Source organism: Falco peregrinus, chromosome 7 (assembly GCF_023634155.1).
Source record: "Falco peregrinus isolate bFalPer1 chromosome 7, bFalPer1.pri, whole genome shotgun sequence".
Taxonomy (NCBI): Eukaryota; Metazoa; Chordata; class Aves; order Falconiformes; family Falconidae; genus Falco; species Falco peregrinus.
Genome location: NC_073727.1, coordinates 19,395,153 through 19,528,834, shown reverse-complemented (window position 1 = coordinate 19,528,834; position 133,682 = coordinate 19,395,153). Strand labels below are relative to the sequence as shown.

Sequence of the window (133,682 nt, the reverse complement as noted above, 5' to 3'; positions counted from 1 at the left end):
AGAATCATTGGGTTAGGGTTAATTACTGGGTTGGGTTAGGATAATTAGTCTAAAGAGAAGTCATTAACATAAGTTTCCTCCCATTTGTGCTTGTGCACTGTCTCCTGGTGGTGGTCATGGGGGTCGTTGAGGATGAAGGCTTAGTAGTCTCCCTCACTCTGAACTTTTCACCTTCACTCTTCGCACAGACTCAGTTGTGTCTTGAGTTTCTTCCAAGCCATAAAACAGGACAGATCCAGTTTTCCTATCTCAAGGCACAGATGTTCGCATACGAGTGTCTTCTTATTGGCACACAGAGCATCCCAGGTCCACCTTATCAGCACAAAGGGCCCCAGGACCGGGCCTAATTTGCAAAGTCATACTGTGAAGCTCCTCACCTTATTTGCAAAATCACACTGTGAAGCTCCTCTTTGTATATACAATGAGAGTTTTAATTATTCTAAGTTTTTCATATCCTATTAATCTAGTTATTTCTACTCTTTTCTGTCAATCTAAAGACTTAAAGAAAGTGACTACAGAGTCTGCTTACAGGTATTAAAATACCACTACAGGTTCGAATTTGTTACAAAATTACATCAAGATCCAACCTGGAGGGTTTGCATTAGCAGCACAAATTATTACTCATTCTGGACAAAGTACTCTTTAAATACTAAGAGTGGTGTTAAATGCCATTAGCAGTTAAATGTTAAGTCATAGCAGCTATGTAAAATTTAGGGTGACAAGTACCAAACATACCATGCAGGAGATGGTGATTGAAGCAAAAGGGGGGAAAAAGCAATGAGGAAATAAGGGGTGGGGGTGGTGGGGAATGGTGTCAGCATCTTCTCACATCAAAACCAAGTACAAACAGGTTCAGTACTCTGCATCATTGCTTTACGCACTTTAACCATAATTTTATATTTTAGGTGCTCGATGAAAGGCTTTCATATCTATAGGAATCAAATCCCACCCCAAAGTACACAAACTGACAACTTTTGGAGGATTAGAGAATTTTCACAAGAAGAAATAGAATTTTATCTCTGTAGGAGTGGAGAGGATGGCAACTGTAATGTGCCGCTGGCCACAAAGCTCCAGGAATCACAGCTTTAATAAAACATGAGCACTTCAAAACAGTCAGAAACCACTTTTCCAGCGTTCTTCACTTTTTAACAGTCGTTTACACATGTGTAAAGAATGCAAGGAGAAACTTAACTTTTTATACTGAGATGAAAAAACAATGGGGGGGTAAGGTGGGGGCCACAGGTCTACCCTTTGAGAAGCAATACAAAATCCAATCTCACAAGCAGGGAACGTGCTGTACTGAAGAGCAGCAATAGGTACTGCAGGTTCAAAGGCCCTAAGAAACTATATTTTTCAAGAAAAAAGATGACAGCCGATGACTGCATTGCACAGTAAATTAACACCCAAATCATTGAACACACCCAATGTTATCCTAGCACACACATCTGGTCCCACTCTGCCATGGTTTGAGGTTTTGCTATTCCACCCTGCTCCACCTGGAGCTGTGCATGAAGATATGGGGAGACAATAAATTCCTTTCAGGACCTCACTGAGGAAGAAATACAGAGAATGTGCCCTTCAGGACACAACTCAAGAGAACAATTCTTCTCCCAGCTCCCAAAAGAAAACAATCTTTCAGGACCAGCAGCCCATCTGCCAAATCTTTCTTTCGGATAGCACTGTCAAAGCTATTACATGTTACATTGACAAAGACACGTTCAGATTTAATCCCGTACTCTGGGTACCTACCCTTCTTCCTCTAATGTATAGGAGATCTGTGTTACAGGGGAGTTTTCAGTTTCCCTTCCACCAAGCCAAAAATCCACTGCTCAACTGCCTTCTGTATATCCCAACAGAAGAATTACTGTGTTCAAATAGCCTCATTTTCCACCTTTTCTGCTATCTGAGCTTTTGTTTTCTCATATACAGTATCCAAGAACACACAGAAAATTGTCACATCAGAAGTGGATCCTAATGGGCAGAGTCTATAGCCTATGATGAGTATCAGTTTAAACAAGAAACCTGGTTGCATAGAAAGTTGCCCAACTCTCTTCCTAGTGAGAAGCAGCCTTTTACTCCTACCAGTTCTCAGCCTGGCTTCCCAAACGAACAAGCCTTAATGCACAGTGCCGGCTGACTGCACAGCGCCAGTCCTGTTAAAGACTTTGAAACTCCTTGGCGACTTTTAGTTGAATCTGACAGAGGGGCGGAGGTCTAAAAATACTAGATCCTGCTATATGAAAGCATGCAAGTGAAATGCAAGGACACCTGAAGAGCAGTTGCAGTTCAGAACTTGCCCCTTCTGTTCAACCTGCTCACCAACCGAGCAGCCAGCATGTGCGTGGCTCCCAGCCAGATATCGAAGTGGTGCACTTCCAGCTAGCAGCATAAAAAGCAATAGGAGGTTTGGGATTTGAGGGGTGCCTTGGGCTACCAGGCAGGTAGTGATAAAGAAGGGTCTGGGCGGTTACAGTAAGAACAAGAAGGAGGGAGGTTTGGGGGTGGTAAGAAAGGGAAATGGGGTGAGGGGCTGTGATGGCACACACCTCAGGAGACAGAATCATGGAATCACAGAATCACAAATGGTTGGGGTTGGAGGGACCCCTGGAGCCCACCCTGCTCAAGCAGGCTCTCCTACAGCAGCTGCACAGGATCGCATCCACGTGGGCTCTGGACGCCCCCAGAGAAGGAGACTGCACAGCCTCTCTGGGCAGCCTGTCCCCGTGCTCCGGCACCCTCAAGGGAAAGAAGTTTTTCCTGCTCTCCCCACGGAGCTCCCTGTGCTGCAGTTTGTGCCCGTTGCCCCTTGTCCTGTCGCTGGGCACCGCTGACAAGAGCCCGGCCCCGGCCCCCTGACACTGGCCCTTAAGGTACCTGTGCGCATCGCTCAGGTCCCCTCTCAGCCTTCTCCTGCCCAGGCTGAACAGCCCCAGCTCCCGCAGCCTTTCCTCACCAGGGAGATGCTCCAGCCCCTCATCAGCTTGGTCACCTCCGCTGGCCCTTCTCCAGCAGCTCCCAGTCTCTCTGGAACTGGAGAGCCCAGCACTGGACACAGCACTGCAGATGCGGCCCCACCAGGGCAGAGCAGAGGGGGAGGACATCCTCCCTCGACCTGCTGGCCACGCTCCTCCTCATGCACCCCAGGATCCCACCGGCCCCTTGGCCACGAGGGCACACGCTGCCGGCACATGGGCAACCTGCTGCCCCCCAGCACTGCCAGGCCCTTCCCCGCAGAGCTGCCCCCCAGCAGCTCAGCCCCAGCCTGTGCTGGTGCGGGGGCTGTTCCTCCCTCGGTGCAGGACCCTGCACTTGCCTTGGCTGGACTGCATTAGGTTCCTCGGCCCAGCTCCCGACCCTGCCCAGGTCTCGCTGCACGGCAGCACAGCCTTCTGGGGTAAAAGAAATGGTGGCATTCAGAGGCTATAGGGAAAAGACAAAATCTAAGAAAAACTGGCTTCATGAGTCCCACTGCTCACAGAACAACTTACTTAGACACCTCCGTACGATTTCATGCTGGGAACCTCCCTTCTATTACCATTTAAGTAGCTTTACAGTTGGCAGCTGCAACTGAATACAGTGAATGCCATCATACCTTTGTGTCCTTTTCTCTACTTGAAACGGTCCCCACTTCACCTCTTCCTTACCCACATCAAATTCCCTCTTCCTCATCCCATTTCTGCTGCAATTTAAGCATTGATGTGAGTAAGCATTTCTCACATTCAATATACTCAGGTCTCCAATCTGCTGCAAATTATATTGAGTCATTTCAAGCAGGTATTAAGGAGTTTCAGAGCCAGCTAATTCACACTTCCATGGCACGCTTCCATGGCCTGAAATAAACCTCAGAAAACCATCCATCACTCCTCAAGAGAATAACAGTCTAACGGGAGGACCCTGAATTTGCATCTTTTCCCTGCTGCAGTCCTTTTTGGAAATCTTTTTAACCTCTTTCTCCTCCCTTCCACAGGAGACAGTACCAAGGCCAGACCATCTGGATTTTACAAGTTTCACAGAATGTTTTTAGGCAACACTCTTAACCTCAGACATTTTTATCAGATTTCATAGGATTCAGTCACTTTTTAGCCCCAGGGTGCTGTAGGTGCTAAATAGATAATATACATCTCTCAGCTACTATGGAATGACTGCACAGCAAAGTTCAATTCTTAATCCTGCTGAGACTCTTGACTGCTTTTGGCCATCAGGTATCCCACTGCATGCTTCAGAAGAGAAGAAATGTTAATCTGGAATGCTGGCCAGATTCCAGTTTAGGTAATTACATTCTGACCATTTACAATCTCCCTGCAGTTTTTAATGGATATGGGGTGGGGTTTTTTTTCCCTCTCTTTACTTTATGTCATAAAAGCAGTGGCCTGGTCCTGCTCCTGCTGTTAGAGCAGCTGCCAGGCTTTGCAGCATAAATAGCTGCATTTCAGTCGTAGGTGAAGGCATCTCAGTATGTTTAAATAAAGCACTTTGAAGACCCCATGGGCCCAAGGAGTATTGTAACAATACACCCTACTGCTGGCCATAAAGCATAGCAAGGGCTAGAGCATGAAATCAAACACTCAGTAACAGTATCTGCGTTGGGAAAGGAAAAGTTAACATAAGAATGGACACACAGACATGAAGACTTTTCCCTCCCACATGCTGATTCTAGTTCGGACCCAGCTGGGAATCCACTGAACAAATACAATGAACTATCAGCGTCCTGCACAGGGGAACCGCATCCTCATGGCAGAAGAAAGTAAGTTTATAAAAGCAGTGAAAGCTTTTGGCAAGATGCTGGAGGACACTGCCTGGTAGTCAAACAAGGTGAGGAAAAAAGAAATGCCAGTTCCCCTGCTAATGAAGGCACAGTTAGTGTTTCTTATTTTACCTAGCTATTTGAAAGAAAAGTCATGAGGCAAGAAAAGGGGTAGAAGGTTTTGTTTAAGGTGGAATATCATGGATCACACTCAGGGTATGTCAAGTTGCGCTGTACACACACACAGATCTGATTAAGAATAAACATTCTAGATAAATAAATTGACTGTATTATGCTTTGTTTATAAAACCATATATAAGCACACTATGTTATTTTCTTCACAAGAACCACAATGCCTAAAAGGGTAATTTTTGTATTTCAGCAACAATGAAGTCAAGTTAAGAAAGATCAGGACAGTGTTTACGAATAAACCATGAGAAACCAGATGGCTCAGAGGACGGGTAGAGAGACATGTAGCTTTTCCTCCTCCCTCAGTATGTCCCAGATCATTAGTGATCAAAGGCTATTAGCACTGGGTGAGTATCTTTCACAAGTAGTTTATTGACCAAAATGTTGTTTTCCCTATCCCCAAAACTACCAGCAAACCAATTCCAGTATGACAAGTCACTCCCGGCTGTGGTGGAGCTAGAACAGTGTGAGCAGGTGAAGGAAGAGTGGGTTTCCTTCCCCTTGCATCTATAACCACTCACAGCAATTCTACAGCAATTCTGTGAACCTAGCCCTCACCTCCTTTGCATTTTTATAGTTACCTAAAAAATGAAATGCTTTGAGTCACGCAGAGTCATTTTGTGCACGTATATCAAGCCTAACCAGTTACATTAACAGCAAGCTGTTAACCACTGGCAGCCTTCACAACGCTGGTACTCTGAGAACCCTGAGGTGTTGCATACAAGCCACTACCTGGGTGACTTCATGGCAAAGGAGCTAAATAACCAACAAAGCTGCTTTCTCAATCCTACAGAGTGTCATTGCTCTCCCGTCCTCACCTGAGCCCTTGCAGAATGTACAGTAGAGAGAGCGAATGTGTCTGTATGTATGTGCTATTTTCATTTCTCTTTTTAGCTCCTAAATATAAAAAAATGAGTCATCCAGCATAAAAAATATCTAAAATATATCTAAATAAAATTTATCTACAGAAATAATAAAAAAACTCTGTTAAAAGACTTCCACATTGCAATACTCCTGGAAATTTCAGGATCCAGAGCAGGAAACAACAACCCAGTCTGGCAACAGCCAAGCAAAACTGAGTGGATCTTGGTGACGACCGAGTAATGGCACAAAATAGCAGTGCTGCCTCTTTGCTTAAGGCTCCTTCCCCTTCCAAGCCCTGCTAAATTAAGGAATCAGCTGCATTTCTGTAAAATTCCCTTGAATTCCTTGAGTATTACAGCTAACCATTCTTCCTCTTCATCTCAAAACAGATCCTTTGAAGTTTTCCAGAGATACCCAAGAAAGAAGGCACATTCAAATACCTAGACTACCCCCAAACTCCACCCTGGAACAGATGGTGAGGTTATAAATACAGAAGCATCTGGTAACCACTGGTATGAAAAAGCTGGCAGGCAACAGCTTATTCTGTTCTACTAAATATTCCATAATTTGAACTCTATTCAAACAGAAGTTAAAAAGAAACAATTGTTTCATTTGGATATAACATAATCCCAAAACACCTACATATTGTAATTGCAGCACAGCTTGGGCATTATACTCTTGTCTACCAAAAGTACTTTTTATAATTAAGCATTCAGCACTGTCTAAACGTAAATTAAAAGTGACTGCAAAACAAGCAGTTCAGTAAAGTACAAAAGCATCACTTTAAGCACGTGCTTTGTTGCACCAGACTACCAGACTCAAGGCTGCGAGTTTCCAGCACTTCAGCTCACCCTTGAGTCCACATAATTTGAGGGGCCTTGACAACCTGCCAGATTGCCAGGAGTGCTTGAAAAGACAGAAGACTCGGGGAACACAGACTTCACTCCCAGAGACCTATGTGCTTAAGCCAGCTGCTTCATTTGTCTCCGGGCTCAGTTACCACCATGTAAATGGGGGATAATTCTTCCTACATGATTTTCAGAAAAACAATCTGTTAGAAATTATAGTCATGATACAGTAAAGAAGGCTAGTAAGCACGTACACAGGTGGTTAAGAAAAAACCCCACCCTCAATGCCCCAAACCAAAGTCAGACCTGAGCATGCACACTACCCACGGTGACCCCAAATCCCCTTCCAAAACTCTGTTTAAATAATCTGTTGGGACGCTGCTGGGTGGTTCTTTCTGTGAACTGAGTGAATCATCTGTATTTGCTAGAAATCCGAAGCGAAAGCATGCATAAAACAATCGTTCTGGATTAAAGTCACTTTGAGAAGAGACTGTAAAAGGCTGTCTGCTGGGATTGTCTTAGAGGTCTGCTGGAGACCCCATGGTTGGATTTGGATGTGTGCAGAGAGTTTTTAAAAAAGACCAGAGAGAGAAAGAAATACTCCTAGGAACTGACTGATAAGGGAGTCTTCAATTCCAGATACAGAAGGAAGAACAAATACTAACAGCAGGGCTGGGATGTAATAGCCAACAGCCTTCTTTACAAAATAGGCACTGAGCAAACCAGAGCTGATTCTGCTGTAGACTTTTGGCAAATAGTGGGGATGTTGTAATAAAAGCTGCTTGTGATCACTCAATTTGAGCCTCTTTTCCACAAATCGGAAATCGCTTTAAAAAAAAATAAAAAGAGGTCTGCAAGGTTTTCAATTTCAAAAAGAAAAGCTGAGGTAATTAAGGGGACCAGTTTGTGAAGCTGATAGGGTTGAATGGCTGAAAGGCTCCAATAAGAAGATCTTGAAACCAAAGAAGAAAAACCCTCTGCATTTGCATCCTGAGTAAAGGAGGCAAATAAAAAGCACGCATAGGGAAGCAATGAGAACATGCTGGAGATTGGAGATAGTCACGGCCAAGCCCCCAGACTGAATACGGGTGCTGCCTGGTCATTGAGCAACGAGGAAAGCATAGAATGTAGGGGCAATGACAGGGTGGGCTGTAAGAAAGTCTGCTGCAGCCTCCCCAGCCAGGGGAAAGTCAGCTGCGATGCTTAGTGCACTCTGTTTCAGGCTGCCGAAATGTCAAGCCTGCTAGCAAGGACTTTGAACAGGTCTGCACAATCCCTCGACTAAAATTCAGAAATCTTCGTAATAAAAGCTTAGGAGTACTGGAATGAACCTACTCACCCCCCAGCCCGTGTTTGAAAGTGCCAATGCGCGTTATCTAACGTTCTACTGTAACCACACAGCATCTCATCAAGACCAGTTTACTTCAGCCAGCACCTCTCCCAAACCAGGGAGCCCTGACACCTCTACGCAGGATCTGTCCGCTTAAAGAAGGAGGGCTAGAGACAGCCACACGCAGGGGAGCCACAGCTATCAACTGCAGACAAGGCTTGAGAACACAGGCTGAATGAAAGCATAAAAGGCACGGAAATACAGCGTAAAGGGCATCATGAGATTCAAGTTTCATTGTGCTAAAATAGCTTGGCACCCATCTTTGATAAAGTAACTGGTTGCTTTTGACAAAAAGGTAGCCGGTCTTTTTTATTGGGATTTTAGCAAAGAACAAGAAATCTGGGGACTATTAGTAAAGGGGGAAAATGGGGATCGATAAAAGAGAATGGTGAGATCGATAATAAACACTAGTGTGCATTAAGTACTGCAGGTTTTTTAAAAAGCATCATTACAAAGTTAAATAAATAATTATCATTTTGAGCACCATCTATTTCAAGGCCTAACTTTACTATAATGTACCAAAATGCTTTAAATTTATAAAAATATATATGTAAGGAGTACAGGCTTGCTGCCAAAATCAACCACTAAAATAGGGAAACAGTTGCCAGCTGCTGCTTTTTCCCAGTGCAGAAAGGATACTTCCTTCTTTCTGCAGCTCACTCAATTTAGTTATTAGTGCATTAGAAACAAAGAAGCCAACTCCAAGCTGAATCATTATGAAAATATTTCTTAAAATGAAAGCCTTCTATATTTTTTCTCATACCTGCAGGATTCTTAAGTGTATTTGCAAAAGCAGGGGCCCAGAAATCCGGAGTCTGATCCCTTAATACCGAAGTCAACCACATTGCGTAATCCCATTAATATATTTATCTGGCTCCGTCTTCACAGCAATCAGGTTTTTAGCCCCTGTTACACAATTCCCATTAGAAGGCTATTCAAGAACCTCCCCTTGGTTTGAAGCTGTTCTGCTCATTTCCAGTTTAAACTTATCAGAGCCATTTGTTCTTGTGCCAGAATTGTCATTTAACTTAAATAACTCTTCTCCCTCTCTGGTATTTACGCCAGTGTATTTATAGAGAAGGAATATTAATTTTTCTCAGCCTTTTTTTGTCACTGGCTTACCATCCAGACTCCTTTAATTGTCTTGTGAACCAGCTTCTCTATTCTCCGGATCATTTCTAGCAGACACCCTTTCCTGCACCTTTTACAGCTGAAATCAATCTTTCTCCAACATGGACAAGGAACGCATACTACATTTTAAACAATGCCTCACTAAAACCTGTTGCAGTGGTGTTCCCACTTTTTCCTTGTCACTAGTGGAAATAACTTGGTAGACAAATGTGATCCCGGTATGTATCTTTATCACCAGGACATCAGAATTATCCTATGATTGATTAATATATTCCAATTGCAATATGGAAACCCCAGCTTTCTATCAGAGCTTGCATGATGAGAGCTTGCATTTGCTTACAGGCACACAGTCCTAAAGTCATTCATTCTTCTGATGGGATGTCCTGGTTTTCCCCGTTTGATGACATCTCCAAATCCCATTAATTTCTACTATATCATTAATCAATACATTGATTAATACTGCTCTTGAGACCAGTTCTTGTGCAAGACCATAGCTAACTTCCCACCACCCCTTTTTCAACCATCCCACCTTTTCTCCTGTTACTATAGGATTTACTGATGCAAAAAAGAGAGCAAAATACTTCAGTTCTGATTGATTTAAACTGTCTCGCTCTGCATATTTTGTCTTTTATTTCTTAATGAAAGGCTGACTTTTGCTGGTGGAGAACAACAAAGACATATTTCTCTGTAAATCAAGCCTTTGGCTAAACTGGAAAGCTGTCCTATTTTTACAGTTGGGCGTTTGTAAAAATTAATAAACTATGCAAGTCAACACATTTTATGTTAAAAATGGTAAATGAAGTTTCTTAATGAGTAGTCTGACTTTTTAATTGTATTTAGGATTTATGTCACAAATTTAAAAATCAATTAGAATGCAGGAAAAAAGCATGTAAAGCTTGTAGTTAAATAAAATTATGCTAAATGTGCTGAATACATAGTTTAAATTAAAACAAACTGGTTTATTGTACAAAGGAATTCTGCAGCCTATAAACAGAACCAATTTCTATCTATTCAGCATGTCTTCAGGTTTTCAGAACTTGAAACAAAATTAATTTCTGTTCTCATGCAAAGGAAGAGCTGATGCTCAAGTGAAATGAATGTGGCAAAAACTACTTCATTAAACATTTTCTTTTAACCCAAATTATTCCTACAGTTCAGTCACCCCTGCAGCCATGCCTGTGTTGTTAGCAACGCTTTTGTTAGCAGGAAGAGCAACATCAGCGAGCAGAGGTGGGCAGAGGGCAGCAGAACTGCTTCTGCTAATTGTAGCCCTCCCTAAAATGTTTGTGAAAGTATGTTCAAAGGTGTAGTTTTGGGGCAGACTGAGCTGATGTAGACTGTACTCACTGCACTCCTGCGAACTTCAGTGGGCAGTTGCATTTGCAGTGGTTTACGCTGGCACTGGTGATGGCAAGATTGCAGAGCAAAAGAGTTCAAGGAGCTAATCAAAACCTAAGTCTGGCAAACAAAGTGATTTCTCTTCATTTTTTTTCCTAAATGCAAACCCATGCATTCAGCGATGTCTTCTTTGATTTGGTTATTACAGATCTCCTTAATAGCAGATCGACTTTGACAACAACCAAGTCCGTAAGACTCAGGTTCTCAGCAGACAGAGATGCAAGCTGCTCGGACCTACTAGAAGAGCGGACCGTGCACTCACACAACCCCAAACACACACACTGTCCTTCTCCCATCCCTTCTCTCCCTCCCTATAAATTCACGCCTATGCGTACGAACTCTGCAGAAATGCACAGGCTGACAGGCACCACATCAGTTTGAAGCCTCATCAGCTCCAGAACCAGGCAATGAAGCTTTCTGTGGTGCGGTGCAAGTGCAGAAAAGCAGAGGTCAATGAGAGGGGCAAACTGGGGAATAAACACTGAAACCACTTCAGGTGGTGTGGGGAGGGATTTGACCTAGTGCAATGCATGCGCTGCTATGGATCAGGAATTGTCCCCAGTAATCGTTACCTCAGTCTGAGCCTTAGAAAGTTCCTTCAGCTTCTTTATCAGTAGAGGAACTAATGATATTCTCCAAGTCTTCATTTACCAGTTCTGAAGTGCTTTGAGATCATCCACAGATGGCAACACTTGTGTTTAATCAATACTAGTACTGGCTCCCAAGAGAGCAAGAACAAGCAATAATTTGCCCTTCCAATTACAGCAATGTTCCACTAAAACCACTGTGTATGTCAAGTTTTAAATTCACTCAAATTTAAAGATTAAGAAAAATCCTCCCTTTCTCCCACCAGTGACAGAACAATACTACCCACTGCTCTTTTTTTTTTTTTTTTTTCTGGAGGGGTAATTAAAAAATAGGTTGAACTTTAGGAGTGTTATTGCACTTGAAGCAGTAGAAGCAGCTGAATAAAGTGCATCATAAAAAAATGCCACTGGGATCAGTTAAAGCCAACAAAATTGAAAACATTTTGAAGGAACGAAGCCAAAAACACAGAACCAGATTTAAACTTGGCGTATGCTATGGCAGAAGGCCAGTGGAAGGAAAATTTGCTAGAGGAGTAATGAGGGGAGGGCTCCCTGCTGCAGCCCACAGATCAGGTATGATGGGCCAGATAATCAGGTGTCATCAGCTGGCACAGCGGGGATAAGATCAATGAAGCAATGCCTATTTTGACTTGCTGAGGCTCCTTCCTGGCATATGTGAACTCAGCTGTCAAAAATTCTCATCATATTAAGCCATGCCATTAATAAACATCGAGCTGTTATATACCACTTGCCATCTTCAAAGGGCTTTAAAACCAATGACTAATCCTCACAACCACCTCCTTAGGTGCAGGAACTGTTCGTAAAGATGGGAACAAAGGCAAAATGGTGAAGTTGTTGGCCACAGCTCCTAAAAAGCAATTTTTAAAACCAGCTGAGCACAAGGCAGAAATTCAGGGCTCCCAGTCACACAACCCCGTCACTAGGCGGAATTCCCCTTGCATTTCTTGGACAGCAGGAGACATCTACAACCGAAAATATTTGCCCCCAAAACTTTATACACAAACTTGCTTCTCGAGTGGGTGTAGGACTGATCTTGTATTTTCTCTGCACAGACAGGGATCAGCAGAGCAGCAGAGGAAGTAAAATGGGCAAAGTGATGGTGATGGAGATCAACAGGAAGTTTTGGCCACTAACTTGCTTTTCAGCTGATGTGGTTTAAGCAAAGAAAAAAAAAAAGCAGCTAAGCCTCCTCATTACGAAGTCATTAAATCATGATTCCTACATTCTCTTCTCCACCTCAGTTTTCCCTCCAGCAAATAGAATTACCTTAAAATTTACAAGAAAGCTATGAAACAAATGCAGGTTTATAACAAACTCTTGGAGAGAAGACGGCATGGACATACAGAGCATCTCTGTTAGGAATGCTCCACTCAGCAGAGATCTCCAGAGGAGACTAGAACTAAAAAAATATTTTAACAAAATGCTAGAAACAAGAATAAGTTACTAAAGGAAGAATAAACCCAACACACTTGTGTTTCTAAGCACCTCAATAACATTATCAATAAACCCAGATGCATCCTTTCACAAATGCAGCAGTGACAATTGATTCAAATGGATGACACTTCTGTAATGCGCCTATTCGACTCTTAAGCTGAAGCAGATAAAAATTCAAAGATTGGACTTCCTTGGTATTTGTATGTTAATATACACAGCTTTAGGGAAATTGTTGCGACTCAACCTACAATTCATTCTGTGCAGTCAGTGGCATTCAAGTACCTACCAGCAATTTTCATACTGCTCGCAGTGTATCTTATAAGCTGTCATCAATCTGATGCATTATCTTTTTTGCAAAAAATCTGTCATGAGCACCAGACAGACTTCCTTTTGGTTCAGATAAGGAGGAATAGAGCTGACTCATCCTCTTTTCTTCCCTTTCATCCTGATTTGTATTGTCTCCTTTTCAATTTAGTTTTCCCATGTCACAGAAGGAGAAGGGGTCTGGGTATATGTATAAGTGTAATGTGTGTGCGTGTGCAAGGGACAGCAAGAGAAAGAACACGGTTTTAATCTCCACCCATTCCTCTTCTCACAGTTCCTTTTTCTTCATCTCCTTGGAGGTATTTTGTTATTTAATGCAAGTGAACTCTCCTTTTCTCTTGCTTTCGTTGAATGAGAACAATGGGACATGTAAGAAACCCAGCTAAGAGAAAATGTTCATGATCTGGAGTCCTTGGACTTGCTGAAGACTTTTGCTGTGTTTCCACAGAAAGAGGCAAGCAGCTACACTGCGCACCAAGCCATAGGTTTCTCTGGCACCAGCTACTTTTTACCAGGACTAGTTTTGCCTGAACCACCACCACATTTAAACTGAAAACAAGTTTTACTGCAAATAGAGACTGTCATCCATGGGCCTGGGCTCTACCAGGGCAATAAAGGGGCCACGCTCTGACTCCAGTTGATAGATCTCATGACCAAAACAATTGGAAGATCTCTCCCTCCTGGGGACTGTCTGGTATCCACTCACGCAAGCTGGAGCTGCACCTCTCCCCGAGGCTCAGTAAGTATCTGGGCTGTCCCTCGTGTCTGACTGCCTGTTTGTCATGAACTTATGCAACTTTAATTACCTCTGGAGGCCTGTATCTCTTTGTCAGGCTTGGCTGAAACAGCCCGACAGGTTCAGAAGTTATTGGCATGCTGAAAACAGACATACATATGGGTTGATAAGAAACCTGGCCTAGACCCGAGTCCCATTTTGTAAGAAAACAACATGGATGTTGATAGTGAGGGCAAAACAAGGGAGTTGTCATCACGCATCGGAACAGAGATCCCAAGCAGTGAGCTACTCACAGTGAAGCGACCTGAAGAGTCAGGTGTAGCCACCTGGAAAAATCAGTATTTGGATGTACTCAGGAACAGGCAAATGTCTAAACCACCACATTCATAAAGAAACCTCTAGCCCAGCGTCTTTCTTCAAGACTGATGAAGGGCTGCAACAGCCAGCACTAGAATGACACTGCCCAGGTCTCAGAGCAGCTGATGGCAGAGAGGACCACTCAAGCAGAACCAGGCGACACCAAGTTCCCAAACCGTTTCGCCAATGACTCCTGGGTTGGATCACAGAAACATGGGAAGAACAGAGCTGAGACAGACCTGAAAAAGCCTATCCCTTTACTCCAGGCTGCACAAAGTTTTACTTATGTCATTTTTTGCAGATGTCCACCCAAGATTCTCCAAGATCTCTTCAAAATATGGTTAAGTGAGGCTCAGGTCAGTGACAAATCACGTAGAGGAAAAGCTCCAGCTCAGTAATCCCTTTAATTCTTTAAGCTCTCTCTTTTCACCACCATTGTGATTATGTTTTCCTTTTAACAAAGCTTGGAACGGTGATGGGAGATGTACTACCTGAAGGCTGGCTTTGGCATCAAGATGCGGGAAGCCCTGCAGTCATGAGCTTGCCATGCACTTTTCATAGTCACAAGGCTGACCTGGATGGCCAGGAGAGAGCACAGAAACCAGCACTCCTACTTCAAGCTAGTGCCAAGACACAAGGAGTTGAGAGATTTATGTAAATTCAACAGCAAACACAGCCTATGGTCAGGTTAACCACTTACTTTGCACTCCAAAATTATGATTATAACTATGCATATTTCCTCATAACAGTCACAGGGTGAGAACTTGTATTTGCACATGCGATGGTTGCTTGTACACAGATACTGCACAGCATCCCCACCCCTGTCTCCCGCAATCGGTGCGGCTCAAGGCACAGGGCAAGTCCTCCCATGCACGAAGCATGCAACTATCACACCAAACACCAGGGCCACGAACGGCAGCGCATCTCCTCCTGACGGGCCTTCAAAGCAACGTGAAACACACCAGAGCAACAAGAAAAAAAAGTCCTCAAGTGGCCAAAAATTCATTACAACAGGCAGAATCACTCCCTTCATCCTCTCTCCAGCCCCCATTTAATTGAGTGGCCTGGTAAACTGATTACAGTTAAATGATCTTGCTGTGATGCCTCTTGCTTACGAATGAAGAATACCCTGCCAGAGTCTCCGGATTTCAGGTGATGGATTTGAGCCCAGGCTGCAACACAATTCCTTGTGAGTGACAAGCTCAGCTATTTTCACTCTTAATCTTGATATTATTTGATTGAATAAATGCAAGGTCATAATTTCCTAGGTGGATACGGTTCTTCAAAATACCACCAGCCCTCCAATTACTTTTACCTGCATCAAAAAAAGGTGAAAAATAGTCATGTAAGAGCTGGTAAGATCTCAGCTTTGTTGCTGGGAAATACCTACACCCAAAACATACCTTTGCTGGAGCGTGAACAAGCAACTGTGAAGTTACATTTGTCATCTCATGGCCCAAAGCTCTTATCATCGAGTCCTCAGGCTGCAGGGACATAGATCCCTGGGGACGAACGCTTCTCATGTTCGGTCACAGGCCAGAAGATTTTTTCTTTTTTGCATTAGAAGTCTGATAGGAGGCAGCTTGGCTGAAGAGGACTGATCTGAAGATGTGGGAAGCAGGGCAAGGATAACTCTTAATTTGCATCGCTTTCTTTCAGCACATACAAACTCTCTATAATGGGGGGGGGGGGGGGGGGGGGGGGGAAGGGGGGAGGTACCTTAAAACTCCCATGCTTGAGCCTTTAGCAAACACTTTTAAGATGCAACCTGATTTTTCTTTCCCATTTCCTTCTCCTTCCAAAGGCACAAAGGGGAGCAAAAACTTCTCCAACTTGGCTGCACGGAACTTTCACACAGATCTCTGCACAGCATCAGCTGGATTGAAAGATGTTGTGTCATGCGTGAAATATTCCAGTGCTTTATTGTGCAAGCTCCTAATTATTTACGTCTAGGCTCTGTATTTCTGCAGCAAGATTTATGATGTAGCTTCGGGTGGTGGATTTGAACTAGTTCTCCCCCAAGTCTACTAGATGGGGAGCCACCAACTTTTTTTTTATCCCCTCAACGTCTGTAGTCTCCAGTGCAGAAACGCCCCAAGGAACAAACAGGTCCCTCAAAAGAGGAATTGGGGTGAAAACTGTCCTTCTCTGCCTCCACTACTACCACAGCAGCATAACTGTCTTTTAAACAACTCCACGCTGTCCCCTGGGAACAATATCGGCCCCGTCTTTGCAAAATTTCACTTTTTATCTGTTTTAAGGGAACACAAACTGCACCATTGCAAGTCTCCCTCCCTCCCACCGAGGCTTTCCAGACTGGGTCCAGAAACAGGACAGCAGCAGGAACAGGACACAGCTGGTCCCCTGGGATCAGAAGAAAGGAGGCCAAGTGATGCAAAAGCCAGCGGTTGCGCATAACTCTTGCACAGGGAGCCAGAAACTGCCCCCACCGAACAATAGAAGGAAACGCTGTCACTGAGCTGGCTGCGGTCTCTGCCTTCAAAACCAGTAGTTGGGGATGGAAAAAGTCTCGCAAGGGAGAAGCAGAGAACTTCTGGGGATAAAGGGTTTCACTTCTGCACACAATTTTCACAGCAAACCATAAGGGAAAAATTATAAGTCTGGAAATTAAGCTGATTTTGGAGGTAAACGCATGGTTGGAAAGTCAAATGAAGCTAATCCCCCTGCCTCCCCAAGAATAGGATGCATTGGAAAAACCTGTAGAGTAAGCGACCAGCTCCCAGACTAGTGGCACATACTGCTCTCACTGGTCTAACAGGGGTTAACACAAATGGATTGTGCTCCAGAAAACAGTCATATTTATATATTCATATGTGTGTGTGTGTGCGTATAGACATGCTAGATCACTTTTTCTGCAAATAGATATTAAAAAAAAAAATCTTTTGGCTCCAGGATGCAGGATTTAAAAAATACAATAATCTACACATGCTCTTGCAAGTGCTGCAGTAAAATAAGCAGTGCTGGTGCCAGTGAGTTATAGGTGCTCGCAACAGCAGGATAATGGGATTTCGCCGTGTTTTGTCTCCTCGGAGGTAACTGCACTCTTATCAGGAGATGCAGGATATGAGGCTCTGACACTTCTCGGCTCTGATTCATACACTGGAATAAAGCAGACATTTGATGGCATCTGCATTGCTGACTCAATCACGTATCTTCAGTGCTGATCTTGTTGGTGCCAGGAAAAAGGCTTTGAGGGGGAGAGTGCTCTCCTCGCCTGCCTCCAGCAGGCAACCCAGCCGTGGCTTTGCTGTTTTGCCTCAGGGCCTCACCGGTAAAAATAGGTAAGTAAATAAATAAAATAAATGCATTCCTGCCTCCATCCCGTATCCACCAAGGCAAGGTTTTCAGCTGGTTTTCTCCACCCAAACTTGGCAAAGCAACTTAAAAAAAGTAATAATAATAAAAAAAATTTCCAACTATCCCGCTTTTGGAATATATTTGAAATTAAAAGAAAGGAAGCCTTGCCCCATCTTCTCCCTGCGCTTTACTGCCAGTCAGCCTCCGTAAAAGGTGGAAGACAAACATTTTCTTGTCAAGGCTCATTCTACCTCCAAGAGATTGTTTCCAAAGTCTGGATTATTACTTTTTTTTTAACATTAAGATCTGGTACATCTCATCTTCTTTCTTTTGGGGAATAAACAAGAAGAGCAGCAGCCCAGCAGGTAATGAAACGGATTCTTCTCCAACTCCAGAAGTACAAAGCTGTGACCAAGGAGGTGACAAGTTAAATTAACATGCTAATCACATGTGGAAGCGGGGCTTGCCAGCAGGGAGGCAGGTTTTGCCTCGCCTCATGCTCCGGCAGCCCTCGCCGAACATTCACAGCCCCACACACGAGTGCTGCTCGCTGTCCCTTCTTGCCATGCCTTCACCACTCACAGCTGCGATGGATGTAACTCCTCAGCCTCTCCCCTACTGCAGTTACAGAGCAAGAGGGGCTGTGACACTTTCGGTGCTTAAAAGTGGGTGATTTAGCAAGAAAAAAAATCTGCAGCTCCATGTGTGGGTCTTTAGCCCCATGGCATGGCTCAGGTTGGGTTATCTCGTGATGGACAGAGACAGTAACTGGAGGGGGTTGGCTATGCCTTGTGTCCCGCTTGGCATTTTATTCATCAAGGACGCAAACTGGACCACCGGGCGGGTCAGATTAAAGGTCCTCTCCTCTGCTGTCCTGTCTCCGGTGGAGACACCGTGCAAGCTTTTCCCTTGGGCACCCTCCCAACCTGGCTCGCTTGTGCTCACACAGCTGACATACCTGATGTCCACACTGCCTCTGGAGACCTTTGGGATGAGCCGGGAGGTGGGCATCCCTACAGGCTGCTGAGGCAGCTCCTGCCCTCCCACCTGGCCTGTAGCAATGGCCCCACCAAAACCAAGACCTGAAGGAGCCCGAGGATTTACAGCAAACAAGAACAGGCCTGGGGTTGACAGCCTCAACGCCCCGTGCCAGGGCTGAGCCTCCTTTCCAGGGAAGTCACGTCTCACCAAGCGCAAGCCCTGACGGATCGCTCTCCCAGGCTGAGGCATGCCGAAAGGCTCTTCCCGGGGAGCTTGGCTGGTGACTAACGCATGAGCTCACCTCTTCCCTCCACCGCGGCACTTCTGCCAGCCCCTGTGCATCTTACACAAAGGCCACTGAGCTCCCTTCCCTCCGAGACCACGGTGCTCTGCCAAACGTGCTCAAAACTGATTCAAAGAGTCATCAGGGGTGGACAACAAACAGCATCCCGTTAACTCTTCTGGGTTTTGGGAGCTACCTCCCACTACAGCTGCCACCAATATCATCAGGAGCGCGCAGACCAAGCAGCAACCCTGCCTGCGCCTGCTAACGACGCCCATTGCGTTCACCTTTGGAGCTCAATACTCACTGAATTTCCCCCGTTCCAGTTCATCTCTACTGTTTTATTAATCATGTACAGAAATTCAGGGGAGGGCAGCTTTTCTAGGAGGGTGGCAGTATACAGTCATTAAATAAAATATAAACACCTCATCTATACTTAACATCAGGTTTGATCTTCACTGTTTTCACTCCCTCTTTTCAAGACGATTTGCAATTTCTTTGGTTGCTTTTTGGGAAGGGAGAATGTAGGGGAGGGCTGACTTACTGCTTAATCTCGTTTTTGATCTATTATTAAACACCTGCTTCCTTTTTTTTTCCCCTTTCTCTAGGAAGCCAGAGGCCCCAGCAGAAATTACAGCCAAAAAGAAAGGTGAACTGTGAAATGAAAGCTAGGAGAGAAAGAATTGCTTGGGCTTTTTTTTTTAGAGTTTTCTCATTTCTGGCTGTAAGAAACCTCTATGGTGCCAGCCAAGTAAAAGAAAATACGCTGAAAGTGATGGATATGCAAAGTATTGGCCCTGATCCCACCACTGACATACGTGGCCAAACCTTCCAATTGAGGCTGGCACGTGTGTCCCCACGGGATTCTTCTATGGACCCGCTTTTCAAATACAAACACGTTGACATTTCCTCACCTTTTTACCAGTGTTAGTAATTCTCTAGCAAATCCCCAGGCTCGGGGAACGGTGTTTGTGTGCCACGCACTCAGATTTGCAAACCGATGCCAGAGCCAGAACTTCTTAGTGAAAGCCCAGGACAGCACCACAGAGCATGAGGCCAGCGGCACTCAAGGCATCCAGGAACATCATTTTTTCTACCATTTTTATACAGCATCTTCAAAAGGTTGGACGAGACTGTAGCAAAACATGCTCCCTGCAAGAAGCTTATGCAAACCCGTAGCACAGAGCCAGGCAGAGACCACTGCAAAGGCGCAGCAGCATTTAGTGCCTGCCACCTTCGCTTTATGATGTCTTTTAATAGCTTTCTGATTATTTAATTACTTGATCCTCACACACTGCTAAATAACAGTGTTTATATCTGCCCTACAACCCAGCGTGTGACCTCCCCGGCCCCAGCTCACGGGGACAGACTTGGTTTCAAGCTAGCAAAGCCAGTCCAAGAAGCAAAGCAATTCCCAGGTGGTTTCTTTGCTCTCTGCCGCCACTTCACTAGGGTCAGTGCTGGCAGATGGCTTAAAGTTGATCCCGGGAAGCCTCACTGAAGGAATCCCACGAGGAGGTGGGAGGACAAGTCCAATGTCATCCGTAGCACTCTCTGCAGGTGAATCAGTTTGTTCCTAAGGCCACACTGGAGGTGGGTCAGGGTTGATAGGGGTCCTGAACAACGTGCACCCCTCTTGTGCTTTTTCATCACCCCTTTGGCCTCCTCTCAGCCCCTTTACATCACTGGAAGAGATTCCTCCTTCTTCTGCATTTGCAGAAATAAGGAGTTTCTCCTCATTTGGCACCAGGACATGCTTCCACCTCCCAGCCAGATCAGACCGAATGCGAGCACTGCTTTGCTGCCAGCTCCCGCCGAGAGCTGGATGCGCACCTCGCCGCACCAGCCGTTTGGCTGGTGAGCAAATGATCCCCATGTGAGGCTGGGATGCCCAGGTCAGGGCTCCCAGCTCCTCGGCAAGCCCCTCCACTCCCACGTCTGGGCTGCTGCAGGCTCTGACAGCTCCAACCTCCAGCCAAGGCTCCCACGGAGTTCACCCCTCAACAGCCCCAGGGCAGGGCAAATACTCATTAGTGTTATTTACTGAATACATTAATTTAGGCATTTCTATTTATTTCTTACCATAAACACTGCCTTATTAAGAAGAAGAAAGCCATCCGCTAACCATCATGAATGCAACCCAGTGAGAGTCCCCAGACACTTACACTACTTTTTATGCGGGAAGAACAGTTTAAGTGCCTTTATTTCTAAAGGAAGGTCCACGCAAGCAGCTGAAGATTTTGCAGCAGGACTGGGCAGGTTCAGACCCATTTTGGCGGAAAAACACATCCCCAGGCCACGTTCTGTGGCAAACCCTCTCGTTTTTCCAGGGGAATATGGAAAGGGCAGGGAGGTGGCATGCAGCCGAGAGAGCAGCTGGGCAAGATGCCACCATCTCCTTCTGCCCCAGCCATACCGCCCCATACTGGACATCCCAAAACCTCCTCTCTGGGAAAAGCCAGCGGATGTTTGGGAAAGAAATCAAAGAAATCAAAGAAATGGCAAATCCAGAAAGAGCCATCCCTGGGTGGGAGCAGTCAGCAGCTGTGTCCACCCCATGGGACAGCCACCATGTTCTGTGTATGTCTTTACCTGCTACGAAATGTCAAACTTTTCAACAGAGATGATTACATTTCCATCCTCCCTCCCCCCAAAGCATGAAGACTGGTATAAAAAAGTCAAAAATGTATCAGAGAAAAGAAAGCATCACTTACACTGGCCACAAATGCTGGGAAATCAGGACTGAAGGCAGAGGTCCCTCTTGGAGAACAAGGGTCCTGCTGGGGCCTCCTCCCCGTTTTCTCCATTCCTTCGTGTCACCTCCAATTTTACTTCCCATGCATTCGTTTATATGGAAATGTGAGTGCACTGCACAGTGAAAAACCACCTCTGCGTGCTGGAAATATTATGACTAATGGATGGGATCCTGCGCAGTGTGTAAAAATCGTCCCTCTCTCCTGATGTAACAACATTTTGCATGCGCTATAGATGTTGGCACCTACGTTTTATCTGCTTTCTGATAAGACGATGGAATACGTTTAATGAACTACACTGATTTTAAGTCTCAGCTGTAGGTTCCGCACTGGCATCATTGCAGCAAAGAAGCCACAGGCTCCCCCCGGCCCATCACTATGGGACTCATGTCCTCCCTCATTTATTTATTTATTTTGGAAGAGCATGTCAAGGCATGACACATCATTTAATTTTGATCTTCTATTTTCTTTTTTTCTTTTTTTTTTTTTTTTTAACACTAATACCCTGCTTTCCCCAGCATCCCTGGTCTTTGCCATCCCTCTGGGTTTCCTCACGCGTCCCGTGCCTTGACCCTGCTGCTCCCGCACATACACGGTGCGCATCCTGCATCACTGAGACTGCACAGGCTGTTCCAGCAAGGAGAAGGCTCTTGTTCAAGGTTTCCACACAGCAACTGGGAACATTACAGCCCCCTATAAATAACAGGTACCGGCGCCTCCAGCCCTGAAGCCCCCTTGCCTCTTGGTTCCCGCATTGGGGAGGCACATTCCCGGGCTCACTGGGATGTGTCTGGGCTCCAGCTCCCAGACCCGGCCAGGTCAGCAGCGGTGGGGACAGGCAGAGAAACACCTCAGCACTTTTTTTTTTTTTTTTTTAAACACCCCTTCCAGGGACCAAACTACCACTGGCTTCCCTCATTTACAGCATCCTTTGCCCGCTGAGCCGGAGCCAGCAGGCACCCCTGGGCAGAGCGTGCAGCTCCAGCTGATGCAGAGCCGCTGGCGGGTCAGCCATGCTCGGCTTTCCCCAGCTGCAGCATCGCTCTGCCTGGTCCTGAGCTGCTCTGTGGTGATGGGGCTGGAGGGGAAACCCTGCCAAAAACCCCTCCCCGCAGCAACCGAGAGGAGAAACCCCCGAAGGATGAGCAGACGGGAGCCAGAAGACAGAGCAGCCTCCACAGTGCGCAAGGTTTGCAGAAAGGAGCAGAAGTTTTTTTGCTCGGCCACCGAGATGCTCTTTGAAGGTGAAGGCTGGACCTGGAAACATCTGTGGCCATAGGGAGGCCAGACTGCCCCGAGCAGAGTGGAAATCAAAGAAACCCCATCTCAGCACAATGAAATACAAGTTTACTTGCTTCAGCCCGTGCCCAGCTTCCATCCCTGGCACAGAAAAATTTCTTTAATGCTGCTCTGGCTGGGGGTTTTTGTGCAAAACTCAGAATTTTAACCAATCCACTGCCCCAAAGCACAATTTGAGGGTGCTGGGGAGTCCCAAGCACCTCCAGACCCATCACTCAAAGGCAGAACTGGACAAGGAAGCCAGACCAGGGTGTCCTGACTTCTCTGAGCCCTTCTGCTCTCCCGGTTTGCATCCCAGAACCAGGAGTCAACGCAGCCGTAGACAAACGGTGCTGAGGTACCACTAAAACAGCAGCAACGGGCGCACCGGGACCCCTGAGCTCCCCCTCTATGGGGAACCCAAAGTCACCCCTCTGCTTTCGGGGGCCACTCATCTCCCCTCCGGCCACCCCAGGCTCTCCTTCCCGGCCGGGATTTCTCCTTGCGGTTCAAATCCCCTTTCAAAGGATCCAGTTTTCCTTGTGCCCCCCATGGCCCAAACTGCCAAACTGGAAGCAGCTCCCCCCAGGGCCGAGGGGCTCCCGCCCGCTCTCCCAACAGCCGCGTTCACACTAAAACCCGATTTATGGTGCACCATTCCGGAGCAGCCGGGACGAGCCAATGCCACCCCAGAGCCACGGGCACAAGTTTCCCCAAACTTCGGGGGTCTGGGTGACACACCCCCGCCCCAAGAAGGCGGCCCCAGCCCTCAGGGCTCACCCCACTGCCGCTTGGCAAGCCCCGAAAATCCACCCCCCCCCCGCCCCGGGGTCACCCCCAGCCCGGGGATGGAGAAGGAAAGGGGGTGGGGGTGGGGTGGGGGTGTGATGGGTCCCGGGGATCCACCCCGGGGATGGTGCTGCCCCCCGGCTGCGCCCGTGGCCCCCTCCTGCGCCAAAGGGGGGGGGTCGAAAGTAAAATTAAATAATTAAAGAAAGAAAGAAAAAAACATCCATGAAGATAATTAGGAACATTCAAATTACGCAAGCGATCAAAATAATTAAAAGAGCCCAAAAGAAAATAAATACATTCAAATATGAGAAAATGACAGAAAATAAAACAAAACACCCCCGACCCCCCAGCAGCCCAGCCCAGCCGGGGCGGGGGGCAGCGCTTACCTGGCGGCGGGGGCTGCGCGGAGCGGAGCGGAGCGGAGCGGAGCGGAGCGGTGCGGAGCCCCCGGCCCGGCTCGCTGCATTGTGGGAAGCGGCCCCCAACAGTGGGGGCGCGGTGCCATCTGGTGGCGGGTCCTGCGCTGGGTCCCCGCGGGTGGGAAGGGGCGGGGGGGGCGCAGGGACCTTGGGGGGAGCTTAGGACCGGGGGATGCTGGGACCGGGGGTGTGCTGGGACCGGGGGGGGGGGCGGGGCTCGGACCTTGGGGGGCCTTGGGACCTGGGGGGGTGGGTGGCTGGGACCTGGGGGGGGGCTTGAGACGGGGCGGGGGAGAATCTGCGACCTGGGGGGGGGCTTGGGACCGGGGGGTGGCTAGGACCTGGGTGGGGCTTGGGGGATGGGGGGGTGGGGGACTGGGTCCTGGGGGGGGGGAGCTTGGGACCGGAGGGGTGTCTTGGGACCTGGGAGGGGCTTGGGACCGGGGAGGGGCTTGGGGGTGCTAAAGGGAGGCGGGGGGTGGGGCGCGGATCTATAGGTGTAGATGTACATTAATCTATATGCACCCCCAATAACCCCCAGCCGGGTCTGGCCCGCCGCGGGCTCTAACCCCCTGCGGGGAGTTTGGGGGTTTGGGGGGGCTCCCCTGGCAGCCGGACCGCGTGCGGGGGATCGGCGGGGGCGCACGAGGAGCTGCTGCTTCTCTCCTGCCATGGCAAAGCAGCACCCCGAATCTCTGCCCGTTCCCGTGTAACACCCCGAATCTCTGCCCGTTCCCTTACAGCACCCCGAATCTCTGCCCGTTCCCGTGTGTAACACCCCGAATCTCTGCCCGTTCCCATGTAACACCCCGAATCTCTGCCCGTTCCCGTGTAACACCCCGAATCTCTGCCCGTTCCCTTACAGCACCCCGAATCTCTGCCCGTTCCCGTGTGTAACACCCCGAATCTCTGCCCGTTCCCGTGTAACACCCCGAATCTCTGCCCGTTCCCTTACAGCACCCCGAATCTCTGCCCGTTCCCGTGTGTAACACCCCGAATCTCTGCCCGTTCCCGTGTAACACCCCGAATCTCTGCCCGTTCCCTTACAGCACCCCGAATCTCTGCCCGTTCCCGTGTGTAACACCCCGAATCTCTGCCCGTTCCCATGTAACACCCCGAATCTCTGCCCGTTCCCGTGTAACACCCCGAATCTCTGCCCGTTCCCTTACAGCACCCCGAATCTCTGCCCGTTCCCGTGTGTAACACCCCGAATCTCTGCCCGTTCCCGTGTAACACCCCGAATCTCTGCCCGTTCCCGTGTGTAACACCCCGAATCTCTGCCCGTTCCCGTGTGTAACACCCCGAATCTCTGCCCGTTCCCATGTAACACCCCGAATCTCTGCCCGTTCCCGTGTAACACCCCGAATCTCTGCCCGTTCCCTTACAGCACCCCGAATCTCTGCCCGTTCCCGTGTGTAACACCCCGAATCTCTGCCCGTTCCCGTGTAACACCCCGAATCTCTGCCCGTTCCCGTGTGTAACACCCCGAATCTCTGCCCGTTCCCGTGTGTAACACCCCGAATCTCTGCCCGTTCCCGTGTAACACCCGGAATCTCTGCCCGTTCCTGGGAGAAACCCCACAGGCACTCCCAAAAGGAGTCTTAAACCCCCTCTGAGAACATAAGAGACGTGGGACACACCAGTCTGGAGAGGAAGGGACCAAAGTGGGGGCACACCGGCTTTTGGGGTGCAGCTCATGGCCGGAGATGCCAGACGGGCTGCGCTCCCTCCGGCCACAGCTGCTGTACTGGGCGCCCGCGGAACAGCTCGCAGCGGCAGGGATGTGTGCGCACGCGTGCTCTGTACAGCCCACGGGTGTGCCAGGGCGCGCTGGGCCAGGGTGGATCTGGGGTCCTCCCCTCCCCCTCCCCCTCCCCCTCCCTCTCCCCCTCCCTCTCTCTCTGCCTCACCTTCTCTCTCCCTCTCCCTCTCCCCCTCCCCCTCCCTCTCCCCCTCCCCCTTCCTCTCCCTCTCCCTCTCCCCCTCCCCCTCCCCCTCCCTCTCTCCCTCCCTCTCTCTCTGCCTCACCTTCCCTCTCCCTCTCCCCCTCCCCCTCCCTCTCCCCCTCCCTCTCCCTCTCCCTCCCCTCCCCTTCCCCACTGCTCCCTCAGGTATTTAGTGCAGCTCAGGTGGGTGATTAATGCAGTTCTGTAGAAGATTCAACTAAACATTAAGAGTTTGTGGCTTGCAGGAGGTGTCACCTCCCTGGGGCACTGCCGGAGGAGCTTTGCTCTGCTGAGCCCAGCAGCAGGATCCTGCTCAAAGGCCAACCAAGAATTCAGTAAAACCTGAAGAAAAATGATCCCAAAGGTGCAATGACAGCAGCCGGGTGGGGCTCTACACCCAGCCACGGTGGGGTCGCCCCAAAAATGGGGTTAAATCCCAACTTCCACCCTGAAGGAGGATCACCAGGAGACCCCACATGCTTTGATCCGCATTTCCCGTTTGCAGCTGGCTCCACTAATAGAATTTTTGTTTCTTCTGACAGAAAGTTGCAGAAGGAAATGCAGGTCATGGATGAGACCTGGAAAAGAGCCACAAGCGACAAAAGAGGAAAATTACGGATGGAATCAGTGGGAAACCAGAGGCACAAGCAAGCAGGCGTGCAGAGCCTGAGCATCAGCTTTGGCTCTGTTTTTCACCAGAGCAGGAGCAGCCGAGCGACCATGGGCAGCCTGGCAGGTAGGACCGAGCTTTCCAATGCCACCCTGTGTGTGCTGCAGATGTGAAGTGACATTTCAGATCCTGCTGGTAGCTTGCTCGGACTCAAAAAACCTCTTTTTTGACCAAATTCCCCATCCTGTTGGCTTTGGTTGCGCCATGTCTTTTCATGCACTCCCTTTGCTTCCCAGGAACAGGGATGTGGCTCTGGGATGATCAGGGTCCCTTTCCCTACCAACCCTTGTCCAAATTCAGTGGGGAGCTGCAGAAATTTCTCAAATATGAGGGATTCCCGTGTTTTCCCGCTATGACATGGTATGTTTGCCAGGTCTCGGGTCCAGAGTGGCAATGGCTGCTTTGTACAAGCGCACACTGAAGTGACACACTGGGGATGTCCCCTGGGGCTGCCCAAGGACCAGGGCAGGGACGCCTTTATAGGAAATTCTGCCTGTAACTGGTTTTTCTGGCATCATTTCCTCCAGCTCCAGGTGGTGGCTTGGACCCAGATAATCCACCGTCTTCAAAGGGACCAGTTGCTGCTGGGATCTCCCAGCGTGGTACAGGGAGCGGATCTGCAGAGATTATGAAGGCTTGAAATGTTCCTCCTGGCTATGGAGCACCCAGGTCCAGACAGACCTGCTCCAGACAGACAGACTGGGTGGAGCGAAGCCACCGAGCCCACCAAGGAGCAACTCCTCTCCATCGCCTGCCACCGAGGTGGCTCCCGGGTACCCAGAAGGGGTGAGTTTAATCTTTTTCACTCAATTTTAATCAGCTCATCAGTGACGGGCATTGACAGCGCAGACGGCTAAGAGGCTTATGTCTATTATTCCCAGAGGATTAGCCTTTTTGATCCGAGCAGAGGGAGGCTGTGTCCCAAGTCTTGCCGAGGGCATGCGTCATGCCAGAGATCGGCTGCAAAACCATCTCCCCCCTAGTTATTTGGCAGCACGAAAGCACTGCTCTCCATTTATTTGCACAGCCCGGGGGGCCGTCTCCTTCCTTCCAACTATACATCCAAAGAAATCCCACCACCACTCTGAGGGGCACAGTGATCCCATATGGGCCCTCTAGGATGGTGGGGCACCCTCCCAACAGCCTTGATGGGACCGTACGGGTATGTGGCCATGCTCATGTATCTGCACACGTGCCTTCAGGTGTGCATGCACCTGGAGGGTACTAAAATAGCAAAGCCTGGCCCTAAAAATGCTCAGGGGCAGTGGGATCCTGTCCCAAAAGCTTCTTGTCCACCTTTGATGCCCTGAAACGGTTTCTGGGATGCATGGGCACAGAGGGAGTTGGGTCGTGGTGGTGGGCTGAAATCCCCTGCGACAAGAAGTTTTGGGGAGCTGAAAATGGGGACGTGACTCTGCTCCCTCCTCCTTCGTGCTCATCTGGCACGAGCTGGGCTGCACCTGGGGGTGCCCTCGGGTGCCTGGGGTGTCGGGGAGATGCCCATCGCGGTGTCTTTGGTACCTGAAGTGTTGGGGACGCTCCCGTCACGCAGCCGTCCTCGCTGGGCCGTAGCTCCTCTGCCAGTGGGATTGCAGGTGTGTTGCTGCTGCCTTGAACAGTGCAAATAGTGTGACAAGGGACTTATCCCCAGCATCCCGTCTGAGGTTCCTTGGGGAGATGCTGGTCCTTCCCAGGGGGTAGGGCAGGGCTGGGGACATGGGACACCTCCCACAAGGTCAGAGATGGGACATTCCCCTGTGCTGCCCCCACCCCCCCTCCAGGGGAGGACACGGGGCAGAGGAGGGGACCGTGTGGTCCAGGAGCGTCAACCAGCACAAACCTCCCCTTTGCAGCCCCGGCAGGCACCGAGTCTGATGTGATTCCCGCACGTTTCGTGTTTCCCTGGCTCCCGCCGTGTCCCTACAAGCCACAGACGTTTTTGGCATCTGCAGGATCCCAGCTGCAGCGGGATCGGGTGATTCCCCCGGGGCCGCAGCCGTCACCCCTTCCCCGCCACCCTGCCCATGGCCGTGCCTCCCAGCCCTGCCCGTTTTGCTCCCAGTGCCACCAAGCCGCTGTGGCGGTGGGCCCCATCCTGCCTGTCACCCATCCATGTCCCAGCCAAGGCCACTTGGGCTACCGGTGTCAGCCCGGGGCTCGCACGCGCACGGGGTGGCACTGTTGCATCAGAAATCCCAGCTGGGCTCGGGGCGGCCCCGCAGCCCTGAGCTGGTGGCTCAGCCTCACCGGGATGAGGCCTCACATTTCCCCGGGACTTTTCCTTTTCCGGGGTGGTGGAGGGGTTTCTGCCCTGCGGCTGGGTGGGGAAGCCGCGGGGCGTCCTGCCGCACTGCCGCCAGCAGCAGCCGCCCGGGGGGCTGGGGGGGGCATCACCCGCTCAGGACCTCACACCGGATTAACGTCGCACCTTCTCCGGTAACACCCTGTAACCTGCCCGGTTTGGTCCCGCAACGCTCTTCACACCGCTCGGCAGCTCTGCAGGCCCGGGCTCGCGTCCTCACTCCCAGCAGGCGGGGGCTCAAGCTCTATTAGGGTCCCACGCTCCTTGCCATGAGCAGGAGCATCCCTCTGCCCTTGGGAGCATCCCTCCCAACCCACGAGCACCCGTTCATTCCCAAAAGCATCCCTCTCTCCTTGGCAGCATCCCTCCATCCCTGGGAGAATCTCTCTATTGCCATGAGCATCATTTCCTTCCCACAAGCATCCCTTCATCCTCAGGAGCATCCCTTCTTCTCTGTGAGCATCCCTCCATCCTCAGGAGCAGCCCTTCCTCCCTGTGAGCATCCCTCCATCCCCACAAGCATCCCACCTCAGGAGCAGCCGCCCCTCCCCGCACAGCAGAGCATCCTTCCTGCACCCAGGTTGCTCCAAGAGCTCTTTTACAAGGCTCCCAGTTCCCCACCATCCCAGGAGGGAGGAAAGGCCTTTCAGGATGGTTTATCCTTGGGGAAACAGGGCACGGGGAGCGGGCAAATGTTTTACAACGAGCTCTGCTTACAGCGGGAGCGGTGGAGGGAGAGGGCAGGGGCTCACCTGATGCCAGGGGTCGAGTCGAGCCCAGCCTCGGTCCTGGCTTTGGGCACACGGGGCAGCCCTTTGCCTGCTCCCGCACCTCCCTGACCCCGCTAATTTGATTAATGCAAAGCCCCTGGAGTTTGATGTTCTGCTGCTCAAGGGGGGGAACGGCGGTGGCCCCGTGAGGGTCACCAGGGCTGCCAGGGCAGCAGGGCTCCGCTCCCCTGGGCTTCAAGTGAAAATACAGACGTTTCGGTCTTGCCAGTCACAGCTTTTCCAGCAGCAGCTGCTCCAGACGGATCAAAATCTCTCCTGGCAGCTGGGGGGAGAAATGCCCCCGTGGACGGGTCAAGAGGGTCACTCACACGGCGCGACAGGGCGGTGGGGGCTGCTGGGGGGGCCCAGCACCTGTTAACGGCAGCAAAGCTCAGCACCTCCTCATTGCGCCGCTGCTAATTTATCACAGCTCCGGAGGCCGCCACGGCGAGGCCGTCACTCCAATTAGTGTTGTTGCCCTTCACCCTGCTCATGGGCTAACGAGGTTTGGCAGGATTTGGGCGTTTTGCTCACAGTTAAAGGCACCCGAAGACCAGAGTTAACCCTTCATCTGCCGAGCAGTGCCCAGGCAGCGCGGGGGGCTCACGTTTCGTTGGGCTGCTGCCAAGTTGGGGTCCCCCAGAGGAGCTCCAGGAGCTTTTCTGGACAACCAGGTGCTTCAAATTGCATTTAGGGAGCAACTTTTCAAGTGGCAAAAAAGATCGGCAATATAAAAACTGTTTCTTGTTTTCAGTGGGATCCAAATACTCGGTTAGTCCCAGATTTTATTGTTCTTCCACCAACTGGCACATCTCCAGTCCTGCTCCTTCCATGCATCGGTGCCACTATCCCCAAGGGCTTGGCAGCACCTCGTCCTTGGGGTTTGGGGACCGCCGTGAAAGCCCCACCCCACCACCATGCAAGGGAGAACAGGCATGAGGAGCCAGTTCCCCCCCCCAAAAAAAATAAAAAGTGAGGAGCAAGGTTACCTCCATCTAATCCCACTCTCTGCAGCCAAGCAGATGTTTCGTGCTTTTTGGCAGGGGCTGAGCCTTATCTGATGGCCGTGTTTCCACGGAAGAGGATCAGAGGACTTTGAAGGCACGGCAGGAGCTCAGCAGAGGTATGTTGGGGCTCGTCGCTTCTGACAGATTCCAGGTGGGATTTGTAGCTGGATTACGTCACAATTCAGGGCCTTAAGGGATTTTTTCAGCACGTTCTCCCAAAGGTAGGAACCCTCCGCACCAGTGCCGGGCCAACAAACACGAGCAGCAGTGGAGGATATGTCTATGCAAAACAAGATGGATTTAAAAGAAAGAAAACAAAGGATGTTTTGCAGATCCTAAGACAAGACAGTGAGAAATAAAGTCAATATCTGAGCCTCTGAGAACCAAAAATGCATCCAAACGCCCTTGTTTTCAGCAGGGCTGCAAAGCCGCGAGCAGACTGATGAACACTGGCCAGGACCCGCGTCCTCATGCTGCTTGTGCAGATCGATGTGAAATAAAACAATGCATCAGCTGCTCCTCTCACCTTTTAAATATTTTTGTATTTTTCATATTCTTACCTATTATTTTAGATTATAGTAACAATATTAAAATATCAAAAATATTACAAATATTTAACATCTTAAAATATTAGAAATAAAAAGATCTAAAATTATAAAAATATTCTATTACAGCAGCTTGGGAAGAGGCTGGCAACCATTTGGCACTGCCGAGCCTTCCTTCTTCAGCTTTCCCACCATTTCAGGTATCACGATACCGCCAGCTCGCCGAGCATCCACGCCACCCTCACCTGGGAGCCACTCTGGCCGCCCAGGAAACTCCCCCGAGGCAGCCGCGATGCAGGGCCAGTCGCCTCGAAATGCCTCGAAGCGCCGCAGGGGATGTTGCGGAGGCGATGTGATAAATGGGGGCGTGAGGCAAAGGGTCTCGGTGGAAGGTGGGATTTCATGAAACGTCACTGCAAAGAGATGGGCGAGGAGAAAGCGGCTTCCCCTGTGCCAAGCTGAAGCCCTCGGAGATGCCCCCATGGGGTAGAGGGGGAGCAGGAGATGCCAGCGGGACGCCGGGAGCGGGACGTGGGGGTTGGGAACAGGCGGTTGAACGCGCGCAGGCACCGAAACTGGAGACTGAATATCAATCAAACGTGCTTGGAGTATTATCACAAAAACCAGTCGGACCGGTAGTGAAGCATGTTTGAAACGTGGATCCCAGCACACAGTCATGCCAAAGGGTCGGTGGCCTCGTCCTGCTGCATGGGAGCAGCATTAAGCTAGCGACAGTGCCCAGAGAAAATGACTTTTTTTAAAAAGAACCCTCTTTTCCCACCTATTTTGTTTCAGTCTTTTGTTAACAAGGATTTCTCGGAGATTTTAATTCCTTGAAGATTTGTGCATAGCCAGATACTCTTCTCCCTTCAAACTGGTGAAGAAATCGCAATGAGGGCACGAGCTGGCCGGGCAGGGAGACAAAGCTGGACCCGAAACAGCAAACAGGGTGTTAAGGCGCATCAGGAATGCGACAGCGACTGAACTCGGCTGCCCGGGGCGGAGCAGGGGTCTGGGCTGCCCCTGCCTCCAGCTCCAACCGCATCTCCTCTCCCAGCTGCTCTTACTTCACGCTCCTACTGTCTTCATTGCCCGCAGGTCGTTAAAACTATCTTGAAAGAGTTTGAATTCAGGAAGGCTGGAGGAGAAGTGATATTGCCCCTTCTGTGCCCCCCGCCGTGGTGCAGGTCCTTACGGCAGGGTGGGCAGCTGCCTTCTACCTGTCCCGACCAGCTCCGTGAGTCCCCAGCGCATGGTAGCCACAGCCCTACCTCGGCTTTTCCCTACAAGTTTTCCGCAGCTGGCTGGCACCGCTGCGAGGGCTCTGCGGGTGCTGCAGTTGCAGCATCCTCAGGGAGGCCGATGTTTCCAGAGGGAGCCGCTCTGCTGAGGAGGCTGTGCAGGATGCGTGCGCGCACGGGCTGACTGCACATCTCCACGTGGCCTTGCAGGGCCTGCATCTTCACCAGCAGCTCCTCAAGTTTCATCCCCAAACCCAGTTATTTATCTTAATGAGACCCAAAACAGCACCGCCTGCTAAAACAGCACCATCTGTGATTATTAAAACTAGTTGTTTTATCACCAGTCATGCGAGACTCGCAGCATACGGCTTCCCAAACCAAAATAACCACGTATCCGCTCAAATGCCAGACAGCTACTTAAAATAAAATAAGTCATCCTGTTCTCTGGTTTGGTTCGGCAATAAAAAACCCAGCACAAAACCCCAACCACCCCCGTGCTGCCGCTCCCCAACCCGGCCGCCCTTCATTAGCGCGCTCGCCTCTTTGCTCGCGAAGTGCCGATGGCTGGAGGGGTCTGCTGCTCGTAAAAGGGTGGAACAAACCGGAGCCCCAGGTCAGCGGAGAGCTTTGTGTTTGCTGGAAGGGTGCCCGGCGGCCACGAGTACAGATGCTGGGGAAAGATCAAGCCTAGGAAATATTTCTTCAAATTCAGAGAGACACTACCCAGAGTAAAATTTAATATTGTACTCTTAGCTGCCTCTGAACTAGGTTTTTAAGGGGGGGTAGGGTGGGGTGTAGGAGGGGTTGCAAGCCTGTTGACGAAGAGACTAGGAATTTTTCCATCATTTTATTAAAAACTTTTAAAGGTCTAAAATGAAAATGTACACCTACTACAATATAATGTTTGTACAACTCACAGTTAAAGTGCTAAAAATTAAATGTTACAAAACCAACACTGGACTACTGTAAACAAGTCTACCAAGAGCCGAGTGCAAGTCAAGTCAGCTACAGTCGGGCACTACCCCATGCTAACGGCCACGTGCACCCTCTGTGTACAGGTCTCACGAACACGAAAGCTTCTTCCTCTCCTGGTCAGGAACGGAGGAAACCACAACAGGAACGCCAGCGTGTCAAGGGGAAGCACTGTAAGAGGCGGCAATGCCGTTACATGCCCCGAGTTCCCCAGCACGTGCACCCGACAGCCGCTCGTGACAGGCAAGAACCGCGTACAACATCCTGCCTCAGGTGAAAATAAATCCCGATCCCATTAGAAAAGAAGCACGTTGGGACAGGAGTGGGATTTCACATTCAAGGCAACGTTTTGCTGTTCAAGGTGAACCTTGGGATGTCTCCCGGGGGGCCGCTCCGCTCTGCTCCCTGGTTTCACCCTAGAGCTGGGGCTGCCCGCTCCCCACTGCCGTCGGTTTTTAGGGGTCCTCAGCCCCTGGAGCTGGGGATGGCTCCCCTGGAAGGGTGGGAACTGCTCTAAGGGCTGGTCCCAGCTCGTCTGGCTCCTGTGGTCTCCCTGTGCCCCTTCCGAGGGGTCTTCTCTCCCCTCCTTGCTGGAATGACTCGGCCGCCACGTTCGGTTTGGCTGTGGCTGGATTTCAGCCCTGCGCTTACCCCCAACCCCGGGTACAGCTCCTATCTACAGCTTCCGCAGCAAAACTGAGGTCTAAGCACTACGGAAAGGGCGAGCACTTTAGAGCAGGCAAAGAAATTTACAACTAAAAGAGGCTTTTTGCTGCTGTTGGATTGTTTTAAGCTTTAAAAAGACGAGCGCTACCAATCCAATGGGAGAGCGGCTGCACGTGGTCCCGAGCCAGCCTTTTCCATGCAACACGGCCGCATCGCTGACATGCGGTGTTTCACTGAACGACGACGGCTACGAAGGGATGAAGAAGGAACGTCACAAACTCGGGGGCATCTGTTGCCAGCGGCAATCGGGCCAATGTCTGTATTGCCCAGATGCCCCCAGCCACCTCCTGCTTCACCCGGGCAGGACGGAAAGGCGTTGGAGCAAAGCACACTGTGCCACGTTGCTTCCTGCCAAGGGACCAATGCGTTGGCAACGGGATAAAGCAGGAGATTCAGTTCCCTGGGAATCCTGGGAATAAGAAGCCGTGGATTTTACGGCAAGCTTTGATATTGCCATCTTACAAAGCAGTATTTTGGGGCTTCAGTCACAATATGTGTAGGGTGGAGATACATTAACCTGCCCCGGGGACAAGCTGGAGAAAACGGGCTATGTACAACTTCTCCGCCTGCTCCAAAGAGAGGGCCAGGCTGGCAGCAGCACGCGGCTGCTGGGGAGGGACAAAGCGCTGCTGTTAAGTCACGAGGAACGCGTGTTCAGCTACAGGTACGTGAGGTCAGCTGAAGCCCAAAGCAACCGGAGTGTTTCAGTAACTGCAGAACTGCCATCCTGGGCGGGGGATTCAGCTCCGGGGGAATTTAAAGATTGGCACCAGTCCCAGAAACCCAAGCTCTCGGCAGTTAGCTGGGGGTGCCAGATAGGAAAGCACCCCAAAAACATGCCTAGGTACCCTCGCTAGAAACGGCAGCTGAGCTGCATCCAAACTCAGACACACTTCAGAGCCCTCAAGGTTTGATGATCTGGGAGCTGAACCCCCACGAGTGCCCCAGCTGGGGAACTGCATCAGGGCCGCAGCAATCTTAAACATGAAACCTGAAAGGATCATTGGCAAACGGCTCTGAAATCCTGGGAAGGAATGCTTTGCAGAAATAGAGAGCAGCATGCTAATTCAGGTGTTGAAGATAAAAGGGTGTGGGATTACAGGGGTAGGGAGGGCAAAAATCCCAGCCAGAATTTGAGAATTACATTTTAATCATGTCTGGGGTGACTGGAGTTTGTCCCTCACATGCAGTATACATGAGCAAGGAACAGCTCAGGTATTCTCATGTGGAAACAACATGGAGACTAAATCTCACCAATTAACAAAATTTCAAGCAGGATATATTTCAAACCTCCATCATCATTCCCCTCCCTGACTCTACACAATTCAATGCATACAACTTCAAAAAAAAAAAAAAAAAAAAAGGTACTGGAAATGGAGCTGAGAAGATCAACACAAACATTTGAGATTATTTAGTTCAGTTATAGCGTTTAGGAAAACTCAGCTGTCCGGCTCCCTTTGCAGATTCAGATTCCCAAAACTACCAACCCTTTGAAGCAGCAAGTTATTTAGAAGATGAATTTGAAACTAAAACAGGGATCCACCTTTGTGGCTTACAGGGAACTGTGGTTCCTCCAGTTTAAGTCACTCAAAGACTTTTCATACCCATCTGCTTTGAAAGAGGTGATCTAGCATGAAACAGCTAGATCTAGGTGATCTAGGTGAAACAGCTCCCGGGGCTGTTTGCTGAGCAAAGGGCAAAGCAGAGTGTGCTCTGCCCCAGGGCGGTTGGTGCAGCAACCTCCTTCTCTGGATTTACAATAAAGAGAGGTGTGGAGTTGTTGCTATGCTTTGTTATTCCACGTTGGGTTTGGTTTGTGCTTCTCCTTTGGAGCAAAAGTCTGGTGGAAGCAAGAAAGACAATTTACGGTAAACGTATTTCTAAGACATGGTGACTCGCAGGGCAGCGTTTGATTTCGGAGAGCACACGGTTTTTGCTGTTGTGTCATCAGCTACAATTAAAATGAGTAATTGTAGTGCAGCTCCGTTTCTGCTGTTTGCACCGCGGGTTGTTGCCCTATTCCTGCCCTTGAGGTTGTGCCATCTACGCGTGTACGAAGGCTTTTCAACATGCCTCCAACAGGTCAAAAAGGGAATTATGTAAGGACAATGAAAAAAAAGTATTAATTTCCCAGCAATGATCTCTAGTAATTACTGAGGTAGGTTTAAATGCAATCAGTGTTTCCTCATGCTGAATGAATCTTACAGCAGATGCTTTGGAAGATCTACTGCACCGCCTGAGACATGCCTTGACTTTTTGCCTGCAGTGTCAACAAAGACCTTCTGTACCCCAACAGATGATTTACACACAAAAAAAGCCCAAACTGAGAACTCTCTACTGTGAATCTGTAGTAGGGAATAAAAAGAACCTACAAAAGAGGTCGATCAGTAATGCAAGCTCCTTGGCCGGGGAGGAGCTGACCATTTACAGTGGACACCTGTCTCCTCCCCTCAGGACAGCAATGGTGGGTTTCTGGCTGCTGCGCCCTGCTCCTTCCCCACTTGCGGGCACCTCCTGCTTCCGTTTCTCCCACTCATTTCTCAATTCTTGCTCCCCGCTTGCTCAGCACAAAGAGAATCCTCCCCCCAAAATCACCATGAGGAAGGCAGGCCATCCCTGATTGAACTCCTCCTGTCCGCTTTGGCCTCAGCCCTCCTCGCCCAGGTTATGGGCTTTGTAAACAGGCTTTGTTCTGTCTGTAAGGAAAAGGCTGTACAGTCCGGTCTGGGCAACAAATTCAGCTTTTCTATTTTTTTTTTTTTTTTTTAAATAGATCAGGAACAAGTGATCTCAGCTTTTGTACATTAATCTAAAAAATAAGTGGCTGAATATTATCTAGGTAACTGGTTTTAAAATTGATCTCTTCCTACATAAATTGTAAACAAGTAGAAAATTTAAATAGTCTTTTGTAAAAAAGCAAGGACAATACATGTTATAAAAAAATCACTCTTCCCTGCCTCTCTTCCCCCACCCTCCCTCCCCATCCCAACAACTGAGCCTGAACAGCTCTGGTAAGAGCTGGTGATCCTCAGTGGAGTTTCCTTTCTTTTCCTTCTCCAAAACGCTCATTCCTGTGTTGCATTTCCAGTGTATTCATTAAAAAATGCCTGCCGGTCCACACAGCTGTCCTTTGTACAGCATTTAGCATGCGTCCCCTCCCCCTGTGCTCGATGAGAACAAGTATCAGTTTGTTATCTAATCAGAGAGGTGCACGGAGGAATTCCTTCAATATTCAAGAGTTCCCTCATGCCTGAAAAGAAAAAAATCTCAGCGTGACCCTGCCAGCGAGTTCTCGAGGGTAACACCTACTGGCATGCAGAGCCATCGGAGGGAAGGGGAGATTTTTTGTTCAACAAAGAATAAGAAATTCAGCAATGGTGTCTGATGAGTAACAGTTATCGAATAAATAATTACCTACAGATAAGTTCAAATGAGGCAACCAGCTTTTTACTCAATAATTCATGATTGCTGAACACTCTAGCTCTGATGCAAGGACAAGAGCAGTGGCTTCAACACGAAGAAGCCAGTTTCGGCTTCCCAATGCACAAAATCAGCACCTGATGAGAGGCATGATAATACTGAGCATTATCACATCACTGAGGAAGGGACAGCAAGACGTGCAACCACTTCAGCTCCTCCTTTCCAACAAAAGCAGCTCATGCGCTGGTGCCATCCTCTTCAATAACACGGTTCATGCTGGTCCCGTGCGTGATGTGTGTCATTGGGTTGCTGCTGAGATCCCTGATGCTGCTGTGACGTGACTGTTCATTAAGCCGATGAGAACTGCTATGCCTGGAATGATCAGTCAGTCGTGACATGCTGCCATGAGGTAGTCTTTCTTCTACGCCTCTGTAGCTGCAGGGAGTGTACCTAATTTATAAAAATACAGGACAATTATTACAATCGTTACTGCCACAGTCATGAAAGAATGTAAATAAATCTTGGTGCATGTGTGTCCGCATGCACAAACCCTCTACTTTTGTGAAAAAAAATCCTTCTCTGTTTAGCCCAGTCATTTAGCTTATACAGCCCCAGGCAAATTGTTTCAACTCCTTATGCAGCTCGATTCTTACTACAGCGCTATGTATAGTATTGATAATTAGGTGAGTAAAATACTCAATGATAAATTATGTTATAAACCTTAACTGCACCTCAAGTGAGAGCGGGTAACTTTTATTATTGTATACTTCAGCAGGGCTAGGACTATTTACAGAAGCAAAATCAATTTACACACAGACAAAAGCAGGCACAAAGACACAAAGCTGACTTTAGGACAGATCTGTTTTCCCGTGCGCTGCAATGATGTAACGCAGATCACTGCCTTTGTAGGAAAACCGGCACTGAACACATGCACGCCCTGTAATTCATGAAGACTAGTGTGGACTCTGAAAACATCAGGATAATTTTTTTTCTTTTCAATCCAGCCATAACAGGGAAAGGAGCTGCAATCAGAGAAAGTAAATATCAGCCCAACTTCCAGTTTTAGCAACATGATGGCCAAATACATGGCTGGCAGAGGCTTGTCCCATTTTCTACAAGATTTTAAAAAGCAGAAATGTACCGGCCATCACGTGATCGGTGCAGGCTGCCGTGGTAGCTGCTCACTTTGCTGTGGACACTGCCTGCCTTGCTCCTTTGGTCGTCCATCATCGCCAGCTGGGTAGAGGAGGCGTGAGTCGAGGTGCCCTGGGTAGAAGTGCCTCTCGACTTTCGGATGATGGGGGTGTTGGGGTCTCTCAGAAGAGACTGAGCAAAGTCTGGCTCTTGCAGCACTTGACGACTTTCATTTACAACTCTGAACAAGACATGCAATTTGAATAGTTAACATTAATGACTGCAGTATAAAAGCAATTGCAGTAATAGCACTAACTATTTTACAAACAGAACAGACAAATATTACAGCTTGGCAAATAAGACCATCTATTTACACTATAATGTCTCTATTTGCTTAATTCTGAAGCACCTCTACATTTGGATATTTTAGCAAAGTGCACATTCTTGAATCCTTCCCTCTCACAGACTCACAGAGTGGTTTGGGTGGGAAGGGACCTTAAAGACCATCCAGTTCCCACCCCCCACCACGGGCAGGGACCCCTCCCCCCAGCCCAGGCTGCCCCCAGCCCCGTCCAGCCTGGCCTTGAGCACTGCCAGGGATGGGGCACCCACAGCTGCTCTGGGCAGCCTGGGCCAGCGCCTCGCTGCCCTCACAGGGAAGAATTTCTTCCTAATAGCCCCTGTATCTGATCCTCTAGCCTAGACATGTGGAATAATTGCAGTGTGTTTGCTTATGGCCTTAGTTTGTGAATATTGTTACAAGCAAAGTCCTTGGGACAGCGCTGTGACTTGGCAAGCTCAGATTACCTGGGAAACTGCCTCTTGGGGAACACGGGAAGCTGTTTCCTCACTCAAAAGAGCATTTAACATCTGGATTAAAACTGGCAGCAGGAGAATACCAGATGAAATACAACACATGCGATAATGCCTAAGCAACTGGCCTGTAGCCCTTAGATCACTGGTTACAGCAGTCTCACAGCTCCTGTTTGCTGAAATCCCTTGCTGGGAAGGGGGCACGCACTTGGCCGCTCTAGCATAGCATGATGAAAGGAGGTGCTATCACATCCTCTACATTCCTTTTTTTTTTTTTTGTTTTTTGTTTAAATCTCTTCTTTGTGGGGAGGTCTTCTCCTCCCTTCCCTTCCCTATATTAATATATTCTTTCACGTTCTGTTTCCTGTGCCTGGCTAGCTTCTCTTGATTTTCTTGGTCACAGAGGATCAACAGGCTACCTGAGGAAGGAGGTTTGTATTGCCTCTGCCTCTTACTGCTCAGTGAAAAAACAAAAAGGAATCTGGCTCCAGGCAGATGTGTTGTGCACGGGGGCTCCTCTGCTGCCTGGCTGCACCAGGAGAGAGGATGGCACTTTCAGGAGCCATCCAGCTAACCTGGAGATCGCCAGTCCTGTAAAATAACTTCCTCTGCCTTCGTGAACTCTTCCTGTCCTCTACCCACCAAACTAGTACGTCATCTCTATGTAAGTATGTACATGTATTAAAATCATATTAAGTTGTTATTAACCCCACGCATATCTTAGTAGGTTATCTTTTGAATAAAGAAAAATATGCTGCAACTTTACAGAAGGTAATTTTACCGTAGCCTCAGCAGAAGGCCAGTTCTGCTAAGGATGGACAAGTCAAAGTCATGGAGTAATCACTTAAAGGCTTGCTGTATTTGTGGATCTATTTTGAACCATCTACTTAAAAGACAATATTTATGATTATGAAAGCAGCTATTCATAGCTATTACAAAGTCATATAGATTGTCTCTTAGTCTAAATTGATTTCAACCCTACAGAAGCTATAAGATGTTGTCATTTTATCAAATTGTAATGTGGCACTAATACATAAAGGAAGATTAAAAGCAGAGACAATTACTGTTAACCACAATCACAGTGAAAAGAACTTACGTTTAATTTCAATTTAAAGGTCTGATTCAATTGACTAGCTAAGCATGTTTATTAAAAAAAACCCTTTCCATTCTACCTCTCAGTAAGTGGCAGAGAAGTTGTAGCATTCAACTGAAATCTAATTTTTACTGAAAAAAAAATTTTGGAGGAAACAGATGGGGCAATGTCAATTTGATTCTGGGACCAAAGAGTAATTACGGAAAAATAAGCGACAATTCTTCAAGGGTTTTTCGAACTCTTGCTTGCCTTGTCCTTCCTTGCTATAGTGAGAGATCTCTAAGAAAACTGCCCCTAGCTGTTCCTATCTTTGCCTCCATGAAAAACCAACCAAAATACTCTTACAGGACTACAAGGGGAGAGGAGATTATTTGCCACTATTCAACCAGTTCACCTATTCAGTATCAATACGCACTCTTTTTTCCTGCGTCCATGGAAAAAGCTAGCCCACTCAAAACAGGTCTTTTTGCTTCCAACCCAGAAGACAGAGGGTATCCCAACAACCAAAGCCATGAGATACTTCATAAGAAAGAGAATCAAATCTGGACGACTCATCTGAGTGACCTAGAGAGAAAAAAAAGAGAAAAGAAGATTATACAGCCCATCATAGTTCACTACTCCATTTATTAACTCATTTAAAACAACTGTCTCTGCCTTGAGCCAAAGTAAACATCAACAGGGCTCCTTTGTTTCATGGCTCCAGGGAGCATGACTGAGTGTGTTGTGTAGGCCACTGTCAAGTAAAACAAAAGATTCAACTGCTGTGAGGTCTTGGCCTTGATTTGTATTTCTGGTCTTTTGTCTGTGCCCTGAATAATTGTGAAATATTTTCTCATCTATAAATTGTGAAGACATGTTGCTTTGATGGAATTAACCTGTATAAAACCAGGGGCTACATTCGCTGTTGGGAGAAATCCCAGTGAAATGCTTCATGGGATGGTCAATGCTGATCCTTTATTCCTTAGCCTTTGGTGGAGGGTTATACCCATAGCTTCCCTCCCTTAGGAATTTGAGGTATCAGCAAGGTGCAGCTGCCTGATTCTTGCTGACCCAGCAAAACCTTTACCTCTCCCCATTTCTTCAGGGAGATCAACTGAATCTGAGAAAGCTCATGAGGTCTCTTTTTGCCAAGATTTTGATATACAAAGGGTTTGTTTGGAAAAGATGCAGAGGAGATACAAAGACAGTATTTCCAGGAAAGTCTGTAAGGTCGTTTTAAAAGAGATAGGCATCCAGGCACTCTCTTGAATCAGTGACCCAGCTCAAAACCTGAACCATCAAGGACAGAGGACTTCAAGTGCAAACCTGAAAGATACTACCATCTTCTTACAAGAAGGCTGTAGAGGAAAGGAATTAACTTGTTCTGGTGTAATTTAAGTAGTCTGTAAGCATTTGCGTGACTCTCACTCATACTGTGACCACGGAAGGCACTCCAGATCTCAAACATCCACTGGCCATTAAATGACTTGGGGTGTAGGAAGAGGTTCCCTGCTTTTCATCCCAGCTGAGGGACAGCTGGTCGGAAAACCTAAATGAGGGATCAGTCAAAAGGCTCATCACAGTCAGTAGCCAGGGAAGACAATAAAACTGATCACAACAAGGCTGAGTTTCAAGCCAGGGGAACACTGTTCCGTAAGGTAACAGTGAGACTGAAATACTTAGTATAGTTCCAGGAATTCAGTTTGAATCCATCTTCCTGGCAAGCAGAGGGGTATAGGGAGGGGCTAGCAGGATTTCAGGGAACAGACAGCCTATCTTGCAAGAAGCTTGTCTGGCCTAGAAACACTCCAAGGTGTGGAAAAAAAAATATTGCTCTATAACACAAATTATCTAAACACTGAAATGTTGGAAAAATGCACCTATGAGTATTTAAGCTAAGCAATACGAAAGAAATATGATGGCATCAGCCATGAAGAAATGCCATCCTTACAGCAGCATGATTTTGGAATAGCTTTTAAACAAGAATTGTGAGGACGGGCACCTCTTAAGGTTGAGTGTTACCAGTTTATGAAAGATGTTGACAGTGTCAGTCAGAGCTTCACTCTGATCCTACAAGCCTGTATTAACATAGAAACACGTATACAATCCCCTAAAACAACATCAAGAACCATTCCCCCTGCCTTCCCAAACTGAAAATCTGAATTCACTGTAGTCACTGTGTCAAGATGATTTTCATGTCCCATGATTTTCCAACCATATAATGCTAAGGGGAAGCACAGCTTCTATACGGACCAGTGAAAATATAGCAACCACTATTTTAGTAGTTTGTATTATTACACTTTTAAAAAATCCTATCACCATTGTAGATGGAAAATAAGAATTTAAGTATCTTGCCCAAAATCACACAGTGCAACTGTGGCAGGCTAGAACATGACAAGAATTCAGGACTATTGATATTGGTCTTCAGTAAGTACGTGCCCATCTTTCAAATAAATATAGAAACATAATGAGCATTATTCTGAGATGTTTCATCTTCGTACAAAGTGGAATCAAGGCTCTCCCCATGTCCGTTCTTTCCTTAGCACTGCTTAGTGTGCTTTCCACCCATCTCTGCCCCAGGGAGAAATAATGTTGAAGGGTCTTTGACAATACAACGGACCATCCTAGGCTTGCAACCATTTAACCATGCAAAACAAGTCTGAAGGCTTTCTAGGTGCTCTTGTAGTCAACCTGTGAGATTCCACTCAAGAAAAAAAATAATTAACAATTACCCAATAAAAAAATATCCCGCAAAATTAAGCTCTCAAAAATTAACCTTATTATCTCATTTCATAAAGTGCAAATGTGGCATGAAGTGGAATAATGGTGAAATTCATCACTTCTTAATGAAGGTAATATTCAGGTAAATTTTTATATTTACATACAGTGCTTGTCCACTGGGCCAAGTCTCCCCTGGCGTAACTACCAGCCTGAAGGGAATTTAAATTTGATTCTTGCATTAAGAATAAAACAACAGTTCTAGTGCTAAAGCCTTCAGTTGCTCACTGTACTGCAGGACACCTTTATTTTATTGACCGAGTCATACTGCTTTATGCTAGAGCCAACAGAAATCAGGTGCTGTGATGTGTAATATTGCTGTTACCGAATATATTACAAATCCCTATTGCACTAAGTAAATTATATTACTTCCATGAAGATATTACAATAAATCACTTGGTATCAAAAATTCTGGCTCAACATATTCATGCTGGGTCCTATAAATAACTCCAAGCAAAAATAAAAATAAATATATACAACAAATACTTTCAGGTGAAAGGAAGAACATGACACTCTTTGGCAAAGCAAGTTATTAAACATCATTACATACATTTCTTGAAAAGAAGCCTCTGTGCACAAAGCAAGCAATTCAAGTAGTAACACATACTAGACTTACTGATCATTCATACTAAAGTGACTGCACCTGTTTTAAACAGCATATACCTGTGGATTATGAGACATTCATAATAATTAATACAGGGAAAATAACGCTTGAAATTACTATTCCAGGCTTATAAAACTGAAAATACCAGCTGTTTAAACCCAAAGCCTCCAAGCCCCTTTCCCAGAAGCATGGCAGTCATGCAGCTCCAAGCCCAAAACACTGCCATTTTCTTTCATTACGACAGAGAAGAGGCAGCACAGTTTTTAAAAACAGTAAAACTATGCAAAAGGTTACTTGTGTTCACCCTCAAAACTTACATCCAGATGTTCACTTCTCCTATACCGCCTGGCTATTTAGGAGGGGCGAAAAACACACCAGCCAAGTATTGCAGACTTGAACATGGTTAGATTATATTCACAGTATATTAAATTATAATTTGACCTGGAATACCCGAACTTCACACACCACTTTAGTCAAATGCAAAATATTTTTCAAAAGCATCTGTTAACGTTATCTGCTTTGCTACACAACCACAGCATTGATAGTTCTAGAAATAAGGGTCCTTATTTATAGTAAATTGCCAGCAGTGTGTTTAATATTGAAACTGTTTGAGTAGCACTTCTGCTATTTTAAAACCATTTTTTATATACTCTCAGCTTCTAAAGCCCAGCTTGCCTGTTACCATTTATGCCTCCTGCTGAGAAAATGCAGGTAATTAGGACTACTGAGGCAAGTATGGGTCAGCTGAAGCAACAATGGCAGCAATTCCAGCACTACAGAATCACTTGCTCTTCCTTTTCTCGATGAATTCATTGTGTAGGACCCAAACTCTTCCAGAAGTTTCCAACTTCAACAAATAAAACCTCAATAACTCTCTGGGGAAGTACTTAGAAAAAAAGCTGCTGCTGTAATATTGTCCACACTTCTAAAATAATCAGCATCTTAATTTTTACAACTTGTCTCAGTTGAACGACTAGAAGGGGAGACAAAACGCTTCGCTAAATACAAGACTTCTTTAAAACCACATGACAACTACATGTGTAACCACTTTTGAAGACAAAGTGAAAACTGCCCAAGATGCCCAGTTTTCTTGGACAGAGACGACGATGCAGGGAATATATAATGCGGTCCTAGGTGCTGCTAGAAGACCGCCCTCCCATGACTGCAGAGATTAAATTTTTCTCCTCTTCTCCAGACTGTTAGATGAGCTTTCTTTGATTCTTTGCAGAAAGCCTTTTGCAAACTTAAGGTAAGAGAGAAGCCATCCAAATTCTGGGTATAACAAAAATGAAGAAAAATGGGCAGACTGATTAATCGACAAATGAGACACTCGGGTCTCTGATGCCATCCATGCTTATGTAATAAGGTCACTTGATGCACTTTCCATCTCTGTTTTCAAAAATTCAGAATATAAGCAAGTATGTTCGAACTTAAACAAATGTAAACTTCTTTAAGCTGTATTTGGGCCCTCACTCCTTCAAATGAGGATACTGGGAAACATCTAAAGAAACTATGTATTTATTGTTCTTTCTAACAGATTATTTCAACTCTGAGTGAAAAACAGCTGCAATTTTAAAACTGAAGTGTGGTGGAATATACAGTGGAAATTGGTAGATGGCAAGAAAACAAAGATAAGTTTTTCTTTTAAAATTGTATTATCAGAGAAAATGTCTCTCCAGTAAGAAGTTTCCAAAGAAAATGTGGCAGTTCTTTTATAACAACAACAACAAAATGTGTAAACTTACACCATTGATGCTGTTTGCCACACATATCAAAGTTTATTTAAGGACTGTTGTGGTTTAACCCCAGTCCACAACTAAGAAGAAAACTAACTCTATCCGAAACCAGAACAAAGAAATATCCCTGAAAGCTGTACTGACATAACTGAAAGGAGGAGAAGAAACTGAAATGCAGTTACTAAGAATTTAAAATATATTTTCATCTCGTTATTTTTCTACAAAACCCTTCACAGCTGCTGACTTAAGCTGAGCTCCATATAACTACTCATAACGAATACTGTAATAACAAGGAGTAAAAATCACTAATGTAAACTCTCTATGCAGAATTTCCTCTTCTTTTATAGAATTACAATGCAAGCAAAGCACTGCTAATAGCTATTATGTCATGATTTACCCAGGAGATAGGCTGTTCAATATCATAAATAGCACACTCTTGGTGGCATAAGAAAAAAATGAACCTAAGAAATACAGTCCCTTATTGTTGTGCTTTGATAAGTGCTTGGTATGTAGCTTCTGAAGCTACAATTAAAGATTTAAGACTATTTTAGCAAGGTATGTTAAAGATGTTCTTTGTTACATTTTTGGGTTACAATACATTATTGATATACTGCGATAATTTTCAAATAGTAACACACTACATCCCTCTACCCTTCCAGCAGAGATGTTGGACATCCTCATGCCCTCACCCCAATGGTTTAAGCACTGAAGGGGTTTTAGATATTCAGCTTGCAAAGTAGGGATCTAAAGTGGTAGCTGATCACAAAATACCCTCTGCCACTGCAGCACCATCAAGTTCACCTTAGCTGTCTATTTTAGGATCTCAATGTTAACTGCAGATTACACGTTACAGTAATTTCCCTTGAAATCAGTTCTGCATGAGCACTAACTTCAACTTTCCGTGCTGTTCTGCAAGTAATCCAACTTGTGAAACACTAATAAAAAGTCCCAACGTGCATCTAAAAATAGAGGGTGAACACTGTTTCAGCTATAAAATAACAGCTCTCAAATGCTATTACTTTCTTGGCACAGATGGAGAAGCACAAATCCCATTAGAAAAGCGTTCCCTTTAATATTAGAGCTTGAGTTCCACTGCAGATGCCGCCAGTGAGGAAAAACTCTCTTAAAATGAACACAGTTTAGGCCTGCTACACTCACGTTATCAGCTGAAACAATAACTGTGAACATCTAAGTTATTTAATTTAGTAATTTCTTCTGTCTCCCACTTGGCATCATTGCCAGACCCTTCTTTACGTCTGCTAACCTCAGAGCTCCCCTCATTATCATGTATCAAAGGCTTTCAAAAAATCTCTGATATATTGGCAAGCCACTGACTCAAACCTAGAGACACGACAGATCTCCTCTGGGCCTTAAAAACTATGATAATACCTTTCTTTTTAGATAAAAGCCTGTCTTACAAGCACGCTGGTCTGCTCTGAACGTCAGGAACTGCCTTTCTGTAAGGGCAGACAGTGTCAGGGAAGCAGAGACCAGAAGGCAGCCAGTGGTGATGTCCTTCAAGATGAGAACCTCTCCTAGAGGAAAGACAATACTGGTGGTGATTCTCCATTTTCCTTCATACCAGACTGCTTTCCCCGAGATGCAAGAAGGGCTCATGCACTCTAGCAACATGACAACTTGGCAATTTAGCAAAGCTGGCACGAATCAGTTAGCGTCCTTCTTGAGCGACAGCCTGTTCATTGTGCATCGTGTTGGACCTGCCGCAAAAGCAGCCCCCTACGAAGACATGATCGGAAAGCCTTGACAGGCTTCATGCAGACACCTGGGCAAACACCAGACTGCACAGATCTAAGTCCCTGAACTGAAGCTGTCTCGCCATGCAGCTCTAGGCCTTCAGAGGTGTTCAGCTAACAAGAAAAAGTAGGCAGCGAGATGTAGATGCAGGAGCTTGGGTTGTGTGCTCTACACTCCACTCTACTCTGTTCAGACACGTCTCGCGAGCTGCACAGGCACCAATGTTTCACCTAGTGAAGACCAACAAACAAGTTCTGTCAGATACAAAGATTGCATATGCGATAGCGAGATTTCTCTAACCCATTTTTTCCTCCCATCTGCTGGGGTGGCGTAGCAGCTGGGTTGGTACAGATCAAACAGAAATGTACTTTCCTTAGTGAATACAAAGACTTTAGTTTGAATGTATTGTTTCCTTACTGAAACACACAGTGGCAGGTGTTCAGAAAGGAGGTTAAAAACATCAATTTCAGCATTCCTCCAGGGAAAAACAATGCTTCTTTGCAGGCACACTGTTAATTTAAGATGCTTATATAACTAATTTCTGAATATTTTCCCCTTCTGCCCCTGAACGATCAATCACAGCTGCTTTTCAGTGACACAGACAGTGGCCTCTTCCCACTAAAACATATGAAATGGCAAATTAATGAGCTTGCTGCGAATGTGAAGTGAAAGCACAAACACAACACCTGTCCCCCTCCTTTGGGGCACGGTTCCACAATAATGCTGGTCATTTGATATTTCCCTAAGGATAAAAAGCAATGAAATTCAAATTAACCCATCCTTTTGTTGAAAATGGGAGAAGTGGGGAAAAGACCAGAGGGAATCTGATCCAACAGTCTCACTTTCATAACTATTTCCATCACTGTCATTGCTTTGAAACTTAGAATATTATACTCATACTGCTCATTTCCCAGTAAAATGTAGCATTGTAAAATAAAATTATTTTTCCAGGTTATTAAAATCCTGCAACTTGCTTGTTTTACTCTTATCCAACAAGCAAATCCATGCAACCATTCTAGCTACCAGGCTGCACAAACTGAAGAATTGAGAAACTACAAGCACCTGGAAAAAAGGTAATGGCTAGCCTGATTTAGCCTGCACTTAACACCTAATGACAAAGCCAACACATGCTGCAGGAGCTTCAGAATAGCTCAAGTCTGTGTGAAACAGTCTCAACAGGATCAGAAGACTTCTCTGCATCCCAAAGAAACAAAAGGAAACTCTTCTGGCTCTAAACACCAAAAGCCACGTGGCTCAGGAGATACCCAGACTGTTACGAGCAGAGTAAATATGGCCGTTCAGACCCCTGGATTTTCTCACCTGGGAACATGGATGCTCTTTGTTTCATGCTTTCACAGTCACACTCTCCTCAGCCACAGGAACATGAAAGCACCATGCATTAACTTTGCCCATTGGCTCACATTAAAACAACTAAATAGTCAGAACAATTACGAAAAAGCATTACTAACCATTCTCCAGACTTACTGAACTACCGAGTAGCTATATACCCTGAGTGGAAATTAAAGCAAAGTGATCAGCCTATGCAAGACTTGGGCCAGTAACGGATAGCTTCGAAACCTAATCCAAGCTAAAAATAAATAAATAAGACATTGCAATAAAAGCTTATAAAATTACCACCTTAATGGGATAGAGGCTATTCTGGAGGAAACTTACTCACTACAGAGTTAAGTGTTAGTTCCGGCACAGCAGATATATCTCACCATGCCAAATGATCTGCCACACACTTTTCCCCCCCCAAGAATTTAGTTCATGTAAGTACCTAAAAAATATATTACATAACCTGCCTCTGTAGAACATTTTAAATGCAATGAAATATATTTTGGAAGAATTTCTCTTTACTTTCTCTGGCATGTTATGGGAAAGCAATATATGGGAAAGAAATCATTCAGTTCATAGAAGAACGGCACTGGCTTTCACCGGAAGTCATCCCTTGCCTGCGTTGTGCCTGGGGAACACACTGGAGTGTAATCATCTGCTGGAAAAATAGCTTGAATAAAGAACAACGCAGCAGAGAGTGGCCTCTCACAAGGTAAGGCTGCAGGGGTTTCCTCATCTATCTTCTTCTTGAAAAGGGATCCCAGAGGACAACTAAAAAGGTCCTGACTCATGACTAGAGTCTAATAACTCACCTCCAATGCTTTTGCCCTTCAGGCCCTGCAGTTAGTCACAGTGTCAGTAACCAGCAATCATCCAAAACTCTGATGCTAACTGTTCATGGGATGGGAACACAGAAAACTACACAGCTTCAGTCATCATCTTACAGGTATCTCACAACAATCTCTGGCCAGGTTATTCTGCAGCTTCAGGAGACTACTTCTGGGGGAACACCCTGTTTATCAAGGGAAAGCTGAACCTCAATGAAGCTATCAGGATGTTGGGTGGTTTGTGGCTTTATCTTGAAGCGGAAGACAGCATTCAATCACAGCAACTAATTTTTTAAGTGCTGGCCATGGTTTGTAATTAGAGAGATTGCCCAAACACCTGCCTTCTGTTTTATCAGTATGAGGAACTGGTGTCAACAAGTCTCCCAGCACTAATGCTGGGCATTAAGCATGGGAAAAGCAAGTCTACTTGAGTGTACCACCCATGAGAGGCTTGGACCTCTCTTTCCTTTCCCTGTGGACATGTAACAAGCGGAAGTGTTGTTTCCTCTGCAGAGAGAAAAAACCCAAACAAGTCTCCACCTGCCACACAGTTGTTTTGCCCAGCACAGCTTATCTTTCCTCTTGTCACTGGAATAAAAGAATCATATAACAATTCTTGAACATATTCCTCACTTTGGACCATTTCAACCCCTCTCCTAAATAGCCCCTTTTAGGTGAGCTGTAGCTATTTGATGTAACAGGTCCAAGGACCCATATACTCTTTTTTCCTTTTACAGACCTGTTACTAATGCAGGAATTAAAATGACAAAGTATCACCTCAAGTCAAGGCGTGACTCACCCAAAGGTGTCTTACACAATGAAACAAACCTGACCGGCTATGATTTCTCTTACTTAAATCCCACTGCTCACCAAAATAATATGTCATGCAGTTGTTCTTACCCCCATTGAGGAACCAGATGGCATTCCTGTAGTATTCTCTGTGCAAACAGGGAGTGCAGTTGGCATGGGCTAACATGAGTCAATGAACTTACAGCTGAAACAAAGTTGTATCAGCAAATGCTTCTTTACTGCAACTCACAACATGCTGCTTGATATACCTAACTTTCACAGAGATTAAGACGAGATTAGAGATGTCTACCTGAATTACTGGCAAATCTGTCAAATTAGGGATACTGAGGGTTCACTGCAGTAGGTTGCATTTGGCAGATTTGTCCCATGGCCAGAGATGTTGGAAGCTCCCTGTTGCCATTCCGAAAAAATACCATTTTTTTTCTTCAGATATAAGCACTTCCTTGGGAATCAATAAGTCAGGAAAACAAACCCACCCTAATATATCAGAAAAATCTGATTTCTGTCAACCCCACTGCTAAAAATGTACTTGGACTAAAACCTTTGCAGCTTTGACATCTATTTTGGCAGTAAATGTTCTTTCTTGAATTTATTCAATTCTTACAACACAAAATTTAGCAAGCTTACTACAGCCCAGGCTTGGAATATATCCCCATTCATAAACTTTCACTACTTGAATGAAGACACTTGGCATTAAGAACACAAGAAGCATCCTTGGTCAAGTCAAGTCTGCCACTGCTGCAGCCAACAACGGCACACAAGCCCATTCAGTTATCCAGCTTTATCCTGAAATCATGAGCCACCCCACTCAATTCACCATATAATACTCTTAACTTTCAACTGAAGTTTATTCATGACCATGTTATCATTCTGCCAGCACTGTCACTTTAATGTGTTCTTAAATGTCCTTTATGGATTCCTAAAACTGCAACTGCATCCCTTCTTTTTCTTCTTTTGCAAGGCTATGCATGCTCTTATACCCTCCTCCTCCAAAGACAAGCTCTAACAGAACCGTGCTCCTGGCACCTTTCATTACTTTTTGTTTTTTCTTACAGTGTTTTTTGATCCAACACAATGCAGTCAATCACACAGAATCACAGATTCATTTAGGTTGGAAAAGACCTTTAAGATCATCGGTTAACCCAGCACTGCCAAGCCCACCACTAACCATGGCCTAAGCACTGCATCTACACGTCTTTTAAATCCCTCCCGGGATGGTGACTCCACCACCTCCCTGGGCAGCCTGTCCCAGTGCTGGACACCCTTTTGGTGAAGAAATACTGCCATCCAGCAAAACCTAGTTGCACATCAGTTTGTATTTGTTCCAAAAATGGTTCAGAATGAGTAATTACCACGCTGTGAAATTGCTGGAGATGAAGTCAAAAGAAATAGATCAGTGTAATTTTGTAAAGATGCAAATAGCAGCCAAACCATAGCTTAAGGCATAAGTACAGAACTCCAGGGAAAAGAAACAAATAGCTATTTTAGCAAACACAGTATGTATAAAACACTTTTTATTCACCACAGACAGAAACACCATGTTCATTAGTCTAAAGGCTTTCTTTTTCAAGTTATAGTGTGAATGGAATATTAATGATCATTTACATCATCTGATTTTAAAAAACTTCAGTTCAACTGAATCTTTGAAAAATAATTTGGTGTTGGGGTTATTACATCAACTGGGAAAATTTTTCAATGTAACACTGAATACTGTAATAGTATAAAGGTGATTGAACACCTTTCAATCAGATTGGAACAGGTTGCCAAGAGAGGTTGTGGAGTCTCTGCCCATGGAGATATTAAAAATTCAGCTGGACACAGCTATAAGCCATTTGCTTTAGGTGACCCTGCTTTGAGCAGGGGCTTGACTAGACAGTCTCCATAGGCCCCTTCCACCCTCAGCTGTTCTCAAGTAAATACAAGAGTATAATACACTCAAACATAATAACAAGAATTATTAATGGCCCATTTCTACTTAAAACTCATCCTAGCTCTTGCTGAAAGAACTGCTTCAGGACTAGAGAGGAAAGTATTTTCATATATCGAAGTAGAGCTGTTAAACCCACACAATAATACATTTCTAGAAAGACAAGTCCCAAACTTCAAACACAAGGAGTAACATAGTCTGGTCTAAGCTTAACTCTGATCTGTGAGTGTTCTACACCCTGGAAGATGATGCAGCTCATCAGTTTTGATATTTATCAGTATATGATATGCTTATAAGTGTTCATGCTTTCACTCTTTCATGATAAAAATGAGAAGGCAGTGATCTTGGGTTTTTTGAGTGTAACTGATATTTTAACATAATTCAGCATTAAAATTATATATAATGACTTCAGAAACTCCATTAAAAAGAACAAACACATAAAAAAAACACATGTAAAAATACATCTGTATTACTAGGAATATAAACTGTTAATGGAAAACAAGTGAATAACCCAGCTCTTTATATGACTCAAATACAGCCTTTTGTGTATAAAAAGATTCTTATTTATATATATCAACAAGTATATTTATGTTCTGCAGTTCAATTTTGAAGCTGCACCTGATTCATGAGTGGGCTCAGCTCATGTGGAAAGCAAACCTTCACACATGTTGGGAAGAGATACTGCGTTCTTTGTCTGCATTTACTTTTCTAGGAAATAGAATAATTCTCTGTTAAGAAAAAAGAACTAACAGCAGGCTGCTGCTGGGGAGAATTGTTTGTTCATACAAATAATGTAAAAGAAAAATCAAACTTGAAATGTGCAAATATTTGTACATTTTCATGCTATATAGCCCAGCCATGTCTAAGCTAAGCAGATGTTTACCAAGATCAAGGCGTACGCAGAACATGTCTGAGAGATCTGGACCAGTCTTACAGGTGAACTTAGTTCATATATCACATTATATTCCATCATTAGAGTAGGTCTATTATTTTAAGTATAGTCTTTACTTAGTAGTATTGATTTCAGGTTTAGAAACAAAATTGTTTTAATGGAGAGAGTAAACATCTTTCTATATGTGTGTATTTACAGACAGTATGCTGAACTGCTTTATGTTACACCACCAAGCAAACCTCTCGGAACACTCACAGTGGGAGCTGGTTGCTCATGTTATGCCCAGGGGCATTATAGATATGATGACTGCGATCACAATTCCCTGAAAAGCTGAAGCTTTCAGAAGCAAAGCTATTGTCAGCAGTTTAACTGTCAGAGCTGCTTAGTCTGACACCAACGACATCCAAATCTAAGTACCCTTCTAGGACTCAAGTTTTAAAAATTTGTTGAAAGTAGTAACGATCCTCTGAAATCACTAGGAATAAACGCACAGAAGTGCAGTATCTCTGAAATTTATTGTACCTTGTGTTTCCATGCTGACAGGACAAGTCACTCAATAGTCAAGGAATGCTACACAGCACAACAAAAGCCATCTCACTGAAATTCACTCAGATGCAGAATATCCAGGCTTACAAACATCGAGGTTCAGCATTTGCTAAGAATTTGGCAGAGATCTACAGCTAACACCCCATTAAAGATTTTCTTTTTGCAATTTGGTCTACAGCTATTTTGACATGACTACTCAACATCTCAAAGCAACCCTGAAACCCAGTGAAAAAGTCATAATCATTAATGAATGCACTGCTATTCAGAATTTTCAAATGCAGATTATAGGCAATTTCCTTTAATGTATTAAAATGAAAAGATAAATCTTTTTTTAGGCGACTGATTTGCTAACATTCAATTCTGACAGTTAAGAGTGACTGGTGCTTCAAAACCAGAGAAATCAAACCTCCTAACTGAGTTTTTTTATTGCCATTTTAATAGCAATTAAAAGAGTCAGTGGGAAAAGCGAGCTTCCTTAATAATCGGAATTAAAGGCTGTTCCACATATAAGGTATGCTTATTAAAAAGAGAATGGAATGAAACTGAGAACTCAAAAATAGCAGGATCTGACCTCCTCTGCAAGTTACCCTCAGCAAAATACTGGATAAAAAGAAAGGAAAAAAAGAAAAAGATGACCTTGAGGAGTCATACTTGGATACAAGTACAAATCAGCCTGTCTGAAGATAAAGGTTGAGAAATCACCATTTCCCTCTGGCTCTAGCTCAGTCAATCCAATAAAAAAACACCCAGCCAGAAATGAGTCATGTGAATGAAATGATTGCTTTCACTCAATATGTTAATTGACTGGAAATTGCATACATGCCAATGTGAGATAAGAGGGTATGTTGCATCCTGTGTTGGATTTATCAAAGTCCTGGATGTGCAAGGAGGAGACAGGACTGATATTACTAATGACGAAACAAAGAATTCTGAGAAATTTCCCATTAATATATTCTTTTTCCTAAACATCTAAACCAAGCAAAATTAACGGAATCACTGTTAGGAAGCAGTGTAATACTGTGATTAATGTTGCTGTTCTGAGCTGATGTTATTTTTGTTTCTGAAAGAAGCCTAACTCATAATTCAGATTTGCTCAGTTTCTTCCGAGTAAACAACAACACGGAAAATATGGTTTTATCTCAACCACTTTTTTTTTTTTTTTTTGACAGAATAATTACATTCAAAAAGAAGTAATTCGTTAGGGCAGATTTAAGCAAATCTATTACCTCTTCTGAGAGGAATTCTAAACAATAACTAATGAAAAAGAGGTGGGAGGAGAAATCTAGATTTATAGACATCTCTAAATATATTCTCTTTATGCCTGTGCCACACAAAAAGGGCGCTAAGACATTTCTTAACAAAGCCTCTTTTCTGTATCCAGCTTAGTGCACTCCCCCGTGTGTTTCTGAAGACCCACTGTAACACAGATGGTAAACCAGCTGAGTTATTTTATATTTAAAAGGACAGTGGCACCCCCCTGATTAGTGGAGAAAATGGCAAAAACTGGAAAATGCCATATATTGCAGCCAATAAAAGCGGGGAGACTCCATCCTGACTTGATCAGCACCCCACAAACAGAGACTCTGTATCTTGACAATTACTTCTTGCCACTGTTTTTGGCAAGATGTTTGCAAGCCCCATCTTTTCTTCTCTTTGGGCCGCATGTGCAATTGTTCTAAAGCATTTGTGCATGAAAATAAAGCCTGTGTCAACAGGGGCTACACTTCACCCATAATGCAGCCATGGGAAAAGACTGTCTGCTACAAGAGCATTTCTTAAGTGCGTGTGAATCAACTTTGCCATCACCTAATTTAAAAATCTCTACAGTAAATTCAAATGTCTATTAAGAATCTGGGGGGTGGGGGGAAGCACTATAAAACCTGAACACAAATACAGTTTATGAAGTAAGGTTTTTTCCTTTGTTTTTCTTCTCTTTTGTGGGGGTGAGAATGTGGGGGAGAAATGAAGAGACAGAGCTGCAAAACCTAAGCCGGAACTTACAGTAGTTTGTCTCAGTGTCTTTTTTGCTTCTGCCCGATTTTAGTTAAAAGTAGGCGCTAGGAGATATAATACTCAGCAGAGTGAAGAGCAGAGCAGATGACTAGACACTCTCATACTCTTGGCTCTCAGCCTACCGCGACTGTATCACCATAGTTGCTTTTCAGTTGGCACCTGTTCTGTGCTGAAACGGTTCTGCAAGAAGGCTACGCGTAGTTTCTGCTTTCAGCAACGTTCCTGCCGTGTTTGTTCAGTGCACCAGGCATAAAATAAATGAAGGACAAAGCTGTGCCAAGTGGGAATGAAACACACTCAACAATGTTACCCCCACCCATTACGTGGGCAACCTCTAAAAAGGATGCAAAACAAACAAAGCAGTTTATAGTTGTTAGTGATCCAAATCAGTTTGAAACGAAGAGATTTTTATCACAACAGTGTTAATTTTGAGACATCTAAAATTATGTTGAAAAGTTCCAGTACAAAATTAACTGTGATGGGATCAAAAAGTACCTTTGTGAAAATGAGAAACATGAAAACTGACAAATTCTTGAGCCAAAATTATCAGCAGGTGACAGAGATTAATCCTAATAGTAAAATCCATTTCTCCAATCTGAGCTGTTAAATAATGCGTTAAAATAATCTGTAATGTGGTATAATTTCTATAAAAACAGAAATATATTAGCAAGCTTGTATTTTGTTTTCTTTTGTGCCCGTACTAGATACATATAACTGCCATTGACAGACAAGAGGTACCGTAACAAAACATTCTTTCCATTTATGCTTTTGGTATCTTAGGCAACCACAATTAATCCTCTCTTCTTTATCCGACACCAGCAATGAACAGAAGTGAGTGGGTGAGAACTCTCATCTTCAGTAAAAACCCATTTGACATTATTACACAGCAAGACTGGGGCCTCATCTTGGAGTGAAATAGGTAGAGTGAAGAGGAAAAAAAATTGGCTCAACTGACTTCCTATTTTCTATGTTGATAGAAATGATATTCAGTATTACACCAACTTACAGCATCGCCCTTAATTATTAAAGTCCTTAAAAATGCCAAGGCAGTTTTGATTTTTTTTTAAAGCAAAGATCAGAAGGAAAATAGAAAAGATTTAAAGACATAAGTGTAATAACTGCTTCAAGAACTCAATTGGTTAAAATTACATTTGCAAAAATAGTTGTGTTCACTGTTCTTGCATAAGTAGACTTCTCTGTCAGTCGTTGAAGCATGTTTATATGATGCTTAGCAAAACAAAAATTATCCGTCCATGGGATTCCCAAATGCAAGCCTCTGTCCTTCCAAGTACTGTGGCCTTAGGTGCTTACTTATGTACTTTCTTCAAAAATGAGCAAAACCCATGCTATCCAGTTTTCTTTCTGGAATGGCTGCTATTCAAGCCAAGACTGGTCAGGATCTAGAAAGTGTGTTTAAAAGGTGTTGAGGCATATTCTGATTTTTGAAGGGGACAGATTGCAAAAATCCTCCAACCTCTCTTACCCCTTCCCCCCAAAAATACCCCATAATTTTGTAGCAAAAACACTAACATAGAATCATCCAATGACAGCAGGTGTTACCTCTTCAAACCGACAATAAAGTCAGGATACAATTCATTTGACTGTCCAATTAATCACTATAAAAATGCTCATTTCTCAGCTTCAGCTATAAAAGGAGGCAAGGACACCTGGCTTAGGTAAAGACATCTGAAATTAAATAAAGGAAAGCTGCTCTCAGTAGCTGTTCTTCATTTTCACATTGTTTTCACTCTGATAGATGTTTGTTATTTTATCTCTCAAATTCTGCTGGTTTATACGAGGCCAAGCCCAAAGCTGAAAAACAGACGATATAGTGAAGAAGACACTGCACAGGCACAGTGCCATAAGTTGGGTAAGTAGGTTGTAAACAGACTCCATAACTGGATCTACACGTTTTAAAGCCTTCCATGTCTAAACGTATTCATCACTATTTTTACTCCTGGTTCTGGGCTTAGGGATCTACCTGGAGTACATTACAATAATGACTGAACAAGACTGGACGGATATTCAGCATACAACACAAAACCGAGTTCCTAATGAAAAATAAAAGAGAGTTTCCAATACAAAATTAGGGTCTACAATTTGTTCTAAACTCACCCTGCTATCCAGGTTTTCCCCATCAACAGTAAATCAATTGTGCTATCCACATCTGCTTCCATTCCTCTGAATAATATTGAAAAGAAAAGCAGGGAGCACCACCTTCACTCTTAGCAAGATAGCACTATGGTCTTTTAATCCGGTGAAGCAATTATGAATATCAGATCACAAGCAAAGATAATTCATACTGCTTAGTTTCATCTCTCAAGGACTCTCACTAGGGTAGCAAATGTCTTTGAAATAGTTTATTTTTCTTTTCTTTCCTCCTTAACATCTAAATTAGATGTCTCTCCCATCAGCACAGTGCCTAGCCTAGCCCTGAAGCACTGGTGAGAACTATGGAGAATCTATTTACATTTGGATTTAAAAGAAATGAATCTTAACTCAGGACCTTCTTTACTTTGCAGGAAATCTGCCATTATGGGACTAAAAAAAAAAAAATAAAAAAATAAAAAAATAAAAAGAGGTAAAAGCTTTTGACATCATACTCTGCCATCTCAAGAAAGCAGACACATTTCCTTACCTTGGGAAGAAGACAATTACCACTTTCTTCCAACTTGGAATGTTTCTGGTTTGATGCAGCCCTTCCCTTTTCTCTGGGCTAGTAAAACTGTATTCACCATTTTGAACTCCTACTTTTCATAAGAAAAACATACATTACAACCACCTTTGGAGACTGACTTTGCTGAGTAACTATTTCACTTTGCAGCCAAATTCATCCCCGTTTTGAGAGATACTTTCACAGACTGGGGCAGGTAACTGTGTCCCAATTTGTCTGTCTTTGCAATTTCCAAGAACAAAACTCTGACACTCTCCTTGTAAAGAACAAAAACACTGTGGTGCCTGGAGGAGAAGAATATGTAACAGCAGCTAAGTGCACTACAAATGGGGGTTTCTTCCCCTTTCCCCCTACTTTTTACCCAACATCAGATGTATCTGAGCTTAGGCACCTGATAGAAAGAAACTCACAGCTTTTAAGGCAACAGGAATTCAAAACCTGACTGGATCCAGTCCTGGGCTGACCCGGCTTGAACAGTGGGGTTGAGCAAGATGATTTCCAGAGGTCCCGTCAACCCGAGCGATTCTGTGCTTCTGTAAAGTGACCAGCCAAAAATCTATCCCAGTCCACCACTTATCTGAATTAGTTCCTATAGCATGACATGCTCCATCAACATACAAGGTAGAAATTGCAAAGCAAGAGAGGAAAGAGACAAGCTTTGAAAGCTCACCATTGGGTCAGGACTGCAGACTAAAGAGCCAAGCCCATATCAAGAACTTGTTATGAGCGGTAAAATTATTAGACAGATGATGGAGACGATAGCCATGCTGAAAAGCAATAGGAACATGCAGAATTTTATTTTCCCAAATGTCCCTCCCTGAGCCCAACTTTACAAAAATCCAACTCTGTTGCAAGGCTCTTCCTTCTGAACAATCACATGATATTGGTAGAAACACCACTGTTACAAACGGAAGCAGAAGAAGGAGCAGCAAAACATGTATTTTCGACTGTAGCAAAAGAGATGACTAGATGTGACAAATTTATGACTGGATTGTATCATACTTCCCTGCTTCTTTCCCTTCATTTCTCTATTTTACCTTCACATAAAATTGTGCTATACTCTCATAAAAAGGACTATATATGAGATAAAAGTCTGACCTGAAGAACATGTAATGCACACAGCCCAGTTAAAATGCTATGTTTATGATGGGAGTACCAGGTTCTACAGCTAGTGAAAATTAAATTTCACTTCCTACTGCATGAACTCCTCTTGACCAAAAACATTAATCCATTTTTTGAGATCAAGCATGAATTAATTTTTTAAGGCAATGAGCGAGAAGTGGAATACCAACATAAAATTCAGCTCCCCACTTGAATATTGCTGTGCTGAAAGTAGATTACAAAGGCAGTACTCCCCCCTCCAGGAAAAGAAAAATATTCTGACCTCAGTGAAAACGGAGGGGGTGGGTTACGACATTTTTAGGCCACTGTGAGCAGGTATTTCACAGGGACGTAATACTGACTGGAAAGATTACATCATTGCAGTCACTGCAAATAGCTCTAGCATCAGAAACAATAAAAATAATTACTTGTGGTTAACACCTTAGTCATCTTGCCATTATTCATATTGAAAGAAGGGTGCTGTAATATAACAACCTTGATATTTTTAACTGAATTAAGATATTTGTCCAAGTTGATACAAAATGCAACTCCCCAAGTTGCCTGTTTAAGTTGACATCCATGAAAACAATGCATTTCCCTTATAGTGGGGAAAGTGCAACTACATTTCTGAATCATGTTAGATATATTGTATATACTGTAAATAAAGCCCATCTCTCAACATAGTAGCTTCTTCCTTACTAAAGGAAGACTCAAGGAGACACTATTCACTCCACTCAACTTTTGAGGGCTCATCTTGGAACTCATCTGAGCCCTCACAGTCATGGTATGAGAGGGACGACTGCTGCCTAGCATTTTACCTGCCGTTGCTGCCCAGGCAACATACTAAAGCTACTGCCTGACCTGCAGCAGCCCCTGATGCTACAGAAAACTGAGGTCCGGGATGGGCTTGTGGGGAGAGAGCTGCTGCCAGTTTGTACAAACGCCTCCCCTCTTTTCCAGCCTCTCCCAGTAACGTGGAGTGCTGAGGATGCTGAAGGCAAGGTAAAATGAGGTCTTTTTTGCCCTGTGCTTATTCCTCAAAGAGAGGAAATACTAGGATATTGATTTCCTGTCTTTATGGGGAAAAAAAAAAAGTTTTTATTTCACAAGGAAAGCAACAGATGCCTCCCTCCATACTAATATGTTGCTGGGTTAACCCAGGAAACATGCAGGTAGCCAGAAATCAAGGTTGAAGCATAAAGGTATTTTGTTGCCTCCTCCATTTTGGGAGTATTTAGCCCTTTAGGTAGTCAATGCAACATGATGTCTATTTTTCATTTGAACACCAGCTGCCAAGGCCCTCTTTGGTTTAGCAGCAGCCAGGGCAATCTGCAGTAAATTATTAACCCCGCAGTATCTCCTGCATGAAGCAGTCACACAGGAGGGAGGCATGCCTGTAGCAGCTGCATAGTTGAACTCCCCCATTAGCAGTTTTCCAGAATGAGTTACTGTGCCATCATCCTCTGATGGCAAAGATGATGTAACGGTTGAATGGACTAATGAATTTTTAACCTCAGATTTGCTGGTGTTGAAAAAAGTGTGCCTGTGCAAGTATCAAATCCCAACTACCACAATCCTGCGTATGTTTTGCACATAAAACACTGTGTAATCAACTACAACTCTCAATTTAGGATAGTCTCATCTCAGAAACTGATATTCAAAATACTCTAAGTTAAGTAAAATCAAGGCTCAGAAAATAATATGGTCGTATTTTGCAAGTGAGCAATACTCTCCACAAAGCCTTAAATTTTCCCCTGATTTGATACTATATTTTAGTACAATCTAAGGATAAAATTATTTTTCCCCACAGCTTTGGAAGTCTGTTTCAGTTGTAAGTCTGGATAGTTTAATTAGGGAAGCATGTTTAGTTTAAGAAAAAAATTGGATGGGCTAGAAGAAAAACCCTTCTAATACTCCCCAGGGTCTCCGGGTCCTTCAACCCAATTTGATGTGAATGAAACCATTATTGTTCTTTTGACTCCTGCTGAGCCATTATGTTAACGGTTTTCTAGAGATTTGAGTAGCATTTTACTACATGCTTTCATTACTCCACTAGCCAGGATTTTAGCCCTCAGACAGAAGTTTCAAGGTTTAAAAGTTTTTTGTTTAACTTATGAGAAAGCAGAATCCTTTTGATTTTATAGACTCTTACACAAGTTTTAGATTGGCATATGATGGGTATTTGAAATTAACAGAGAAAACCACGTGTCCCTCTTTTTCTCTCTTTTTAAGCACCAGTCCATTTAACATATTAAAACCTGCAGCAATGAAGACTCAATCAGGCAAATAAACTGAACACACCCACTGACAGATATTTCCTGCCATAAAAATGCTCACACATTGGATGGGAGGGAAGAGTCACACCCTAATAAAATCTAACAGAGAAAACAATAAAAGGGTTAAAAGGTAATAAAAAGATTATTATCAAGCTATATAGACTAAGCCAAACCTTTAAGCGATATTTTATGGCATTAAAATGTGAGCTTTGATGATCCAGCTGATGTTTTAACTGCTTTAGAGCCAAAATAACTCCTTTTTATACCCCTGCATGTGCAGCTATATAATAGATGCTTATTGTACAATCTTCTTGAAATAAAGATCTTCCAAATAAGTTGCAGAAAATATCTAAGCAATATCATTCCAAAACCAATCTGCCACTTTGGTTCAAAAAGGAAAGTAGGCTTCAAGTAATTAATACTTACAACGCTTCCTTTGCACCAGTGTAACACTGAAGTAAACAGTGGACAGTTTGAAATCTAGTCCTCTTAGAGGCTTCTGTTCCTGTGATAACTCAATTGAACAAATTGAGCAGGTAAGTGTAATTTTCTTGAAAAAAAACAAAACCGATGAGCGGTAAAGCTCTGGTTTCCTTCAGAAGACACTTCAAGTAAGATTTTATACAGACATTTCTGACACATGCATAGGCTGCTCTAAAATAAGCACAAAACCTCTAGGCTAATCAAAGCAACTAAACTGTTACAGATGAGCAACAAAAACTAGAAAAAGCAGTAATCAGGCTGATGACAATGCAGCTTAAGTGCCAAAATTTCTTCAGAGCAAAACTTGTAACACATCTCTAATGACCAAAAATAAACTCATTAAATCCTGTTCCTGAAGTTGGTTTAAAATAGCATCTTTATATCCTGTATAGGTCCCATACAGCCCAGAAACTGCATAAAAAGCCACAAAGCATCTGATGCAAGCCTCCGATTTCCCAATAATACCTAGTCTTCCAGAAGGCCTGACGCATTATCCAGATAATTAGAGTATGGCAAGAACCTTCCCATGTCCAAATAGCAGCTCTTTCAGTTAGGGATGACAAGTAAGTCTTAACTCATCCCCCCATTATCCATTTTCTGCACTCCTGAATATGTCATATTGTTTTCCTCACCTGATAGGGACATGGGATGTGATATTCTCTGCAGCGTTCTTGAATCCATGTCGTCTCCCACACACCTCGATAAGCCTGCTCATAGAAATAGCAGCCAATTACAACCAACAGCGGCACGAGGTACAAAACACTGAACACGCCAATCCGGATCATGAACTTCACTAGTTTGTCCTGGTTCTCTTTTTCTAATGGGATTTCAATGCGAACCCGGTTGAGGGAGATAATGCCAGCTAGCAGAAGGGAAACTCCAACAACAACATACAGGCAGAGAGGTGCAAGTACAAAGTATCTTAATGCATCCACATCATAGAGGCCAACAAAACATACGCCGCTAATATTGTCACCTTCAATTTTATTCATTGCTAAGAGGATGATGGTTAGAGTTCCTGGAATGCCCCAGGCACTGGCATGGAAGAGCAACGCTTTCTTCTCGATTGCTTCGCTGCCCCATTTTGGCACAGCTGCCAAGAACCATGTGATGGTCAGAATGACCCACCAAACACTGCCAGCCATGGTAAAGAAATAGAGCACCATGAATAGCATGGTGCAAGCTTTGTTGTGAGAGCCCTGTGTCACTGTGGAAGCCTTGTACTGGGCAGGGCTAGATGCGTTACACGCTACTCGGTCTTCAAGCAGAAAGCCAATGAAGAAAATTAATGACACCATCATGTAACAGACAGCATAAAATATTATCGGTCTTTCTGGATAGCGAAATCTTGTGACATCGATCAGAAAAGTTAAAAAAGTAAACAAGGTAGCAGAAAGGCAGACGATGGAGATCACTCCGATGAAGTAGCGAGCAAAGGAGAGCTCTTCACGCCGAAAGTACATATTGGGGCAAGGAGGGGAACAGTCCCGTACCCTCAGGAAAGAGTAACCCAGATCAGGGTCTATTTTCAACTCCCGAGGACACCAAAAGCCATAATCCCTCTGTACTGCCATTGGAGCCTCTTCTGTGGGCTCCCCAGCTAAATTGAGGTCAACAAGACGAGGATATGGCTCATCACAATCTGGGAATCTAAAAAGTAAGAAAATAATTATTTACAAGAAATATACAGAGACTTTGCAAAGACTAGTAACCTTATTTATATGTCTGACTTTAGACATACTAACTGGAGCAAAACTAAAGAACGATCCAAACAACAGGTAATTCATGAAATACTGCGCTATGTATAAACAAACGCTAGAATTCATTGTCCCAGAATGCAGTGGATGTTGAAACTATAAAGTAGGTTTAAAAATAAACCAGAGAAATAAATGGACAAGGGCCCCATTGCGGCTTTAAGCATAAAGGTTAGGACACAAAATCCATCTCAGCAAGTCTATAAACTTAGGTTTACTGTAAATGGAGACTATGTGCCCAGGGAAGCATGATTTTATACAGTATTTTAAAACTTTTCCCTAAGCAACTGTACTAGCTGCTATCAGACAGGATGGTGCACTGGTTAGACAAAAATCCAACCTACCACTGCTACTAGCTTCAATAAATTGAAATTATGATGAAGATATTTCTGTAATTAAATAAAACTCTGACTGGAGGCTAAGGACTGCTGGAGTACAGTCTAAAGTTTTGAAGGAGAGACTGGAGGGAGATTCCATGCCTAGCTATCCAGTTCCTTGTTTTGCTAGATGTTATCACCTCAGCAAGTGCAGCATAAGCTAAGTATGGCTGTTCCTCTGCCACAGTTCATGTTCTGGCACAATGGCATTAACATAGCACCAGCAAAAGTTTCAGTAGTTTTAGCTCTGGCTTTGAAATTTTACTATCTGAGCCTTACTGACGAGATGGGAGGACCTAAAGGGCCCAGGCATCTGTTTGGTGCATGGAGTTATAGCCATCTTCGATGCAGGTTATCTGGACCTAAAAGCATCCTCTGACTTATTCTCTTGCTAAAAGTTTTGGTTTTCGTTCCCGCTAATCCAACTGTAAGACAGACTATTTCTTCCTGTTTCTTTTCCTGTATTTTATTAGCTGTGAAATCACTTAAAAAAACCAAAACACCAAAGCATAAAGATACTGTTTTCCATTTCATATATATTCTGTTTCATATAGATTGGAGCATCATCAAATACCTTATATAAAGTTACTTGTGTAATGTAAAGCTGAAAACATCTGTTTACACACAAGCTCAACAAGCATTAGATGCTCTGAAAACAGAGGTTTGAGATTTTATACACTCATCAAGACCAGCCAGCTCCCCCTTCAGAAAAGGGCCATTAATATCTAGCGTATGCAATTTTGCCCGACTCTCAGAGAAATTTATAACAGTATCACCTATTCAACTTTGGTATAGCAGACAAAACCAGGTCAGCATAAGTGACAAGGAAGAAGAAAAACAGGTGGGTATATTTATTCATTTAAGAATATGCACATGCTGTTTATAGTAACTGCCCACAGAAATTTTCAACTTTTCCTTTGGGCAGGTGATAGAAATATGAACTCAGTTTCCACCCCAGGAAACAAGCTGTTACACAAATGCAAGGGAAAATAAGGGCACTTGTAATGGAATACATTTAAAACATCTGTTTCAGATCATAAGACATCCTAGATCATACTAAAATTTTATCCTGGGATTTTAAAAAAAAAAAAAACCAAACCCAAAACAAAACAAAAAACCCAACCAGATTTGCTCACCTGGTGCACTCCATATCCTCAGGCCAAGAGACCCCAAACATCTCCATGAGTTTGGAACACTCGCTGTATGCTCTTTGACAGAGTCTGCGACAGGGGAGAGTGACACGGCCGTACTCCATGCACACAGGAGCATAGAGGGCACACAGAAATGGTCGAAAATCTCTCGAGCATTCCAAATTCACCATTGGATGAAATGGCTAGAAAAGAAAAAGAAGAATTCAATAGCTACAAACAGCACATTTGCAGAACACTTCAGCACGGAAGCTACAATTTGTCTCATGATGTGTTAGGGCTTTCACGACCATAACCGCAAGCTTCTTTTTCTGAACTTTGTCTGCTGGAAGAAGTAATCATCATAACACAGCACTCAGGTATTTTAGGAAGACAGGCAATCAAGAAGCCTGGGGACAATGACAAAGATTCACAAGGGACATTTATGTACTAAATTTGCATGAAAATCAACGGGAATTAGCTAAACACCTCTGAAGATTCAGGCTTAGCTTGACTCTCTCCCATAAGTCACACAAACTTGATTCCTTTTAGTGCTTGTGTAACTGACAGCCACACCATGAACTGCTAGCTGCTTATTTAGTAGGATAGTAAGAAAAACTTGCATTCAGTTGATGAGATTACAGTCTGAGGAATGTTAGATAATGCAAGATTCCTTGACAGCATAGAAATATAGCATACTGTGATCTTTCAAATATTGTTTTTGGATCATGACATAATAATTGTAAATAATCTATTTCTTGCATTTCTTCTGCAGGGCAGTGTTCTTCATAGCCTCCTATAAAATGTAAACACAGGACATTTTCCATTGCAGTCTTCCCACAGCATCTTGTCCAACCAAAGAGAACCTATCTGTTAAAATCTCAGTTCTACAGATATTCTCTGATGATAGAAGGAAAAGAGTCCCAACATGCATGCTATCATGGTTATATAAAATCTCATGCAAACATAGAACTTTCTAGCTTTCAGAATAGGGCTATAATCACAGTGAAATAACATTTCTTGACTAGCCATCAGAAAGCACTGTGAAATCGCAGCCTGAAAAAAATTAGTCAGAAAAAATAACTGTTGACTTGTGCTACTGTGTTGCTTTATCACAGGTTTACCTAACAGTGATAGGAACTCTCCTCCTGGAAGCACTGAAAGAAAATGTATCACAAATACGAATGCTGAATTACTCTGCTACCTCCAGACCAGAGAAAGAGCAGTGACATTTTAGTATGCCACTTCCCCTTGATTATATTTCAAATCATAGCTTGAAGGGAAAAGGTGACAGCTGCTTGATCAACAGCAACGCTAACACAAGCTCTGTTCCAGATAATTTTTTATAAAAAGTCCATTTTCTTGATACCAAAGTTTCCTCTTCTCCACAGCCTAGCAGGATTATAAAGCAAGAAGTCTAGTGTTCAGAATTTGTGGTACAATAGCAGAAGCACAAACGCTGCTAGATGCACATGTATGTGTGTGTGTGTGTGTGTATATATATATATATAAACCCTGAATCTTATTATAACTGAAGCTGAAGACTAGGCTGTAGAAAGAGTATATTATTCAAACAGCAATTTCCTGAGAAGTATTTTAAACTGATTCAATATTTTTTTATTCCAAACTATAGAACAGAACAGACCCAACAACAAAAAATAGGTCATCTTCTGTGGCAATATAAAAGACAATTGCTAGAAATGAGGAGGAAAAGTTCCACATTTCAGTTTTTCCTTATCACCTCCTTACTCCTCCTAATATTCCTATATGCCTCCTTTGCTGTAAAAGGTTAATTTTTGGACTACAAAACACAACCATGCTGTGATTTTACTGATTTTTTTAAAAAAACATCATCAGTATTTATCATGCTGATTAAATTCTCTTCAGTGTTATGCATTTTTGAAAATGTTGTCACTTGACAACAGAGCTATGCAATTTGGCAACACCTTGTATGAAGCGCAATATAAGCCTTCAGAACTATTAACAAGGAAAAAGACAGCAATAGTCAGAAAATATTTACATTTACAAGCTCATTGTTACTCAAGAAACACTTGCTATTTGGCTGGGTATTTACTTCAGACGCATATATGTTTTTATTTTTAAATAGTTATTGCCTATAACACAGTTAAAGCTATTGTTTGACAACAAGGATCCAAGAAATGGATTCCAGGTAGTTATGATGCCTGACATGAACCAGAAAAGCTTAAGATAATAGTCTGCCTTTATTTGATGGAAAGAGAAAACAAAAGGAAAACTCCATTTTTACTTTGGGAAGTTTTTAACTTCCCTTCTTTTCAAAGAACCTTGAAAATAAGAAAATCAAGTTACATCTTTATGAAAAAGAGCTACTGACTTAATACCTGCCCCCCCAAAGTCTTTCCTCCTGCCACTGCAGTTTTGCATGTGCCCATACCTAAATTACAAGTTCTCCTGACAAATGCTCTATTATGCTCCTTTGATACACCTTCCATTAAAAAAAATACTTCAGAAATGTCTCTTTTAATGAAGGTGAGGCAACAGGAAAAGATTTGTTTGTTTTTTGTTGATTTGCAGAAAGCTGTACCATTTAGGAAGATCCCAGACTATCTCAAGGTGCGCACCTAAGAAAACTGCAAATGGAGCTCCAGATCATAGCTACTGCAAAGCAAAGGAAATGTAGTAAAGCAAGTTGAAGGGAACAGAAAGGTACCAGTACTTCCTTGTATCCTGTTGATCCTGCTATGGGCAGGTGGCTGTTGTAATGGCTTTCAGCCAACTCCAAAGGAAACCGCCAATGGTGTCCAAGGGGATATTGGAACCGAGACAGGAAACCTCCAAAAATGGGGATGCAGATGGCACTCTTTGGCAATGGCTCCAGGGTCTGAAAGAGCACTCTCAGTAAGTGCAGTGCATTCCCTGGCCCTCCCCTTCAGCAGCTTGAGGGCTAAGTTACAGGGTGCTCAAACAGGCAGGGAGACAGCTGCCTAAACACCAGCCTCTCCTTCTGTCTAAGATACCATTTATTTTCTAAGACATCCACATGGGCCTGGACAATCAGGGACAAGATCTGTCCTCTCAGGGGCCTGACAGATATGATGCAGGGTCTACAGAGAGACCCTTTTGGCATGGCAGCTGGAGGGAAGATGCTGAAACATTTGATGCAACACTAGTGTAACTGAATCTTCCCTGACAAAGTCCCCTGGAGCAGACATTAGATGGACTTATGGTTCGTTCTTTAGAGCTGCAGAAAACTAGTCTGATTTTCAGCATGGCCTCAGCATACTCCTGAGGACACAGTACAGATATACTCAACCACAACAACACTGAAGAAATACACTTAAGCAGGGGTAATTTAATAGGACTGTTCCCCTAGTGCTGGCTGTTCTGTTTCTCAGCAACTCCAGGCCTCTCTCACATCATTCTGTCTCAAAATAGCAACTGCAGGCAGACAAAAACTCTCTTATGAATTATATCAAATCAGTTTATTTTAAAATCATGAAGAGGCTAAGCTTAACAGAAGCAAACACCCTACAACCACTCCTGGCAATGCAGAAAAAGAGACTTATTTGCTTTTAACCAGTAACAGCAGCATTTGTGCCTGTAAGCAGCTCAGTCTGTAACCACCCTATCTCTAAAATTATCTCACCCCGTTCCAGCTCCTCAGATGAAAAGTCACTTCCACCTACTGATTATGTTGTTCACTATTAAAAATAAAGCCAGAGAGATTAAAAGACTTTTTTTTATGCTCTTGCCCAAGGACACTGTGCAAGTTATGACATTTAGCCCTACTCCACTGGTGCCGAACAAAAGGCTCTCTGTTTCAGTGGGACGTGCTGTTGAAGAATGCCTGTTGAACAACTTGACATACAGAGGAAAAAGGAAGAGGACAAGGACAAGAGAAGATGTGATAGCCAAACTGATTTCAATAATTCAGGCCATGTCCTGGGAAATCCAAGAAAGGGAAGAGATAAGTGTTTAAGAAGAGATAAACACTTCTTCACTCCTGAAGGTACTTAAGTATTTAAAATATGCCAGATCACATAACTGTGTAACATATCTACAGCTGTACACCCACTGGTCCTTCCACCTCTGAGAACAATCGTTACAACCATGTAAATTCTTTCAAACCCAGTGACAGCAGCAGTATTATGAACTCGGCTTTTTTTCAGGCTGAGTCAGAACACCCTCATCCCTCCTTTGCTTTGCCATGCAGGCGATGTGTATCAAATAACATGCCACCATCAGGTATCACCGCTTTCCTCAGAGCAGTCCAACTTACAGTACAACCTTACTCATCTCTCTTTCCCTCTTCCCCAGAAGGTAGCAAAGTTGCTTTAAGAAATTTCCCAATTCCCAGCAGTGTGGCCCCAACTCCTTCCCTCCCTACAATTCTGATCGGCTGAAAATGTTTTAATGGCCATACCCTAACAGAGAGTAGAAATTTCCTGTTTGCCTTTGTTTTATTTCAGGTTTTGTGTTGGTTTTTTTGTTGTTGTTGTTGTTTTGGTTTGGTTTTTTTTTTTTCCTTCAGGAGGGGATGAAAGACAAAGGACAGCCAAAATAATATGTGGAGATATTTTCCCCCAAAATATTTTTTAAACAAATTCTTGCTTTTGGTTACAAAGCAAGAGCAGTAACTAACTATAAATACACCATGGAACTGTGTTACAGTTTCAGACTTCTCATATTACTGAGAAATAATAAACCAAATTCTACCTTTTATTTTACACATCGGTAGTTATTTAGCTGGCTGTTACTTGGGAAGTGACATTATTGCAAGATGAAATGAAACTACTTTGGTGATCTTTCACGATTCTGTTTGTTCATATATTCCTTTCTTTTAACAGCAAACTAAACAGGAAGCATTCCCATAAACTCACAGACAGAAGGAGGGAAGTTTTGTTCCCTCAGGCTCATGGGAAAAGAGTGATGCCGTGACTATCAATTACTGTTGCAACTCTCTGGTAGAAGCAATTGCCTCAGGGCACATCCTGTCTCAGGCCTGTCATATGACGTGCTCTTTCTGTCCTGTGTTGCCCTATGTTTGAATTTAGCTTGCTATTCATTAGGAAAAAATCGTGAATGGTATCTCAAAGTGCATGGACAATAATGCTTTCCAGGCTACCTCCCGAGAAGAATCACAGAAGCTACAGTTAGATTTAACTCATTCAGACAACTGCTAGTTAGACTGAACATGTTACTGCCTCCTGCTTTTAATAACTACACGTCTTCTCCAGTTGAAAGGCTCTCACAGCTCTGACAGTTCATGTGAATGCTCTCTCTGGAGATTGTTACAAGCAGTATTCGTTTTCTTGAGACAGTAGAAATCTGTTCTCCAATGGCTCTGACCTGCACACTCCTCTGAAGCTTGCTAGGCTTGCTGAAGTCTATAGCCCACAGTCATGCTGGTACACACACTTAACCTGCAAATATTTCTTGTAAGATAATATCCTGCACTGAACAACTCCTGTAGCACTTCAGCTGTTGATGCTAACTTCAAATGAGGCTGTACTTAAGAGCCCTGCCTTCACCTAACTGGTGTTTCCTAAAGATTAAGGAGTGCTCACCGAGGCACAGCAGAGCTGGAGATTTGCAAAAATCAGCGAGTGATCTGGGGCACTAACTTGTTCAAAAAAACGTAGCCAGATCTAACAGAAAGCTACTTCCTTTCCACTCAGTTTAGCCTTGAGCTACACAGCGCCACATAGCCAGAAACATGCGGTCAGGTGTGTAAAAGTCTATTTCTTTTGGAATCAATAGAAATGCAGCTTTATTGCACAGACACTTCATCCCATTTTCAAAAGCCAACAGGCTAATTTGCCCAAGCCTGCTTTTAATGCACAGTTCTAAGACAAATTTAGTGTAGAATAGTTAGCATAATGTACATTTAAAGCTTGCCTCACCATTAACTTCCTTGTCTAGAGAAACTTAGGTATACTTTTTTTTGGTAATTATTCCTAGCTTTGCACAGTGATGCATGTATGAAAAAGCCAAATGGGGTCATAATTGTAGCTGTCTGTTAAGCTTTCCTCTTCAGCATGGAAAAAGCTCTTCTCATATTATCTATATGAACTCTTATGAACCACATAACCCACTGCCTTCCAATATCCTGTGTCTCATAATTTGATGTTAGCTGGAAAAATTATGGTTGCAATGAGGATTAGATTGACACTGCACTACTTTAGGGACTGGGAAGTAAAAAAATTAGGATTGTTTTACCTTAGTACTAAAAATATACGTCCACATTTCAATAGCTATTAAGTCACTCCAACCAAAAAAATGTCAAGTAATTAGTATGGTTTAAAATTATTTTTTCTCATGCTATAGGTTGAACCAGACAATCACCCTGTTACTCACTTTAAAACCTAAGACCAGTTATTTTACTTGCCTTACTTGTGAAAGGGTAGCAATCATGCAAACCATCCTAAGCTTTCCGGTCTGTAAAGAGACAGCCGAGGTTAATTTCTCAACTGCAGAAAAAAACCAGGTAAAATAAAGATGAAAGTAGTCAAAAGACAGCAAATGACGTTAATCTCTGTCTATACGACTAAAAAACAGCCATCTGCTCTTGTTCTTTAAAAAAGTCTACTGCTTGATTTTAAATTCTGAAGTTCCTTTGGAAGACATTGAAAAGATGGCATCCATCTGTCAATTTGCACTTTTCCTAAATGTGATCTTCATGTTTAGGAACCGATGAATGCAGATGGGTGGTCCTGGTAACAATTTCCATTTGCAAGAAGTGTTAGTTTTTATAAGACAGCTGAGACTGCTTGGACTTCCTCCTTCCTCTCCATATGCCTGCTGTGATGGGCTTGGGAGGATTCCAAAGTATTACAGAGAAATAAATATATAGTCCTCTGGACTATATTTTAGATACTATTAAGTTAAGACACTAAAAAACACACTTGCCTGGACAAGAGACTATTGGGCAGGAGCTGTAAGTCTTGACAAACTAGTATTTTTCATTTAAATGACACCTTTCCATCTCCTGTGGTTGCAAAGACAACCTTCCAAGTATATACTGAGTGTAATCCCTGCTTTGATGCCACAAAAATGCTCCAGTGCCACTGTCACTGTAGGAAGGAGAAAGATAACCCTTACAAGAAGTGGAACATCAGTGATAACAACCTTTTCTTTCCCTCAACTCTGCCACTGCAGACTGATCTGCATGTCAGGGACTCATGGACTATTTCTGCCAACTCAAGGGAGGTCTGTCTCCTTGAAGGATAACAGGAGTCAAGAGTATAAACAATTCACTGTTGGCATGGTGCTCAAAACTTTATCTTGCTGAGTGAATAAGGAAAAGCATTTGCTAGGAAAATTTGTTAGAAGACCTGACACTAACTTGAGAGCACACAACGGAGTCAATAGCCAGATCAAGTTCTTCAGCACTCACAAAAAAGGGAATTTCTAAAAATCAGAAACGTGAGGGAAAATACAGATAACTTTATAGCTGAATACACAGCTGAATATACAACTGAATAGCAGAGATTCAAAAATCACCAGATGTGCTTCATGTTTTCATTTTTACTGCCATCAATATACAGAATAACAGTGTCTGCCAGATAATAAACAACATTAATACCCTGCAGAATAAAATTAGACAAGTTGGATTTCTGAAATACCATGAAAGCAACACTGAATACGCCTATTTGTCCTGGTTTAACTCTGGCTGGCAGGGCCCAAGAAGCTGAAAAGTCCTTGACTTAGTATAAACATCACCCAGCAACAACTACAAAAATCAGTGTCCTATCAACATTTTTCTCACACCAAATCCAGAACACATCACTGCACCAGCTACTAAGATGAAAATTAACCCTATCCCAGCTGAAACCAGGACACTATTGAAGATTATTTTATTTCTCAAAGGCTTGATGACTTCTACTGTTTCATGTGTGACTTCATTAACTGTGGGTTGTTTTTTTTTACACAGATGACATATCAGAATATCCAAGAGAGCTTAATATTACAAGCCAATGCAGACTACATGAATCTCTATGTTTTCCACTGGGATGAGGATGCAAGGTGGCTTCTGTTTTCTGAATTCTGACATTCAAGCCAAAGTGCTTCTTGACAGAGTACCCATGGGAATCTACAGTATGCTGACTTGCTTAAAAGTAAATGTGAACTGTACAGTTGTCATCATCATCCTCCTATATGGCTGTGAATTCAGGACAAACTACAGTTGTCATCTAACACACTTCAGGGTGTAGCTTCACAACGGCTGGAAGTTTATTGACCCATGCCCTGTCCCCTGCCACCAACCTCCATTGCACATACTTGGGTTTAAGATTGATTTAAACTGTCCATAACACTAACTGCAAAGCCAGACATGCTGTATTTGGACCATTAGTAGTCTAAAAAAGTCAGGATAACATCTCGAATGCTGAGACCTTTAAGTGTTAGTTTCTAAATATTGTTCCTATATAATACACCTAGGCTGATCAATTCACTTTTTTCCTAGGCTTAGTTTTTTCACTGGTTTAGCTCCTTCATGACAATAGGTTTGGGCAAACTCTGGTGCCAATGCAAGAGGTGCAAAAGAGACACGTTACTGGAGGATGAAGAACTGGGCACAGCTAAGCTGACCTTACAGCTAGTCAATATGAACCTTAAGCCATGCTGCTCAGGACATCTGGTGTGTTCATAACCATTGAAAATAGAGTTCAACTGTCCTGGACCAAGCCAGACCCAGAAAACATTACAAGGATATGTTTAAGGTCAACCCTTGAGTTTTATAGCATTAGCTCTGCAACACAGAAGACATAGACTTCTTGCTATGGCAGAGAACAGGCGATGATGTTGTTAAAACCCAGGAACATAACCTTTTGCAGACAGAAGTCTGCAAGAGAAAAAACACAGTAAATAAATTTAGAAAGCTCTATTTGCTACTACCTTGGCAGTCATTCTGCTGTAAAAATTCTCTCACTAGCCAAAATACCTGGTTTCATATATGGGAATACAATGGCCGATTCAGTTATTGCAATAAACGTACTTTGAGACAGTGATCTCAAAAGAATGAATTACCATTCAAAACTCTCATGTCTTACCTGGGCTACATTGGGATCAACATCTCCTTGGGCATAGGTTAACTGACTTAATTTTGCTCCTGTGAAAACCCATAATGAATCTAAACTAAGTACTTCAGGGAACGATCTTGCAATATCCGCTAAGACTGTTGCTTTATAATGTTATTATCATATTAAAAACCCCAAACCAGTTGTGCCAAATGATTTTACAGATGGGTTTAGTTACATATTGAAACTTTTCTTGACTCTGTCCAGTATTCACAGCCCAAATTGAAAATCAAAAGAAATAGGTAATACAACAATGCTCTAACAATGAAAAAGTCAGGGGTTTTGTTATATATGGCTTGGAAAGAACAGAACATGACACTGATCCAATACAACTATGCACATAAAGAATATGATGCAAACTTAAGTAAGAACATGATCTGTTGGATTAATGCTATAAAAATTATTCTGTATGGCAAACAAAACACAGCTATAAAACGAATGCTAGTGTTTTAACAGCTGTGTCTTAATCTAACGTTACAAACCATCTGTTATATCTACATACCAGCAAAAACACATACACACACACACACAGACATACACACACACACGTCAACAGTTGGATATGAGAGATTTGCATCTTCAGGCCTCAAACTTAAGGATATTTCACAGGACAATATTTAAAAAATATTGTCTACTGGCTTGACAACTATTTATTGTCTTTCCCTCATGCTTAATTTCCAGGAAGGCTACACTATCAGTCTAGTATACTAAGCCGTCTTTTGGTATAGTTAATTCTAAAAATTAGTAGGCTGTTTTAGATGCATAAATAATGCGGGATGGGTTCCTGGATGTATGGTCTGTACTCTACAAACTCTGCAGTGCTGCTGTCCCCTATATGCATTTACTAGAGTAGGATCCAATCCAAATCAAGCTGCACTGTCTCTAAATCTCAGTTCATCAGCACCTTCCACTTCATTTTAGAGTTACTCTCAGGCAGCAATACAGATATAAGTTAAGACTGAGAAAATCACAACTTATTCCAACATACTAAATGAAAATTTGTTTCTGCTCAAAAAAGAAGCTCTAAGATATTTAGTTGGTGACTTCAATTTTTAACCATTTTTAAACCATGAACCATTTTTAAAAAGCATGTCTGAACACAGCAGCTGTAAATTAAAATTTAAGATTCACCAGGGGATACCATCCCTCCCATTCAGTGCCAAGTTAATGGGGTCACAGATGAACGCTACAGGGGAGGATAGGGAAAAAGAATTAAAATTAATTGCAATTGTGCAACACTTTTCCACTGGACAGAAAGCTGCTACTTGCCTCACAGGTGTCTGAATGACCAGTACTGAAAGCCTTACCAAACTATCAAATCAAGAATAAAAATCAAGCTCCCAAAGATGATTTTTCTTCCCTATAGTTAATAATTTACCAGATAAATATTTGACAGGAATTCCCACAGTGCCTTGACTTATCTGTTTCTGCAGCACCCTAAAAGCACGCTTGCTTCTCTCAAAATAGATAAAATAACATTTTGCCCTCGGAAGTCCAGAAGTTTCTCCCTGTTGAGGAGAGGAGTCTGTGCCTAGCTCTCTTCTGTATCACTAACAGTTTTGGAGAAAATTGCTCCCACAGTGTATCTTGCATGTCTTTGTAACACCCTAGACAAGTAGGACAAGACCTAACACAACAACAGGATTAGCAAGACAGTGACAGGAGAGAGGGGACACAGATGGAAGGAAACAAGGGAAGACAAAAGATTAAGAAACTACTCTGCGAGGCCCCTAGGAAGGATGGATGATAGACCCAAATTCTTTTCCAGTTAAATAGAATAAAGAGAAGCAAACATCTATGGGTGCTGTGGGAGAAGTACCTCTTCAAAACATGTCTCAAAGGGTAAGTGACATTCACAAGCATTGTAAACTTACTCCATGTGTCAGGTTCTGTATGGAATACACTGCAGGGGTGTTTGCAACGCAGGAATTGACACAGAATGGAATTGGTGGGATCAAACTATAAAAGAGCAGGGCTGGTAAAAAAGACTGCATTAAATTGCTTGGAGATGTAAGCATTTGAGGGTGCTGCAAGAGACAGGAGGGGGTAAGTGTGTTTTCCCATTGATTGCCCCTTTGAACAATTGTCCAACACTGCAAAATCCCTTTATATATATATATCTCTGTGTGTCTAAAAGGACAGAAAATGCCATTGAGCAAATAACAGGTGTGGGGCTATAAGGTAGGGAAGGCGCAAAGAGCTGGAAGCCTGCTGTGATAAGCCCCGTTTGGTTAGCCGCAGCAGGGCTCATCGGGCAGACCACAGAAGACCAGTCAGAGGGCATTTCTGTTCTGAAGAACCATAGGAAGTTCTTACAGCAAAGCTGGCTGTCTGCTCCCTTTGTCTCTTAAACCTTAAAAGCAGCAGGATGGGGACGGGATAGTGGATAGGAGTGTACGTACGTGCATTTGTCAATGTTTCACGAAGAGTCCTGCTCAATAGCTCTTTGCTGATTTCACTCATACTTGGCTCCCACCTCACAGATAAGGACTAACACTCAGAGATCAAAAACATGTCCTTTAATCCATCACACTGGCTCCTCTCTGATGGGTATAACAGGTTATGTCAGAGGAATCGGCTGCCACTGTAGGAGAAGTGCAAGCCACAGATCTTTGACAGTCCTGGCTTCAATTCAACGCCCCTTTCTTGCGTCCCCTCTGTGACCCTGGCTACTAATAGCAACTAGTACAAAGTGGGAGGGGAACCAAAGCCTAAATTTTAAAAGCCTGGAGGCTTAGTATTTCCAGACAAAAGCAACTGCCTCCCATTGTGTCAGAAAAAAAGTAACTGATGGATCTGAAGAATTATGTTGCCTTTTTGTGATACCACTTAATTAAGCTTATTCTGAGTAACAGGAATAATTTGCCTGTAGCTGCAAAGTAAGACTAAGGAAAATGCATATGATTCAGGGTCTGAGATTTTTCAGTATTTTAGTCACCAGACACTGTAAAACTGCAGCTGGAGAACAAATTTTCAAATCAGACCACTGAAACGGTATTTCTTCTACATGAAGTAAAGACTATTTTTCTGTAAGAACTAGACAGCTTATTTGTCATTCAAAAAGCTACAGAGGAAAATCTGAAGACAAAGTAACTTCACTTTAACTTCTTTAACAAATTTCTATAGAACTTTATTTAACACATTTGTAAAATATACAGATAAAATGTCCCAAAAGGCACTTACTATCATGTGACACACATTTTTGTTTTCTTGACTTTTTTTCTTTACTATTGACAGTAAGCATCAAAACTGAAATCCAAGGTCAAACTTTGTTACTGTATTCTTCTCTGCAGTTACATTTCCATATTGTCCCTACCCAGATCAGGCCACAATATTAAAAACGTACGATAAGAAACCAGAAGGAATACTCATGAGCAGGGATTCAGCTAATGGATCTGCTGATTCTGAACAGCATATATTCATCCACTCCTCCACAGAAAACAGATGCACAGATGTTAGGTAATTGACAGTATGATTGAGTCATTATGAAGGGAGAAAATGTAATACGTGTAAGTTTTCAGAAAAAAATATTAAAAACATGAATGATGCTTTTGGTTCTGTCAGGAAAAAAACCCTAAATGAATGGCTGAACAGAATTATCTCAATGAATTTAAAAAGAAAGATGTTTCTCCTTGCTCAGTGCCACAAACATGACAACTTTTGTTCTACAAATCAAGAAACAGGGAACATAAACAAGTTTACAAATTGAAAGCAACTTTTAAAAGATAAATTTCAGGTTTCTACAACACACAGAAGTGAACTACAAGGAGCCTTCCTTCCTTGTTCAAATTCAAATTAACGACCCCTTTGTGCTTCTGTTCTCTCCTTTTCTCTTTTCAAATTTCCTTCCTCGTTTCCATGGGAACCCCCTCGCTGACAAGCCTCCGAGCAGAGCAGGAGGCCAAGCTTAGCAAGGGGTGTGAAAAGGGGAGAGAGTCAAAGGGCAGAATTTGGCTCCGGAGAATCAAGATGCCAACCTTTGTCACCCCACAAAGAGGGGGTAACCATAGGAACTAACTCTGCAGGACAAGGGCAGGGAGGAGGAGGGAGTATCATGGTCAAATTCACAAGATGGGAAACGAAACGGGAAAGGCATCGTTAAAAACGCAATGCTAGAAACAACAGTTTAAAAAAAAAATCTTACAAATAAAAAAAAAAACCAAAACAACCAAAAAACTTTAAGGACCGAGTATCCAACTTCATGCCAGTAACTCCACATAATTGCATCAAATTAATTCATATGAGACCACAGAGAAAACAGGGCAGATCCGATTCTCAAATTCGACATGAGTATTTAATGTTCTGAAAAATTGCTGGATACTCCCCTTGACTTTGGTGGGCTCTGACAATGTTTTTGAAACAACACAGCATCCGGACGATCGCTACTGAGCTATAGCGTCAAACGTCCGCAGCCATTGCACTAACAGTTCTGCAGACTATGGAAGATGGTCTAGCTGCTGCTGCAGGAGCAATCTGACAGACCAGATTTACATACAGTATATTAACATGGTATCGTATTCAGATACTACATAAAAATATAAATATGGTATACTTTTATTCTTGTACCTTGTAAAAGAGACAGCAGGTGGATGAGGCATGAAACAGCTCTATAAAATCACAAATGATACATAAAGGAAAAATATGGTCCAATCATTCACTGTAGCTTCAGCACAAAAACTAGAGAACATAAAAACAGCAGGCGGTTTGTTTGAAGAGGAGAAAACAAGAACAGCGGCAAATTCTTCATACAATGTTTTTAATTTATGTAACTATTTGCCACTGATTTGTGTGGATGCTAAAAGACTGTATGAGTTCAGGAAGAAAACGGATAAATTTGTGGAAGAATACACCAAAGGTTACTAATGCAAGACATCATTTCGAAGCCACAAAATGCTGCACAAGGAAGAACAGCCTGAGTAACATATGTTACGTACCTGACCTGCCTCGCACAGCACCCACTGTGGGCCACCGTCAGGTGAGCGAGTACCCAGCTAAACAAATCTCTGGGCTGACTTCGTACCACTGTTCTCAGGTTCTTACATTTACCCACCTCCTCCCCAGTTTCATTTCTACTAGCCTAGCTCCCACACCAAATATTTTCTTTAAAAGTGCATTTTATTAAAACATTACTGTTTTGCAGGTCCAAAGTGTTGCAAGATTGAATAATGCACTCTGTTCAAGAGTACTGCTTTCCTCAACCATTAGGGATATTTTGCAGCCCACAGGCTGCTTATCTTCAGTGCCATTTTGGAGCTAGATGGAGCACAAACACTGGCTCAGTTTGCTTCAGAAAGGTGCAAAACCCTCATGCATGTGCATCTCTTAATGACCAGGACACAAAATAGGGAGTAAAGCGGTAGTGCACAAATGAAGCACATGTGAATTTAAGATTTGTCCTTTGAATGTTAAAGATATGTTTTGGTGAATTCTTCTTCTTCTCATACCACAGAACGCAATCGCATTGGAGCCACGCAGAAGAGCCCATTGATATAAAAATGATTCAAATCCACAAAAGCCATCCTAACTTTCCCTAAAATCACCACAAATGTCTCCCAAAACAAGAAAAAAAAAGCAGCCATACCAGCAAGACAAATGGTAAAATTTATGACAACTGCTCTTTAGTGCTGAAGTTGTTGCTTCATTACCTATTCTGTTGTCTTGTCAGTCTATTGTGGCTTTCTTTTTGAATCTGACTATCCTATAGTTGGAACTATCTTCACACACTGGAGAAAGCAAGGCAAAACCCACCGCTTCCAAGTGACCAGCAAAATAAAAAGTACATCCTACCCAAGCCACACAGCTTTGAAGTAGTCCACCATTATTTAAATCACTGCCAACTTTTTACATGAAAAACATGTTGTGAAAGAATGGCAAGATGAAAGAACAGAAAACTAAAAAGCTTCCAATCTATTATGTCAGCTCACAAGTTATAACTGAGATCTCTAAATAATCTTTGTATCAGAAGACTGTAAAGGAGGAAGAGAAAGGTCTTGCTAGAAACTTGGACTGAACAGAAGCACTGACTCAATTCTATAGCGGACATGCAAGATCTCTGCCTTAGAAGAGACAGAATGGAATGTGGGTAGGTGCAGAATACAAGGTAGCTATTTCAGCACTAATATAGCAGAACTATATCCTCCAAGTTACACACACTACTAGATATAAGGCTAAGCCTAGTCACTGTAACAAATACTAACCTGTACTACTACAGCATACGATATACAACATGAACATGTTTTTTGTCCCACAGCAGCTGTGTCTAAGAGAATCAACTAGCTGATTTTGACGTTGGTAGAGAAAAAACAAACAAACATAGGAACAAATGCCTGTATGCTTATGGTAGGTAAGAAGAATGGTAAATGGTAAGACCAACATTCCCTTAATGCTCCGGCACAGCATTCTTTTGCTTCTGAGTTTACATTTGCAGATATAAAACTACAACTGAACATACAGTACATTGTCATTTAACGGTTCAAAATAAATTCATGTGTGTTCCACCTTCCCTAATAATTCCTCTTTAAGCCTCCACCAGATGCTACAGAATTAGCCACAATGCAGAGCCATCTGCCTTCATGACCCTGAAAACAAGCCCACTGTGAATACATGTTGATTAAGATGTAGATCATTTACTTTAAACTGAATCATTACTTAAAAGTAATGTTTTTTTCATATGCTTGCAGCAAACTATTCAGGCTAAACTTCGTTTCCATATTTCCAGTTGAATCATCATTCAGAATTAATCTTTCATTCAGGAAAACGCAAACATGGTGACAGAGTTCATCTTCAATGTGCAAGCAGTAGCTTATCAATTTAACAAAAAAGCCCACACCCAAACCCTACTTCTCTTCATGTTCAAGAAACAGCTTCCTCAGAAGCCTCATTTTACAAAATGGTCAGATCACACTAATTTTTGTATGGATCTACTTGGGGATGTAACAGCTGTAGTTCTTTCCAAATTGTTCTTACCCACTCAGGATTTCACCTTTGCACAACACTCATGCCCTGCACAGATCAAGATTGAAACCACAAGCTGATATATTTCATACAGACAAGCCTCAGATATTCCCAAAGCAAGGATTTCTCAGCACTACATTATTAGGTGCTCCTTTGCTCTGCCTGTACTCTGCTAAACCATCTTTGTAATTCTAGCTTTGAGACATTCTGGTGTAACAATAAAACAATCTAAAATCTTTATGTGGCTATTTCCAAGGTAAAAATTCAGAATGGGAATAAGAGAATATAAAGTTAATGAAAGAGTAGGCTTTAATCAGCTGGTGCACTGCTTGCGTTATGATCATGTACAGTTCCATTGTTCTGCAGGCATCAATCTTACACACTAAAGAGAAAATTAATCCTTAATGCAAATTAGTGTCTAAGATTAGGGTGCTTACAAAACACCAGCTGATTAAAACCTACTTTTCCATTAGCTTTATATTCTTACAATTCTATGATGCAGAACTGAAGAATGTGGCAAGCCAAGGAAAAGTGCTGGGATTTAGGAGGTATAGTGCATGGGCAAGGCAAAAGAAGATGGGGGGCAGAAAGGAGTAAAGATGGAATGAAAGGGGGAAGAAATTAAGGATTTTCCACCCTACATTCTCCTCATCCTTTCTGCTCAGCAGGAAACAAAGAAAGAAAGGTGCTTCCCATTTGTATCCAAAAAAACTCACTCAGAAACAGGAAGAGGAATGGGGCAGTACTATCTCCCAGCTCCAGGGAAGGTAGGAATCACAATCATACAAACCAGGATCGCTGAATTTTGCACACTTTGTCCTGGCCCTTATGCAAGTCAAGAATTGAGAGACACTATTCCATGTTGAGTCCACACCCTGATTACCTGAAACCTGTAGTAATATACGCCTGATAGAAAAGCTGTTTGAGAAACACCAATAAAATAAGCCACTTAAAACTTGACCTACCTATACTGGAAAAATGCCTGACTCTTACCACAGATGCCAAGACCAACCTGGTAATAAATATAGCTATATCTTCTGTTGATGCCATTTTAAAGCATACTCCAGTTCTTTTCTGCTTAAAAAAGATCCAAAAAATGAACTAAGACTCCAAAGATCACTGCTGGGAAGAGAAAAAAATTATATTGCCACAAAAAAGAAACTGTGCTATACACACAGAAATATACTTAACAAAGGTATGCAAATGGCATGAAAATCTTATGGCATGCTGCTCTGCAGCAGGTCAATGCCATTATCCTCTGCAGGAACCAGTATGAGTAAGAAAACACTACATTTGAAATAGGGTGTAAAAAATCAGGTGTCTACACATCTGTAGTTACATATTCTGTGACAAAGTCCATTAACAATTCACTAGCCCTGCTTCTAAATATTCAAAACTCCATGACTAGATAGTTTATTCAGATTAATCCAATGATTCCCAGCTGGTGAACCCTGCCAGACTGATGGAGTAGGAGCATATGACTCAACATTACTAACATTACTCCTCTCCCCTTCCAGCTACCTCCCTCACACTGCAAAAAACAAATCAATTCCAGGATAACATTATTTCCCTATTTCCCCCTTGCATCTCCCACCTACACACTAGCTACAGTGCGTCTGTAAGTCCATACTGCTGCTCTTTTTTGATATGCAAAATGGGAATGGAAGTTGTGAGAGAGTGCAAAGCATAGCATTTTATCTCCTCTGCCCATATGGTGACTGTATCATCTCATTTCTGGAGCGTTTGACCTCCAGTATAATCCCAAAGGACAACACTTCTGCATTCACCCTGAGAGGCCCATTTAGCTCTCAACTATGTCTGGTTCCTGTCCTTTAAAGCCTCTTTGATCCCTAGCATCATTTGTGAGGTCCCACAAAAATCTGGGTAAGAAGAAAGTGCTGGCAGTATATTTAACTGCAAAAAAGGCTGATGATCATTATGTTAAATGACTTCACTTCATCAGTGACAAAAGCTTTAACAGCATGCTCCCAGGCTCCAGAGTTACATGTTCTCTGATAAAAATATTTGTCTACAAAAATTGCATTAAGGCAGATAAAAAACACTGCTTGCTAGTCTTTCACATAAGCAAATCCTTCAAGGCCAAAGCAATATTAAGTGAACAAGGGACAGAAGATAATTCTTTGTAGCAATAATAATCCAAGAGACGGGTAAAGAAGGTCAGATCCCTCAGGGGGTTAGGGGTAATTTAACTCCTCCATTGTCACTGCCTCGTTCAGCACACGATCTATGTAACACAGCAGAATTGTGGCAGCAGTGCAGTGCAACATCATCTCAATGTCACACTATCATCATGAAATGTCACACTGTCATCATGAATGCATTTAGAGGGAAGTTTTAACAGCATTGTTGAGACAGACTATGCTAGGTGGTTACTGTACTAGAACAACCGGCGAGCAGACTATAGAAAAATTTAAAAATACCTTACGTTATGTTTTACATGACAGCACAAAGCAGATCAAAGGAATGCCCCCACCGAGTCAAGAAGCGAGGCTGGTGCTGTGGGCAGCGGCCGCTGCGGTGCAGTACTGCAGGGCAGGACAGCTCCCGGCTCCACGCCTTCTGCACAGCGCAGCCCGGCCGCAGGGGCTGGGGAGGGGGCTTCCAAAAACACCTGCCCTTGACACCCACCACCTCACGCCTCCGTTACACCATCGTGGCTAGTGCGGCAGTCAGTATTAACTGGCATTACTCCTTTTAGAAAGCAGCAGATGTAAAATAACTCTCGTTTTAGTCCCTGCTATAGCCAAGCAGATGTTAACAGAGGTTGGCCTAGTGCAACTGGTGTTTGTCCTCTATCAAAAGGAGTAAGACCCTTTGGTGATAACTTGGGGATAAAATAATGCTCCAGGCCCTTGAATGTGAGAGCTCTCTATTCAGTCTTCCCAGATGAAAGCAGGCCTTGCTAATGTAGCACAGCAGAAAGCTTAAGGCAATATCTTTCCTAGGAGTAAAGGCAGGCATAGGAACTGATTACATACAGTAAGAGGGACTCCTGATGTAACACTCCATTTTCCTTTGTTTAATTGAGATGGTTAATACCAATACTGCTGCAATATAACAAGCCAAAACTGATGATGTGACTTATTAGCCTTTTTTATAGTTATGAAGGAATCACATTAGCATAAAGTCTCAAAAAGGCAACCTACTGATTTTCTTTGAGTTTTCAAGAAATAACAGTAAATAAGTTTCTAAACAGTTCCTTCAATAAAGCAATCAATGGTATGGGAGGAGAAACGCCCTGAGTTTATTGATGATCAGACAATAACTGTAGTCATTCTCTTTTTTGCTTCACATTCGCTCTTTCTCGCACTGTACTCTTTCAGCGCAAGCAAGGTGAATTTTTCATATGGGCTTTATTAGGAACTGTTGTGAAAAAGTGGTACTGAAAAACTGAGAATTACAAGGCCTTGCCACACACCCCCCCCCATTAAACAAGATGAATCATACTGATTCTGCTGCTATATTTTTTTTTATGCTCACAGCAGTTAAGGGGGGCTTGGATGAGAGGTGAAACATTTTACCAGAAAATGTCACAATGCAAGTTTGAATAGACTTCATTCAGTTCAAAATTAGAGTGTTCCATCTGTTTGACTGCAATGTTAAATGTCTAAAGAGCCAAATAACAAAAACAGATTTAAGAGGCAGTCTAGGCTAATAAAGGCAGTAGAAATATACCTATGAAAACCTGTAGGTTTTCGTTCTTTTTTTCTTGTTCAAACACGTAAAAAACTCTGCAGTCCCCTTCATAGTAAATTTAAGCTTGATAATAGCCTTGTTTGCTTGCACAGCCTTCACCATTTTTCATGAAGCATTGAGAAGCAGCTTCCTAGTCCATCCCCAGACTGAAACCACTGGCCTATATGCCAACTATATTGGCAGAAGGGAGTACTATATCCACCCATGACACCAATGCAGCCATGCTAAGTCTAAGAACCACTTAGACCTCAGGCTAGTACGCCAAATGCAGCAACACAGTGTTTCATGCAAGCTAATTTATGCTATTAAGTTGAGCCTCAGATACCACAAAGTATCTCAAAGCTCAAAGAAGCAACATTTATTTCTGAACTGCTTCTCTGTAGCAGAAAACAATTCTTACGAAGAACAATTACACCAGTTATTCTGGCTCAGACTGAGGGTCCATATAATTACTACTCTACTTCCAACAGCGGCCATGAAGAGGCTGTTAGTGATAATTTTTGGCAGTTCTCTGAAATCATTGGTTTAACATGTGACAAAAGCCAGAAAAATGAACATTATGTGGGCCATTACTAGGAAGCTATTAGCAGCAAAAAGCATGATTTTATTTATAAATAAAGCCCTCGCATGCCTACATCTGGAGTGGTGTGCCCTTCATCTCTGCACCTCAGCAAGGACAAAGCTAGAAAAAGGGATGGAGAAAGGTAACAAAAATCAATACAGGAACAAAGTAGCTGAACTGCAAAAGAAAGCGCAAAGAGCTGAAACACTTAAATTTGGAGAAGAAAAGCCTGGTGGATAAAACCAAGGTTTCCAAAATCACAAGTGTAACAGAGGATTTAACTGCAGCACAATACTGGAACAAAAGGGTATTAAATGACACTAGCAGGAGTATGGTTTAAAACAGGTTAGAGACCAAGTACTTCTTCACATGGTGGCTAATGAACTGGTTGACAGTATTGTATTCATAAGATAATTCAAAGAAATTAATTGATATATCCATCTATATCCATTAAATGATACTAAAGGGAACAGGCACGGAGGTACCCTCTCACATCCGTAATTCAGGTACAGTGGATACTGGGAAAGCACCAGAGAAAGAGCCCACAGACAGGAGGCTTGTATCCCTTCCCCGAACAGCAGCTCCACTTGCTATTAGCAGATACAGAGTGCTTGGCAAAACGGACCGTTAGCAGGACATTTCTTACATCCCCTAAATGCTCTCTCAGATTGTGACAATTTTCTGCTGAGGGGAAAAGCCTGAAGTTTTTTTTTTCTACCTAGTCACCTTCATCAGCACTACTGTCAAGTTCTGGTCCAGTCTCCTCAAACTTTTTGCATCCACAGCATTGTCTAAGTTTCACAGCTCTATTACCAGCTATTTGAACCACCTCCTCCTCTTTGTTCTAACTTGGCTTCTAGCAACTTCATTTGATGGAGCCTACTTCCTACGCTGGAAGAAACAGTGTACAGTCAATACTTCTAAAGCTTTGCATGCCAGTTATGATGGCTGTTGTTGTTGTTAGGTTTTTGTTTTGTTTTGTATTTGAGAAGTAGGCTAAAGCACCTTGCCGTCAGTCTAGCACTCCTCACATGGGATATGTTCCATAAGCCTATGGTCATTCTTCCTGTTCTTCTCTGGACCTATTTCAGTTCAAACACATTTTTTGCGATAGCTCAGAACCTCACACAACACTCCAGCTATTTGTGAGCCACAGGATTATATAACACCACTGTAATGTCTGGTCTTATTTCTTTCCTAATTGCCCCATGTTTCATTTTCCTTTTGGCTTTCTTACTGCCCTGTCAAGCTTTCAGCTGACATTCCAACACAACAAACCACCATTAAGTCAAATGAAATAAGCTGACCACCACCACCGATGTGAAGAATATTACTTCCCCCAACACATACACATTTATCACTGAGTTTCCTCAACAATTTCACAGCTCAATGTATCTCAAATGTAACCTCAAGGTCTTCCCAGTTCTTCATTCTGGTTTGACCTTAGCTTTAGGTTACTCACAACAAGTATCAATAGGCTTTCTCATCTTCCTGCTAACCTTCCCTTCTAGATCCTTCAAGAAAATACTGAGCTGCACAGATCCTGAAAGCCTTCCACTGATAAACTACTTCCAGTCCCAGGTGACCATCTACTTCTCCCACTACCCAACAAAACCAAAACCCACTATCTCCACACTTCTGCAAGCCAAGCCCCAGAAGTCTTCAATCCAGACTTTCCTTTAAGATCCTAAGTTCCACCTTTCAAAGGGAAATAAACAGTTTGCACACATCTAGTTGTTCACACTGTTATCCTACTACACTTGCTTATTGCTTTGGCTTTGTTTTTCCTCCTTACAGTTTGATCTTCAAAGGCCCTTAACAGAACCAATACTAAAATTAAATTCATTCCTGTTGCTATGTATTTAGTGTAATTGGAATCCCTAGCCACATCCAAATGAGCTGCTGAAATGCAAGTCCATGGTTCTTTCAAACAAAGCACATTTAAGGGTAAGAATCTCTATTTTATCCTTACAGGAAAAAGCCTGTCAAGTCTGGTTCACAACTCTTCCATAGGAAGACTATATAAAGCTTTGGCTTTATATTATTTAAGGACAATTAAATTAAGTTTCTATATTGACAGGAAGAGCATTGAAAGATGAAAACATATTATTATTCTTTCTGTTCTTAGTGCAGAGCACAGCATACCTACCCATTTCCAAGCACTTCAAAATAAAAATAAACCTAATCTGCACAAATGCCTCATAAAAATTTGAATAGGCTGACAGTAAGATTTCCCTAATATTTGAATTTCCATCAGTTTTAGTCATATCACAGAATATGAAGTAAGGACACTCCTCAGGTAGGGTGGCAGGATAAAGAATAGAGTGACGTGAACTTAAAAGTCTTTTACATACTAGACTATAAATATAAAGAGACTAAGTGTGTGGTTGAAGCCCCATCATGAAAGTTCTCCAAAGAAAGGTTAGACAAATATCAGTGGAGATATGTTAGTTTGTTTGGTTTTTTTGATGAGAAAATGATCCTGTACAAGTCCAAAGAAGGTTTTGGGAGATAACAGCAAGAGTAATAAGGTACCATTATAACCTAGAAAGTGCAAGTCTAAAAGCTTCTCTGCCTGGATATTGAACAGAAACAGGTTAATTAAATTAGATTGTTAACAGGTTAACCAAATAAAGGTTGTCTGCAAGACCACAGACTTTCTTGCAGCTGAGAAAAGCAGTACTAATAAATAAGCAATTTCCATTATTTTCATAATATGTCTTCTTATTCTCATTTTCTTCACATCAAATTTTAGGTGACTAAGGAAAGGCCAAATATCGCAAAGCCACCAAAGAACAAAGTCTTCAGAACTAAAAATCTTCTATTCATTGTTCAGTATGCTGTTTTTCTGGTATTTAGTTAACCGACAGACCATTAAAAATATGCATTCTTTATTTGTCTAAATATTTAAAGTAACAGACTAGCATACAAACACATCAACAGTATTTCAAACTAAGTTATACTAAATTAGGCAAATCCTGTAGTCATAGAGTATTTTAGTATACAGTACAATACATGTTATGCAAGTGGTATTTGGTTTATATTTAAATTACTATCTTAATTTCTTCATTTTGATTTCTAATATAAATATCTTCCTGGATTCTCTTACCAATTTTTTGTCAACTCAAGGCCAAAAGCATATATACTGCTGAAAAAAATAGCCTTACCTCCATCGCTAATGCTGCTGTTTGCTGGTCATAATGATTCAGAAGATTAGGCATAAAGGTGGTATTGTAAGGCAGATCCTGGCACATCCGCAGGATGATGGGCTCACAAGAAAATAAACTGTGCCCTCTTGTGTGCCTCACCAAAACATCCAAAAGCCAAAGGTAACAGAACATCCAGCTAACAGCCATCCTTCCACACTGGGAATGGGGCCAGTTATTGAGCCCAGTCAGAAAGCTCTTTCAACTCCTCATGTACCCTCAGATTTCACTTCAACAGCAATATTTTCAGTCCTTGTTTAAGGTTCTTCAAAACTGGAATACTCTTTGTATACAACATTCTTAGCTCAGTCCAGAAGATGATGTATTTGAGACAGGCGTGTGAGAAATCTTGCCCTTTCTTTTCTCAGGATTATGTAGCATGTATTAGGTTAAGGTATTAAAATGTTTAACCACATTCCCACACAACTGACCCCATTGTGACAGAACAGCAGTCGAGTTACTTTCTTCTTTTGTTAGGTAACCTAGAATAAAAAACACAACAAACAGAACAGAGTAAAAAGCCTTGTAATTGATAAAAATATTTTAGCTCTAAATAGCCTGGCAGACAAATTGCCTCAAATTCTCATGAGCACAACTAGATGGTCCCTTGACAAATTTTAATCCCAGTTTTGGATTACTTCTGATGGAAAAAAACTGGTATGCTACAAAACTCTACCCGGAAATGATGGTGAAAATATGGAACGTATTTACTACAAAGAAAACATTTTTAGAAAACCTCACACTTTAAATATAACTATGTGAACATTAGAATTGTTGACCACATTGAAACCAAGTTATTTATGATTCAGCATCTCCACTGGTACATTCACATCGATAGCATCTCTTTAGTTGCATGGCCTCGTAACTTCTGCTGAATAATTATAAAACAAAAACAAAACAGTCACCACCACCAAATACACAAGTCCCAACTTGCAGGAGTGAAGACTACCGTTCTGCCCAACAAGCTACAGTCATGGTTTGGCTACCTGTGTTCAAATATGTAATTTTAGTCTCGTTGTAAAAAGCTTTTTTGTTGTCTCTAATCCATTTTACTTGCACACGTATCTCGTATCTTTCTCTACAGAAACCACCATCACAGCTAAGGATAAGCCAGAAACAGCATTCTTTGACCACCCCTTTCTCCACACACTCTCAAAGGTGAAAATTGCAAAGGTAGCTCTGCCAGTTCCACTCTACCTATAGAGCCAATTTAAACAGCAATCATTGCCCGGGGCTGAAGCTGCATTTTCTCAGCGCTAAGGGGCTGGAGTGGAACAAGCAGAATGGGGACTCAGCATATTGTGCTCATCGACTAGAGAAACAAACTGTGGAATTGGAGGCTAAGGCATGGAAAAAGTTGATAGAGTTGTCAGAGGACAGAGAGGCCCTGTTCTTATAACAATTTTGTCTTACAACAACAAAAATCGCAAAATTCAGTCTCTAACCAACTGCTTTAAAAAAAAAATCATTAAAAAAGGTAACAGAAATTTAAAATTCTGTTTGAACCAGAAAACCCTAAGTACTTCATCAATATTCCCAAGAATAGACAACCACAAATTTGAACAGACTTCCAGTCTTGAGAGAGTAATGTTTTTTCCTTCAATATTCAGGAAGGGAAATAAATTCCACACATCAGAGAGGAAAAATTTTTCCTTTCTCCATAATGCAAACTTAGTGAGAGGTACAAGAGTTAATTACCAAACTTCTACTGGTATCAGCTGGTCAAAAAAGTTATGTATGCACACTTTTGTTTACATAGGCCTATGTTATGGTCAGAAAAATTTAATAGTATATACCTCTTTAAACCCTCATACACTTTGTGGGTTGGACTAGATAATCTTGAGAGGTTCCTTCCAACCTAAACAGTTCTGTGCTGCTCTTTCAGATCATGTGAGGCAATGTTTTTGGCTGTAGCTGCTCAAGACAGGCTGGTAAAAACAAACATGTAAATAGGAAAAAGACCAAGATGCTAAACATAACCACATTAAGTTCATTGACAACTTGCTTTCACAGGCTGCTTACTCTCTCACAGCTATTGACAGGGAACCCGTGTTTGAGGCAGCATTGAAGTACATGAAGAATACAAATAAGGAAACTGTTCTAAACCATGCCCCCCGCCCCCAGGAAAAAAAAAAAAAAAAAAAGCAGAGAGAACTATCTACACCTTAACTTAGGTGGCAGAACCAAGCAACACAGCTCAAATCACAGTGCCTTTCTTATGTTATGAGCCAAGCGTTGTCTGAAGAGCAGTCAACACACTGAACGTAAAAGATCAGAATTAGGCACAATATTTAAAACATGCTACATCTAACCACACCTGACTGTAGTCCAATTTCAAGTTCATGTGGCTTTGAAAAGCTATGTCCTTCTGATCTAAGGCAGGCACATCTCAAGAGTTACTTTTTAAGAATTTGGCACCTCTCAAAAAAACCAAAGACCTGAACTATCCCATATTCCAGGCAGCTTTGGCACCTCTCAAAAAAAACAAAGACCTGAACTATCCCGTATTCAGGCAGCATTACTTAAACCTGAAGACTTCTGCATATTCTCACATGCTGACCAGAAGGATCACAAGTTACAGACAGACAAAACCAATTCCTACTTAGTTTTATACAAGGTGCCTAATACTCTTTGAATCTAGTCCTTTGATTTTAACATTTTAATAATAGTTCACCAAAATAAGGAAAACAAGCTTTTTCAGTTCGCTGTCACCTCCACAACACTGGCTTCAAGTACTTTTTTCCTTTTTCCCAAACTCTTTGGCCACCAACTCCAAAAGACTTTATTCAACAACTTCAGTAAAGTCAATCTGCAGTACGGATTAGCAACTGACTATTTAGCATGCACCCTGTAATTCAGGTGCCATTCCAGCAGCAATCAGTAGATAATGCTTCATAAGAGAGGTTCACCATACTTGCACCAGTTATTCTGTTGAAGTTTGAACCAAGAACATTGGGCAAATCCAGGTCAGGATCTAGAGTCTTGGGAAAAACTCCAAGAACACTTCACACAAATCATCATATTAACAACATTCAAAGTAGAGACCCCAGACAAATCCACCCATCCTCTGAATTCCCCACAACCTCAAACTGGAAAAAAACCATACAAAAACGTAGATTCAACAAGCCACGAAAAGTTTTAACTGTGCAAAAAGCAGAAAAATTGTCATTGTGTTCTTTCAGGACTTTTCCATTTTATGCTCAAGATCTTATTATTATGTAGCATCATAAAGGACATAAAGCATATAATTACTAGAGATAGAAAAGAACATTATATAGCCTAGTTACCCAGTGCTCTTTCATGGAAAAAAAAAAATCAAGGTGAAATGAAGAAAAAAAGACAACCATATCATTGCGAAAGGAGGCAAAAGTTTTGCAAACAAGTATATAGATGACCTATTAATTGGTGTAGACAGATGAATGCTGTAATAAGCAATCCTTAGTGTCAAGACAGTTTCTTACCACAGATCCAGTTCAGTATACTCTTTGTTAAGCCTCTACATATGAAATTTTGTGGTTATTTTTATATGTACATAAAAACAAAAAGAAATGCTTTTGATGACACTGGGGATAAAAGAGGAGGAGGGGATACCTACCTACCTACCCCAAGGCACTGCAAAAAAAACCTGCAGGCAAAAGGGGTAGGAAACAGCTAGTTTGTTAGTGTGGTTATGGATTTATACATTATTTATAATCATAAGAAGCTCATCCAATTCCTGCTGTAAAGAATAAACTAGGCCATGCATAGATGACTATTATAAAGAGTGAAAATCATGAAATCAAAGTGTTGACTCGCACAAGTGAAATTATTCTTTTTTTTCAAATAAATTTCAGAGTTACAAAGGGAGCAAATCGGAGGGGGGCAATGAGGAAAAAAAAGTCATCAGACTTTAGAAGTATGTAGGTGGATCAATTCACAGTTAATCTGTCTCAGAGAAACAGGGTGATAAAACAACAAACTAGACAACTCCTGTACAAGTGAGAAGAGGAGAATGTCACCTTAGTCATTCCCCACCCAGTTCTGATCATGGAGAAAGGAACTCATTCATTGCATACCAGCACTGGTAGCTTTTCCCCAATCCATTCCCACCCACATGAAGGCACATTATTCTCCCAACTCCATTTTAATTAGTCAGTGGGAAAGAAACCCCAGTGCTGTACTCCCCTGTTCCACTTCTGTTACGTACTAAGGGAGAACCACATTATAATTCCCCACATCCCCTATTTCAAATAGAAGGCCATGGAGGACAGAGGGCACGTGCTACACTCACCCATTCTTTCATGCTCCTCCTCACTGTACTACAGGGCAGAATGAAGAGACGCACAGTATCTCCTCTTCCTCCTCACAGTGACACCACAACAGTCCCCGCTCCCCGCAGGGAGAACAGAAAGGCAGAAACTCTTTCCGGCAAGAGGCAAGATTCTCCATGCATATGGAGGGACAGGTCTAGCATCTCTCTGCGTGAGTTCATATTGCATGGCAAATGGAGAGGAAGCTAGCTGTCATCCCTTAGACTGGAAGAGGAGGTAGGGTGCAGACTGAACTAGCATCCCCTTTCCCCCTATGTTTTAAAGCCAAAAGGAACAAAAGCACACACGGGACTAGCATCCCCTCAGATTCCTGCTGCATTGCAAAGGAAAAGGAAGAATATATATGTACGGTAAGACTAGCATCCCTTCCCCCGGCTCCACACTGCTGCATTGCAAAAGGAAAAGTACATGGATCGAGCCAACATCCCCTTGGGTCCCTCCTGCACTGCAAAGGGAAAGGGGGGAGGGAGATGCGCATGGGACTAGCATCCCTTTCCTCCCAGGTCGCTGCTACCACACTGCAACATGAAAGGAGGGAAGCGTGGGACTAGCAATCTCTTGGGTCCTCAATGCACTGCAGAAGAAAAGATGCACGTGTGTGGAGGGGGACCGGCACCCCCTCCCCCTCGGTCCCCACCACACTGCTGGGAGAGAGGGACAGCGGGTGCCCTTTCCTTTTGGATGCACACACAGCAAGGAGAAAAGGGGAGAGAGCGCACACGGACTAAAATCCCTCTCCCCCGCGTCCCCAGTGCACTGCGAGGAGAAGGAAGCGGAGTACCTGGGATTCGCATCCCCTCCCCTTGGGTGGCTAATGGAAAGGGAGGGGAAATGCATGGGACGAGCATCCCTTTCTGCTGGGTCCCCTGCGCACTGGCGGGGGCAGGGGGAGCGGGAACGCACGGGACCAGCATCTCCCGGCTCCCAGGCGCTGCAGAGGGACTGGGGGTGGATCCCGCACCTCCATGGCGTTCCGCGGAGGAGAGGACTAGCATCCCCCGTCCTTCGGCCGCCCGCCACATCAGAGTGGGGGACTTAACCCTCCGCTCCGCACACTCCCCCGCCCAGAAGACGCTTGATGGCCGCCCCCCACAGCGCCGTCTCCGGGAGCGGGTGTCTCTACCCCTTAGCGAGCGAGGCGGCCGCTGTGGGGATGAAAGAACGACATCACTGAGGGAAACCCGTTGCCCATCTCTACATCCCGCCCCCTCTCCGCGCGGCCCAGGTCCCCGCCGTTACCTCAGCGCGAAGTCCCGCCGCCGCGGCCCCGCTCCTTCCCTCAGGTGGCGGCGGAGGCAGCGGCCGCGCCTCCTCGCGCCCGACCCCGCCGCAGCGCCCGCCCCGCCCCGCGCCTCCGCCCCGCCCCCCCGCGCCGTCACGCCCCGCCGCGCCCCGCCCCTCTCCCTGCCGAAGCGAACCAGCCAATCAGAAAGAGCAGAGCAGGTTGCTAGGTCGATCGGAACCTCCGGCCGCTCTGCCTTCCCGCCCCCCGCTGGTAGGATCTGATTGGCTGGCGCCTTTGCCGGGGGCGGGGTGCCCGCGGGGAGCGGTTGCCATAGCGACGGGAAGCGGCCTTGCGGGAGGAGCAGGCCGCACGCCCGCGGGCGGGGAGGAGGCAGGTGACGGGCGGCCCGGCCCCGAGCTCGGGGGTCACCCAGGTCTGAGGGGACACGGGAGTGGCCGCATCCCCTGGGAGAGAGTGGGGTACAGGGGGGTGCGTGGTGAGGAGGTACGGCCGCAGTGGGGCGCGAAGGGACAAGTGCTGTGGGGCACTGGGGGAACAAACGCGGTGTGGCATGGGGAAGGGGGTACAAATGCATCGGGGCACAGAGGGACAGTGGAAAGAGAGGGGAGCACAAACTCCGTGGGGGGTGTGGAGGGGATAACAGATACAGTAGGGTGCAGAGAGGGAGTCTGGCGGGGAGATGGAAGACCCCTGTGTGCACCAAGCACGGCCGGTGCTGTTAGCAAGGGGGTCTCCAAGGCACCCTGTGGTATAAACGCTACGGTGGGGGACACTGAGGCACAAAGGGCCTGGGGGCTGCCCCTCTGCAGCGCTGTCAGGCCTGGGGCCCAAGGGGGTTGTTGTTGCCTTTGGGTGCTGGGAGAGATTTCAGTCTGTGGATGGAAGGAGTACTTAGAAATATTAATGCTCAAAAGGACAGTGCATAAAGTTGTCATGCAAAGAGTAGAAACTCAGTAAATGTGTGGGAAAGCATTGGTACCTAGAGACATACTTGTGAGTGGCTGAGGTTTGCTACTGCCTTTTAAAGTGGGGTGGGGAAAGCTATCGGGACATCGCAGGATGCGGGGACACTGGGCGGTGTAAGTGTATGTGTTGCAGGACTAGGGAAGTTCTGGTGGACTTTGAGATAAAAACATCATGGATCATCCAACTGCAGAGCAGAATATAAATTCAGTGAGGTTGGAGTAGAAAGGGAAATACTTTATTCTCTAGGGATAAAAGGGACCTTTCTGTTGTCTTATTTAGGGGAGAAAAGGTGTTAGGGATCAATACTGATTAATTCCCCTGGGTGTAATGTCATTGGGACTATGCAGTGCTGTGACAGCTCCTGGGAGGACACTGGCCCTGTAGGACACAAGGAGACTGATGTGGATCAGGAGTGGGAGTTGGTGCTTCTGGGCTTGGAGCAGATCCTGGAGAACATTTGTAACAAGGGCACAGAGGAGAGCAGTCAAGGATTATCACAACCAGAAAAGGGAAATTGCCGGGTTTATTGGAGACCAAAGAGGGTCCTTTGAAGCTGAGTGATGCTGTGGGGTAAAGGGGGTAGGATAGGATAGAATAGTTGCAGTAGGAAGGGACCTACAATGATCACCTAGAGCAACTGCCAGACTGCGTCTGGGCTGACCAAAAGTCAAAGCATATTATTAAGGGAATCTTCAAAATGCCTTTTAAACACTCACAGGCTTGAGCTATTTCCCACCTCTCTAGGAAGCCTGTTTCCATGTTTTCCCACCCTCTTGGTAAAGAAATGTTTCCTAATATCTAATATCTGAATTTCCTCTGACACACCTTTGAGCCATGGTTATGAAGAGAATCGGTATGGAAGTTAAAGCAGCATAGCAAGGGCATGGGTAGGGAGCATGGAGGAGCACAAGGGGGGTTGGGTCTGTTGATTATTAGAGAGTATCACCTCTGCGATGGTATATGGAGGTATCGATGCTTTGGTGGGCATCATGGAGCAGTGAGGAATGCAGTTAGTTATTCACTGCCTGGGGTAAGGGGAATCGTAGGGGTACTCAAGCCTTGCGTTCTTGTGCACAGGGACATTTCTAGCACACCCTGGCAGGGGTAGAGGTGTTGGTCTCAGGTGGTGCAGGGTACAACAGAGGTGGTGGTGCTGGGGAAGTCAAAAATACCAGTAGCACAAGGTGCTGCAGGTGTTTGGGTTTATCAGTGCTGTGGCGATGCTGTGCTCTGGGGTTTATTGATGCTGTAGCATTGGTACCACAGAGATCCTCAAAGCCAGCTGGGCAAACCTCTGTGTCAGGATCACAGAGCCTTCCACAGCACTGGGAACAACTGTGACAAGGCTGATGCGGCAGTGGGGAACACTAGCAATATCATGCAGCCAGAGTGGCCATATTAACTGAGGACAGGGCATCACTGTGCAAAGTGCAGGTGCCGAATGTGGAAGGCTGGATGATAGCAGTGCTTTGCAGCTTGTGGGTTAAGGGCTAGCTAGAGGGAAAGGAGTGCAGTATTGGCCTCCTTGTTGTAAATCATTGTAAATGTGCACTTAGCCTCCTGCCCTTCTCCTCTTGCCATCTTTCTAAGTGTTCCCTTACATTTGAGGATCTGTTTCACATTATCTGTTCCACCCAGAGCTATCCTCTTGGAATTTTTCTATTTTGAATGCCTTGTAGTTTGGCGTACATTCTAGATTGTTTTCCTGTTACTGCTCTTTAAAGCGTTTCTGCCATTGCATCAATCATCACACTGTTTATTGTCAATATAATAATTTACAATAAAAAATAATTTCCTGTCTGAGCTTAAGAGTGATTCAGTTGAATTCCATTTATTCACAACTGAACTCCTCGACTGTGCTATTGTCGTCACATGGATCAATGTGATTAGGCTCTTTCTCTGCAAAATGCATCCTTAAGCCTGAGTGCACCAGGCTTTGTTGAACTGCAAAGGCTGACTGCTATAGGATGTGGTCAAAAACACTAATAAAGCAGGTCTGCTTCTGAAGGACTTGTTTTGAGTATGGTTTGCACAAACCTCTGGAATGCCAGAGGGTTAAGCAGAGATTAACCTAGCTAAAGGAAATTATTCCAATGCCCTTGGTTAATGTGATATGATCATTATGTATTGTTAATCTTTCTTAAATGCAATCACATTTTTTAAACCAAGGGCTAGACTCAACTTGTACTGAAATCAGTGAAAGTATTCCATTGGCTTCAGCAGGATTTCGATCTTGAAATTGTCTTGCTGTTAGACCATGCCATTCATGTTTCCTGCCCTGTGAAATTACATGTGTTTTCTCCATACATCTCAAAAAGCACAAATCTCTTGGATCCCCACTCAGTATATCCTTTCATTCGAACTGTGAACCATTCCTAAGTACTCTCTGGCTGTAGCAACCTGGGTAGTTTTGCTCTTTAACATTTGTGTTCTGGAGATCTCTGACCAACTTAGTGTGAGGTTAATCAAACAACCAGCTTGAAAACTCTGTACTCACAAAAATTGGTCTTTCCCCAGTCTTTCCCACAAAACTCTTTTGCACTGGTATTTACTATGCCTGCCACCTGCTCCTACATTGCCTTTTTATTTTTCCTAGAAGAATAACAATAGATAATTTCTTTAGCACCATGTGTCAATAGCTTTTCCTCTCTGGGTCAACCAACATTTCCCTTAGAGCTTGATTTCTTGTTAACCTCATCTCATGTCTCTTTGCTGGCTGAATGTTTTCAGATCAGCTGAGCTTGATCAACTTCATCCCAGGATACATGAAGAACAAGCTGGAGCAATCTCTGGAATGTTATTTTGGGCAGCCAGTCCAAAGATAACAACCATTGCAGAAGAAAAGTGGGGCCCTGGCTAAACAGCTTGACAATCACTGGTCTGCACAGTGCACCAGCTGCTTTTTAATGTGCACTGAGCAAGCTGCTGCAGCCACCTCAGTGTCACAAAATCATGGAATCATAGAATTGTTCAGGTTGGAAAAGATCTTCGAGTCCAAAGATCCATCCAAAGATCATCAGATCCAACTGTTAAGCTAGCACTGGTGTCACAGATTAACTCTGATCAGAGTTACTCTAGGCTCTTGAGGAAACCAAATTAGCTGTCAATCCTGCCAGGGATAGGGCATTCAGGGTGAAGACAAGCGCAGGTTTTCCTTTAGGGAACAGGTAGCTAAACTTTGGTAAACCAAGTCTCTTCTTAGAATGCCTATAAAAAACTTGCAGTCCAGTTTTTAGGCTAGCTGCATGTTACAGGTAAGGTGCTTCTAGATTTTCTAACGCTGCTGGCTCCTCTGATGCATCCCATGAAGTTCAAGGTCACCTACTAAGTAAGGGCACGGAGTCCCAGCATGTACAATGTGCCTTTGAGGAACCCCAGTAAAACACATGTGCTAAAGTGACACTGCACAGTTCTGACTTCACCGAAGAATTCATCCTGTAAACACAGGCTACTGAGGTTGGACGTGGAATTGCCTCCCTCCCCTTGTCACGACTTTGTGTAGCTGAGGAGGTGAGGAGCAGAGTGAATGCTGGTTGTGTGACTGTGCTAGCCAAGGGCTAATGAGGGAGGGCTGGCAGGCTGGCACATCGGGTACAAAGTTAAAACGTTTGGCTACGCTCACCTTTTTGCCTGATAGTACCTGCCTTTGCAGCCCTGTTTACACATCATGCTCGAACATCAAATGCGATTCAGGCAGTTTTACAGCATGTGCAGCTGGGAATATGACTTCTGCCAGGTTCTGAGCCACATTTTTGGCACGGAAGGCTCTCAGCAGGGTCCAGAGGCACAACTGTCTCTTTGGACTACGAGCTGCTAACACACCAGTTCACAGAGGTGCTTTGTGAACGCAGCTGCTCCAGCACCAAGCAAGCATGTCTGCGTAGGGAAACTGGAACGTGAATCCAGGGTTGGGAGTGTGCTGCAGTGACAACTGATGTTTTTGTGACTAATGTAGAAGGTTGTCCCTGAAAAACAGGACATGGTTGCCTGAACCTGTTTTTTTGGCAGTGGAGCTGTTTCTGTAGCTTGTAATGTTGCATTTCTGTGCATTGAAAAGGGCAGAGGCCTTGCAGAAAACCAAACCAAACCAAAACAAAAAAAACAACCCAGTAAGTGATCCCATCAAATGTGTATCCCTAATACACCTACTCAGTTACACAAGAAACCTCTAACATTGGCCAACTACCGAATGTGCAGCTTTGAAACCTTACTAAGTCTTTTAGCTTTCAGTGGCTTCTCTGGGAAGTTAAAATTGCAGTGTGCAGACAATATGATATTTAAGGATCTCTAGCAAAAAAAACCAAAAACAAAGAAACAGAAAGAACTCAGAGTCTTGTAATGAGCTTATTTTCTAACCACGAACCATATTACATCACCAGATACAGAAAGATGTAACAGATTTTTCTTTTTTCTTTGTATTTGTTTGATTCCATAATAACTTAGGAAAGAAAGGGAGGAAAAACTAATCAAAAAGGTCATGTGCCTGGACAGATCCTGCAGTGGGTTTTGAAGATCAAACTTCCATTGATCTAGACAGGAATTCTGTCTGGGGAACTGGGCTTTCACAAAGATATGTCTTGTGAACCTCAGAGCTGCATTAGCTAGAAAGATCCTTTTGCTGGGTGGGTTTTGAGCTGCTTGAGTTCAGGGTAGACTGGCAACACAATATTGGAGTTATTTAGTAGATTTGCCTTTTCTTTTGTTCCAAAAGTCCTATTAATCACCTTGCCACCGCAAAGCTTTAAAGAGATCTGAAGTGTTTACAGAAAAATTGCCTAATAACTATATGCAGGGAACTGAGATATTTTTTAATGTGGTAAAGAAATGACTTGGTTTTCAGGCTCCTGCAGCTTAAGCCTCCAGCCTGGAAATTGGATGCCTGAGGTGAGCAATGACATTATCCTGCTGAATCCAGCTGCAGGATAGAAGATGAAGGAAAAAAAGCTTTTCCTATGTTTGGGCAAGAATTTATGAACAAATGACTTTGAACGAAGTCCAGTTACTTTGTGGCAGAAAAGGGAAGGGAAAATTTTGTTAAATGCCCAATTTACTTCACAATGAAATTTTTGTTTAAAAGAGCAGCACAGTCAGTCCAAACCATTAAACCAATCTGCCTGAACACAGGACCCTGAGAGATTGCAGCCAATTCTAGACCACTCTGTGTTTTATTCTTTCAGTTAAGTGTCAGAGAAGCAAATTGGCCCTTTGAGACTTGGCATTATATGCCCATCAGAATCAGTAAAAACCAAGCTAGTGTCGCTTAAGTAGATGCATAAGTTATCTCCAGTTCTCAGTGCCAACAACTCGAAAGAGAATTTTTGTGTACTTTCTAGCTCACTGCAAATACCCTGTTGTGATCATTCATCCAGTAAAAATCAAAGGCATATTCAATAATATTTGTGATGGGGAAGACCCGCTTAATTATTAATTATTTATATGAAATTAGCGCACAGAGATTCCATTAGGAAATCTGGCCTTTACTGTCACAGTTACTGTGGGTAGAGAAAATGAAAGGCCTTACCCTAACTGACTTCCAAATACATCTTACTTGTATCATTGCTGTGCTATGAAATCATTGGATTCCTTCTTACAGTTGTTTGCTTTTCACTTACATACATGTAATGGAGTAGCACAGAGGTAATATTGGTCTTTGTTCTGTTCAATTTTCATAGCCATTGGCGCTGTCAAGACACCAGAGGATCCACCATCTCCTAAATCTATGGCATTTGCACCTCCTAGAAACGTGGATGGCCCCAAGCTACAGACCAAGATGAGCATGTGGACTCCGCTGAACCACCAGCTCATGAATGACAAGGCAAGTTCTGTGCAAATGGCTGAATTTCATAGAATCACAGAATTGTTGAGGGTCGAAGGGACTTCTGGAGATCTAGTCCAGCCCTCAAGGCAAAGTCAGTTAGAGCACTTGCTCAGGATCTTGTCCAGTCGGCTTTGCATATTCTTAAATCCCAAGACAAATTCTCAGGTTTACTTCACAGATTCTCATGTCCTAGAAAAAATTTACTATGTTTTTGCCTGTATAGGTCATAAGTAATCTAATAAGAACTTAAAGATTAGAGGTATGTATATATCAAACACACATACAGTCTTTTATTATGTATACATATATATAAAAACTAATGTTATGTAAAAATGGAAAGTTCTAATGTACATTGTTTAAAGCACAGAAGAATTTAGTTCAAGTATTGTTATTTTGCCAAATCAGTTGTTTTTAAACAATAAATGTGTATCCATTTCTTGGTGAAATTTACCAAATGATTCTTTTTCTGCACCAGAAGACTTCAGATTAACCCCAGAGCAAACTGAGTGTCAGTGTAAGTTTCTGAGTGGCCAGAGTGCTCCATCTCAACTTGTAGGAGAGACCTTGGTACGCGTGCCCTGGGTTCTCTGCTTAGCCTTGCACTGATGAGGCTAGCTTGGTATTTTGGAAACTGAAGTGATGCACTCAATTTATAAATAATGAGATGCATTTCCTAACCTCCCACACTGTATACTATATCTGGGATCTGCTAATGTAACTGTGGGGGTTTTGGCTCATGTATCACCAGGAGCATATACCTCCCTCAGAATTCAGTTTAAATTTCTCTTGATGATTCATAGAATTTAACCCAGAGAGGGCCATTACATCATGTAGTCTGGCTTCCTGGATTTCTTGGGCCCTCTTGTTTTGCGCAGTTCTCCCAGTCTTCAGCTCAGTAACTAGAATTTGGCTAAAAGGTATCTTCCACAAAGGTATCCAGACTTCCTTGGGGGTTAAGAACCTTCATTCCTTATGAAATGAAAATTTCATCACTTCCCTGATAATATTCTCATGATTAATCCCCTATACCATGAAAAGATGAAACCTTGTCTCCTGTCTGAATACCTCTAGCATTAGCTTCCATCATTTAAATCATCCTCTGCCAGCTTATTAAACTATTCTGTAACCAGTATTTTTGCTTTGTGGAAGGACTTTTACCCTGCTTCAAGCCAACACTTGAACTTTTTTTGATAAACTAAACAGATTGAGCTCTTTGAAGTCCTTTCAATCTGGCATATTCTCCAGCCTTTGAATCATTTTAATGTCTGTTTCCTACACCCTTTAAAACATATTTTCACGGATGCACATCGCTGTGCAATAAAGTATGATCTAACTAGAAATAAGTATGTGGGTAAAACCACCCTTTCCTACCTTCTTACTGGTCTGCTCCTTAGGCAGTCTGATGTTGCATTAGGCTGCAGCAAAACTTTTAGGAGCTCATATTGGATTGTTGTATACTCCAGTGCTTCATGATGTTCCAAGTAGGAAAGAACATACCATAAGCTCCGAGCCTTGTGCTCAGTGATGAAATTCATGATTAAAAGTGTTTGCTTATTTCTGATCCAGGTTTTAAAGCACTGACCTGCCTGAAACTCCTTTTTGTATATCACTACACTCCTCTGCAGTGTTAGTAGGAAAAAAAATAGCATCAACAAAAATATTGCTGACAGCTGAAATCAGGAGATAATCTAATTGACATATATAGGGAGCTAGGGATTGAGAAGGCACCTTTTTCATACAATCATATCTTTGTTCATTTTTGCACTCTTGAGCTAAGAGAAAGAATGAAGAGAGAAAAGGCATGTGAAAAACAGGGAGAAGATGAAAACGTAGAGAGGAGAGGTGTGTAAGAAATGTACTTGTTAGTAGATCAGGCAGTGAGGGGCAGGAGTGGTGGGAATTCAGAGCTGATCCAAGGCAGAAGCATTTAATCTCTATCTAAACAATTGTTAGGAGCAGAGCCAAGAATCGTTAGTATCGAAAATCTGCTACCTGTCTAATTTTGGGTAATTCTGGGGGTACTCCACCAGTAGTTCCTGTAGGTTTCCCTGGATTCTCAAACATGCTCAAGAGTACATTTGTCTGCATTGTTGGTAGGACCCAGCTCTCTCCTGTGTATTGTACATCCCAAGTCCTGCTGCCCCTATCTGTGGTTTTCTGCCCTTACAGCAGCGGTTAGAACAGAAAAGACTTTCCAGGGTGTTACAACTGAGACATGGGCAGTCATGATTGTTTTAAAGCCAGGATCACCATCAGGGACAGGCCAAAGTCAAGAAGCCAGAATTAGGAAACCTCAAATTATGCATCATTCATGGGCAGAAAACCAGAGGTGGAGCCTTAGATTTGCCAAGGTTGTGCTAAACTTAAGGATGAAGTAAAGGTAGGAGACAGGGCAACCTGCTCGCCTGCAGCAAAACTGGACAGGCTTCAGCACCAGTCCTGTTGAGTGCAGGGCTGTGCTGTCCTTAGGGAAGGACTGGAAGCTGGGAGATGATTTGCCTTCTGCTAGGCATGAGGTAGAAGATCCCCCAATGGCATTTGCAGCAAAGGGTGGACTGTGGAGGGATTTGCCAGACAGCCTTGAACTTGAGCTTATTTAAAACTACCTTTAAAAATAGATTTAAAAAAAATCTTTTAAAAAAAGATTTAAAAGACATGGATGTGAGATAGCAGATCTCAGGAGCAACCTAGGCCTCAGGCTGCATCCAAGGCCAGCCAGCTTAGGCACGCTATAGGTACAGTTCCAAGGCCTTGGAGGAGAGGACAGTAAACATGGGCTTGATTAAGGCAGTGGATGATTATACCAATTTTGGGCCATTCTGTTGCTAATTAATGCTTCCAAGTGCCTGGAGTAGGCAGAACTTTCTGACAGAGCTGGCTCAGATGTATCTCCAAGAATGCTGAAAGCAAGTATGTGTCTTTCTTTGATCAAAGACCATTAACATTGCTTTCAGTTATATAAATAGTTCCCTGCTTCCCTTGAATTATCCAACACAAAACTTAGATCTTCAACTATTCATCACTTGCTTGTGGCAAATCCTTTTCCAGGTTCAGCTTGTAAGGTTGTGGGTTTTTTTTTTACTTTGCCAAGTGTCCCACATGCAAATAAAGCAAATAATAACTGTCAACATACAAATAAAAGAAATGTCATTTCCCACCCCTCGCAAGTGACACTCCTGCTGAGAGAGACAGAGCTAACACTGTCAACTGCTGCACCAGACATCAGCATTGATAATGTCTTTCTCTGCAGGAACCTTCTTTGCAGGCTGTCATAGCAATAACATGTTTGGAGTTTATAATGATCAAGCATGTTTCCTAGTTGTGGTTAATAGCTGTTTTCATGTGCAGTTATAAGCTGAGCTTTTTCCTCTTTGATCTGTCTTCTGGGAAAATAATTTACAGCATTTCCTCACTTCCCAGGTCACAATCCTGCGTATAGAAGGCAGTTTTGTGGTAGTGGGAAGCCGCGTGTTAGTGCTTTCAGGTCTAGCTCCCTATGGATAAAGGTCAACATCATAAATCCTCTGCTGTATTTTGATACTGATCATCCTTCTTGTTAGTTGTCACTGTAAAGTGGCCAGGGAACGAAGACTGGTCTTACTATCTTACTCATAACAATCTTGCTGCATTAAGATTGAAGCCGTCACTACAGCTGTGTGATAACTACCCATGCTGTATCCGTTCTAGGAGACTTCAGGTGCCCAATGTCTCCAACTCAGGAGAACTGAGATTTCTAAAATAAAGAGGTGGGAAGCTCAGCTTCTGGTCTCACAAAGCATGTGAGACACCACACATCACTGTATAGCCAAGAGAATAGAGCACTGTGTTGGCACATCATGTGTGCAGCAGCTGCAAAGAAGGGAGCTGGAGATGAGAGGTAGCACAGTGCAGTCGGTCTGCAGAGCTATCCTTCAGTCATGCACACATAGCCCCCGAACTTCAGGGAGTCTTCTTCAGTGAAAGGAACCTTCCACAGGAGCCAGCCTGTAGAGCTGAAGAAGATGAGGAAGGAGTAGATGAGGCCCTCCTCAGACAACTGGACACGGGCCTTGGTCCTCATGGGGAACTTTAACCACCCCAATATCTGCTGAAAGGGGAACACAGCAGAGCACATGCGATTCAGGAGGTTTCAGGAGTGCATTGATGAGAAGTTCCTGCCACAGGTCATCAAGGAACCAACAAGGGAAGATGCTCTGCTGGACCTCATATTTACAAAGAAGGAAGAAATGGTTGGGGATATGAAGAATCACAACCCTGGCCTTCAGGAGGGCGGACTTTGACCTCTTCAGGGATCTGTGTGGAAGAATCACGTGGGATGTGGTCCTGGAGAGAAGAGAGGTGCAGGAAAACTGGTTGATTTTCAGACTTTAGTAAGGCTTTCAATACTGTCTACCATAACATCCTCATAGGCAAGCTGATGAAGTACGAATAGTGAGTGAGGTGGATTGAAAACTGACTTACTGTCTTCAAAGGATTGTGGTCAGCTGCATAGATTCCAGCGGGAGGCTGGTCATTAGTAGAGTATGCCAGGGACTGACACTGGGGACAGGATCATTTAAAATCTGTATTAACAACTTGGATGATGGGGCACCCTCAGCAAGTTTGTAGACAATACAGAACTGGGAGGAGGAGTTGATAGACCAGATATTTGTGCTCTCATAAATCATAGAAAGACAGAACAGCCCAGATGGGAAAGAACCTGAAAAGATCATCTGACCATCAACCTTTCATGGGAAAGGGAGCCTAGATGAGATTATCTAGCCTCCTGTCCCATTGTGTCTTGAAAACTTCCAGCAATGGGGACTCTACTACATCCCTAAGTAGGTTGTTCTAGTCATTAAGAGAGACCCTAACAGGCTGGAGAAATGGACCGACTATCTGGAAAGCAGCTTGGGACAGAATGACCTGGAGTTCCTGGTGAATACCAAGTTACCCATGAGCCAGCAAAGAAAGCCACCATAATCCTGGGCTACAATAGGAAGAGTGTAGGTGGCAGGTCAAGGAAGATGATGCTTCTCCTCTACTCAGCACTGGTGAGGACAGATCTGGAATGCTGTGTCCATTCATGGGCTCCTCAGTACAAGAAAGACATAGACTTAATGGGACAAAGCCAGTGCAGGGCCACAAAAAATGATTTAAGAAATTGGAGAATGTGATGTATAGGGAAGGGTTGAGAGATCTGAGGTTGTTCAGCCTAGAGAAGGAGACTCATGGAGGACCTTATCAATGTGTATAGATATCTGATGTGAGGGGGTAAAGAAGACAGAGCCAGACTGTTCTTGGTGGCATCCAGTGAAAAGACAAGAGGCAACAGCCACAAACTGAAATACAAGAAAATCCATTTAAACATCAGAAAAAATGTTCTTACTGTGAGGGTGATCACACACTGTAACAAGTTGCCACAGAGGTTGTGGAGTCTCCATCCAAGAAGAAATTCAAAATCCATCTAGATGTGGCCCTGAGCAACTTGCTTTAGTTGACCCTAGCAGGGAGTTTGGGCTAAAGGATCTCCATAGGTTTCTCCCAAACTCTTCCATTCGGTGATTCTGTTTATATTTCGTAGATTGTTTTTCAGGCTGTATTTTTCTTAGGACATATTGGATCCTCTTTAAATACTAAATTTTATTTGTGTGTGTATGTTTTATAGGTATTTGAAGAAAGAAGAGCCCTGCTTGGAAAATGGGTAAACTTTTAAAATATATATTTAAATACAACTAGATTTCTGAACTGATCAAGACATTACTACGATGGGAATGTAAAACCTATCCTGTTTTGAAGATGCAGTTAATTTTCCTGATGTGAAAGTGAGCTGCAACTGCTTTACTTGTGAGGAAAGCAGAGGTGAAATTCCCTCAGTGCCCACATTCTGTAAGCTCTGAACTTGGGAATTCATATTCCATCATCAGAATGACCTGAAATGGGATAAGAAACCCTGGGAAAAGTCTGTGAAGTCTTCAAAGAAGATGCTGACATTTAGGTATTGCCACTGCCTGCTAGCAGGTCTTTGAAACCTGTAATAAATGACATGTTATCTACTGAGTGCACACATATGGTACCTAATACAGTAATCACTAAGCACCTCACAATTTCTTACTGTCGTTATCTTCACAGCTCCCACATCAGACAGGGAAGTACTGTCACACTGTTTTGCAGATGGAAAAACGAGGCACAGAAAGACATGAGATAGGGTTTGTCTGCCCCAACCACAAATGACTTCACATTAGGCATTCAGGATGGGGTTTCTTTGGCCGGGTGTGTATGTCTGAAACATAATATTTAAGCCTGGCTAGTCTGGTCATCACAGGCTCCTTGAAGAGTCAACAGAGAGAAAGTGGTACTTCCAGAGGGTAATTAATCTCACTTAAAGTAGGATGAAAGATCAGCCCTCTGGAGATGCCTGTCTTTCCATAGCCTATGAAAGGACTCACAGCTGGTTGCTTGAAAGGAATACAACTCTAACTGACCTACTCAGAAAGCTGATGGCAGAGCATGCACAAAATTTGCCCTAGTCCTAAGCTCAACCCTTCAATATCGCCTTGTACTTTCTCTTTTATAAGGCAAAATCCATTTACAGGCCATTATGGGAAAGCAGCTGTGATTTCTCAGTGTCCTGTACAAACAGGAATAGAGACTCAGGGACTTCATTGCAATAAACGAATGAATTCAGTTGAATGTATTAATGTGTAGTAACTGTATGGCTGAGCCCTGTGCACACCTTTATAAATGGAACCAAAGAACCAGTTACATGGTCACATATGATACACAAGTGGAACAGAAATATAGGAATGATGCTCCTTACCAGCACCCTTTGGTAAAGAGTATTTGCACAGTAATTTTATTTGAACTGTGATGCTTATTCTTTATGCCTGATAGGTCACTCATGGAATTATTTTGTATATGAACTGGTATTTACAGATAATTATTTTGATTTTAAGCTCATAAAGTTAATTTATCTTTATAGGAAATAAGCTTTCCATAACTTGATGACATGCGTGCGTTTTGATAATTAGGAATTTCATGGACACGAAGAAAACAAAATAATTGAGCGATTATTGTTCAAAAAACACCTTCTAGCATGATAGTTAGTAACTGACAGAGCTGTCTCTTGAAAATGATGGGATGTTTCAAAATGCCAGAGCGTATACTGGCAAAAGGGCAAAAATGTTTTCATTAGAACCCCCACTGAAAGAGCCAAGATCTGGAAAGAGCCTTCCTCCAAACACACAAAAGAGTGCTGAATCATCTTCTGAAAGGTTAAATTTTTGATCCCTCATATGACATTAGATCAGTAGCTCTCATCGTGCTCCTTCAGACCTAATTCTCCTTGTGCTTCTGTCATCCATCATGCCAATGAAAAGGGTGCAGAAAGCACAAAAGCTGCTTTTAACTCCCTTCAAAGCCTCTGACATTGTAACATCTGGTATGCAAAGCCTAGAGCACTCTGAGTTTGAGAGAGACTGTGTCAAGAAATCACAGTGCTCTGGGCAGGAGGTTTTACATTGGTTCACATATTCAGTGTAGCTGTAAATGCTTTATTGTGAAACTGGAAGGCTGAAGTCTGTCGGAAGTCCAAAACTGTTAAGCGTTTTCTGTAGCATCTGGATGATGGAATGGAAAGTACTTACTCATCTGCAGATGATGCCAGGCTCAGGGGGGATTTCATTAACTTTGAAGATTAGAAATCAGAATGAAATAATCGGCTGTTTGATAAGGGCAAGTGAAAAGTGCTGCATGTGAGAATGGCATTTATAAAAACTGCAGATCTGAGAAAACCCAAGTGTGCAGCAGTTCTGCATAAAAAATTGCTGGGAATTATGGTGGATCACAAACGGAATATAAACTGACAGTATCTTATAATTGTAATAAAGGGAAATATCCCAAGGAGCTGTCTGAAAGGCAGAGCCATCCCCAGTTCTGGTCCCTGCATTTTGAGAAAGCTGAGGACCAACTGGAGATACTTCTGAGAACAAGTCATATGTGAGAACAGTCGTAGGTCCAGAAAATACGAAAACAATCCCTTTACTGTAGGGAAGATGGAGCAAAGATGTAATAACAGCTTCCAATGACACACAAAAGATGTCCAAAAAGAGGAAGGTAATTATCTGATATCTGCGTTCACGTTGAATAGGGCAAGAAATTATGGGCTTGAGTTGCAACGATGGAGACATAATTTAGGCACAAGGAAAAGCCAATGCTACAGACAGTTCACTGCCAGAATAGCTTGCCTAGGGGTTAGGTTCCATCCCTGGAGTCTTTTGAGAACAGGTTAGTCAAACACATTTCAGGAACAGTTTGTGTAGAGCGCATCGTGCCTTGCAGCAGGTGATGAGCTAGCTCAGTGTTTCTCAACCTTTTTACACTGAAGGACCATCCAACCTTCTGGGAAGTCAGAAGAGGTTGCCTTGTGTGGCCTTGCCATGGTGGTTTTCCTTTACAGCCAAATAAGGATTAGATTAAAATTTGGATGCTCACTGTTTATTTTATTCTTCCTGACTTTGTTTGCATGCATTCAGGGACTATGTATATGCATTTTAATTTAATTTTTTTCCAGTTGTGCCACAGAACATCTTTGATGTCTCCCAGGCTGTTTGTGGTCCATGAAACACAGGTTGAGAATCAATGAACTAGCTGACTTGAAGGGATTTCATGTCTCTGTTTCTGTGCTGCTGGACAGACCCAAAGGGCATAGGACTGGCTATGCTGTCACCTGCAGTATCCAAGATGCACAGTGGGACCCTCTACAGTTTTTTTGGCTCTTTCAGGTCACGCTCAGCTTCGCAAAATATTATTGATGCAGAGAGTGAAAGCAGTGGTGGTGTCTAGTGGCAGCAGACTGCCTGTCTTCTTGTTCCCTGTCATGACTGTTCCCATGCATGAGTATTTGCAGGCTTTAGTCCTGCTGGAGGCATTTATGATGAATTCCCTTCACACCAACTCCTTTACCCAAATACTATCCAGATACATGTAAGAGAAATTGTGCTGTTGTCTTTCTGTTGAAAGTTTGATAGTTAAACTGTGAAAATGTTAGCATCTCTCTGTTAATTTTTCTGGTTTATTCTAGTTGCCTTTAGTCTGTATTGCACCCAGGGCAGCTGCCTTGACGTGCTGCCTCTCAGCCTCCTGTTCTGCTGTGCTCTGCAAGCCAGAAATTCCTCCAGTTGATTTAAAAAACGTAAAAGCATTTTGCCCTACCTTAATGCTCAGTGCTGTCATGCTGACACTCAGGTTAATAAGTTGACAGTGAAGCTGTGGTTGAACTTGTAGATGAAGACACCTCAGTTTCAATGTCTCCAGGTGATCTGAGCGTCTCAGCTTCCGTTACAGCCAAATAAGATGTAGACAAGTCAGGGGAGCTCAGACAGTGATTCAGCTCACCCTGTGGGCTACATCTTCTGCTAGTAATTTATACAGCACATCTGAATGTTCCCAGGTGCTAGAACTTGCTCATCCACACTACAAAACTGTTAGCACGCTCTCTGGCGTGGTTTTGACCTGGGCCAGTAGCACTCTTCCAGACATTGTTCAGACACAGTTTGGACATTACCCTGGGCCAGGAACCATGCCAAGTACACAGTCTGGATCTAGCCACCTTGTTTTGGAGTGTAAGGGGATGATAGAGGGGACATAAACATTGTCTACCTCTTGGTCGTGTTATCTACCTCTCATGTCATGGCAGATACCATGCAGGACTTGCAGACAAATGTCACCCTTGGAGTGGCAGCTCTAGGCTTTGCAGGGTACCCCACAACACAGGGCACTGGTGTTTGGGCAGCTGAACCCCATCCCTAGTCACCGCAGACCCCACCTATAGACACCTCTTTACACAAGAGTTGCCCCCCTGCTAGGTGCCAAGGTGCAGGAGCAACAACTCCTGCTCAGGGGTGCTTCTTGTCACTAGGCTGCCGACTTGCCTTTCTCAGCAGCCTTCCTAGGAGTCTCCTCTTGCAAAATTTCAGGTTTAGTTGTTTAACTGCAGTGGTGAAAGCAAAACTGAACAGATCCTAGGGGCTAGTTGCTGATGGCTGACGCGGAGCTGCTTGGCAGTAGAGATGTTCAGGATTTGCTTGGGTGGATTAGTGTATCTTATGGATACGAGGTGCCTGTCTGCTTCATCTCTTCTTTTCTCACCCAGATCCCAGGTCTCCAACAAATCCCTTCATTAGCATCAGGGGAAGATGGCTGAGGAGGGAGGGGAAAATTGCTTCTCCCTAGGTAAATCATCTCCATCTACTTGCAAGCCATTCTGCAGAAGAGCCTCACTGACTAGTGAATTCATTCCTACATTTGCAGAGCACAGGGATGCGTGCATGTGATTGTAACCCCATGAACTCATGTTGATATGCTGCGTTGGAGATGAGGCTTATGTCCCATTTCAGTGGATGATTCAAGTCAGTAAAGCAACCTGCCTCCCACAGCAGAGAGGGGCCTCTTTAGGTTAAGCGGCAGAGCCTCTGTGCTTCAGTGCTGAGGTCCTGGGCTCTCCCCTTAGTGTCAGGCTGCATTATTTGTGTGTGTGCACTCATGGATTAATTGTAAACTGATCGCAGAAGCGGGGGCTGAGCTCTCTGCATTGCCAGCGTAGCCTTATGTCATTCAGTCCCTGGGGAGACATTGTTCAGCAGGGCTGGGGGAAAGGCACGGCAAGGGGAAAAAGTGTGCCTGGCTGGGGATGGAGAAGGTGCAGCCCTTGGAAAAGGGGAATCCGGTCCAACTGGTTGGGTTGCTGTAATCACATGCGAGGGGAGGAACTGTGGAGAAAGGCAGCCAAATGTAGGATGGGGACATGCTTGTTAATACTGGAAAAGTGACAAATTATGCCTGCTTAACTACTTGGCTGCTGCTGAATGCAATGGGGAAGAAGCTGTGCGTGCAGCAGCAGCTTTCCCCCTTCACCGTGTGACAGGTGAGGGTGAGAAGGGGACAGGCAGGACCTCCTCTGTTCCCCCTCTGGTTTGATTTTATCGTTGGGGAACATGTTCCTAAGCCCCAAATCCAAAGGTCCTGCTTCAGTTTTTCCTTAGTACTCTGCTAAACATCATTAGAGGTGAAAGTTATATGCAAAACAGGGATGGGAGGAAAAGGGATGGGAATTCCTTAATTCACTGTCTGTATCTGAAAAAGCGTGGACATTTGGGAGCTTTTTTCTATTCAGCTTTTCATCTCTCAGGGATTTCAGGAATGCTAATTCAACCCTTTCTTCATGCTGACCTTCTTGAAGGTCTTGCAGAGGTGTTTGCAAGAAGGAGAAGAGCTATTTACTCCATAGAGTTTATTCTTCAGTACTAGAATTAAATACATCCAAGTAAAAATAAGAAAGAAACAAAGGGTTCTTTAGAATGATCTGGAAAGAAATTACTTCTCAATTACCTTTCATCTGCACAGCACATTTTAAACTGTTATTCTGCCAGTCCTCCACTTGTCCGCAGATTTTGGGGGTGGGCAGCAGAGGAAAAAAAACCAACCTGAATTTCTTGTCTGTTTTATTCTGAAAGGGAAAGGAAGGGACATTGGACATTAAACCATTTACCCACAATATTAAAAAAAAAATCTTGGAAGAACTGCGTGGGTTTTCTTGTTACTGTTAATTTTTGGAGGTAAATTTAACTAAGGACTTTACGTGCCCCTGAGTTTAAATGCATAAATTAATGCGCTGTGATTTGACCTATCAAGAGAAAGTTGTCAGCTGTGGAAAGCTGGCTTCAGGAAACAGTCCTGTGAAAGCAGGGTGTGTGTTTTGGGGATGGCCAAGGCATGAGAAAGAAACAAATGGGGAAAAGCAGCATTCCCCAAACAGGGGGATTCCCCAAACAGTTGTTTCCCCTTTGAAAGGAAGGTGAGTTTGGGTCGAGGCTGCTCTTGCTGTGCTAGGAGGGAGGATGAAGTGGGACTTCTCTGAAATCCGTTTCACCTCCAGAAAGCCATCTTTAACCCTGACGCTCTGCAGCCTGCAGTTCCCAGCGGGGATTCTGGCTGATCCTGTCTGCAGCGCCGTGGTCCTTTGACATTGCCTCCCTTCTGGCACTCCGCGCTGCCCTCCAAGCCAGGACTGCTCTTACAGGTTTTGAGGCAGATTGCACAGATTGTGGTGATGAGGTCAGTCTCCTCCCTGGAGGTTCCTGCTGACAGGGCCCTTTCCATCCTCTGGTATCAACACCAGTTAAACACCAGCTACCGCCACAGTTGCTCCCACCCTGTTTACACAGCTCTGCCCCACTCCGCTCAATCCAGCATTGTTGCCATCAGAGCAAAGCGATACATGCTTGTGTGGTTACCTAAGTGCTCATTTCTTCCCACAACGTTTTAATCTTCCTCTTTAGATATGTGTCATAAGCACAGAAATGCTGTGAAAAATCTTAGTTACTGTGCTGCCGGACCTGTGCTGCAGATTTTCCTTGTGAGACATGGGCAGCTGATTTAGTTTCTCTTTGCCCCACTTCTCAGTAGTGGGGATTTCTCTCCCATGCAGTGGGATTGTGAGAATAAATACTTTACAAATGGTGAGGCACTCCAATATCACCAGTGCACTCATGGCAATTTGCGACCTGATCCTGCAAACACACATCTGAGTCTCCTCCTTTCCATGAGTGAATCCAAGTCTCAGAGCTCGTCCCAGGAGCAAAGAGTCTTGTGAGCATGAGTGTGTCCTGGACTTGGCTGTCCTGGATCCTTTGAGGATTATAAATGATATGTTACATGGCTTCAGAGTTTCTTTTAATGTAACCTCTCCATTTGTTCCCAGTTCCTACGTGCTTTGCTCTTGAATGAGTCACCAGAAGCTGCTGCTTATGCACTTTCCCTTGCCTTAAATATGTGCTTTATTTTAAGAAGCGGATTCTCTGGTTTCTCAGAACCTGAAACTCCTTTTTTCAGTTTGACAAGTGGACAGATGGTCAGAGGCGGAGGATCCTGGTGGACCTGTTGGAACGCTGCTCCCTGTCACAGCAGAAATTCTGTTCCCAGCAGCTACAGGATCGAGTCCCCACCGAGGCTCTAGATTTTACCACAAGGCTGCCTAGAGTCCTGTCTTTGTACATCTTTTCTTTCCTGGACCCACGGAGCCTCTGTCGATGTGCACAGGTAAAAAAGCCAACACATACCTAATGTTCAGAAAGCCAGGTCAAGCTAGTTAAAACAAACAAAGAAACAAACAAAAAACAAATCAGCACTGGTTTTCAGCAAAGACATAACCAGTGCTGTTCTTCATAATGCAAGGATGTCTTCTGACTTGGCAGCCTGGTGCCAAATGTTTAGTGACGCTTGTATGAAACCAAATGCAACACTTCCACAAATCCTAAATAAAGCCAGATTGGCCAAGAATTGCAAAAGTGGAGAGTAATTTTAGATGCTCAGCTCTAAGGCATTTAAAATTGGGCACTTTACAAGACCAGTTCTTCCCAGGAAAGAAGTCTGGAACTTTCTGAAAATCACATTCTTTTGAAGTGCCCTACACTGCATGCAGAATCATTAATTGCTTTGAAAAATATTGACTTGTGCTAGTTGCAAAGAACTGCTCACAATGCTTTAAGAAAAACAGATCCTTTAAAATGCTTGAGGGTAAAGTGTTGGATGTGGAGAAGCAGAGAATTTACAGATGTGCTTTTGAGCACAGTTGCTAAGACTCCAGAAATATGTTTGCATGAGATAAAGTGCTGTGAGGTGATGCCCAAAGTGGTTCTGAATGAATAAGTTCAGATACTGTTGACATTATTACTGCCCTAACATAGTACTTTATATAATACTACAAATATATCAAAACCTAAGCTTGTTTAAAGCTTGCTTTAGTATCTTTCTCCAACATTTCATGTTTTATGTGGATGCAACTCACACTATTCATTCACAGGCAGGGAGAAGACAGGTTAGGAAATTACTTCCTCAGAAAGAAAGGTCTTTACAGTGCTACTTGTGTCATGTCGTTGGACAGCTGCTATTGTAAGTATGGCAGTGCCAATAGATGATCTTTGTCCTTAAGCTGGAACAAACATTGTACACAAGGTGACTGTGTGATGGAGTGTAACAGCAGAGCATGAACAGGGAGAAAACATTCAGAATGGGTTTGTCAGACTTGAGTTTATTGATGCTGTTTTCTCGGTGGAAACAGGCTTTATTCCAACTACTGTTTGTGTATTGACTAAAAGTGCAGGAAGTTGCCCCAAACAAGCTGAAACCTTCCCTCCTGGCCCATGATTTTTGGACTGTTTCAGCTTGTGCTGGGGTGGAGATCAGCTAACACTTCAGCACTGAGCATGTCATGAAGACCTTGAAGGGTTTAAATGGTTTAATTAAAGGTTTAAATGGAGCATAAACAGTGCTAAAGAATTATACTACTTTAAGGACATAAGGAAATTGCATCCACAGCACAGAAGGCTCTGGCTGCAATCTTGAATGCTTCAGATCCCAAAGTTTTCACCTTACTGAGCATTCACAGGTGAGCTGGTACTGGAAGTACCTGTCTGAACTGGATCAGCTCTGGATGCTGAAATGCCTGCGTTTCGGCTGGTACATCAAGTTCTCTCCAACCCCCTTTGAGCAAGGAATCTGGAAGAAACATTACATTGAGATGGTAAAAGAGCTGCATGTCACGAGACCAAAGGTACATACCTACCACCTCTAGAGATGTCTGGGTCCACTGGGAAAACTGGGCTGGTTGGGTTCCTAACCCCTTTGGCTCTTTATCTTTCTGTAATCTCCCACTAGTAAAATGGACGACACATTATTTTAAAGTAGAATCTAAACTCATGTGTTACCATGTGTTTTACTTTCCCATCATCCATCCCTGGTAGGGGAGAAGTGAAAATCTCACTGGTTAGGGGAAGCAGTCCCCAAGGTCTCATGCTGCTATCCTTTCTGGGTGTTCTGAAGCAGATCTTTAGAGTTCCCTCTCCAGAACTCAAGGCTGTTCCCCTCTCTTCCCCAGGTTATAGAGCATATGACAGCTTGCCTTAGTCTGATAAGCAGAGGTGGGGTACCCAGCATCACCCCTGCTGACATTTCAGAGTTGGAATTTACCTAGTGGAAAGGAAAAAAATACCCATTATGCCTGTTACAGTCCTTAGTGTTGTCTCTTTCTTTCTTCTTCAAAGGTGGCAGGGCCATTTTGGGGCGGTGGAGCATTACTCAGTAGCCACCACTTTCTCCTGGCATTCATTGATGTCATGCCTGGTTTGCAGGGCTGCGAGGGTGGGATTCTTCTGCCCTGAATTCAAAACTCAGCTCTCTTAATTTTAACCAAACTCCCCTGTAGATTGTCTGTAGTCAATAGAGAGAAGCCAATTCACGTCAAAAGCAGCTCAGTTCATCTCAACACAGATTATGGGACATGGGTGATGGTATGCACTGTCAGGGTACCTATTTCTGTCCACTGACCATAACAGAACCTGGAGAGACTACTTTTGAATTAATACCCAATTCTTAGAAGTCTAAAGTTAGGCAAAATAGATCTCCTTTTCATTATAGGCTAAAACTTATTTTCTTCTTCTAATGTCTTTTACTAGACTCCTTCAAAGGATGAGTTTGTAGTTATTGATGTGCAACCGGTAAGAAGCAACATCCCAGAGGCAAAACTTTCTGTGCCAGGAAGGAAGATAAACAAGGAGAAAAAAGAGCTCCCACCGTGGCGTTCATCAGACAAGCATCCTACGGACACCATCCGATTCAACTACCTCGACAACTACCATCCCATCGAGCAGGCTAGGCAGGCGTAAGAGCTTGATCTCTCTTCCCTTTTGCTTTTTCTGCAACATAGGGCATCTGTGTCCTTTACAAGCTCACTCTGCCTGTGCTCCAGGCTTCCTGGAAGCCTTATAGTTCAGCAAGCTGGTTGCAAACCCACGTTGCTGCTCTTTTGGCTTTTTTTGGCTTGATCTTGGTCCTGTTGTAGTTGCAGCTGCACTACTTTGTGTCCTTTCAGCACAGAGCATGGGCACAGCTTGTTAGTGGCTGCCTATAAAATAGGCTATAACTCCTGGGGACGTTACACAGCTGTAATGGGAGGAATCAGGACAAGAGTTTGTTCAAGAGTTTTTAAATGAAGCTGCAAGGTTGAGAGGCATTGCATATTTTGTGCAGAAGAGGAAGAATGAATTAATTGTGATGAAATACAATTCTATCACTTCAAGGATCTGATTCAAAAGAGATTTAGGTGATTGAATGGGTGTGCAGGTGTAAGAGTATGTATGTACTATGGAACATTTAAGTAGTGAATAGTATTTGTATCTGCCTAGATCCATCAGTTCTTGGGCCCCCAGGATTGTGCGGTCAGCGGCTGGCAAGAGAAAGACATTTCCATCCCGAAGCATAGTTTTGCACATAGACATGTGTTGGGCCTGTCTTTTGTTTTCCTTTGACACATCTGGCATAAGATATTTTCAGAATCTTAGATCTGTGGTCAAATTTCTGTGCATTAACAAGCACCAGTAGGAGCAATTGCAAGGAGGCTGCGGTAATCACCTGCTTGCAGTGTTTGGCTCATTTCTCGTTTGAGTCTCTGTTAATACCACCTCTTGTCCTTCAGGGGCTCACAGCAGTTTCCTCAGTTCAGCTGATGTGCAGTAACTTGTGCAACTTGGCAGTACTGTCATTAATTTGCGGCTGGTGAACAGGTAAATGGATTAGCTTGACCGTTGCCTGGTTCCTGTATGAGTCCCAGTGAAAAGGACAGCACAGACTCTCAGCCAACCGAACATGCAGAGAGGAGGAGATTCCTCTGCACTGTGCCAACAAAAACCTTGGGAACCAATTGAGCCACAATGAAAGGATCCAGACTGTACTTTAAGTAAATAACTGATAGAGCTGAGATTAGCCCTGTGCACAGGAACAATCAACCCATGAATTACCCCAGCAGAGTGATTATTTGGCTAAGCAGTCGTGCACTCACGTAGACTCTTTCTCAATGTGATTAACTTTGCAGGACCCACCACTCCTCTGGGGTGTTCCACAAAGTTCCCAGTGTCTGAGCAAAAGCCTTTTATGAATCATTTTTTAATCCGCGTCCCCTAGTCCTAGGATACCGCACTACTTCAAAGAGCTTTCCAGTTTCCACCTCACCCTCTTTCTTTGGTATGTTTCCAAACCCTAGCACCATTTTGGGTAGAGTTCTTTGAGGCTTTTAATGAAGTATTTTGACAAAATGCCTCTTGTTGCAAATGGATGTCCAGATGCTATTTTTCAATTGTGCTAAATGTTTCTATATAGCCGCTTCCAAATGTTGCTGTGAGGTTTATAGTTCCCTTGTGCTGTTCGTGACTCAGTATCAAAAGTGGGACAAGCCTTGCTGGAAAAGTTTAAAAGTTGCTTGTTCCAGCACTGAGCTGTAGATGCAGCTGACAACCAGAAACAAATGCACACTAATACAGTAAGCACACTGACTGTTTTCTTCTCCAAAGTGAGATTTGAGCCTCTCTCCATTTGTGCAATGGAGAATATTTTAATGCTGAGTGTTCTAGCAAATCTGGCATTTATCCGTAATTATAGAGGATTATTGCAAGAGAAATTAATTCAGTGAGATTTGCTTGTTTATCAAAGATCTCCCTTTAATATCACTTAAGCTGAAAGTAATTGCTAGTGTGTAGTCTCATCTATAATGATTATTTAGCAACACAGGTGCGCCGTTTCAGGTGCTGACCCAGCTTCCCACTCACATAATGATGTTCTGGTGCTTCTTTTCTGTGGATTCATTGCCGACAGAATCACCTCTGCAGCCACTTCCCAGGAGTCGTCCCGCTAAGGCTCTGTATTGCGTCCTCCATCCTTTGCCTCTAGGCAGCTGCCCAAGGATCGGGTCTTCAGCACTTCACCTGGCTCCCTATCTGCAGCAGGAGCAGTCAGACTCCAGCTTTCATGCTGGACTGTTCATAGAATCATATCATAGGACGGTTTACGTTGGAAGGGACCTTAAAGACCATCCAGTTCCCACCCCCCTGCCACAGGCAGGGACCCCTGCCCCCAGCCCAGGCTGCCCCCAGCCCCGTCCAGCCTGGCCTTGAGCACTGCCAGGGATGGGGCACCCACAGCTGCTCTGGGCAGCCTGGGCCAGCGCCTCGCTGCCCTCACAGGGAAGAATTTATTTCTAGCATCTAATCTAAATCTAACTTCTTTCGTTTGAAGCCATTCCCCCAAGTCCTATCATAGGATCATAGAATCATAGAATCATTTTGGTTGGAAAGGACCTCTTAAGATCATCAGCTTTAACCGTTGCCAAATCTACCACTAATCCATGTCCCTAAGCAACACATCTATGCATTTTCTAAATGTTTTTTAATGTTTTAAATGTTTTTTAAAACATAAAGTGTTTTTCAAACACTTCCAGGGACGGTGACAAACACCTTCCTGGGCAGCCTGTGCCAGTGCTGGACACCCTTTCGGTGAAGAGATTTTTCTTGATGTCCAGCCTAAACCTGCCCTGGTGCAACCTGAGATTGTTTCCTCTTGTCCTGTTGGTTGTTATCTGGGAAAAGAGACCAAATGCCACCACACTGCAGCCTCCTTCCAGGTAGCTGTAAAGAGTGAGATCTCTTCTGACCCCCCTCCTCTCCAGGCTGACCCCCCAGCCCCCCCATCAGACTGGTGCCCCAGCCCCTGCCCCAGCCCCCTGCCCGGCTCTGGACACGCTCCGGCCCCCCAAGCTCTGTCTGGGAGTGAGGGGCCAGAACGGACCCCAGGGCTCGAGGGGCGGCCGCACCGGTGCCCAGCGCAGGGGGACGGTCCCTGCCCCGGCCCTGCTGGCCACGCCATCGCTGACACCAGCCAGGGTGCCGCTGGCCTCGGCCACCTGGGCTCGCTGCCGGCTCATGCCCAGCCGCTGCCGCCCAGCCCCCCCGGCCCTTTCCCGCCGGGCAGTTCCCAGCCCCCGGCCCCGGCCCGCAGCTGCCTGGGGCTGGTGTGACCCCAGCGCGGGGCCGGCACCGCCCGGGGTGACCCTCGCGCAATTGGCCTCGGCTCATCGATCCAGCCTGCCCAGACCCCCCCGCTGACCCTCCAGCAGAGCGACGCTCCCCCCAGCCTGGCATCACCCACAGGCTGCGCTCGATCCCCTTGTCCAGATCACTGATGTTAAAGAGCACCGGCCCCAGCACGGATCCCTGGGGAGCACCCCGTGTGACCGGCCACCAGCGGGAGGTGACTCCGTTCCCCACCACTCGTTGGGCTCGGCCGCCCAGCCAGCTTTTAACCCGGTGTAGAGCACCCCCGTCCCAGCCATGAGCGGCCGGTTTCTCCAGGAGATGCTGCGGGAGACAGTGTCAAAGGCTTCACTAAGGTCCAGGCGGACATCCACAGCCTTCCCTCATCCACTGAGGGTCACCTTGTTGTGAAGGGAGATCAGGTTGGTCTGTCACTGGCAGGTGCTCTAAGGTCTCCCCGGAGCCTTCTCTTCCCCAGGCTGAGCCACCCCAGCTCTCCCAGCCTAAGCGCAGACTGTTGTTGGAGGTGGCAGCGGCAGCTAATGGGTGGCTTGGGCGGCTGTAGGTTGTCTGTCAATGGTAGCGCAATGGTAAAGTTGTCAGAGTGCCCCTCTGTGATGCCAAGCATTGTTTTGGGTGGCTGATGAAGGTCATGCTCTGCCAACTGTGAGTCTCTAGTAAGTTGAGTTAGGAGTGTCCTGTGAATGCTGTGCAAGATGATCTACCTCACTGCAGCCTACAGGCTCAGGCAGACCCTGCCTGACCAGTGCACAGGGCTGTAAAGTAGAACAGAGAACCAAGATAAAAATCTCTGAGCCCCCAGGCTGTGTTAGGTATAGTTATTCTTCAGATTAGATGAATTCTTGGAGCTCAAGGGCATAACAACCACTCTTCATGAAAAATTAATGTTGAAGCAATGAAATCTATGTAAAATGAGATTCCTAAAACAATAAGAGTGATTTCCCGAAACACAGGGTTTTGCAAAGGTAGTCTGGAAGAGGACATTGGTTTTGCTGCAGTCTGAATGCATATAGAGAGGAACAAGTATTTTCTTGAGGTCATAAGCATGCGTGAAAAGATGCAGCAAACTTGCAGAGAAGCAGCAGAAAGCCGAAGTGATGGCTGAGAGAGAAGGACTGGAGAGAGCACTTGTAGACCAGCAGGTTGACCAGAAAGTGGTGAGCCAACAAACCATTCTTTCCATTTGAGTTCTGCTGTGCTGAGGAAAACTGGACTTGTAGAAAATGTTTTGTGAATAAACAAGATTACATCAAAGGCATACCTGACGCCATCATCAAAGCAATGTGTGAGACTAGTCACTGGCTCCTTCTTTGAATCAAAGTTAACCTGCCTAATGTCAGGTTAAATTTTGCAAAATTTATGAGGTGCTGAAAAAATAAAGTTTTTCCTAGCTCTGGACTGGGTTAACATCTCTGAGCTGGCCCTCACTCTACACTTGCTTTCTGGTCCAAAAAGAGACGAGAACTCTCCTGTTCATCATAACAGGGTGTCCACACTGCAGCTGAAATGTTGTCATTTAAATGGCAGAGTTCTCATCTCTTTCTTTGTTGGCCTTTTGAGAAGAGTCATTAGCTACATGCTCTGTTCCACAGCAGTATCAGAACTACACCACTGTGAATTCATGACAGAGAACTTACCCTTGCTTAGCTAAAAAAAAAATGAAACATGGGATGTGTAACAAGCTGTAGTCAATTCTCACTTATGCAGGGAGGCAGAGACAAAGGGAGTCCTAAAAGAGGACAAAACATATACTTCAGGCTATAAGACTATAATTGGGTATTTACCTTTGAAAAACTAATAGATTTATGTAGAGCAAATGGACCAGGGTTTGGCCTGGACAGTGCTGGTGCTTCACATCACTGGGGAGAAGAATCATAACACTGTGCCACAGCTGGTAGTCCCCCAAAAATGGCAGACCGGTGTTAATTTGCAATCTGGATGATAATGGAGGCTTGGCTGCTTTTTTTTTTTGTTTGTTTGGGTTTTTTTCCTGATGGATTTTTTTTGCTGCTTGCTCAGAAAGGCATGAGCTTGTACTATAAAACCTGAATGGCACCCAGGAGCCTCAGTGACAAACATCACTGCAGCATGAAGGAGATGGGACAGAGATCCCTGAATGTGTTCACTGAGAGGTTATTTGGCTTAGATGGGATAGTGTGGGAAAAGCTTCACAGTCACTGAGCAGTGAAATTAAGAAGAGCAATGATCAGATGCATAGTCAAGGGAGTGGTGAGACAATAGAGATGAGATACAGACAGGGGTTGAATTACAAATTGCCTGGAAGGGGTTATCAAAATCCCTCAGTAGAATTATAGCTGTGACTTTTGCTGTTGCTGCATGTATATGTGCAATTTATCATCAGGATGATTTCTGGTAGGTCTGGTTTATTTTCTGCCTGAATTGTCCAGGTACCTTTTTGTTGACATACAAACAGAGACAAGCAAGGATGGATTTGTCTCTGGGCACAAAGCAATATTGCAGAGGTGAAGTGGAAGATTCTTATCTAAAGCGTGGAACCAAGTTAGCAAATTTTCTCTGGGACCAGAGTCTGCCTAAAAGAACCAGGAGGGCTCGCTCTTTCGGTCCATACATGTGCGGTTCTGCTGGAAGGCATCTGGTGTTTGCGCTGCTTGTTGCCAATAAATCAAAAGATTTGCCTCCCACTTTATCATGAATAATGAATTCCAATTCTAGCCTAGTGCTGGACCCCTGCCAAAATTGTGTCCTTGTGCCTCAAGAAGGAGCCTTGCTACTTCTCATCACAACAGCTCAGCCAAAAGGCAAGCTCCTTCCCCCCTGCAACCAGTTTGAGCTTCTGGAAGCCAGCGCTAATTCAGTTAGATAATTTATGGACATAGGCTGGCTCTAAAAACAGTTGCATATTGTGCTGGAGTGTTTACCCAACGAGAAAATAATTACTTTCAGTAATTGTTCTGTCAGCAGCCTGGGCCCAGTTTCTGACAAAAAGGGGCTTGCTTGCGTGAGAAGGGCACAGGGTTCTGCTGTCCTTCCAAATCCTAACGCTTGTCTCTTGTTTTTCATGTTTCTGAATAGTCAGCCCAGTATTGTCTGCCTGTTAGGTTTGTGGGAATTAAAAATGTTCCTTAAGGGAGGAAAGCAGGGTGAGAAACACCGAGTTCAGCACCGGGGGTGAGAGACCTGCTGTCCTCCTCCCAGCTCTGATGCCCTTTTCCTTTGCAGCCTTGAGAAACTCATCCTCACTGCTTATGTTTTCCTAACCTTGAAGTGAGATCATGGTGGTGACCCGCTGCAGGGCGATGCTCTGACACCAGGAGCATGGACACTAGCACACAGCAGTAGAGGTTAATACCTTAATTTACAACCACAAGGCCAGGTCTGCATTCTGTCTGAAGATCATAGAATCGTAGCATCATTTAGGCTGGAGAAGACCTTTAAAATCATGGAATCCAACCATAAACTTGACACTGTCAAGTCCACCAAGATGACCAGTTCATTCCCCATAATAATATTTTTGATTGAATTTTCTCTTTTGATGGTTAGTGAAGTTTTTTATAAGTGTTTATAAACACATTGCAGTTTTCCTCAATTTGCTATTTGAAATAATGTCTGATTTGTCTTTATGGTTTTTGAGCTGCAGCTGCTCTGGGATGAGTAAATACCAGATCTGTGCTGGTGTTGCTTTGGAGGATGTGTGTGTTATGTGGTGTGGCTCTGTTTCTTTATAGGATAAAAGTTGCTTTTTAGAGTCTGTTTCCCCCCTTTTTGTTCATGATTTTGTATTCATACTGTGCTTTTTAGCGTGCCTTCCAGGAATCCAGAGATGCTGGTGATGGAGCTGGGAGATGCACTCAGAGAGCACAACAGAGTTGCTGCTTTAAATTAATTAATTCTGTATTGAAGAGTTTGAACGTGGATGGGGAATGAACGCCTTCAGAGCATGTGTGTTTATGAATCTACCTGAGTTCTTAAAAAACCTTCCTCATAGTATGGTTTTTACTACTGATATTGGAAAAATGTGGCAACTGGACACATTCCAGTGTACTTCACTTAATTTTCACGCTCTGGAATATTCCTGTTCTGCCAGTTATTGTATTGACTTTAAGAAAAGCCACATATAAATTTATGAATTTATACATATACATATACAAGAAGTATCTGGCTATAAAAACAGTGAATAAATAACTTGTTGGAGGGACAGTCCTTTAGCCTTATGTATGTTACAGGCATCACTGAAAACTCTCAAACTGATGTAGCTAAAGTTGCCTTTCTGTGAATTCCCCTAAGCTGATGTAACATGTTAGTGGATTTAGCTTAAATCAGTAAGTCTCAAGCTAAGGGCATGTATTTGAGTGCTATAAAGTTACCATAACTTTAAAAATAGCAAGTTATCACCCACCTCTGAGCCATGGTATCTGTGCACTCTTGGTCTGACTCAGGTGCAAGATAAAATGTGTTACCTTAAACCATGTATTTTTGGGTGGTAATACCGTAAGGGATTTTCTTTTTCTCAGCCCCAGGGAAGCAACTCCATAGCACTTGTTAATACTATTCTGTTCTACTCTGCAGGAGAAAGAAAGGAGGAGGGGAGACCCCAGACCTTAGCTGGCAGGCAGCTGAGAAAAAAAAGAGAGCGGGCCGTGGATCTAATAAGCTCCAGAAGGCAAAATCACTGGCAAGTATCACCGGCTTGTCATTACATCAGCCAGGGCGCAGTGTCAGGTCTACCCAAGAACATTTTAGCTGAGAGCTGTTACTTAGCTGAGGTACCTGTGAGGCTTTGCTCCTGCTGTAGGTAGGCTGCCAGGCACATCTGCCTGTCCCTGAGGGAGATACCTGGGCAGAAGTAGGACACAAAGCACCCCATGTCTGGCTGCCCTGGGGCAATCTCTCATTGCAGGCTAGATACAGTCCCTCTGCCTTCTGTGGGAACAGGACAGAAGCTGTCTGTGTGTAGACAGTGACCTTGTTATCTGCTCCTCCCTCGCCTTGCTTCCTGCATGGCATCCCGACAGTCTGTTTCCATGCTTTACAAAGTGCCGGATCAATTCTCTTACGACACTTGCATCTCTTCCCAAAGCTTCTCTTCTGCTCTCGCAACTTTTGATCATTGCAGTTTGATGTTAGTTTATTCTCTGTTCATTGCGCTGAGCCTGAGCAAGCAGCCCCAAGGTCTTAATACTGAGGATTCATTGTGCTCGTTGCTGGTAAAATAGGGCATCTTCACATGAAAGGAGTCTAGGGAAGTCAGGCTTCCAGAAAGCATCGTGGGTCTAAGCTTTTGTAGATACAGCCACAAATAACTGCCAGGAGGACATGCTCACAAGTGTATCGGGGCGGGGGGGGGGGGGGGGGGGAAGGGGTTGGGTTGCAGACATGGAAGCATGCTTCCTAAGTGACAAAAGCCAAGGAACGCATGTGAGTTGAGCTAAGGAAGGTTTACATAAAAGAGAGGCATTGTCTCCTGAGATTGGGAGGCATGCTCCTGACCCAAATACAGCCTGTCTGTATGAGCAAGGAAACAGATTCAGTGTTAAAGAACGAAAAATATAATTAAAAAAATAATTCAGCCTGTGTCTTACAATTTCCATTCTCCAATGGCTTCCTCTGTCACCCTTAGATCAGAGTGCCCTTTCTTTCCACCACAGCTTCCCATTTCAAATTTAAAGTTCTTTTGTTGTCAGTCCAGAAGTGAAAGAATCTTATTTCAGGGTAAAAAGTCATGAATTTGATTTTCTTTCCCCAGATTTTAGGAAAGTTATGTGTTCTTCAAAGTTACTTAACTGCAACCCCCAGTCAGGAAGGCACAAGCACCTGGTCTGACTCCCACCATGAAGCCCAAACCCTTCTGCACACCATCAGTGTGAGTTTTTGCTACAAATTGCAGCAGTACAGGGTTGGACAGCGCATATGTGTGTGCCACCTTCTGTTGGTTGCTCACGGTTTAAAAGGAACATTATCATCCCTGCAGCAGATAGTCACCAGAAAGCATTCAGCTGATACAAAATGCTCGCAGACAGGTGTCTGGAGAAGCACGCAGAGTTAGTGGGTCCTGAACCCTCACCCCACAAAAAGCCCTGGGGAGAGTCTTAAAGCCACTGCCTGCTGCCAAGGCCTGACAGGTTCACTGTCCTCCCTTGGTCCCTCCTAGGCATTTAGGACAGCCTAACCCAGGGTGTTCTGAAACTCATGGGGTGGCACCTTGGTGACATCAGCCCAGAACAGAGCTCCATGCCTTTGTGCTATGCAATGTTGGTAGCACGGGCTTCTATTTGTGTTAAAAATCAGGGGTAGCCTGTGTTGCTGTGTCACTCTTTCCTAGCCTTTACATTGAAAATAGGCTTGTATTTCTCTTGAGTTTAAAGTTGTCCAAATTTCAGTAGAAGGGCTGTATTTCTTATTTTCTGATGTATAAGCCTGCTGTTACACTGGCCATTAATGACTGCAACACTACATGACAATAAAGGTTAGGTTGCAGCAGGCTGATGGATGGAAAAAGAATATATATAACTTACTAGGAATAATCCAAAATTAATTGCCATTTATTATTAAGGTAGCATTGGGAAACCTTGTTGAAATGAAGACCTGTGTAAAGACTTTTACTTAATCAAGTCCAAATAAAGAGGCTTAATGCTCAAATCTTTTAGTAAATCCTTAGAAGAAGAGCAGACTATGATGAAAGAATAAGTGCCCCAAGCAAGCAAACATCAAGTCAAATTAAAATGAAGCTCTTAAATATATCAATAATCCTGGTGCAGAAAGTAGGTGCGAATAAAGTATATTACAGCCAATGATGAAGATGTGAAAAGGGCTATTATGTGGAGCTCCAAGCTCAAGAGGCTGAACAACAGCACACCAAAATGCAATAAACACATAATTAGGGTGATGACCTGAGTCCTGGAATTACATCCACTGGCTCCAGGTTTGCATGTGGTGAATCAGTTCTCCTCCTAGTAAACTTGTGAGGTTTTGGAGTTTATTAGTAATCATGGAAACAGTAGCATAAAATGTGACCAGGCTCACACTTAATTTAGAATAAATGAAAGTAAACTAGCTAAATTACAATAAATAGTAAATTACAATAAATTAAGTTAATTAGGTCTCTGGATGAAGGGCCATGTTCTTTCTTATGAACACACATATAACCCCCATGTCTCTACAGTGGGGAGGGAATACCTGCTCTGTCTTTAGCCAGGGAAACACCATACTCTAAGGATACGTATAGTTTCAGTGTTAACCATCTTTTTAAGCACTTTGCTGGATCAAGGCTTTACGGCTTGTCTATACCACCTTGTTGCTCACATTGCCTTCAGCAGCCTACTATCCCAGTATTATATAAAGAAAAGTGAAGAATGCAACGGGTTTGGTGACTTCTCGGAACTTTTACTGGGCTGGACATGGAAACCAGATCTGTGTGCCGGGCCTCCTCTTGGCTCTGACGTGGAACTGTGTTGCCCTGCTGTGATTTTTGTGCTCTGGCCCTACAGGTCCCTTCGCAGGCGTCACTGCTGCCACATCAGTGTCCTTTACACAGGCCCTTGAGGACTTCCACTGAGGAGTCTTCTGCAGCTTCTCAGCAAAATAGGCAGCAGCTTCATGGCCAAATGTCAAAATTCCCAGATACTTTATTAGGAAGGTAACATTTGATGGATGTTTTTGACAGCTTTGCAAATGACTGCAATGTCAGCAATTAGGGGATGGTTTTGCCTTTCAGGCTGTCTGCTTGTTTCTATTCGAGAGACTGCTCCACCCTCACAGCTGTTCCTGAATTACTGACTTATTTTTAGTACTTACTAAATAACATCTTTTTGACAGGATCAGTCATTCTTGCCTCACTGCCTATATCCTAAGGTAATAAGATTGCAGCATTTGAAGTCAGGAATAAGTTTTCCTATGACATATTGACAAGGAATTGATGTTTTGAGTATGAATCACATTTATGCACTGCGTCAGTGTAGTAAACATGAAGATCTGAGACGTGGTCCTGTCCTGTCCGGTGTATATTTATATTCTGCCCACCTTATTTTGAATTTTATTTATCCACACAAGAAACCCTGCTGAACTTCATGGGACTATTCCTAAGAGTGAAAATAACTCAGTATGGTGTTTCCATATTCAAACTCAGTTTACATATGTCACCTAATTTTAAAAGTGTAGCCTAGCTTTAATAGTCTAAGCCTATCTGTCCCTGTGAGCTCTAAAACCAAACCACTGACAATGCAAGAGCTGAAAAGCAAGGACTAGTCAGATCTGGTGCTGCATCTACTGCCACTTCTGTGGTAAGTGCTTTTCTTGCTAGGACAAAAAAAACCTGCAGCTGCTTTTATCACACCATCTCTGCCACAGGTCAAGCACTGCTAAGAACCTGGACCACTTTGGGCAGTTGTGTAATCACTGGATATTCTTTAGGTTGATACTCAGCAGTTGCTGGATAGCTTATTCGTCACTAGACAATTAGGCACAAAGCACCATCTATCTGCCACTGCTGCCAAATCAAATAATGGAAAGGGGAAACAGGCAGGCAGGAATTACAGAACAGCATTGGCTTTTCTGCACAACCATTTTACTATGGATACGAGTTTCACGTAAGACTATTAGCCCACATTGCTTTTTAATGAGTTGCTATGTAAATGTTTGGGTTTGTAAATGTTTCTTCACTATTCTACAAATCATTTGTATCAGTCAAAAAAACCCCAAGGCTTTTGTCTGCAGAACCTGCACTTTTTGAATATTTGGGATCTTTCTCAAGGAGTAAACAATCACTGTGTTGCTAAGTTTATTTTTTTCCCCTTAATTTTATACTATTTAGTAAAATGTTCATTGAACAGTAATTTAAAATAAACTTCATGCTTTACACTATGTGACTTCAAACAGCAAGCAAGACTGGGATCAGTCACAGCCATATGCATGGCGGAGAATTTGTGCATTAACATATGAATTCATGTGGAGAATCAATTAATGTGGGTTTGGCTTTACTAGCATCAGTTTCTAACCGTGTCCTTTTGTCCTTAAGGTAAACTTACCCCAGAGCACGGGTCACTGCAAATAATGCTGATATGCTTGTATCATTCAGGAACATAATTTAGGAATATAATTTGTGCAATATATATAGAATGTATAGAATTTATAGAAGTTCTCAATGGACTCCAACATTCTCAGTTCCTCTGAAGCTGTTGGGATGACACTTACTGCCTTCTCTTCCTAGCTATCACTTTCTGCAGATCTTGAGTCTCTTCCAAAACCACCAGTTCATCCCAGCTGGGCCACTCACCAGTCAACCGGGAACCTGCCCTCCAAAGCAGCAGCAAAGATGCTGGCCCAGAGGTCCCAGTGGAATGCTGGGATACGACCCGCACCTGTCCGAGCTCCAGTGCCAAAGCCTCATGAAAGAGGAAAGAAAGACTTCCCAGGGACGAACACCAGGTCTCCATGTTAGTATGCTTCCCTGTCCCCTGCGGAGGCTATTGTAGAGATTGCCAATATCTAAATTAAGTGCACAGAGGGAAGGGGATGGTGCTGGCAGTATATTTCTGTAAGCAGAGGAGGCTTCTGGATGGTGGGAATCCAGATGACAGTGATTTGCTGCATCAAAAAAGAACATATGGCCAAAGACGTCACATCTAGCACTTGCTAGATCCACCTGTCTGTCACGACTGTCATCTTGCTATCGAATGCTGGCACGGGCTTCACATGGGTTTAACTCACTAATACTCAACAGCAGAGCATGACATCTTAGATCAGAAGTGACAGCGGGCTCAGTCCGAGGTCCACAGACTCTGCCAAGTCCTGGACAGATACCAGGAGGAGCTGGTACAGTTGGGTTGGAATCAGAGCATTCAGCAATTTACAGGGCAAAGCCATCAACTCCAGGGAGACAACAGCTGAGAAAACAGCTGATCTGTGAATGTCTTCCAAAAATAAGGAGGCAGACTGACACCGTCAAAACCAATTTCATGCCATTTCAGTCCAGCATTGGCTTGGGCAGCTATTCATGATGACCTCATCTCTTGATACGCCCAGTATCTCCTGAAGGTCCTCAGTGTCTGCAGCCTGCTGGGAAGGTATCTTTCAGAAGCACACAACATTTGTGCAGGTTTTGGTAAAAGTCCTATTAGTTCACAAGTGGGTTGTTGCAATCTGTGACCCCTGATGATTTTTTATAGTGCAAGAAGGGTAATGGCTAAAGAACGTGGAGCGATCAAAGAAGAAAAAGGCTTCTGATGTGATACTGTTAGGATTTTCAAAGAGATCACAGGGGTAGAGTGAGGGGAGCTCCTACAGGGCAGTGACTATCCAGTAATCATTGGTGACCCCATCTAGAAGGGACATAACGGAGCACGTAGAGACCTCCAGCATCCGTTTGGATCTCCCTAGCATCTGGCGTTTGTAGCAGGTCCCTAGGCTAACCCCCGTGAGGACCCACAGTGCACATATGATCACAAATCCTTTTGTGGGAGGTGAAAGAAAGGATCTAAAACCAGGTGAAGGATGATATGTAGGGGAAAGCACTGGAATGGGTAAGATGAGGCCCAAGGAAAACACATGAAGACTTCTGCATGTAGGAAGCAGTATGTAAATGCATCCTGGCCATAAAAGCCAGGAGAGGAAAGCATCACAGTCAGGTGAGAGGGTTACAGTCCCTCGTATTTTTAGAGCAATACAAGGTTTCTATCCTGATCCTGAAGTCACATCTCCTGGACAGAGCCTTGGGAAGGTTGTACGCTGGACTGGGCCAAGCCATGAAGAGTTAAGTGTAGGCTCTGCGCCTTGGCTGTGTTTTGGGTTGTTCCAGTCAATCCATAGGATTGGAATCGAGGGAATTCCGCTGGTCTGGCAGCAGTGTCCTGGCCTCCCAGGAATGCCGTGCTCAGCTCCCACCGCTGCCATCCGGGGAATGGGAAGAAGGGGGTTAGGTCTCTTAATCTCTGCAACGGCTGTTGAGGTGCGGTTTAGTGCTGGCAAAGAGGCTGGGGGGGGATGGAGTCAGGGGAGCTCCTGCAGAGAACTGGCCACCTTATTTATTATTGATTATCAACAGTGCTGTACAGGTGGAGGGTCATGGCACAGGGACCTGCAGTGTCCTGTCTTCTGCATGATAAGAAATTTTAAAACTGTGCAGGAGGAAAGGGTTGGGGTTCGTGGGGAAGCAAGCTACCTACAAACACCGTTGCTGTGGTATAAAAACTACCAAGGTAAATTATCCCTGAGGGATTGCATTTGGATTAGGGGCAATTTGCAAGGCAAAACTATTACGGGGTTGGTGGTTTTTTGTATCAGAGACAAATCCTATCTTAATTCCTTCAGTGACCTCTCCTGGAGCTTTGTGATCTCTGCCAGGCTTTTCCCAAGGTAAAGTTACCAACTTCAGATAGTGCTCCGGCTGGGCTTTACCACGGCATGTTTGCAGACTGTCAGAAAGGTGGGCAGGAAAAGTAAAAATATTTTGATCGATTATTATTTTCTCTGTAATGAATCGATGAATGGAAACTCTTTCCATTCAATCCAGATTTTTAAACGTATCTAAGGTATTAAATGCCACCAAAATCCCAAGTATTGGCTGAGTACCAAAATCTGTTTAGGATCTGAATTCTCTGACTAAATTAATCTGCCTGATTCTTATATTATTTCTCTTTCATCTAGCATCTCCACTGTTTGAGGCTCAGCCCTGGCACATTCCTCCATCTAACCAAGGATCTGACACAGAGTAAAGGAGGATACAGACCATCTTTCCTCCCAGCAGAACAGAAACTTATCTGCCTGGCACTGGGGAAACAACAGTAACGTCACCGGACTCACAGGCTGTGCTCAGTGAAGAACAGCTGCTTTTGAGTCCTCCATAAGGACCCAGCTTCATTTTTTTTTTTGACTGTTGCTAGAAAAGACTTTCTTCATTGACCGTCCCACGCAATGCAAAGAAATGGGCACGGAGGTACTGTGTCTGTTCTCTCCTAGGCTGTCCGAAAGAAATCTTCATTGCCTTGCAGCTAGTTTAGATAGAAAGGTGCTGGAGCAATGGCTTTATACTTTGTTTTGGAAGTACCATACTTGGTGCAATGATTCCTGCTGGCTTTTGGGATCTCCAGGTGGGATCTCCCATTTCCAAGTAGTACTGGAGTACAGTCTAAGTCTTGTTTTCCTGTTGTGCTTCTCAGCCTGGATTCCTGGCGCTCCTGCTCTCAAGCCAGTGCTATATTCTCATTCTTTTCTGCATATGTTGACTCTGCAGAGTTCACCTAAGCTTTTGACTATGGAGACACTTGCGTAGATCCTTGCTAGAGCTGCTGGGCCTCATCTGAACTTGCTTCTGTGTCACTTAGACATTTTGGGCTGTATCCTACAGCCTGAGCTGCTCTGTGATGCTTTGCCAGTGAATTACCCAAGTTGTCTGTCTCTGTGAGCACTGAGGGGATTGTGTAAGACAAGGGAGGACTAGCAGCTACCTGAGTGATGGAAACTGTACCCTCCCTACAAAGTGAGTGGTTTACCACCAATGTTAACATGATCCCTCAACTGTAACCTACAGCCTGATGCCAAATCAGCTGGACTGTGAAGAAAGCATCACAGCACTCCAGGGAAAAGCCTTTAATATGCAGGAGAAAGGAGGCTCGGTGAAAACACTTCAAGAAAAACCTAGTTAGAGCTTTATCGGAGACTGAATTTCTTGTTAAACAAGGCAACTCAATCTTTTCAATCATGTTAGAGAGAAGGAAATCAAACCCCACACTCTGGATTACAACATTGCATATGGCTCTGTGTGGGGAGCTGGCACTAGTCTAATTGCTTAAGAGAATGTAAATCATGTGCTCTTATTTGTCTTTTCTGCAATTAAGGCAACATCCAGTAAATGTAACAAATAGCAGTTTTTAAGGATAAGGGGACTGAATGCACAGCAACTGTAACTCGTTGCCTTATCATATCCAGGAGTGAGAAAGGTGGGGTAAAACAGAACCTTTCCATGTGTTAGGAAGAGTCAAAGTACAGCCCTGGATTCTCAACATTGATAGACTAGAAATCATGTTTCAGAGAAAATGCCAACTCCTGATCAACAAAGATTAGGAGGAGACTTCTGCTCTGTGAGCAGATTATTCTGAACTGGGTCACCTGAGGGTTTCAAGTCTTTTGGCGTGAGGAACATTGACCATTGTCAAGACCGGGCACCATGGGTCTTATCTGAAGAGAGAGCTTCTAGCAGGAGACTCTGCCCATTGGGGTACTTGGTTGAGTGCCATGTGAATTCCAGCTCCAAATCAATGATGTGACTCAGTGCATCTCCCTCTCCCAGACTTTGTTCTTTTCTTTTTCTAGTTGCCCTGGATGCTTGGAAGAGGGAGTTCATCTCGGCTAACACGATGGCCTAAGGAGCTAGTGAAGTCTAAGCTGGTCACCTCTCAAGTGATCAGCTGAAATAGGAACTTGCAGATGGCAATTATCGCATATATCTTACAATCTGTTGATTATGCAAGAGACC

The 133,682-nt window shown here is 43.9% G+C and overlaps 2 protein-coding genes and 1 long non-coding RNA gene across 3 annotated transcripts; 2 read left to right on the top strand and 1 right to left on the bottom strand.

Moving 5' to 3' along the window:
- The first annotated feature begins 26,338 nt into the window (after positions 1-26,338).
- LOC114011927 (uncharacterized) lies at positions 26,339-30,990 on the top strand. The gene is made up of 3 exons (XR_003554071.2): positions 26,339-26,529; positions 26,991-27,249; positions 30,579-30,990. It is a non-coding gene; the product is annotated as an uncharacterized LOC114011927 (long non-coding RNA).
- A 2,177-nt stretch (positions 30,991-33,167) lies between these two features.
- Positions 33,168-94,639, bottom strand: FZD3 (frizzled class receptor 3). Its single transcript, XM_055811093.1, has 7 exons — positions 94,528-94,639; positions 88,940-89,460; positions 65,493-65,689; positions 62,858-63,875; positions 40,902-41,050; positions 38,588-38,821; positions 33,168-37,896 (listed from the first exon to the last, which is right to left on the bottom strand). Exons 2-7 carry the CDS (start codon positions 89,126-89,128, stop codon positions 37,683-37,685), a joined length of 2,001 nt encoding a protein of 666 aa, XP_055667068.1. The 5' UTR covers positions 89,129-89,460; positions 94,528-94,639; the 3' UTR covers positions 33,168-37,682.
- A 233-nt stretch (positions 94,640-94,872) lies between these two features.
- On the top strand, positions 94,873-133,366 carry FBXO16 (F-box protein 16). The gene is given in 10 exon segments (XM_027785605.2): positions 94,873-94,946; positions 101,173-101,315; positions 106,966-107,001; positions 114,189-114,395; positions 115,744-115,908; positions 116,810-117,015; positions 124,784-124,966; positions 127,623-127,626; positions 129,420-129,645; positions 131,855-133,366. Coding segments are annotated over 9 exon segments (1,191 nt in total). The 5' UTR covers positions 94,873-94,946; positions 101,173-101,219; the 3' UTR covers positions 131,923-133,366.
- The last annotated feature ends 316 nt before the right edge of the window (positions 133,367-133,682 follow it).

What these genes read in the sequence shown, in the direction of transcription:
- FZD3 (XM_055811093.1), bottom strand. Translation starts at nt 89,128, where the DNA reads ATGGCTGTTAGCTGGATGTTCTGTTACCTTTGGCTTTTGGATGTTTTG. An exon ending in CAGCAGCATTAGCGATGGAG is followed by an intron (nt 65,690 to 88,939) that starts GTAAGGCTATTT and finishes TTTCTTTTCTAG; the next exon opens with CCATTTCATCCAATGGTGAA. An exon ending in CACCGATCACGTGATGGCCG is followed by an intron (nt 37,897 to 38,587) that starts GTACATTTCTGC and finishes TTTATAAATTAG; the next exon opens with GTACACTCCCTGCAGCTACA.